The 108,976-nt window shown below is 37.5% G+C and overlaps 12 protein-coding genes across 20 annotated transcripts; 6 read left to right on the forward strand and 6 right to left on the reverse strand.

Moving 5' to 3' along the window:
- Positions 1-1,091: 1,091 nt before the first annotated feature.
- Positions 1,092-17,905, reverse strand: ggt5a (gamma-glutamyltransferase 5a). Of its 2 annotated transcripts, none has more exons than XM_084389160.1 (12): positions 15,466-15,751; positions 11,768-11,895; positions 11,579-11,674; positions 9,997-10,186; positions 9,715-9,875; positions 9,491-9,637; positions 6,970-7,100; positions 6,481-6,665; positions 6,230-6,321; positions 5,107-5,219; positions 1,998-2,108; positions 1,092-1,920 (listed from the first exon to the last, which is right to left on the reverse strand). In XM_084389160.1, exons 1-12 carry the CDS (start codon positions 15,630-15,632, stop codon positions 1,774-1,776), a joined length of 1,668 nt encoding a protein of 555 aa, XP_084245286.1. In that variant the 5' UTR covers positions 15,633-15,751; the 3' UTR covers positions 1,092-1,773. The 2 variants fall into 2 exon arrangements, with proteins under 2 accessions (XP_084245286.1, XP_084245287.1); XM_084389161.1 differs by lacking the exon at positions 15,466-15,751 and adding an exon at positions 17,713-17,905 and having other exon boundaries at positions 1,417-1,920.
- asphd2 (aspartate beta-hydroxylase domain containing 2) lies at positions 15,770-27,859 on the forward strand. Of its 3 annotated transcripts, none has more exons than XM_084389164.1 (4): positions 15,770-16,014; positions 20,288-21,488; positions 22,449-22,562; positions 26,628-27,859. In XM_084389164.1, the coding sequence occupies exons 2-4, from the start codon at positions 20,603-20,605 to the stop codon at positions 26,735-26,737; spliced, it is 1,110 nt and encodes a 369-aa protein (XP_084245290.1). In that variant the 5' UTR covers positions 15,770-16,014; positions 20,288-20,602; the 3' UTR covers positions 26,738-27,859. The 3 variants fall into 3 exon arrangements, with proteins under 3 accessions (XP_084245290.1, XP_084245289.1, XP_084245288.1); XM_084389163.1 differs by lacking the exon at positions 15,770-16,014 and adding an exon at positions 17,963-18,065; XM_084389162.1 differs by lacking the exon at positions 15,770-16,014 and adding an exon at positions 19,368-19,600.
- Positions 27,860-30,393: 2,534 nt separating this feature from the next.
- On the forward strand, positions 30,394-47,995 carry cabp1a (calcium binding protein 1a). 2 transcript variants are annotated; one of them, XM_084389642.1, is made up of 7 exons: positions 30,394-32,161; positions 43,321-43,351; positions 43,500-43,643; positions 43,728-43,837; positions 43,931-44,005; positions 44,679-44,751; positions 46,975-47,995. In XM_084389642.1, the coding sequence occupies exons 1-7, from the start codon at positions 31,472-31,474 to the stop codon at positions 46,998-47,000; spliced, it is 1,149 nt and encodes a 382-aa protein (XP_084245768.1). In that variant the 5' UTR covers positions 30,394-31,471; the 3' UTR covers positions 47,001-47,995. The 2 variants fall into 2 exon arrangements, with proteins under 2 accessions (XP_084245768.1, XP_084245769.1); XM_084389643.1 differs by lacking the exon at positions 30,394-32,161 and adding an exon at positions 42,875-43,222.
- A 985-nt stretch (positions 47,996-48,980) lies between these two features.
- mlec (malectin) lies at positions 48,981-56,877 on the forward strand. Its single transcript, XM_084390028.1, has 6 exons — positions 48,981-49,389; positions 50,185-50,389; positions 51,305-51,483; positions 51,664-51,840; positions 53,302-53,359; positions 54,203-56,877. The coding sequence occupies exons 2-6, from the start codon at positions 50,188-50,190 to the stop codon at positions 54,442-54,444; spliced, it is 858 nt and encodes a 285-aa protein (XP_084246154.1). The 5' UTR covers positions 48,981-49,389; positions 50,185-50,187; the 3' UTR covers positions 54,445-56,877.
- Positions 56,878-58,121: 1,244 nt separating this feature from the next.
- Positions 58,122-63,919, forward strand: unc119b (unc-119 lipid binding chaperone B). Its single transcript, XM_084390144.1, has 5 exons — positions 58,122-58,520; positions 58,883-58,996; positions 60,527-60,635; positions 61,017-61,189; positions 61,583-63,919. Exons 1-5 carry the CDS (start codon positions 58,295-58,297, stop codon positions 61,693-61,695), a joined length of 735 nt encoding a protein of 244 aa, XP_084246270.1. The 5' UTR covers positions 58,122-58,294; the 3' UTR covers positions 61,696-63,919.
- Positions 63,920-66,622: 2,703 nt separating this feature from the next.
- On the reverse strand, positions 66,623-68,818 carry LOC311278956 (phenazine biosynthesis-like domain-containing protein 2). The gene is made up of 9 exons (XM_084390141.1): positions 68,583-68,818; positions 68,354-68,450; positions 68,178-68,276; positions 67,984-68,093; positions 67,851-67,880; positions 67,679-67,767; positions 67,331-67,506; positions 67,181-67,243; positions 66,623-67,041 (listed from the first exon to the last, which is right to left on the reverse strand). The coding sequence occupies exons 1-9, from the start codon at positions 68,664-68,666 to the stop codon at positions 66,929-66,931; spliced, it is 861 nt and encodes a 286-aa protein (XP_084246267.1). The 5' UTR covers positions 68,667-68,818; the 3' UTR covers positions 66,623-66,928.
- A 1,779-nt stretch (positions 68,819-70,597) lies between these two features.
- On the reverse strand, positions 70,598-72,861 carry LOC311278958 (phenazine biosynthesis-like domain-containing protein 2). The gene is made up of 9 exons (XM_084390143.1): positions 72,609-72,861; positions 72,380-72,476; positions 72,204-72,302; positions 72,010-72,119; positions 71,877-71,906; positions 71,705-71,793; positions 71,354-71,529; positions 71,204-71,266; positions 70,598-71,064 (listed from the first exon to the last, which is right to left on the reverse strand). Exons 1-9 carry the CDS (start codon positions 72,690-72,692, stop codon positions 70,952-70,954), a joined length of 861 nt encoding a protein of 286 aa, XP_084246269.1. The 5' UTR covers positions 72,693-72,861; the 3' UTR covers positions 70,598-70,951.
- Positions 72,862-74,671: 1,810 nt separating this feature from the next.
- On the reverse strand, positions 74,672-76,867 carry LOC311278957 (phenazine biosynthesis-like domain-containing protein 2). Its single transcript, XM_084390142.1, has 9 exons — positions 76,632-76,867; positions 76,403-76,499; positions 76,227-76,325; positions 76,033-76,142; positions 75,900-75,929; positions 75,728-75,816; positions 75,380-75,555; positions 75,230-75,292; positions 74,672-75,090 (listed from the first exon to the last, which is right to left on the reverse strand). The coding sequence occupies exons 1-9, from the start codon at positions 76,713-76,715 to the stop codon at positions 74,978-74,980; spliced, it is 861 nt and encodes a 286-aa protein (XP_084246268.1). The 5' UTR covers positions 76,716-76,867; the 3' UTR covers positions 74,672-74,977.
- Positions 76,868-78,158: 1,291 nt separating this feature from the next.
- LOC311278271 (uncharacterized protein) lies at positions 78,159-84,892 on the forward strand. 2 transcript variants are annotated; one of them, XM_084388990.1, is made up of 8 exons: positions 78,159-78,374; positions 78,548-78,613; positions 78,739-78,815; positions 78,944-79,060; positions 79,273-79,371; positions 79,459-79,566; positions 80,591-81,101; positions 84,072-84,892. In XM_084388990.1, exons 4-8 carry the CDS (start codon positions 78,990-78,992, stop codon positions 84,600-84,602), a joined length of 1,320 nt encoding a protein of 439 aa, XP_084245116.1. In that variant the 5' UTR covers positions 78,159-78,374; positions 78,548-78,613; positions 78,739-78,815; positions 78,944-78,989; the 3' UTR covers positions 84,603-84,892. The 2 variants fall into 2 exon arrangements, with proteins under 2 accessions (XP_084245116.1, XP_084245115.1); XM_084388989.1 differs by having other exon boundaries at positions 78,739-78,801.
- hnf1a (HNF1 homeobox a) lies at positions 83,986-104,489 on the reverse strand. Of its 4 annotated transcripts, XR_014625400.1 has the most exons (11): positions 103,860-104,489; positions 101,734-101,933; positions 101,463-101,643; positions 100,059-100,261; positions 99,708-99,856; positions 98,081-98,222; positions 97,816-98,004; positions 96,508-96,623; positions 95,531-95,615; positions 91,749-91,959; positions 91,228-91,338 (listed from the first exon to the last, which is right to left on the reverse strand). XR_014625400.1 is itself a non-coding variant. In XM_084388988.1 (10 exons), the coding sequence occupies exons 1-10, from the start codon at positions 104,156-104,158 to the stop codon at positions 84,095-84,097; spliced, it is 1,602 nt and encodes a 533-aa protein (XP_084245114.1). In that variant the 5' UTR covers positions 104,159-104,489; the 3' UTR covers positions 83,986-84,094. The 4 variants fall into 4 exon arrangements, 3 of the variants coding, with proteins under 3 accessions (XP_084245114.1, XP_084245112.1, XP_084245113.1); XM_084388988.1 differs by lacking the exons at positions 91,228-91,338; positions 91,749-91,959 and adding an exon at positions 83,986-84,132; XM_084388986.1 differs by lacking the exon at positions 91,749-91,959 and having other exon boundaries at positions 90,871-91,338.
- Positions 86,838-90,887, forward strand: cUnh12orf43 (chromosome Un C12orf43 homolog). The gene is made up of 6 exons (XM_084388991.1): positions 86,838-87,213; positions 87,350-87,371; positions 87,455-87,553; positions 87,684-87,766; positions 87,988-88,078; positions 90,343-90,887. The coding sequence occupies exons 1-6, from the start codon at positions 87,117-87,119 to the stop codon at positions 90,680-90,682; spliced, it is 732 nt and encodes a 243-aa protein (XP_084245117.1). The 5' UTR covers positions 86,838-87,116; the 3' UTR covers positions 90,683-90,887.
- Positions 104,490-105,895: 1,406 nt separating the features above from the next.
- On the reverse strand, positions 105,896-108,423 carry LOC311278939 (uncharacterized protein). The gene is made up of 3 exons (XM_084390111.1): positions 107,815-108,423; positions 107,024-107,168; positions 105,896-106,877 (listed from the first exon to the last, which is right to left on the reverse strand). Exons 1-3 carry the CDS (start codon positions 108,236-108,238, stop codon positions 106,511-106,513), a joined length of 936 nt encoding a protein of 311 aa, XP_084246237.1. The 5' UTR covers positions 108,239-108,423; the 3' UTR covers positions 105,896-106,510.
- Positions 108,424-108,976: the final 553 nt, after the last annotated feature.

The raw sequence follows: 108,976 nt of genomic DNA on the forward strand, positions 1-108,976 counted from the left end.
GGAAAAGACAGAATAAAAATATTCAAGGAAGCATTCTCTTGCACAACAGCCCTGAAGCTACTCACTGACAGGAGTGTGGTCACCAGCGAATGCTCATAACTCACTGGGGCTTTGTTAAGATTCATGAATGTTCCGTCAAAGAGTTTTCAGTGCGCACATTCATACTTTGAATGAGCTGAAAACTAAGAAAAATCCACTGATTGACACACAAAAGGCAATGTCCAACAGTTGACAGTTGTATTGTCCCACAGCTGGCAGTTGCTGAGGGTGACTGTAAGTTTGGCCTGAGGAGAGATGATTCAGTATTCTACTGTCAGACAGGAAACCCTCTAGCTTTCATATCTTCTCAGCTCCAGGATGGAGAGCATAAAGGAATGAGAATGAGAAAGATTTGGGGTACCAGCAGGCAGAATCAGGACTAAAGCTCCCCTGTGGACTTCAAATGGAAGTGACTGGGCTTTAGGCTTGCACAGACGGCAGGCTCTAAGGGTTTGCTGACTGACACTCAAGTTTTGCTAACTGCTAATGCCAAGCGATTACACGACAACGTTTATTTCTTGTGCTAAGGAATAGCTAGAGCTCATAATGCTCTGTTTATCTTTCCAAACATGATGCCAAAAGCTAATGCAATCACTCACATTGTTCATAGCCTCCGATGGGATCTTGCTGTGCATTTTCATGAGTCAGACACATCCTATTTTCAGAGCTTTGTAAGTTAATTATAAAGAAATGCCGGGCGTCTTGCTGTGGAGGCATCATTGGTGAGCAGCTGAGCTAAACATTCCCTTTGACCATCCATCTGCACACTTCAGAGCTATTGAGAGTTGCCAAGAACCTGTGACAGGCGGTCAGCAATCCACACAATCAATAATGTGACTGGAAGACTTTTTGAACAGACTGCATAGTCCTGTTCTACACCATTACAAATGTTCAGATATGGGGTTTTCAAGCAACATTTAAGTAAAAATAATCACAAAGATTTTATATTATATTTCCCCCCCCCCCCCCATTTTAAATTTTAGGAAAAAATGTGACACTGCAATTCAAAAGTTTGGGCGAGCAAGATTTAAAAACACACAAAAAAAACAGTAAGATGTTTATGCTTACCAAGGGTGCATTTATTTGATCAAATATACAGTAAAAACAGAAATATTGTGAAATATTATTATTATTATTATTTTGTATTTAATATATTTAAATTTTCAGCATCTTTCCCCCAGTCTTCAGTATCACATGATCCTTCAGAAATCATTCTGATATGTTGATTTGATGCTCAAAAATGTCTTATTACTAATGCTGAAAATGGCTGTGCATATTTTTCAGAATTATTTGATGAATATAAAGTTATATATATTTTTTTAATGTTATTTTAGATCACTTAAATTCATCTGCTGAATAAAAGTATTAATTTATATTGTATTGTATATTTAACCTTTCAGATGGCACAAATCAACTCTACATCATATTATACAAGTTTTGTAGTACACAGTGATTTTTTAAAAGTGTCCCTATAGTAGTGTTGCACACTATGATAAAATAACATACTGTATACTGTGTATATATACACACACGCACGCACACACACACACACACTCACACAAACACATTTCATTCATAATTTTCACAGTAAAATGTCAAAACTTCACATATTGATGGTGCTTGCTGTTATTTGTCAGTTTGTCATCCGCCCAGTGCACTTCATCCAAACACGGCACAGATGCATCAACAGAGTTGAGAGATCTGGTGTGAATTAGTCTCCAGCTGCACTCCAGGTCAATACCCTGCAGCTTTTCCATTTTTCCTCGAGTCAGACACAGCCTCTATGCAGTTGTTTTCCTTTGATACTGCATTAACCACATTATAAAACATCGGTGGGACTTTCACTTCGTGTCCAATCTTGTTAAGTGACTCCAAAACTATCTGAGGAAGAAAAGAGATGAAAATTACACTTGATCCTTTACAAACAATTTACTACAGGGACATTGGTTTCTACTTACCTTGTCAAACAAGGGCTCAAATTTGAGAACGTTTTTGGAGTCCACAAACACCACAGGGGCGTCGATGGAATCTTGCAGCGTCTTGCCGAACCACAAGAAGTTCATGAGAGTCTAGCCAGAGGGGTTTCAGTCAGAGTTGGATTACTAAAGCACAATGCGTTAAATTTGTTCAGTTTAAGGGCCAGATTTACTGACAGCTTGCACCAGCGCAAACCCTTTTTAGCCGTTATAAAACTACTGTCTGGATTCGCTAAGGACACGCAGCGCTGAAAAGGTGTGGACAGGGTTATTTTTGCGGCTGACCTTATTGCACATGCATTTATAGGTGTTTCCCTTTCAAACACAACATTTATGGAACGAGAGTATTTAAATTAATCATGCAACATGATTTACTAAGGTTTGTAGTAGTCCATTTACTGGTATTTGCGCCATTGTTTAAAGCGCAAAAAAATACATAGGATTCACAGTAGACAAAAAGTACCCGGATGACCTTGTCACACTTATGTTCAGTTAGTTTCTGTTTTCATGGTCATTGACTATTTTCAATCACATGTGATTCTTTGGCTTAGTTTCCCACCAGTGATCAGTTGTCATGGACACTCATCTAATTATCACACCTGTTCGTTATCATCTCATTATCACTGTGTAATTTAGTTGCTCTGTTTCACCCTTCAGTTGTCGATTGTTGTTCATGTTTGAGTGTAGACATGCTGTTACTTTGCCTTCGTCTTTGTGGATTACCTGAGTTTGTCATTAAAAGACCCTTTTGTTTATTGAAACCTTTTTGAACTCTCCTTCATCGCCTTAACAGAGCTACTACTTCTACCAAGGTACTGAAATGCGCATTCGATGGACACTTAACTGTCCTGTGAGGCCACGGGGGAGGAGTTGTGAATGACGTTTAAGCGACGCAACTAATGCCGTAGGTCACATGACAGTGACAACATGGATGGATGTAGTACGCACATTCATACTATATATAATGAACTTTTTTTTTACGGTCACAAAGTAAGTTTTAAACCAAATGTAGTACCTAATGTACAGTTTGTGATTGTAGACGCAGCACGTCTTAACTCATTTTGCGCTTGGCATGACAGTGATAGTTGCTGTTAGGAGGAGGCACGTAACAGAATGTGTGTTTGAAGCGAGAGAATTTTCTCCACTCGCGTTCATTTACAGTGGTGGTCAGAATTAATGGCACCCCTGGTAAATATGATCAAAAATGGCTGTAAAAAATAAATCTGCATTGTTTATCTTTTTGATCTTTCATTCAAAAAAAATTCAAAAATCTAACCTTTCATTGAAGTAAAAGAACTGAAAGTGGGGGGTAAATCACATTATAAAATAAATGCTTTTCTCCAAAACACGCTGGCCATAATTGTTGGCACCCTGTTATTAAATACTTTTTGCAACCTCCTTTTGCCAAGATAACAGATCTGAGTCTTCTCCTATAATGCCTGATGAGTTTGGAGAACACCTGACAAGAGATCAGAGACCATTCCTCCATACAGAATCTCTCCAGATCCTTCAGATTCACAAGTTCATGTTGGTGCTTCTCTTCAGTTCACCCCACTCATTTTCGGTCATGGCAGAAGCTTCATTTTGTGCTCAGTGACCCATTTTTGTGTTGATTTTGATGTTCGTTTTGGACCGTTGTCCTGATGGAAGATCCAACCACGGCCCATTATAAGATTTCTAGCAGAGGCAGACAGGTTTTGATTTTTTTTTATCTGTTGGTATTTGCTAGAATCCATAATACCATGTATCTGAATAAGATGTCCAGGACCTCCAGCAAATAAATAGGCCCACAACATATAAGATCCAGCAGTATATTTAACCGTAGGCATGGGGGACTCTTCATCCCTGTTTGCACCAAACACATCTGCTGGGTTTGCTGCCAAAAAGCCCTTTTTTTTTGTTTCATCTGACCATAGAATCCGGTCCCTTTTGAAGATCCAGTCGTGTCTGACAATTGAATATGAAACCCTTTTCTTGAAACTCTCCCAAACAACATGTGGGGATGTAGGGGTTGTTTGATAAGGCTTTCTGACCCCCAAGACTAAAGTAATCTCTGCAATTCTCCATCTGTGATTATTGGAGAGTCTTTAGCCACTCAAACTTTCCTCCTCACCATCCATTAAGACAATATAGACACACGTCCTCTTCCTGGCAGATTCGTAACATCTTTAGTTGATTATAACTTCTTAATTATTGCCCTGATGGTCAAAATGGGGATTTTCAATTCTTTAGCTATTTTTTTACAGCCACTTTCTATTTTGTGATGCTCAACAATCTTTTGCTGCACATCAGAACTATATTCTTTGGTTTTACTCATTGTGATGGATGAGCAAGGGGATTTGGCCTTTGTGTATTCATCATATTTAAACTCCTGTGAAACAAGAAGTCATAGCTGGACAATTTCATGTTCCTAGTCACCCTGGTGTGCTAAATAAAGGCAAATATTAATGGGAATATACTTCAGAGATATTTTACTCGTAAAAAATTCTAGGGGTGCCAATAATTGTGACCGACGTGTTTTGGAGAAAAAACATTTATTTCATAATGTGATTTCCTCCCCACTTTCAATTCTTTTACTTCAATGAAAGGTTAGATTTTTGCAGTAGGAAGATGCTATCCGAACATATAGCTTGCAAAGTTATTTTTAATTTGCTGTGTTCGATTACCCACACCTGCTTATCATCGCCTCTGCTTGTTTTCGATCCAATTATCAACAGTCAGGTTCTGGAAGTAAAAACTCCATAGTGTCAATACGCTCCAAAATAGCTCTTTAGCTCCATCCACTTCCATGAAGCACAGCAAATAATTCAATCCTATATATATCAAATAATTTAGTCAATCTCTCTATGCTTTCAAAATACTTAAATGTTTGTATATACTTACATATTTTGCAATAAACTGTATTGTTTTTATATATAATCAACATTTGTAAATGAGTAGTTTTATATTTCTCCACCCCCCAGCTATAAAGGGGTGCTAATGCACATTGTCAGATCACCCACAGAACTTTCCACTCCATCGGCTCTTCTATGGGATCATGCTAATTTGCCCTGTTCAGAAAATCTGGCCCTAAAGTGCAGATTAAACTCACCAGCGCCACCCCGGTGGTGATCATACTGCCCCCTGAGGCTCCTATGACCATGATGTGTTTCTGAGATCGGGAGTAAAGGATCACTGGAGACATGGAGGAAGGCGGCTGCTCACCTTCACATAGAGACACACAGAACAGATACTTATACCACAAAAATATTCTACAAGTTAAACTTTATCGACAGCATTTGTATTTTCTAATCCATGTATTATTTGAGCTGTGAAGCGGTCTAAATCAACATTTTTGATGTTGGGATACTGCTCTACACCAAAAAAAAGTGCAGAGATCTATTTTTACTTGGTCTAAGCTATAAAAATGACTTGTGTTGGTGCAACCTAATTTGATTTAGTCTGATTAAATGACATTTTGAATAAAACTAATTAGATGTTATCACATGAAGAATGCTTTAGGTTACCTAAATGTATAATATTTAAGTCGTTTGGGCTATATATATATATATTTTTTAATTATGGATGAGACTGAAAAGCTTATAATTATGTTTATATTATGTCTGATAAGCGATAAATGTCAGAGATTACAATTCTGTACTGTTTTGTCTAAATTAAAAATAACACACTAAAACTGACACCAATCATTTAAATATTGCAAGCAAACGTAGGCGTCGCAACAGTAAAATGTACAGATTAAGAATGTATATGAATTTTGAGATTTGCTTAAGATTACATTAACTATTATTCAGAGTAAAAAACACTGTAAAAAAGATTTTTCGAAGGTGTAAATAAAACAAACTAACTATTTCAGTCTTTCTACTTCAAAAATTCCCATTTAATGCAAGCCATTGGTTACATTTACAAGCATTTTCTGAGTGAAAATATAATTTTTCACAATTTTTCTAAATGTAAAAATACAGGAAAATAGCATGCACAATTAAATATCCAATATCGTCTGATACAAAAAAAAGAAAAAAGAAAGTGTAATATTGGTTGTTAACCAATTTGGTACCGATATATTGTGCATCCCTAAAAAACAGTGTGTATCCACTTGTAAGTGTCCTCCTAATGCAACTGCAAATGCAGATAGAATGTTTACCAATGCTGAAATATTCCATTAATTTTGGGAGCTGGATATGTCAGAAATCAGCCATCTGTGAAAGTTTACTAACCAGCATGAATCTGCTCTGTTTTGCCACAGAAGTCTGCAAGTTCATTATTGAGCAGGATGCCTGTTTTGGAGGAGAAAATTCTGGATCCAAATCTGAGAAACAAGAACAGTTAGTCAGTTTTGACACTTTCTAAAGTACAAATTTACTCCAGTAAAGCATTGCATTTATTAATGAAGTAATAATATAATGACAATATTATCTCATTGTGCTCTAGAGCTTGTATAAAAGGTGAGAATGATACTTCAGTGTACATGTGGTTGATGGTGCTGGTCACAGATACCGCCATCCCATCCTCAGCGAGCACGGACACATGAGTGGTGCCATGCGAGTCCAGGTATGGAGTGACGTTGTAGTAGCTGGCATCATGAGTGCGGTCAGGACTGATTTTTGCTCTCACTTTGTCCGCAAAATGCTTCTGAATGATCTCAACTGCCTCCTATTCAAGCCACACAGAACGTCGAGGATGATGAACTAATGCATGACTTTATGTGTGCCAACCAGTGGGTTGCCAGCAATAATGGCAGTGTTGCTGTGCTGTACTCTACTGCCTGCAGTAATGATCACCCAGAACACAGCACTTAAGTCATTATCGCAGATTACACCAGTGCCTCTAGAGAGTGTAATGACTGTAATGTTTCTGCTGAGTTACTAAAGCAGAGCCTGACCAATGGTATCATGCCTATAACGCTTACACAGAAGTTTAATATGTAAAACAAACGAGTTCCTCCTACAGAGCCTACCGTTTGAGAGGCAAAGTTGGGATCTTTCATGAACTTCTTAAGACCGTTGGCAAATTTACAGGTTTCTACGTAACGTTGGAATGTTAAGACCTTCTCGTCCCCCACCAGAGATGAAGAGTTTGGATTAAAACCTGAGGAGCACAGAGAACTTAATCAGTCTAACAGTTTAGAAACAAGATCATTAATATGATCGAAGAAACAATATATTAATCTTTTGAAGGATACCACAGTGCAATATTGTTGCTGTTACAGGACTTGAATTTCAGTGTGGGATTGTGTGTACAGCACATAATTTTACTCATTCCCACAGATTTTGTGCTCACACCCAAAGTGCGCACATAAAGCCACCCGTCAGTTCTAAATTTAGTTATTTTTCACTGCTTATTGCACCTAAACAGTAAAATACAAGCAAAGTAATGTCAAATTGCCAGTCTCGGCGAGTTTACACGTAAACAGTCAGTTATGTTTTAAGTGAACATAAACAGTTGAGAAGGAAAACGCATGTGTAACAGTATAACGGATCTGTGTGTCAGGTCTTAAAGTGACTGAAACCTAATATACCTGCTGCCAAATTATGAGATAATAATACAAATATCTATTATGTCAGTATTTCCCCATGGTATCGAAGTCAAAATTGTGGCCAGTGGCTAGCAACTTTGGAAAACCACTAGCCACAGTGGCTGTTGAGCAAAACGTTCATGTCAAGCCCTGTTGGCCGAAGTCAAAAGAGCTCAAGTCAAGTCTTTATGATATTCTGGCCCCTTTCCACCACAATCCAAAAGTATGGGGGTCAGTAATTTTTTTTTATGCACTTAATATTTTTTATTTCACAAGGATGCATCAAATTGATCAAAAATGACAGTAAATGCATTTACATTGTTACAAAAGTTTCTATTTCAAATAAATACTGCTCTTTTGAACTTGCTATTCATCCAAAAAAATCTTAATCTTAAAATATTGAGCAGCATATATGCAGCCTTGGTGAGCAAAATATTACCGAACTTTTGAACGGCAGTGTATATGGTTGGGTCACTCATATCTGTAGCATAAATGCTTCAGGAAGAATTTCTGCCCCTAAATTTAATAAGGTACTTTAAATATTAAACTTACATATGAACAACATTAATAGTGATGCTTGTCGTAGCCATAGACATAATAAATACATAGACGCCCTATTCGCCGCTGGATCGTACGTCAAATGCACCATATTGCGGAAGGCAACCTTCCCATAACTCTCATAACGGGAATTGAGAAAAATGCCTGCTTCATGTGCTGCTTGGGGCTGTACAAATCGGCACAACTAAAAAACAGGTCTCAGGGAATTACCTTTCACAAGACTGAACATTTGTTTCTGGTTGTATTTGGTCATTATATAATTAGTAATAGTAACGTTAGTTGGCCACCGGAGTCAGTCAGACTAAAATAGCTGGCGGTGTCTCTACTTAACTAACTTAGCTGTGAAAGTTGAGACATGAGTTGACATGATTTATATTATAGTTTTAGCTTATATTATATTATTATAAGTTATAAGTTATTATAAGTAAATATTCATCTATATTTTCTTAAAACCGACTTTTATGACTTTATACTCGTTTCAGGTAGGTACTATTTAATTGACTATTTTTATTATTGTCTATATTATTTAGCAATTGATACTACATTGTATTTGCTATTATTATTATTATTATATCACTTGCGATTATCAATCTATTATAGCCTAGTTATGCTGTTAAATTATTGTACTATTCACCAGTCACTATTTAACATTATTTTTATTGTCTATATTCTGTAATTGATATTTCATATTCTATTGCTATTATTATAGTATTATACATAAACGATATGCTATTATCAATTATTATTATATTATTGCACTTATGATATTATAATTATACTATTCATTACTGTTTTATTTGCTGTATACGGTTTGTTTATTTTATTGACTATACACTAAACTATTTACTATTACTTCTCACTTTATCTTATATTTACTATTTGCATTGCACTGTAGTTGTACCATATCATATGTATTACCATAAAGGATCCATCAGTTATCTTTGTTATTGTATATTTGGAGTATCTATCTGTAAAAATCTATCATTTTAGTGCTATAAAAATACAGAAAGCAGCCTGCCGGTGTGATTTGTATTTGCCTATTTGTTTCATTTTCTCAATGGCGGTCAATTCTAAGCACAAGAAAACCTAAATCGAGTTAAAGACAGAAAATGCTTTTTCCACAATAAGAAAACTTTATTTCATTTAATGTGAAATTTAAATTATATCTCAGTATGGGGGTCTTCACAATTCTTATCCAAGAATAAAAAGCCAAATACATGACAAGCCTGAGCTTTGACAATTCCGTTTACTTGCATTTATTTACAGCGCAGTATTTATGGCGGACGCGTTGACGTTTCGCAGCAACGTTCCAAAGCGGCCAATAGCGCGTCTATGTATTTATTATGTCTATGGTCGTAGCAAGTACAACTAATAAAGGACATTACAGGTTAATAAGTTGTCCCACCTAGCATGGTGTTGAGTATGAAGCTAAGTATAGCTCCGCCTGCTGGCGGTGGAGGAAAGTACATGTCATACTCTCCTAGATCCACCTCCCAGGCTTCTGATTCAGACACCTTGAACAAACTCAGGTCCTCCAGAGTAATTGTTGCACCTGAAATACACAGTAAATAAACTGATTCCTGTATATTTATACAAATCAGAATTGTAAAGAGTGAAATTGTGAATTACCTGCAGCTTGTATATCACTGACAAGGTGTTTGGCGACGTCTCCAGTGTATAAAGCATCCGCCCCATGTTCTGCGATGATCTCAAGTGTATCTGCTAGTTTCTCAAATTTCACTATGTCTCCCTCTTTCAATTGCTCACCTTGTTCATTCTGGAATAACTGGCTATTAAACACACACACACACATTCAAGTGAATTTTTCGGTCTTAAATTTCATTTTAACTCTTGGTGTAAAAGGGAACATTATGAGTCTGGATTCATTCTGAATGGGAGTACATGTGTTACCGTAGTGGTGAGTCTGGCTTCTCGTTTAAAAGAAGTGGCAAAAATCGAGAGAGCACATAGGGTATGCGGACGCCCTCTCTAGCCATCTTGATAGTGGGCTGAAATAAACTGGCCCACGGCAGACGTCCATACAGTTTATGAGCTCGCTCATAGCCACGTATTTCACCCGGGACACCGATCCAGTGAGTCCCTATAGAGAGAGAAACTATAGCTATCATATGTGCTTAAAGTGCTCAGTGCACTACGAGTATATGTAGCTATGAAAAATTAGACGGCTACTCCCTGCGTAAAGCATAACTGTCTGTAAGTAAAGAAAGAAATGCATTGCATCTTCCCCAAGGGGGATTGTACATATTTATCAGCCGCGTTTCCACCGCAGGAACTTTCCCCAGGAACTAGGAACTTTGGGCTGGTACTCGATGTGTTTACACCGCAGGAACCAGGGTCTAAATGAAGTTCCGGGTAAATATTTCCCCCTCCGATAGTCCCTGCTCACGAGGTAGTACTTTTTCAAAGTTCAGGAACTTTCAGGGGTGGGACTTGTGCGCTGCACAAGCTGATTGGTTGTGTTCACGCCGCATTTTGGTTGGATGACTCCACGCAGCATTTTCTTTATTTTTAACCTCCCTTTTAAAAAGTGGCTTCATGCAGTAAAGTTGTCTGTCTGCAAATATGGAATTTAATAAAAAAAAACTGGGGGACTGGCGACGAGTTTCAGGCTTTATTATTTGGGTACTTGTGGAAGAGGAAACTTTCTGCGCGTTCGTCACAGCCATCTCACGGCCAATGTCCGCAATAGCTGATAACATACAATTTTATATCTAACGTTAGCATTACGAGCTCTGAACACGCTTTATCAGTGCTCGTCTCTTTTCTGCCACAGCTTTTAATATTAAGTCATTATGTTTACACATTGTCATCTATTGCAAGGCAAACCATGTTACAAATTTACTATAACAGGATTGAAATAGCGCATTGAGGTTGGTAACAAACAACTATTTACAAGACTGTCACTATTTATGATTGATAGACGGGGTTCAGGCTTTTTTTAAGAGTATTTGCGCAAAAGGAAATTTTTGCGCGTTCGTCCCAGTCATCTCACAACGTACCTTGTCTAATTTTATACGCACACGAGCTTTCTGAACACGCTTTAGTATCAGTGCTCGTCTATTTTGTTATGTTAATTAGCCTACCTCGTTAGTAAACCAATAACTGCAGCACAGTTTGAATCTCCTTCATACTTATAAATGTGGCGCTCAAAACTGATTACTGTCCGTCGCAGACTGGGAGGAGCAGTTGCGCGCAGTTTACCTTCCCGGTACTTTAGACCGCGGTGTAAACGCAGAAAGCAACCGGTCTGGGGCAAAAAAGGTTCCTGGGAAAAAAGTTCCTGGGACAAATTGTTCCGGGTAATTTCGGTGGAAAAGCGGCTTAAGTCTATCTTATTTAAAAAAAAAAAAAATTATGAAGGAAACACTTTATTTACACTATCAGCATATTTAAAGGTGAATAATGTGTGATAGAAACAATACTTTGTGTGGTTGCAAGAAACAAAAGTTCATCCATCTTAACAAACTCTCACCTTCCATTGGCTGTGTTGCTGTTGGGCACATGGCAAGAAGGTCTGTTTTAAAAGCTTTTGGGACAGTCTCTCTGGCATTGATTATTCTCACTTTGCCTAGATAACAGAGATATTGATAAATAATAACAAAAATATACATTATACCGGCAGAAATAATAAGTAATTTAAGGTATGTAGGATGAATCTCACCACTTTGTTCCCGTATTGTAAATATAGAGCCTCCACCAATGCCCATGCTCTGGGGATTTATGATTGACGTGCACAGCAAAGTAGCAATGGCGCCATCTACCGCTGACCCACCAGACTGCAGTATATCTCTAGGAGAAAAAAGACTGAAAATGAGCTGTGGGATACAAAGGACCTCCAAATATGACGATCCCCCTGCAAAGGGCCCTTTTCCTAAAATTTTAAGGCGGCTATAGTTATGTAACAATATAGAAAATTAGTCGTTTCCAAAATTAAAGAACTGAAAAAAATTTACAGCGTATCTGTCAAGGCCCTTTCGCACCAACTATAACAATAATAACGATACAGATACAGGCCTAGTTATAAAAATCATTCTAAATGTAAAAGAACGCCAGACACCTCAGTTATAATGAAAACAGCACAGAGGAAAGAATTCATTGGAATCACTTTGAAAATTAATATTTTTTAGCTAATGAATTTTAAAAACATTGACAGCCAATCAGAACCCACCCTGATCGTCAGATGACATAACTTAATGTTATCGTGCGTTTGGGATGCAAATTATAGTTAACATCACAGTTATTTTCCAGAGTTCGATTGCTCCCTCTTCTCCTGCAGGATTCTGTTCAGATTGTATTTTTCGAGTTATAACCGCAGAACTTTTTTGTCATGGTAGTAGCAGCAATTGTTCAGGGCCACCCATAGGTTCAAACCAATTGCCTGCTGCTTCTGATTGCTTTTAGAGGGAAAGCTGCTCAAAACTGCTAGTCTAGGATCAGTTATCTCCGCAATAATAGCATATTGGCGAAACTTTTGTCAAACGATCCAGTGAGTGTCTGTTTGCGCTCAGGAGAACGTCAAAGGTTTCTATTTACAATGTGTTTTTGCAGCGTTGAGCAGTGTGGCCAATCACAAACATATCTGTTGTATTTCTTGAATGCGATGGCCAATCAGAGGTGTTTAAGTTAGCACTGATTAAAAACACTGGCATTTTGAGTGGCGAGTGGATTCGGAGTTCTGCACGCGCACCAAATCCTCTCAAATAACAAAGTGTAGACATTATAATTAAATATTCATTGTGCAGTCAGCTTCATTGACTATAATGGAAGTTTGTGAGATTGCAATGAACTGAGTGACAGATTTTTAGTGATTATAAAGGGAGCGCTTGTATGCTTCCTTTTCTGTTCAAATGAACAGTGGCTTGTGAACGTAGACGCTTTAATAACACATATTTGATCAGGAGCGTTTATGCTGGGATGTGTAGGTTGTGCGGTGACACATAACTTGAAGCTATTTCAAGAAAATCTATTTAAATGTGTTTTTAAAGGGGAAGCGCATCTTCTAGCCACCCTGCAGGTTCACCCTCCGCATATGGGGCCGCACGTGTGTGTGTGTGCTTGCCTTTAACTATGTGGTCCGGCTCACTTGTCCGTGTTCAGCAGGTTTCACTATATTTTTTTAACAGTGAGGACATTTTGAACCTCGGAATCAAACCTGTAGGGGGAGACCATGGCTGTAACATCGGGACAGTTGTAACACCACCAACTCCACCAATCAGGGATAAGCTAGGAGTCCTATGATCATTTCATTATTTAATGGTTGTCAAGGCTACATGCAGATTTTATAAAGAAAAAGCAGATAAACTCATATAACTTATATTACATTAAATTGTAGTTTCTCAGGCAAAATATGATGCATTTTTAACCTGCTAATTTCAAACCATAATGCTAATACGGCTAGCTAAACACTGGCTGACAGGGGTGAGGTTGGTTGTAACACGTTTCAAAAGTGTTACAACCATACCCTTACATACATCTAACAACAGTTTATTTTTAATAATTTAATAATAATTACAGAATGCCTAGACAGGGAAAAGAATGAGTGTGCATGCTAGTGTTTTATAAAAAGGAACTGATGAGGTTTCATGCGTGAGATCAGTTGTGACAACAATGTTGAAAGCCAGTGGTGAGGATTCTTAGACCTCATACAATGAAAACTTTTATGTTGTCTGTATGGAGCCATTTGGCAACTTAAAGTAAAAGGAAGTGTGTGTAAAATCAAATGTGCCCTATGCAGTCTCTGGGCCCACCAAGCCTGCATAATATTCACACATAGACACTAATTTACACTTTATTTGTTGTTTTGTTAGACTTACATGTTATTTACACAGGTACACTGCAGTCGAGGGTTCATTAAGCTGTGGTCGATCACAGAAAGAGAGGCATTGTTTTGTATTGGTCTTTTTTTGGGGGGGATTGTTTCAGTAAACCTGTTTTTGAAGAATATTGCATGGAGTGGCTGTTGTTTTTGCTTCTTTTGTCTAATTGTTATAACTTACCTCAGCATGTGTTACAACCAACCCTGGTATGGTGGAATAGTTTGTAACAAAGGCACACCATGTATTTGACATCAACTCATAAGGGCTGTGATATTCCTACAGAGGTTTGAACGGGTGCATTTTGTAGTAAAAAATGTGGGTACTTTTGTATAAAAGTTTGAGCACTCTCCCTCAAACATTCAATGAGTTGCATATGCTGAAGCAAAAAGTGTTACAACCATACCTGATCTCCCCGAACACACAATTCATACATCGGTAAAAGCTTTCAATCCATAGCTCAAAAAGTTCTAGAATTAAACCATCCTTTTTTAGCTGCTGTCAAAATATAACGCAGTCAATAAAATTTAAATAAAACTATCACAATTAATCATATGATGAGTGAAACAGTAATGTCAGTATAATCAATAATTTGGCAGTCTATGTTAAAAACTGTTGTCTTGAACGTTAAACTGACATGTTAACTTTTGGCAGCAATGCAATACAATTTGACATATTTTTTTTTTGCCTTTCCTTGACTGTTGAACAACCCCTGGGCTAATTGTGGAGGAACTGTTGATGAGAGATAAAAAAAAAAAAAAAAAATGTAATAAAAAAAAAAAACCACACACACGCATAAGGAAGTAACTTAGAAAATACAGTAGCCTACAAAGCATAATAAACATCTTCTAAGTGTTACATAAGACAGTCGCGTATCAAAAGCACGTTGAGACCCGTCATACGCCGGAATAACCAATGATTTTTATTTAGCCTGCAACTGAAATGATCCATATTACTTCTTTAATGATTAGCCTAATTTCTAACCACAGGACTGTCACCTTTCAAAAACCATTTCTGTGTAAACCCACTTTTCAAACGGTTTCCATGTCCCTATACTTCTACAGAAACAATTGACTTTTTATTAATAGCAAGCAACAAACTTATATCTACAATATTGTTGAAGTAATCGTATACTGATGATTTTTGCGCTATATATAGGGCTAAATGATCAGTTGTTGTCAAGGAATGTGTCCTTTAGTGAAATGAAGCCAGAGATTGGTGTCAAGAGGATTATAGGCTGATAATATACTTCTGATTAACTTCCAACTTTCTGTGAACGTCAAACCGGACGCCTCACCTCATTAGCCACTCTTGTCCTCAAATTTACCTGACCCAGCCATCACGCAAGGATTACAAGAACCTTGTTGTCATTTTCCAGGAAAACGTGTTTCCACATCATTATGCGTGTTCGAATGAAAGCTATTTTAAAGTATTTTCTAAAACATTTAAAGCAATCATCCGAAAGCACACTATTTATGTTTCAGAGGGCAAATAATGATGTATAGGCTACAGACTGCAGTAAGGCACCGTGTATACCATCACTCACCGCCCGATCTTTGAACAGGTTTCCGAGTCCGCTGCCACTGCTGCTGTTTTGTAGAGTCCCTCAGCGCACTCGTCGTTAAAGTGAGCCACGCAAATAATAATAATTACAATAATACATATAAGCGGAATACTCACAAACAAACAAACTTTTTCTTTTCGTCTGGCCATTGTAACCCGACCCAGTGCGTCTTTGCTTTATCACTGAACAACTTCTCGCGTACAGCAGCTGCAGTCGCACACAATTAGCCCTCCCCTTCTTTACACTGTCAACGGCTAATTAAGCGCATTGTCAAGGTGTAGAGGTCGAGTCTAAAGCGGATTGGGGAAAGTGTTGCTGTAAGAAGCGTTTTCGCACTCTCCAAATGCTATTTGGCAGACTTTACTCATACAGAGACAGAATCCCACTGGAACAAAGGGCTGGACGTCACTGCTGGACGACGACCACCTGGGGTTTGAGTTTACATTTAGGCTACAACTTTTTTTTTTCTTTTTTTTATCTCACCATACATGTTGGGTCTCAGAGGGATGATATATTCCTGCCACGTGAAAAGTGAGTTACTTCAGCCATTTATTCCTAACATTACTCCTAACACTAATAGTTTTATTATTTAGTTTGATTCTGTTAAAAAAATTTAGGCTACCTAAAAAATGCCAGCCGGATTACATTAGATACACCAACTAAACTTTTTTTTTTTTGGTGTAATCTTATGTAGTCAGCTTGATTTAGTAATTTTGTGGTAAAACATTAACTTTAATGTATCCTTCAAATCAGATGTTACATGGTGCACTTTTTGTTTTTACAGTGTAAGGCAAACAAACTGTATGTTGAATCAAAAATCATTCATATTGTAAAATGTCTTTCAATAACTGAAAAAAAAAATATTTTCATGACTTATCACAACTTTTTTTCTTTTGTCAAATCAATCATTAATGTGGTTCAGATAACATCATATTTTGAGTTTCTGTTGATTAAACCAGTCTTCATTGTATTAACGATTAAGTTTTAATTTCAATGAACTCAAAATTAAGGCAACCAGGTAACTTATTTTTTTAAGTTACTTACTTTAACCAACAATATTTTTTTCCAGTGACAAAAGAGACCATGCTTTTGTGAATTTAGTCACGGCTAAACGAAAACATGTCAACAGTTAAAGAGTTTGCATTTCCCCAGAACTGGTTTGAAACTACTTTCTCCATGTAGGCCATGTCATGTGACATATGAAGTTATTCAGTGTTCCCCGCCTCCATTTATGAATATGACGACTCCTTTCATGTGGCTTCATCGGACAGTTAAGCCCAAACTATGCTTCAGTTTACGCTAATGTATGCAATTATCATTGGATGTCATTAGTATGTGCCCAAAGTATACTTCAGTTTTACACTTATGTCAGGATATATACAGTGCAAGTGAAGTAAATTTGACCATCATACTGAATACGTGCAGCCATTTATTTCTAACCACACAGAAACAGAAACAGACAAACTACAGGAGACTGCTACAACAGACTTTATCACATACAAGCACTTGTGTGAGGGCAGTTAAGAGTAATCTTTATTGGTAATAACTTCTGGAAAGAAATAGCACACACACTGGACAAGGATGAAACTTTCTAGTGCACATATGTTGAGCGTGCTATCTAAGTATTTTGAAAGGCTGCATTCAACTCTACACATGATAAGTGTTTGCATCAAAATTTAAGTATACTTTGGGCTTGAAGTGCCCACTGGATACGCATAGCCTGCACATAGATATTTCGTATTCTATACAGAATTTTGGGAGTATGCATATAGGCTATTCGGACAAGGGAAAAGCTCTGACGTTACATTGTGCTATCCAATTTTAGATAGTGACATATTGAAAAGATATTTAATGTCATTGATTATAACAGAACTGGAACATTGTATTGGCCAATTCATAGCCTCAAAGTTCCACTAAAATTCTATTGTGAAATGAAATTTGAATTAAAAAGAATCGCTGGCATAAATCAGAGTTTGAATTTGTTAGGCTACATATTATCATGTTGACAATCTATTATTGCATAAAATAGTCTTAAGATAATTAGAAATGCATGCATGAAAAAAAAAGTGATTAAAGTATATATTTAATTAATAACTAAGGCTCTCAAAATGTTTGGTATTTCATCAAGAGGCTAAATTATGATGTTGAGATAGTCTCTTTCTTCATTATTGTGACATAGGCTATCCGATTGAAATGGTTTCTCGAACAAAACAAAATGTAGGGACTCACTTTGTAGGGAATTGACTGTATCGTTGGTTTGTTATTGCCATCTCGTGTGAGTGACAGGTTGTCCCGCCCTCGCGCTCGCCCCAGTAAACTTCTCTGTCCATTGTGATTTCATGGTGACAGCTGTTAGAAAGCAAAATTGTATTTATAGATAAGTGTAACTTCAACTAAACCTGCATATGACTCGTAAACTTTTTCAAGTAGCCTAGGCTTTGTAGTATTTTTGTGCGGTCTCTCATATGAGGGTTGGGGGAAAGGGGAGGGCCTTAATGAAATCTATCTTTGAAGATTCGCCCACCCACTGACGCAAACCCACGGCACATAAGGAAACGGTTCATCTCCTGTGTCACCTCAAGGCAAGTTTCAAATTTGTCACAGGCTGTGTATTCTGAAAAATGACAGGTTTAATTTATGCGACTGCAAACCATTTTGAACAGGATATTCCTATAGGCTACTTACAGACTCAAACAATGTAAAGCAGACTTCTGACAAACTGTAGCATACTGAGATGACATTGAAACCAATAAGATTAAGAGCAACAACAAAAAAACTAATCGAAGACCATATGCAACATAGCCTACTATCAAGATATTTATAAACAAACCACAAAGCGTTACATTTGTTGCGATTCCATGGGGAAACTGGTCTCACCAGCATGACGTCATAGGAAGTTGTCGGCTTGGCATACAATGCACCATGGGAATTGTAGGCTGTTGTGTCACTTGTAACAGCTACTAATGCTTATAACACGCACTGGAATGTGGCAGAAGCGGGATTTCATAATTATCCGTGATATTTCAAGTTGAATTAGTTGTTGTTGGACTTTATATCCTTGAATAATTAAAAAATGAATTAATATTTTAAATGAACAAATCGTTGAAATCTTCTGAATCTTTTTCAAATCTGTTCATTCATTATTGTGTTTTTTTGACTAACGCAAAACCTTTTCACCTTGACACCTTTGCGTAGCCTATTGAATTAACAAGGAGAGAAGGGAGACTGAAGAATTCTGATTGTGTGAATGACTGATTATTTTAATTCATAATTTATTTCGCCTAATTTAGTGTTCTCTTGATTAGGCTACTGTTGAAATGAAAGAGAAATCAATATTGTTTTTGTAATTTATAGGGAAACCGTTTTAAATGCTTAAACACTCTTTCTCTTATTGGTATACGCACATTTTAATGAAGGATAATACAAATTGTTTCAACCATGGACGAGTCATTGTTTTAAAGGTAACGAATCATTTGTGTGAAAGATTTGCTCGAGCACAAAATCACTGGCTTGTCGCCACCTACCGGTTAACGATATAACCCGCAGAGAGGCTCACTGAACATGACAATAAATTCATTTTTACATTTTATGTAATAAAATTTATTTTGGTGAACGGATAGAAAAGATTCGAATTACTGGGATGATTCAAAATCCTCACCACTACTGACAGTTACACCCCTCTTTATGCGGTTTACAACCTGCATGCATAGTAAGGGAAAGCTTGATTTTAATAGCTAATTTAAAATTATTATTTGGCCTACAATAAAATGATATATTATCCATGTTAATGGTGCTATTATAGGCAGTATCGATATTAATATTATAATGAAGCATTTGTTATGGTTTCAGTAGCCAGTCAGTCAGTATGCGTCTTCTAAACGCCCAGATTCAATGATGAGACGTCGGGCGTCTGTCATGTTGTTTTCTGCCCGGTTGTCTCTGGCGTTATGAACGTCGTCTGACAGCGCTTTACGGACATAAGGGCAGGACCAGAGACTGCAATGAAACAGCGACAGGGGGGTGTCTGAGAGGGAAGTGTAGAGGCAGGGATATCTGGCATTGCCGGGCGGAACAGTCGCTGAAAATCTGACAGACGAGAAGTGCCGCGCAGTTCTCGGTAAATATCCATTTGAATGGGCGTCATTTGCGCATTGACTCGTTTTGATCGTATTATTGCATGCTGAATCTCTTGATTTAAATGTTGAATTAGGTAGCTGGGGTTTCTTTTTCTTTGTGCTGTTTTATTGTACGCATTCCCCTGCTGTTACTCTCTCTCAATCTGTCTGTGTTGACAGACGCCGGGTTTGTTTTTGTCTTTCATCTCTACTAGCCTGTCAGGATGCATTGCATTCTATCTGAAGGGTCCTAATGCAACAATTCCCTGTTCTCTTCGTGTCAGCCAATTAGGCTCTATGGTTAAATTTGTTCCTTCAGGTTTGTGTTGACTGTATTGCAGTATACCTTGGAATTCTCTCATGACTCATGATTTTAAAAAGTGCAGTGCGGAGGTGTTGCAAAGACTGAATTTGAAATGTCATGCCCGTCTGTGTGTGCTGCGGTCTCTATCAAGCTGCTCGTCGGTCTGTGCGTGAGTGTGTGGGTGGGTGGGTGGGTGGGGGGGGGGGGGATGTGTGGGTGTGTGTGGGTGTGTGGGTGGGTATATAAAAATGATCATGTGGTCAAACCGGCCTGTCAAGGCAGGTGTGATGCAGTTTGCCTCATCGGCAATGTCTGCATAGTGACATTCTGCTGCACTTTATCACAAAATGTCCTTATATCTCCTTTTTTTCCCTCTCTTTTCCAGGTGCCCTCCGGTGCACTGTGTCTCTGTTGGCTGGGATCAGGAGGCGAGGAGCAGCTGAAATACCTCACACTAGCAACATTTCCGAATGCATTGAAACGGATGAGAAAAGCTCGCTTGAGTTAACCAAAGCGATTGGAACGTGATCCAATTAGACAAAAAGCTCCTCGAAAATGAAGCAAAAACACGAGGCAGCGTCACTTTACTAAAACACCAAATCAAACCGAACCCAACAGATACGAGTACTCGAAATCATATCTATGTACGTCTAAGAGTGTGTGTTTGAGTTGGAGTGTGAATCTATGTTCGTATGCAGGGATGGAGTGGTCTTTAGAGCGGATGAGGGAATGGGTGGCAGGTGGCATGCAGTCGGTGCGAGAGTGTGAGACCAGTGCTCTAGGCACTGCTCTTTGTCTTGCCTTTCTTTTTATCTGGTACTGCTACCGCGTGGGATGCGAGCACGCCGTCCCTTCGCTCCGTGGCGGTTTCAGCCCAGAGCGACGTGGCGGAGCCCTACCTGGTGGAGTTCTTGCCTCGGATCTCTCGGCCCGTGGAGGCTCGTTGAAACTCCGTCAGGTCGGAGGAAGCGGTGTCAGCGAGGAAGAACTCAACGGCTTCGCCTACTGCCAGTCAACCGACTGTTTCCGTTGCTCCAAGCCTGGCGAGGGCCTGAACCAGCGGCTCTACCACAGCCTGCAGGAGTACGCCAAGCGCTACACCTGGGCCGGCATGGGCCGCGTCCACAAGGGCGTACGCGAGCAGGGCCGCTATCTGCTCTGCAGCCGGCCCTCCATCCAGAAACCTGAGGTCTTCTTCCTGCCGGACCTTACCTCGGCTCCTTTCTTCTCACGGGAGGCGCAGAAGCATGACGTGGAGCTTCTGGAGAGAAGTTTCCCTGCACTTCTGGCCGAATTCGAGAGCGTGTACCGGCTGCCGTCCAGTCGGACCGGCTCCTCGCTTCCACTGGGCTGGAAGGCCAACAGCACACCCCGTGGCCAGTGGTGGACCTTCTATCTGGTGAACCAGGGAACTCCGATGGTGCTGAACGCCAGGCGATGTCCGCGTACGTGGAGGGTGCTCGGCCAGCTCCGCACCTTTATTGCGAATAATGTGTTTGGAAACGCCTGCTTCTCAGTGCTCAGTCCTGGAACAACCATCACTGAACACTACGGCCCAACCAACGTACGCCTGCGCTGCCATCTTGGTAAGAGATGGTAATTTATGTACACTATGTACACACATTTTTGAAATTTTAGAATAAAAGTAAAGTCATCTATACTGTGACATACTGTATCACAGATGGATGTATGGACATTTTTATAATAATATTGAATTACACTACAATTATTCAGCAAGGATGCAGTGAATTGCACAAAAATGACAGTAAAGACATTTATAATGTAGGGTGAATTCAGGTTGATTGGGACACTTTTTCCAATCATCTCAATGACATAAAGTGTCCCAATCATCCTGAGTTCACCCCTATTTATATTTCAAATAAAGGATGTTCTTTTAAACTTTCTATTCATCAAAGAATCTAGAACAAAAATGCATCATGGTTTCCACAAAATATTAAGCCGCACAGCTGTTTGAAATATTGATAATAATACAAATATTTCTTGACTAGCAAATCAGCATCTTAGAATGATTTCTGAAGGATCATGTGACACTGAAGACTGGAAAAATGATGCCATCACAGGAATAAATTTCATTTTATCAACTTAAAATTATAAAACTTCACAATATTATGTTTTTTACTGTATTGTAATCAAATAAATGCAGCCACGGCGAACAGAAGATCTTAATATTTCCAAACCTAAACTTTTTTTTTTTGTTCTGTTGTAAATTTAAACAAATCATATTTGATCTTCTTCAGATTCACAACCCAACTTCATCAGTATTAAAGTATTAGAGTTTGCATGAATGCTGGACACTTGTTGGATGCTTTAGTTTTACTAAAAAAACTTTTAGTTATGCAAAGAAATTAATATATACGTTTATATTTCTCTACAGAACTGATTTCAAGCATTTTCAAGATCACGAGAAAAATCAACTTTAGTCAAATGTTTCCAAACATCTGACTGGCAATGTATGCATTATATGTGACGGCAGCAGTCTGTGCCTGTTTAAGGTATAGCCATTTCCCCTCTGTGTGTGTGTGCAGGACTGAAGGTGCCCTCTGGTTGTGAGTTGGTAGTTGGTGGAGAGCCGCAGTGCTGGTCTGAGGGAAGCTGCCTGCTGTTCGATGACTCTTTTCTTCACACTGCATTTCATGATGGTGAGAAACAGAAACAGTGTGTGGAATAAGTATAATAGATTGTGGTGCAATTAGAAATAAATCATTTGAAAATGAATACGTTTGAAAAACTATATGAAACCTGTTAAAAATTAACATGTAACATATTTATACTTTAAAGAGGAATTTATTATGTAGTCTCTAATAATCTACAATAAATAATAATCCTATTTTAGTATTTTAAGTAAATACTGTAACCAACAGTGCACTTAGTAATCTAGTTTTTGCATACTAGAATCATATTTTTACAGCTAACACAAATTTTACAGTACACAGTGAATATGTCAGTGATAGCTGAACTCTCCTGTCTGCATCCAATTCACACAATACACATGTTTTTATACAGGCTATGCACACTAGATCTAACAGCTGGATATGTCGCAGGTTGCCAGGTTCTGGGCATTAAATGTTTATTAGATACTCAAAGACTTGTTTAAAATGCGTATTTGCTGAATGCTGACAGTATATGAAAAAGTATTGAAGTATTTGCTTTTCATTTATTAGATGGAACTGTTAAAGGGATAGTTCACCCAAAAATGAAAATTACGTCATTAATTACTCACCCTCATGCCATTACTGTCATTACTTCCGTAATTACTCACCCTCATGTCGTTCCAAACCTGTAAGACTTTTGTTCATTTTCAGAACACAATTGAAGAACTTTTTGATGAAATCTGAGAGCTTTATGTTCAGAGAGTAAACTAATGAAGGCTGAGAATAGGAGCTCCATGCATCTGTATTTAAGCACTGCGTTTCTCAGCTCTGTCAAAATACAAGTCCTGCTTATGACACTTTTTGGCCAAACAGAAAACCGTATCGATGCAAATAATTACAAAATGCCAAATATCGGCCAATATTATCTAGTATGCAGTTAGTTGCATTAAGACAAGCGTCACTATTTCTCTTAATAATATTTTATTTACCATATATAATGAATTATATATTATAACTAAATTATGAATGATTCTCTAAACCATGCAGGTTTTTTGAGGACAGGTGTGTACTGTGCAGCTAATTTTGTACGAGATCAGACTTAAAGTCCACATGAAACCAAAATGGAAGTTTTTTTTTGCTTTTAGTATGTGTTATAATTACTGTTATCTATAAGCTAGTGTGCTCCAAAACACATATTTAGAAGATATAAGCATTCAAAACTCTATCTTCCGACAATATGGATCAATGATTTTGATGACATCACTCTGCACTTCAGCTTCTCATCTGATTTTCTGTCCAATCAAATGCTCTCTAGAATCTGAAGCGTCCCGCCCCGTACATTATAAATATACTGCGGCTAAAATCGGTCACTTGTTCACACAATTAATATTAACAACCACAGCGCACACACAGTCTGCTCCGGTTTAGAGACACTATAGCACCGAGCGGATCATATGCAGACCACAAAAGTCTGCAGTCGGCGCAGACCACAAAACGTATTGGACCCATTTAAATTCTGCACAGAATGCTATATTTTAAAGGGATATGGAGGAGATTAGGAGGAGAAACGGTTAGATTAGAAGGAAACTGCAGCTTTACCGAGCTCAATGGCTCTGGCTAGCTGATATAAACGAAACGCTATTGGCTATTTAAAAAAAAAAGGGAGGAGCTGTTCGATATGTCTCGTCAACTAATGTCCCATGGTGTTCGTTTGGCGGCCATCTTGAATTCATGTCAGCGCTAGGGGCAAAAAATGCTGATTTTCATATCTCCTGAACCACACAACATACAAAGACAAATTAACCCACGACACCAGGAATCAAATGGAAAGGTCATTGACATGGTACAACCACTTGGTTTGAATGATATAAAGTATGAATGATATAAACCAATATTTTCATGAAAATATCCCTCTTTGGGTTTGGGTTGCTAGGATGCTCGACAATGGTTGCTAGGGCATGGCTAGTAAGTGTTGAAGGTGATTCGTGATTGGCTGTTTACTGTCCCGAGTCAAATGAGCCCACTCTCATGTTTCTATGACACTTCTATCTAAAGATATCCCTTTGACTTCTTTCAGTGGAAGTCTGTGGAACTAGCTGCTAGGGTGCTCTAAATGGTTGCTAGGGCATGGCTTGATGGCTTTATGGTGATCCTGAGAGACCACCCCCTGTCTCTATGACACTGTGATCCAGAGTTATATTTGATACAAAATTGCTATGCAAGTTACATAGTAGGATAAACACGTATGCGTAATCCCTGTTTCATGGGCCGTCCCTTCATCATAGTATGTGTAAAGCCCGAGACACACCAAGCCGTCGGTCGGCCGTCGGGCAGTTTTGGTGCGTCGTCCGACTAAGTTTGCTAAGTTTGCTCACCGTTGGCTGAACTTGGTCCTCGTTGGCTTTTTTTCGGCCGATTCGACATGTTGAATCAGCGCCGGGCCGTCAGTGAGAGAGAGAACTCTGATTGGCTGTTCAGCGTAGTGCACGAGAATAATAGCAAAACAGCGAGCAAACTGTCAAAACAGTACAGATAGAAGGCTGTTCTAATGTTACGTCATCTTACCTGAGTGTTCCTTGGCGAATATTTCAATATTAACATGAACATGAGTGTGTTCAAGTGCAGCTTTTTCCCCCGACGCAGGCGAGGCGACAACAAAGTCAGCTTTCATCAGCGCTAGTTCTGTGGCGTCGGTTTGGTGTGTTCCGGGCTTATGGGGCAACTTTAGGCAGCTCTTGCCCCCCAGGGGTACAACTTACAAACTTACTTTGTTCTTGCAAAGCCTGCCAGCCTCTTCAAATGTGGTAACCCATATGTTTCTACGAAATCATCGCTTAGAGCTATGACTCGCCAAAATCCGTTGCAATTTTAAGTCTATGGAATTTTTTGCCCAATTTTTCGCCCGCTTTGGCAAACATCATACGCCCGATCGCTTATAAAAGATATAGCACAGATCTCCTCAATAATCCGCACATTTGATGCCTCATTCATGGGTAGATGACAGGACTAATGCAGGAAACTATTGCAAAAACAAAATGGCAAAAGTTACATCGTTATGAGCCTAAAATGTGTTATTTGCCTATTTTTCACCAATAAAGAGTGGTTGTACCATGTCAATGACCTTTCCATTTGATTCCTGGTGTCAGAATTATATGAAAAAGTGGGTTAATTTGTCTTTGTATGTTGTGTGGTTCAGGAGATATGAAAATCTGCATGACTTCAAGATGGCCGCCAAACGAACCCCATGGGACATTAGTTGACCTAGGCGACATCAGAAATTCTTAACTAGACACCATTAGGGTCCCAAAAAAACAGGTTACAAAAAAATGCCAAACGGGTACATGGGAACCTATTTCTCCTGCTAGCCTACAATGTTTACTAGAAATGATTTATCTGTGCACATTATTATTATTCTTTTTTTAATGGGCAGCGGCTATTTACTGTAATTACCGTGCAAATAGTGGCAAATACTATTTGCACCTCAGTGTATTGTAGTATATTATAAAACAGTGCGAAAAATAACAATAAATTCAGTATATATGATTATATTTATTAAAATCATGAATGGATGGCACCTTATTGGGACATTGTCCCTGTCCCTAAAGCACTCCCCTACACCTACCCCTAACAATACCCGTTAATAACTCTTTATTCACACCAAATACCTGTTATTAATGTGCCCTCAAATTCTTTAATCAAAGTCATTTCCCCTTAACATTGCAGCGTCATCTTTCTCTTCTCTAATGACATGTTTAGCGTGAGGCCGGAACAACCTGTCACTCACATGACATCACAACATTAGCAAACCAAAACCATCCAATCAATTTCCGATGAACAAAATCAAGTCCCGCCCAAAATGTTTTTTTCTTCAAGAAGCCGTTTCACTTGGATATGTCACAATAGAAAAAGAAAAGACTATCGCAACTTGTTTCATGCCGACTTTTTAAGTATTTTTGATAGACGGATTATAAAATGGCCTACAGGAAACCACTCCGAACACGTTAGCAACACCCTGGCAACCACTCGCAACATGCTGAAAAGTTTTGCCGGGGCAAGAAAATGATAGTATTTACCATTTACATCATGAATTCCATATACTGTATGTGTGCTCAGGCTCCGCAGAAGATGGCCCGAGAGTCGTGTTCATGGTGGACCTGTGGCATCCAAACGTGGCAGCAGCCGAGAGACAGGCACTGGACTACATCTTCACCCCTGGACGCTGAAAGAGAGCTGGGAGAAGAAAAAAAGGGTTAACAATTTCCATTGTATTAACAGTATGAGATGAGTGCAAAGGGAAAGACAGAGTGTGGAGAGCGTCAGTCTCTTCCTCTAGTATACGTACCTTTACTCTCACTTTCCTTCTTGGCACTGCTTCAGTAGAGACTCCGATGTACCGTCACTATTGTACATTTATCAATGTTTACAGACCTCTTCAAGATTAACCATAGCCAAAACCTGCTGGTGAACTGTGCTTGAGACAAAGCCCTCGCAATGTTCATGTTGTTCTTACAATTTAGCTGCAGGGTCACTTTATATCCAGTGAGTGTCATCATAGTATCATTTCACCTAAAGCATTGACCGTCAGTCGCACATGGAATTGCACTTTTTGCTAAGCCTGGTTGCCACAGCTAGGTAGGATTGTATAGGAAGCACAGTACAATGTTTGGTCTGTACATTTTTACTGAAGTTAGGCTTACAGAAGCTAAGCTAAACAGTCGTAAAACGACATATGCTGCAATGACAGTGGATTTGACATTTACAGCAAAGGTATGTGGATATATGGCAGAGATGGTATGCGAAGTGAACTGAAGCACTACCAGCTATTGTGTAAAATGACCTCCTCCATTAAACGCACTAGTGGCAAGTTATTTTTCCGCCACGTCTAAGTCAGGGTCGGATCGTTGCGATGGGGATGAATACGAGCACATCAAATCAGCCTGCTTTCCACTTTACTCTTTCCTACCTTGAATTTTCGAAACGATTCAAAACTTATCAATCACTTTGTATCTCTGTGAAACTAAAGAGGGACAGGGCGCTTCATATTTTCCGGAAAACGCAACGTTATGGCTGTTAATATGTGCTAGGTTCAACCTTATTGTGCTTTGTCGTACTGCTTGTAAGCAGAGCTTTCGTGGTTGTCGCATCGATATTGGTACATTCCTTTTGTAAGACAGACCGTTTTGAGACCGTTTCGTGAGCAGTGACATTTTATATCATTGTGAGACTTTTGGAGTTGCAGATCAATTTTATGACAATGTTCCTACTTCCATGTTTCCAAATTGTGTGCCATGGACTCACTTTGCAATGGATTGAGTAATTCTGTTGATTTAATAAAGAACTAATTCAATATTTGGCTTTGTTTACTTTGTGGCAATGCTTATATTTAAATATGTTCGAAAATATATCATGACATGGTCTTTGTGTTTATGCAAATTAACTGTGGGTGGGTATGAAAAAGATCTGGTAGCAATAAAATTAGCTTCTTCTCAGAAACACCTGCCATTTGGACAACACGCTGGATGTTTGGAGGATTTTGTATATGGGGGTGGCATATAGAAGAGTAGTGCTGCAAACCGCAGCCATTATCAGACTGCAGCTCTGGAGGTTTACATAATACATATTCCTCATTTGCTAACACAGAAGGGAGAGATAAATAGTAGATGAATGAAACGGCAGATAAAAGGCCGATATGCAATCCACCTACAGTCCATTTCTGTTCTCCAGATTGCATTTTGCAGAGGCTGCAGATCTAATATTCAGTCAAGTTCTTAATACTGCAGAAAATCATTAGAATGGCATTCCAAACTACATTTTCCAATATAAATATTAATGGCCTTTGAACCAACATGTAAATTGTCGAATCCAATTCCCAGCAGCAGGCACACTTCCCTGCTAACAAAATATGCTAATGCTTTCGTGTTCTCTGAACGTTCAAAATGTCTGGGTTTTGAATGTTTAAAAAACGTTTTTTTTGTTTCTTGGTTATGGGAACGTTAATGTTATTAAAAAAAGATAACTTTGAACAAACATTCTATTAACGTTAGTGGAAGGTTGTTTGTTCATAACTTTGAGAGAAGCTTAGCCAAAATTCTGAGAACGTTCCCCATTAGCTGGGTTGTAACATCTTTCTGATGAATAGTTTAATGAAATACTTTTCTCAAAACAGATTATTTTCCAAATGGGCGGGTTTGTTAAGATTTGGGCCACATTAACTTTAGCAAAGTGCGCTATTTAAATGTAGAAATTGTACATATTGCACCATACTAAGTAGGCTAGCTATAGCCTACTTGTATACAGTTCACACAGAACGCGTTTTTTTTATTTTTTTATTTTATTCCACTGAGCTGCTTTTCCACAAATTTTCTATGTAAACATGCTCTCTAGACGAAAGCGTTTAACCCTCAGTCTATTGCGATGTAGTATAATTGCCGCAAGGGGGAGCTAGACAGTCATTTCTCGATGGAAGTGACAGGGCGTCTGAACGAGCAGCTAATAACGAGTCTGGATGAATGTTTCCACTCATCTTCTGAAGGTCAAGGTTAGGATTTTTAATTGGATGAGCAAGGCCTACATCAGCACAAAAGGGCACCTTTTACCAATAGCAGTGTCTGAGAGAGAAAACCGTGACAGCTGTTGGAGGTTGGCAACATAGTGGAGCGACATTATGAAGCAGACAGGGACACTGCAGGGCACATTCCCTGAGCAACAGCAGACAAGACACACACACACACACACACACACACGTACGTACCATAGAGCCTTTTGTAACCTATAACATGGGTGAATGCAACAACAATAACAACAAAAGTGAGCTAAAAAATGTCAAATTAAAATTTGCATTAGAAAACATTTATTTTGGCAACTCATCATTCTTGAATATTTAGAAGAAAATTTACATCTGATTATACAGCCTATTTACAAAGTCAAAGTGCAGATACCACATCGTAGGTCTGTAATTTGAATCAAACCCTGTTAAGAACAAAAGGTAAAGAACCTTTGCTGAAAGAACCTGAAATACACCGTCCATCAGACATATAAACAGAAGAAAATTGAAGTATATTTTCAGAATTTATGCTTTTTGAGGAATTGAGGAGAATTGTGCTTGTTGAGAAATAGGTTGATTTTCTCTGAAGGATAATCAGAATCTAAGATTTTCTCTACTTACAGTAGCCTACTCTATTCTGTTATAAGAAAGACTAATAAAAGAATGTTAATAACTCTTTCTTTTCATGCATGATTTATAGCACAGGCAAAATAGAACAATGTCTCAATTTCCTAATAATATAACTTTATAGATTATAGCCTATACCTTTTATGTTGTGTATGTTTGCATACATCTTTTGAAGATGGGTTTCAGAAATAAGGCTTGGAAATGAGCAAGGCAGAGGTGAACTTTTGAGTTTAAATGTCATGTTTTTTGCAGGTTATCTCAGTTCTGGTTCATAAGGAATAAATGGACCGTGGAGTGGCCTGAGGCTGGGATGTCCTGCACATGCTGTGCAATGGGATGCTGTGTTTAATCAAGTGAAAATCTGTGGGCGAGAGAAGACTCCTCAAAATGATGCGTTCTGAAAACTTTACCACCCCGGGGACACAGAGCACATTCAAGATGGAACTGAAAAAAAATATATATTTATATAAAATAAACAAAAACTTTTTTCTTTTTTTTTTTTATCTCATGATTGCAGTCCTGGTTCATGGATATTATTCTGATATTGCAAGCAGATGCACTTTGTAAAGATAAAAAAAAAACAAAAAAAAAAAAAACCTTAAAGTTCAAACACTGTATATTGCACAAACTGATTTTAGATTTTCTTGCTGATTTTTATTTTATTTAAGATTTTCTTAGCAACAGTTATCGTGATCGACTCGATTGGTCATTTTTGGGAAGATTTCTGGGCTTAGAAATAAAATTCAGAAAGGTCTGAATGTCAAAGTGAAGTCAAATGTCAAAGTCAAACTCCTCTGACAAGTATTTTTGATGATCTCATATTTTTACCTTTGTCATTGAGCTTACTCTAATGAATAGATTTTTTTTTTTTATGTAACAATTTTAAGTGGAAATGTGATTATCAATACTGGACATAATCAAATATTAAATACATGTTTTGATAAACCAGTTAGCTCAGAATTTGTGCATAGACAGGACATAAATGATAAACTATTTTAATCTGATCAACCTGTTACCTCAGAAGTTTACATACATAATTGAATAGGCTATTAAATATGTTGTTTTATTAAACATGCATTATAAACTTTATTTATATTTTGTCTAATAAACTTGTTAAAGTTTACCTCTCAAAAGTTTACCTTACGTAGGCCTTATTAAATATCAAATACATATTTTCCATAAACATGCAAACTATTATATATATTTTATCTTTAAACAAGTTAGCTCTGAATATACATTGGCTAAATAAATGTGCTTTGCTTCTATGTACCAGAATAATATTTAATGTGTTTAGTGTCCAGGAAAGTCTTTAATTATGTCCATAAGGGGTGGACATTGATTAAAATTAATTATAATTTAAATGAATCCTTCTCTTATGCATATGAAGTATCCTTAACAAATTTCACAAATGGACAATGAGAGAGGGATCCTTTTTCATATGTTTTTGGTCCATACATTGCATGTTGTGTTGTGTCACCCACATACATGTGATGATGCACACCATACGTTCCACGTGTCGTCTCTCGCTCTCTCTCTCTCTTCCTCCCTCTCTCACTCTGAATCTTTTTTGGTTTATTTCCGAGCCCATCTCCCCTTACCTACGCTTCCTACCAGAATAGCTCTTATACGGAGCAATCAGGTGGCACCAACTCAGAGAGGAGATCTCGACAGCATCATTTCAACATGCCATCGCAGCACTCAACGCTGGGCTATTCTATTCAAACGATAATAATGAGACATCTCAGAGTTCAGCCTTTACCTTCAAGGGCATTTTACTAAGCTGAGGATGAGTTTCACGCTCCCCAAAAGCGAATCGACGACCTCCTTACTGAGATCCTCCGCACCGGCCAGAAGCGCGGCTCAGCCGCCCGATCACCCCGGAGCCCGGCGGACACACCATCAGCGATCCGCGGCGGCATCTGGAGCGGAGCCGGCGGAGTGCGATGCGAGCTCGCGGAGACCCCTGTGTCACCCCTCACTGGTCGGTACCCGGAATAGCGCAGAGAAGAGCCACCCACAACACTCCCACTCCCATGGACACGCTCTTTCCACGGCTCACAGTCAGGAGGACCTGTCGGAGCTTCCAGGTGGAAGGGAACGAAGAACAGCCAGAAGGCACCATCATCACCATCATCATCATCACCATAATCGTCATCATCACCATCACCACCACCGGTCCACCCGGGACGACCTGCCCCAAGAGCCCCGACCCAAACACTCTCACGCCGCTCGCATGCCCACCAGAACTCAGTCTTTTTCCGAGTCCAGGGACGAAACGGCTCTCTTTTTTGAGTCACCTCTTCTGGCTCGACCGGGGTCGTCAGCGAGCAGAGAGGCGTGTCCCCCCTCCACCGCCTCATCCTCGCCGGTGCCCGCATCCTCCAGCCGCTCCTCCCGGAGATCAGGGCGGTCCAGCGCAGCATCTTCTGAAGCGGATTTCAACCTGCGCCCGTTCCTCAGCTCAGTGTTCGGACAGGTAAGGCTCGAACACACACGGAGAATACGACTTTTTAAAGGGCTGTTATTTAAATAGAGCTTTTGTAAGCAGTAGGCCTGAGGGGCCAATTAACGTCAATAACAAACTTTATGCATGTTATTAGTCAGTCATGATTTGAAGTGCTTAAACGTAAATGTAAAATTACTCAGGCAATAGGCTAATGCAAATGCTTACAGATCTGTCACCAAGTTTCATGGTGGAATCTATAACTGGGAACGTTAACTGTTAACGTTTAAATGTTAAGATAAACGTTCTTTATATAACATTTATACAACATTATTAATATTAATATCTTGGAACGTCTTTATGATGCTGTTCTGAGAACAACATTTTCAGAACATTATAATGTTATAACCCACTTGATGTTCTCATAATGTTGACAGAAAATGTCCTTAGAACAAATTCTTGGAATGTTCTGATGATGTTATTATTTGCTGAATGTCAACATTAACCTTCTTGGAATATTACAAATGTTTAATGTGCCTAAATGTTTAAAGAGTTAGAAAGAGTAAGTTTTAAATTCACAATGGCAGACAGACAAAGCCATTGAGTGGGAAAAAAATGGATGTCATCATATTCCATATGATCAAATGAATCCAAAGAGGGCACATTTAATCGGAAAATTTTAAGCATAATTTATCCATTTTGTTTTCGTCTTATAGTGTTTTGCAGCATTTTCTTCAGAATGGCAGCCTACTTGCACAAATAAAAAATTGGTGTTTGGATTTAAATTGGTAAATGTTGGAGAGTCTATGATTGGATAATTATTGAAGTGATTATTATGTTTCTAGTATGTTATATGTTTGGCAACAGTTCAAGATCTTGACCAAAAATTGATGCACCTTTTGATGGAAATAAATATTGTGATGTTATTACCATCAAGAGGTGCATACATTTTTGGTCAATATCTTGTATTGGCAATGCAAGAGTCAAGCACTCTGTAAAGTCTCCTCCAGCACATCCCAAAGACTTACAATAAATTTAAGGTCTGGACTCTACATCATTCTTTCACAGTTTGAGCCTGATGAATCTTGACATTGTCATCCTGGAATATGGCAATGATGTGTCTTCCTCCAGATATTAAGGTGTGTGTGGCCACTTTAGCAAAATTTCTGTACAGTTTTGCAGGCCAAAAAGTCCTTTGTCCATTGTCAATAGTTACAAGACACTTTCAAACCCAAAGCGGCTTTCTGTTCGTCACTGTGGTGAATCCGCATGACCAATTGAACCCACTGAGAAATATGTGTGGGGAAATCTTTCGACCTCATGTGAAATTCTTGTTGAAATCACTGGATTTCACCCAGAATAATTTGCAAGGGTAAATGTGACCGCATCTTTACAATTAAAAGAGCCAATCACATTTATTCATTCAACAATATGAATATGCATTTGCTGGACCATCCTGAAAAATACCATTTTGTTGACTGATTTGTTATGCAAGACGCAAATTATTCAGATTTTATTACCGATTTGAAATATGTAATTTCAACAAACAGTTACATAGATTTCATTCTTTTCCCATTCAAGTCTGTAAATAGCTGCCTGTGGGAATCACGAATTTGGCTGCCGAGACTAGTTTACCATTCAACTCTGTGATTATCTCACACAATATTTTGGCATATGATACCATATTATGAAACAGTATCTGTGCCTTGAGTACCAGAATTGCAAAACCTGATTTCACCAAGTGCAACATGTTCCTGGATCCTCATCTTTGCTGATCCTGGAATAACATTCCAATCAACCAATCAGATTTGAGGGACAAGTTTACAGTTGATGTCAAGTTTAGGCTTACAACCTGGGTTATGTGCTTCTGCATCACTGTTGTTCTATTATCCTATAATTTCCCTCTGATTTTAGGGAGAAGTTAAGGGTACGGTCAGGAATGTTGTTCCAGGATCAACAAAATATGTTAACCCAGGAAGATGTTTTTAATTGAGGAACATATAATAAGCGATATTATCGGAATGAATATGAATTTATTTTCACAATGTATCCCAGTGTTTCCTTATTGATCAAACGCTTTCTGACAGTAAACATCTGTTAGTTGCCGCTGATTAAATGGCTGTCTGGAACGTTGTGGAAGCTTGCCTTCGGTATACACAAATCACAGAAGTTTGCTTTGAAAATCAATTGCATTAATAATAAAAGAGTCTTTGCTGGAAGGATGAGCTCCGGCTGCTCCTTTGTTGCTTTAGACACCCCAAAAGCTGAATGGATAAATACAACGTCTGTTTGTGAAATGCAAATCTTTTATAGGAAAGAGATTCTGTGTATAAATGATTAAAAGCTGTTCTGATGTCTGATGAACACAATGACTTTGATGCGGTTATAGAACATCACACACAAACACACACACACGTTGATTTGCAGCTACACTAATGTGGGTCGTCCTATTATTGTTATCCAGAAAGCTTTTAAAACCACATCGCTACAGTACATTTCAGAATCCATTTTAATAAGACAGACTCCTTTTTAAGGGTGGAAACAAACTGGATGGTTAGTCATAAAACATAGACCAGATCAGACCAATTAATAATATCCGGCTCCAAGGTCAGAGCTATTCTCGATGTACAAATAGAAAAAAAAAAAAACGCCACTTGTTAGATTAAAGAGTAAAATTAACTGGCGGCTAGTTAGAAAACATCGACAAATGAGACCAATTATGAATTTTGCCTTTTTGAGGTCAGAGCTTTTCTCACTATAACCCTCCATCTGGCATTGTTGATATTGCAAGGGTTCATTTACATTTACCTCAGTCCTTTTAAGCCATTAACTGTTATTATACAGGGGTTTCTTACCTAATTTGATAACAGTTAATATAAAATCACCATAATTGCCTATAATGCATCATTCATGTGTAAAATATTGGTCTATTCATTGGCATTCATGAAGGAATCTCACATCACTGGGAGAAACCTTCTGTTTGCAAGTATGTTGTTTAGGCTGTCAGCCTCAGACGCTGTATGAATCAGTGAGGCTGGCTTACAGTCTCTCACTGTGAGTGTGTGTGTGTGAGTAAACACAATTTACCAGAAATGCAGTGTAACAGGCTTCAGATAACATGGGTGACACACTCCCTATTGGCCTGTCTGAAACACTCGCCTTGACGGGTGTTGAAATAAGACTGACAAAATTGTCCTTTGAGGATGATGCGACTCTTTCCCTCCGTGAATCTCGTAAATGTTAAACCAGATATGGTCTTCCCTTCTCTTTAGCGCTATTCTTAGTCTCAGAACCCTTTGTGCGTGTGTGTGTGTGTGTGTGTGTGTGTGTGTCGTTCCCCTGATGTTTTTGTCTCTGTTGTCAAACACTTGTCAAAGGCTCTAGCATCTCTGCTATAAACGTCTAAAATAAAATTTGTGTAATTGTTATGGCGAACAGGCGAAGGAGAGGTGGATCTTGATGCAGCAGTATACTTTAAGTCAGCAATAGGTTATTAATAGCATTAATAGAATTAATGATTAAAAAAAAAAGAAGAAAAAAAAGAACAATCAATAATGTGGGTGGAAATCAGACTCACTGACTCATTCTGTTATGAATGTCATCCACACACATTTATAAAATAGTTTCCTTAAAAGGACACTGAACAAAATATGATTCGTTATTTTACTCTATTATTTTTTATGTTTAACAGGGAAAAAACAACATCTTTTCAACAAGTTCCCCCTGGATACTTAAATATTCCCCGGTTGGGAATCACAGCTTTAATTTAATCCTCCTTTTCCAAGTCTTGCCTCATCTTTATCCTGTTACAATAATGCATGCACCAGTATTATGACAGTATTAGGATGCACATTTTTGTTTGTGTACAGGTGTACTTGTGAAAGATATTGTGTGATATATGCGTTGCATTGCGATGGGTGTGTTTGAGTACATGTTGAGCTTGTGACTGTGTCTGCTGACAGGATGAGAGGTGACAGTTAAAAGTAGGTTGCACATTCACAGAGAGCTTGAAAAGGGGACGGAGGGATAGATAAAACTAACATATTAGAGGAGAAGAGGCAGAGAAGGGCTTTGGCCCCTGAGTCTGCTTCTCAAGATGAATCATCTCATGGAGAAAAACGAGGGGGAAATAGAGATGGATGGAGGATGACAGATAAAAAGATGCGCATATGTGCGTGTGTGTGTGTGAGAGAGAAAGAGATTCTTAAGGAACAAAAAGAGAGCCAGAAAATAACATTTATCTGTGTCACAGATAACCGAGCAACATAAACAGAAGCACCTTTAATTGGCCTCTGTATCCACTCAGAAAGCTTTGATGTCATAGTCATGGCTTGTATATAAAAGGATGGCTATGACATTCTGAAAGGTTTATGAATACTGCAACTGCAACCTGCATTCATACAGTTTGTGTACTAAGATGCTATGGTACTTTGATATATACTATGGTACTGAATGGTTACCATATTCATGTATTTAGTACTCAACTGGAGAGTTGCAACTCAAAAGTGGGTTGTATAGGTCTGAACTGATAGGACTGTGGAGAGAAGGGAAAAATAACGCTAACTGCGAATGCCAACATTTGTTCTCAGAAACAATAAACACAACTGCAGGATAAAATACAAAATTCATTAAAGGGTTAGTTCACCCAAAAATGAAAATTCTGTCAGTAATAATTACTCACCCTCATGTTGTTCCAACCCCGTAAGACCTTCGTTCATCTTCGGAACACAAATTAAGATATTTTTGATGAAATCTGAGCGCTGGCTCACTCCTCCATAGACTTCTAGGTGACCGAAACTTGCTGGCCCAGAAAATGTATTAAAGAGATCGTTAATATAGTCCAAGTGACTACAGTGGCTCGATCTTAAGTATATCAAGCGACGAGAATACTTTTTGTGCGCAAAAACAAACAAAAATAACGACTTTATTCCACTATTCATTTCCTTCTATCTGGGCCTCGAGTTAGTTCACGTAGTGTTTTTGCGGAGCGCGTCTGTGTTGTTCGTCACACGCATCACACACATGACCAGCGTCGGCCAATAGTGAGCCTACGTGGTGACGTGTAACACAGACGCGCTGCGCAAAAACACTACGTGAACTCACTCGAGGCCCAGATAGAAGGAAATGAATAGTGGAATAAAGTCGTTATTTTTGTTTGTTTTTGCGCACAAAAAGTATTCTCGTCGCTTGATAAACTTATCATACTTGTCGCTTGATATATTAACGATCTCTTTAATAACTTTTCTGGGCCAGCAAGTTTCGGTCACCTAGAAGTCTATGGAGGAGTGAGTCAGCGCTCAGATTTCATCAAAAATATCTTAATTTGTGTTCCGAAGATGAACGAAGGTCTTACGGGGTCGGAACAACATGAGGGTGAGTCATTACTGACAGAATTTTCATTTTTGGGTGAACTAACCCTTTAAGCGCAGGTTCACTTACAGCAAGGATAAGTGTGGTTTGTGTCAAGTTTGCTGACCATTTTGAATGGTTACTTATTAGCTTACTTATCGATTTTATATGTATATATCCCACTGCGAAGAAGGAATGTGGTAGCATAAACATGAGTAGACGTAATCAGGATTGTAAAACAAGGAAACTAGGAAATCAGGTAAACAGGAACAGATCAAAGACTGAAAATGAAACCAACTGAACATAATCGTTACTGTATCTATTGTATTTATATGTGTATATAAAACATATTTCGATATATAATATATAAAATCAATATAGTCTATATATATTTTACTGTACAATTACGCTAAAATATAGCTACAGATTCAATTTACAGCACCTTCTTAAATTGAATAAAAACATAAACAAGCAAAAACACACCAATGCACATTCTTTATTCATCATTTTGTAGATGTAGAGGTAAAAAATCAGATTGCTCCGACCAAAGTTATTTGAACACACATGACGTTGTAATTACGACTTCCCAACTCGTGAATACAAATGTCCCATGAGGACTTGAACGCACCAATATTCACATGTGAAGTGGCCTAATGTATTGTTTGGATAATTACACAATTTTATCATTAATAACAAAATAATAAAATATGACTAAAAATAATAACATATTCACAATGCGTATGATATTTTTATCGTCGTATTCTAATGATAATTTAGTTCATTTGTAATCAGAAATAAAACAGCTGAAAATGAATTCTGCTTATCGGCAGTTGCGAGTTTGAGTTCTGGTTTGATGTCTTTTCATTGGACCAAATCTCCTCGTGCATGGTTTCCTCTTCGTCCTCCTATAATAAAGGCGAATATAAGGATACATTTTATTTTGATGGTCTCCTTTAGACATTCTGTTGACTATAAGTAACTTTGCAAGCAACTACATGTGTGTGTGTGTGGTATTTTTAGCTGTCTGTATAAATGATTGTTTGGATTAGAGACCAGGCCTCCAGCTGTGAGAATGGCAATATGCTTGTCTGAATGAGACCCACTCTCCTCCCATTCTCTAAACACACACACAGATTCTCATTTACACCCTCCTCTCTCCCATTTGCAGAGCTTCTTTAGCTTACTAATATTATTTTATTGTGTTATAATTATCTTAAACCACCGCCTCCCGTCTGCGCCAATGACTAATGAAACACTTTATACTGCCCTGATTCCCAATGTGCTGAATTTACCAAGAGCCCTTCATAACCCCATTTAATGACGTCTACACTTAAAGAAAAACATGTTGTACAAAAAGATTAAACAGTATAAATGAGTGGTGTTATGTTCTGTTTCATGATGTTTTCTCCAAATTTGTTTGAGATCCAAGCACATCTTGTGCCCCATTTTTCCGTCGTTATTTCACTGAGTGACCTATTTTTAGCTTTAATTATCAGTAAAGACCACCATATTTTTGCTCTATCAGGGCATACAATCTTTGTATGAATTCAGGCTTTCAGGGCAAATCTTTGAATAATCTTAGAGCCTCTATGAATGCTGATTGCGGAAGCCTGGAATCCTCATTCATGCGCGTCAAACAAAAGACGGGAGTGAATTTACATTTTGAAAGGTGTCCCAGTTATTTTCATTTGCATACACCTTGGTTCTCATCAGTTTCCAGATAATGGTTATTAGTGGTGCGTGCACGCCGTTTACACATTAATGATAAAAACCAGGCGGCTTTTGATATTTTACTTACGATTTTCACTTGACTGATGATAAAACAAAGAAATTGAAGGAGGTATTTGAGCCAGATGTAGGGATCTGAATATAATGGAAATTTGAAAATTGGACTTTTGATTTGGGCCAGTAAGCAACCACCCAGAACACCCTAGCAACCACATAGTGAAATAAAAATACCATAGCATCATGATAGTGTCAGGTTTATGTTTGTTTCTGTGAACTCTTATTTTGACATTTGTTCCTGTTTCCCCACTCTGTTATCAGTATATATAGTATAGAATTGAACAGGGAGTATATATTCACGTGGCAAACCAAAACTAAACAGAGCAGGGAAACAGGAAAAAAATGGAAACAAGGCAAAATGTCAAAATAAGAGTTAACCGAACCGAACATAAACCTGGCAGATAGCAAGATCTGAGTGGGCAGGCACAATATTTTCTTGAGAGATTGTGATAATCTCAAAAATATATATATATATATAAAAAGTAGGCTAATAATAAATTAAGTATAAATAATAATAGGTAACTCTTTACAACAAGGTTTCATTTGTTAAAACTAGTTACTAATAAAAAATACTTCCAAAGCAATTATTAATCTTAGTTAATGTTGATTTTATTTACTAACACATTATTAAAATCTAAAGTTGCATCTGTACTGAACGTTTTGTGTAGTATTTAAAATGTTTACTTTGTGGGGTTTTTTGTTGCATTTTTGTGTTACTATTTCATGGACTTGAGCTATGTGAACTAACAATGAACAGTTGTATTTTTATTAAAATTATATTAAGGTTAATAAATTATAACAAACATAGTGTTCATTAGTTTATGTTAGTTAATGCATTAACTAGCATTAGGGGACCTTTTTGTAAAATGTTACCAATAAAATAAGTAGCACACTCAACAGACAATAATAAACATCTGAGGCTGGCTAGATTACAGAAAAATCTCAATTTAGTCCATAACTTAAATACTAAAATACAATGTACAAAAATAAATATTTTTTGAAGTTGTGAATACAACAAAGATTATTAGAGTGCATTTTACAAACTAACATTTCATTTTTTCAACTTAAAAATTTATTGGGCCCTATTTTAACAATCTGAAACTCAAGTATCAAGCGCGAAACGCAAGTAACTTTGTGGGCGGGTCTTGGGCGCTGTTGCTATTATACCGGCGGGATAAATGACTCTTGCGCCCGACGCAAATCTAAAATGGGTTGGTCTGAAGTAGCTTCGTTATTCATAGGTGTGGTTTGTGCGTAACGTGAAATAAACCAATCAGAGCGACATCTCACATTCCCTTTAAGAGCAGGCGTGCTTGTTCCATGGCGGTTTGCTATTATAACGGCGGATTTGCCAGGCAGGCGCACGCCAGGAGCGGTTCACAGCCGAGGAGACCGACGTTCTCGTCAGGGCCGTAAAACACAGAGAAGTGACGTTGTATGGGAGAAACCCATCCAAATAAAAAATTTGGGTAAATGTGTAAGCTAGATTTATGCCTATTTTTTCACATCTTCATGGACACAACAATGATTTCCCTCGTGTGTTAATATTTTTCCTTGTAATAATGTATGGTTTTCTAAAAATGAGAACTGCTGCGTCTGTGTGTATATGAGATAAGCAAAGTGTATGCGCACGCTACATTGATTATGGCCAAGCATGCACCCTTAAAATAGCATCTGAATAACATGCGCAACGCGCCACTGACTTTAGACTAGGTTTTTCCTGGTCTGTGGCGGAATTGTTTTCTGAAACTGCAAAATAGCACCAGGGAACGTTTGCGCCGGAACACGCCTCCTCTTTTCGCTGAACCGCCCCCGGGAGCGCAAGTTCATTCCCTAATTTACCGACGTGCGTCTGTGGAGGGAAAAGTCCGCTGTGTGCGGGTGCAAAATAGGAATGATACATGCGTCGGTGTACAAAGTCAATTGCGCTGGGTGCAAGATAGGACCCATTGTTTAATTAAATGCGTTACTTGCAGTTTCTTTGTAATTAATTGTGAAATGTACTAGCAATCAGAGTAAATTTGAAAAATTGTTTCCACACCAAGATGGATATCTTCCAGTGTAGATATGTACATTTAGAGACATTCATGTTACACATTGATACTTGATCTTTTTCCGCAATGTGATGTCTAAGTGATTTAAATGTCGATATAGTTTGTCTCTCTCTAATCTATGAGCTGTTTTTAATAAAAACGAATTTTTGACTTCACTAACTGTAAATGTGCCTCATGGTGGCATACACAGTCAGACTGAACACATCAACTGAATGATTTTGTTTCCCAGTGCTATTAAACCAGATAATGTCTTTTATGTCTTTTCTATGTCTTTGGTGTTTTTTTATTGTCTCTCTCTTTGTATCTATCTATCTATCTATCTATCTCACTCTCACCTTCCCTTCCTCTCTGTTTATAGTCACCGTGAGAGTGTATAGATCTGAAGAGCCAGTCTACACAATGTGTTCAGTAAACTGTTATGATGAATGAATGGAAAATGTTGGCTGGATTGCTTATTTTCATTCATGGGAATGCTTTCTTTCTCTATCTGTCTCTTTCACACATACAAATTCACACATAGACAGTCCTTTCTCATGACATTCACAACACATGTGATGTGGCAGTGTATAAATAAAATAAGTGATGTTTTGTGAGTTCATGTGTTTGTGTTATGTATAAGATTGAATGTTGAAATGCATATACAGACCTGACTTGCTGTTCTTAATTGATGGTCTTGTTGACTATGACCATTAATGTCGACTATACTTGATTGCTATGAAAACGTAGCAATGCAGAGAAAAGGAAGAATAATGCTAAAATAGATGTTCATTCTTAGGAACCTCATTAACAATGTGGCAAGGTGTTTCTATCAGTGCAACATGCTGTTGTCGACCACATCGTGAACTATTCGTGTCATTCGCCCTCAGGAGTGTCTGTCTGCTTAACACAACACAAAGTATCTTTCATTTTTATAGAGCATGTTCAAGAGCCTGGAAAAAGTGTTGTAACAAAGATAGATGATGTTAACACAGACATTTTTGGGGCAATAGTCTTAATTTTTCTGGGACGTGGAATCAAACAGAGACATATTGTATCTGAAAATAAATGACCAAAAGGCCAGTTGTAAGTTCCTCTTAATAAAAATGGAATTTGCCATTTGTATTTTTAACATTATTAATAACAGGAAAGGTTGTGGGCTCTAACTCCACAAACTGAATGAGGTCAAAGGGAGATAGAGGGTCCCAGGTCACTCATGACCCAAAATATGCATCTGCCAAACGAATGAATGATGTGAAAGCTCTGATTTAGAAACAACAAATACCCGAACACACACATAGACCTACTGCAGAGTCATGCACGTTGTGATTGATGTGTTGCTGTAAATATGGACTTGCTTATGTGTGGCTTTGCCTTGGAATGTGTGATACTAACTTACATAAGCAATTTAGATTTTCTTATTCTGCATGCTGTTGCGTAGGCGTATGTATTTACGTCGCATAAATTGCTTCTCCTTTGCTTTGGTCTACAATTTAGGTCGCATGTTTTTACATGTGTGTGTGCGTGAATGCCGTGGTCTTAAGTCAATAAAGACGGCATGTTTATACTCCTTTCTTCCCCCCTGGTGAATGCTACAGCTTCTGTTCTCCATCTTTCTCCTTCTCTTTCCTTCATCGCCTTTAAAGGTTGTCACTGTTAGATGAGGACAGATGCGTCTCACTTGTCGGGATTTGTTCACTTAGCTGTGACGCTGGAGAAATGCCATTGCCACGTGACCAGGACCACCTCACCTTTTTGTTACGCACTATAAACACTATAAAACGAGTCTTAATACACCTTGGGTGTCTTTGAACGACTAGAAGCTACAATGGCTGCTCTGGGTGGTTTGGATGCATCACTGGTCAAAGGTTTTCTGCTAATGAAGCCATCTCCAGAAGTACTTTATTTCATGGATGACCTGGATTTTATTGTGAGGGACAGGGTTTGGATTTTTGAACGTTTTGTCTTTAAAATTTAACCTTAGCTTATATTGTTTTGACTTTTTTTCCTCATCTTTTGTTGTTACAGAATCGAGAGTTGAGACCAGAGGAGATTGATGGTAAGTTAGATTAGCTACTTTACCTTCTTCAAACCTGTATAAACTACAACCACAACTGAACCTTTTATTGTTTTATTAGACCTCATGTTTCATTTAGCCTGTGTGTTAACATGCCATTCATGTGTTTGGTGTGTCTTGACGAGTGAAGAGTTGCGAGAAGCGTTTAAGGAGTTTGATAAGGATAAAGATGGCTTTATCGGCTGTAAAGACCTGGGGAACTGCATGAGAACTATGGGATACATGCCCACAGAGATGGAACTAATAGAACTGAGCCAGCAAATCAACATGAACTGTAAGCTTCTGATTGCGCACAGCCATAATCTTATCAGCTACGTCTTTTCACTGCAAAATATTGACATCAGTCTGTTTTTCTTAGTAGGTGGCCATGTGGATTTCGAGGACTTTGTAGGGTTGATGGGACCTAAACTCCTTGCTGAGACAGCGGACATGATCGGCATAAAAGAGCTCAGAAATGCCTTCAAAGAAGTGGGTGGAGAGTTATATAACATAAAGGATATAATATACAAATAATAAATGAAAGAAATATTAAATAAAATGTTTGATATGCATTGTTTTCAGTTTGACACGAATGGAGATGGTGAAATAAGCACAGGAGAGCTAAGGGAAGCTATGAGGAAGCTGCTGGGACAACAGGTTAGTGCTTTTGGTATAGAGAGAATTGTGAGAATATGCTTAAAGTGACCAAGAAATCAAATGATCAATTTCTTTTTTTCTTTTTTAGCTATTATCCGTGCATAATAGCAAATATATTTTTTAAATGATGTGCACTCATAATCTTTAATCAAAGTAACTTCGTGTTCACTGGGACAACCTGTCACTCACAAGAGCTCACAGTATAGCAAACCACACTAATCAATTCTCGACTTTTTTTGCTGTTGTTGTTCGAGAAGCCATTTTATTTGGATATACATCACAATTGTGAAGAAAAGACTTCCGTTTCATGCTGACTTTAAAGTGATATGAAATGAAAATTGACCCTTTCTATTTTCTAAATGCATGCTTATTGTGAACAAATAATCCATGAATATGTTTAGCTTTTTTTTTCTTTTCGTCCTTGTAATTTTAACATCAAGATTTCACAACTCAATCTTCTGGTGAAAACAGCTTTTTCTCAAACCTGACTGCTGTTTACTAAGGATTTACCAATTTTGAAAAATCTCCACACAGTTCCTTTCCATACAACGACACTCCATTGTGACCACATTTTGATTAGATTTGTGTGAGGAAAAGACCAGAATCGGTTCAGTCAAATATCTGAACGGTTCCTGTCACCTGATTTTTAACAATCTATTCTTGTTTTTGTTAGGTTGGCCATCGAGACCTAGAGGACATACTGAGAGACATTGACTTGAATGGAGACGGCCGAGTAGACTTTGAAGGTAAGAATCTCAGTAGCACTAAGTAACAGGGCCGTAACCACCATAGACACTGAGAGGGACGAGTCCCACCAATAATTAGAAATGGTCAAATTGTCTCCCCCAATATTTGATATTCTTGATTCTGCTCTTCCGCTCTTCATTACGCTCCGCTCTGTTTGTTGTTCGGATGACAAAAAGTTTTAAAAGTAGAAATTTTAGGCTGGTCTGCCTCAGCGGTCTATAAGGTTCACACAGAATGCGTTTTTCCATTCCAACGCACAACTTTTCCATTGTTTTTCTATATAAACACATGCTAGACGGTCGTGTATAACCGTTGCTCTCGCGTCTCGCATCTTTTGCAGCGTCTCGCCCACGTTCTGCGTGAAGAAGCCCTAAAAGCGCTCAATGTCTAAAATTACTGAGATGGCCAATCAAATCAAAGAAGGCGGGCCTTACTGCTCACAGTAGACAAGTGCGAATTCAACGTGACGCTTTAAATTTAACAGTGAAAAGGTGTGTGGTAAGATGAGAGTAGCTAAACATTTAATATTTAACTGTTTCAAGATAAAGTAAAATCCAGTGGTGCAAGCTTCTTTAAAAAAAAATTTAATTCTCAGTTTTGAATTAAAAATATGCTATAATTTAGATGATTCATGTCATCCATAAATGTAACGAGAAAATAAACGTTTTGCGTTTTTGACATATTAGACATGAATAAGAGTCAATGTGTACATATTTAAAAAATATATATTATTTGCAAATAGTTTAAACTTATTACTTCACAACTACTATTAGACCGTGAGCTTCTGCTCTTGTTTCTTTGTCTTTATTCCCTTAAATTCCTTTTAATCCTTTAATTATTTAATTCCTTTATAAGTCCCCCTGTAGTCAATAATTGTATTAATTTTCCTGTGAAAAAAATATTCAGCCTTAAAATAGCTTGAATGCAACTCTACACCCTTGCTTCATTTAGTATACACAGAAACATGAATATGCTAATTAGCCCTGCCTCCACTCATTCACGCCAGCTCACAGATTCACTCGACCAACTTACTGAGGTAAACGCTGCACAACGGTATCGCTCTTTACAACGTCGGACACATAACAGTAATTAATATGATTAGCCTTTTGCTTGACTATGTTATCAAACAACTAATAATGTGTTGGTAATGTTACACAAGCTACGTTCCCGTTTTGCCATCTCAGTCTGCCTTCTAACAATCATCGGAAACGGCAGTGGAGAAAGGCATATAGTTCATCAAAACATCGTAATATACATCATAGGCTACACCAACCCTGGAAATCCAGAGTTCTTGCGAGAGCACAATTTGAATTTGCTCAGAGAGTTGCTCTGGCATTGAGTAATGATGCTCATTAACTATGCCCTTGTAGCCGAGCTGCACCAATCACATCGGTGTATCTGATATAGGTGGGCCAGAGGCAAGATGATGACAGCGCTGCGACGTCGAAGTCATTAGTAAATATTGCAAGATGGCCATGGATGAACACCAGTTGTTTGAAATGGCTTTGGCCACTACAATGAACGAGTTAGACTTGGCTTTTTATCTAAAAGAGGAACAGAAGAAGGCGCTCGAATATTGGTCGTAGTGTTATCCAATTGCGTGCAGTGAGATTTTCAAATGCATGCTTGCTGCCTCCCCTCGAGTTGGGCGATTTTCATTACTCAATGCCAGACCCTTAATCTTTCAGATATGGGTCTGGATTTCCAGGCTATATCATACACCCGCTATATTGCTAAATCTACCCGATTTTTCATAACAACAACAAAATATACCGGGATCACCTGGCATCTCTCGAGACTCCCCTGCTAGTACGCTGTTGGTGATATGCTAAAGCCCGCCGGCACGTTGACGTGATTGGCTACAAGGTAGTTTGTGACGTCAGAAACACCAGCGATTTCAAACTGCGTTTTTGAGACTGTCTTTTTTTTCACTGCAATTTTAAGGAGAAAATACTCAGCAATCGTGTTGACTTATGAATTTGCACATGGTTGGTCTCAAAGCACATTAAAAACGCCATGCACATACATATAAACAACATTAAAATCTTGATTTTCACCACAGGGGGACTTTAAATAAAAAGACCAATTACGCCCCCCTCAACCACGTTGGTCCCCCCAATGTTCAAGTTACGGCCTTGCTAATAAAAAGTAAAAGCAGACAATAGATGCATAGTGTTTTTAAGTTAAAGTCTCTGTATTTATTTTCTCTCTGTATCTTTTAGAGTTTGTGCGAATGGTGTCCCGCTGAAAGGGCAGCGTTCATATAGTGTCTCCAACAGAAGAAAGTGAGATGCTGTGCTGCTTCCTGCTGGTCAAAGCAGACAGAGTATTAGACTACTGCGAGAAAGGCCCTGCTGAGGCAGTGGTGTGTGGTATAAAAAATGAAAACTGGAGTTTTTGGAGAAAAAAAAATATATATACGCACACACACAAAAAAAAAAAAGTATACTGTAGCCAAGTGTCTCTGCACTTTCAACCATGCAAGACCAAACAAAGTTTTTTTTACACGCACATTAGAGTACAATGCTTGATTATGGCAATATTACATTAAGTGTTGTCCCTGTTGTCCCATATATGTGTCTCTGTGTGATAAGCTAGGTGAAGAAAATTATGTCAGAAAGTTTTCAGTCACACTCTGTGATGTCTACTTTGTTAGCAGTAACGTAATGGCGTAAATGCATTGACTTCCTGATAATATGTTATACTAGTCAAGCTCATAACTCCAGTTTTGACGCTGTATTATTATTTGTCCTTGTCAAACTATTTGCCTGTTTCTGTTTCACAATGCATGACTTTAAAACAAATACATTCCACTGTGCGAGATGGAACCAAATTTTGTTGCTGGCCTCTATAGTTTGAAAGTTTTCATTTTAACACAGAACTGAGTGATTTCTAAGTTTAGAAATGTTTGATTCACTATTTTTAGTTGCCATGACATACTTGTCAGGCAACTAATTTCAAGAGCACAGTTTCACTCTACACAGGCCAATCTGAATCAATGCAAATGTTCAATACCTGATCATATGCTTAAGAAACAGACAGTGAATATTTATTTTTTTGACTTCAGCCTCTTTATGTCTGTTTGTGTGACCAGTGTCTGAGGCATTTGTAGTCTTAACTGTTATCTGATCTGATTGTTGCATGCCAAAAAGACCTTCATATGTAATATAGTGGTTTTAATACCTTGTAACAAAATAAGCAAATAAAACCGTGTCTATTAATAGCGTATATTTTTCATCACCACATTTGTGTATAAGCTTCATTACTCTATTAGTTTTTGCCTTACCTGCTCTAAAGAAATGCTATTTGTGTACACAAGGAGCAACAATTTGGCTGCTGTCTGCTCAGCTGTTCTCCAAATCATTCAGCAACGAGCATCACTTTCCCAGCGGCTGGAACAGACTGTACGTGTTGTCATGGCAACGGGCTTTTCCTCCGGACCAAAACGGGACAGAATTTATTTTTTCCTGCTTTTTCATTCTGAATGCAGCAGGGGAGCTAAAAATAATGCCATATGCCACCGTGTGGTAAAAGACACGCAACTGTCATCATGACGGTTTTACAATGCATGCATCTAAATTTAAAAAAAGAAGCCTATTTTTGCGTTTTAAATAAATGCAATTTATAAAGAAATATATTATTGTATTAATTTAATGAATAAAACATTCTGCAAGGCAAATGTGAAACTTCCCTCATAGTAATGTGTTTTTAATAAATATCGTTTCACAAACCAACAGCAACAGTAGGCTAATAATACGATTTTTGAATATATAATATTGTTGTTTTACATATGTTTTATGATTTTATTATACAATTAATTAATATATAAGTACTAATAAATAATTATAAGTAATAAAAGATTAATAAGGTAACATTGCTTTTCTGTTTCTTTACGTTGGTCATTAAAATAAAACTTAATTCTTTCTCCAGTTCTGTTCTCTAACTGCCTAATCCCGCCCACCTTTCGCTGCGTATGTACAATGTTACCAATGAACTGAAGCCAGCTAATTTATGCGAGGAAGTGAGTGAAAGTTGATACACTTGATTCGCTGGTTCCAGACACTTCCATCGATTGTGATTGGTCAGAATCTGTCGTGCTTTACGAGCCTATTCCTATCACAAGCAAATCAAGTCGGAGAACCTGTTACTCGGCTTTGTGTGATTGGCTGATCTTCGCAAAATCCCGCCTCCTCCGGAAACTGACTATCAAGTTAGTCTGCCTCTCCTTACTGTTCCATCCCTTCAACCTGCGCTGCTGACTGCACACATACCCACAGTACTGACGCGGCCCTCCCGGTCAGAAATTGCAGTGATTTCAGGCGCAAAAAGCTCAAAAATAACTGTGTTGAGCAGCATATAAGCGTTGAATAACCACGGTGTGATCATCTATTAAACGAGAGAGAGCGCACACGCCGTACACAGGGGTGCAGATGTGAGGGAATATACCTGCAGACTACAGCTGCCACACTGATGACAGAGCAAGAGGGAAGTCAGTTAGCCAGCTAACCACCCAGAGCTAAACACGACTATCAGGCAGGTAAATGTACGGCGATCTGGACGGCTCAACAACAGCGAGCAACCCAAGCATCTGAACGGAGCCGGCCGTCCACTACAGAGAGTATTTCGCAGACTGCACAGTAAGAGTGACATAAATATTGGCTTATATTGCTTTGGGCTTTTAACACATGAAATTGTTAACCATTCTGGACCATAGGTTATCATTTTCAAATGGCCACACTGTTCATTGTTCTTCACCCTGCTAGGTTTTGGTATTAATCCTAGATATTCATATTTCTCACTGCACATTTGTATAGCCTGGGTTAACCTTCTCATTTGCATATGCATGATGTCGGTAAAGCCGATTGGACGCATTCAACTCGAGACGTGCACGAGCTAACGTTAACTGCCCGTTTATCTGTGTAAATGTCGCCACGTTAAAAAAGCTACATATTATAAACAAAAAATAGTCTATTCATTCCGTTTTTCGTCACTATTTCACATTTTTCTCTTGGACGATTAAACTAAACAGTGCGTGAAAGTTTCTTCAACTGAACGAGGCGTCTGAATATTTAATGAGTTGAGCTGCGAGGCAGTTTATGATTGGTTGTTTGTTGCTAAACAACGTGCTGTCACATTTTAGCACACAGTCGTTTTACTCAGTGCACCATTGTTATTATAATTAGATGTTAACCTGGCTAGCCCAGGGTTAAACGTGATGTTGACTCCATTTAAAATGAACCCAGGCTTAAAAATGGCCATTCACCCTGCGTTTAACACCGCGTTCTTGTCGTTCACAAGAACGTTCACCCCAGGACAAGTGCAGGGTGAAAAGCGCACGCGAGTGTCAGTTCTACTTCACCGGCTTCCTTACATACCGCTTTTCCCCGCTTCTGCTTTTCTTCATTCTTTCACTTTTCCTCTCGTACTTGCAGGCTATGAGGAGGGTGACATTGCGCTGTGCTGCCCGGCTCGTATTTGCAGCTTTGTGGCTGTTGGTGGAAGTGTGTCATGCCGAGAGCGGGGCCCCGAGTCTGGCCGATAGAGTCATCTGGGCTGTAAACTGCGGCGGGGACGCGCACACTGACGTGCACGGCATTCATTTCAAAAAAGATCCACTGGAAGGAAAATTGGGGAAAGGTGAGTGTATAGCTGTAATACATTTTCTTAAACTTGTAAATAACATGCAGTTAAGTGTTTGAAAACATTAAATTCAGTGAATATTCTTTTAAATTTGAGTGTAGTATGCTAAAGGTTACTTATTTTTCACACGTGTTTACTCGCCCTCATGTCATTCCAAACCCATATGGCTTTCTTTCTTCCATGGAGCACAAAAGGAGTTATTAACCAATAATTTTTGTCTCAGTTCACATTCACTTTCATTAGAAGGAAAAAGATAAAAGTAAACGGTGGTGACTGAGGTATCTTTTGTGTCCCTCTGATAAAAAGAAAATCACGTGGATTCGTAAACTTGAGGGGAAGTAAATGATGACAGATTGTCATTTTGAGTGTACTATCCCTTTAAGAATTACAAAATATTAAAGGTATTCCAGTTGCACTGTGTTTTTTGTTTTATTACAGTATGATTTTAAATTGTAATAAGAATGTCAGTCATACTATATTATGAAGAGAAGAACTGGTTGTCAGCTCGTCTGGCTCATAGTAGTTTGTTATTAGAGCTGTTGATCATATCAGGAAGTTTGTGTCACTTGAAATTTGATGACTGTCACTTCCTGTTTGATGAGAAATGCAGTGTGCACATGTCAGGGCCAGTATAGTGCATTTTAAAGCTCTGTAAAGACATGTTTATTTGTCCTATTTCACATTATTGCATCATTGTCACCAGATAATGACCAGTATTATAAACGTGGTACTTAATTTTCCACTCGGCTCTTCGTTGGTTATAAATAGATATTGGAACAAAATGAGGCGTCTTTATGAAATCCTCCGGTTTGACATTTGCTCAGCGTGTTATGAAACAAGAAATGGGACAACACTTGCACACAAACTCACCATTTGGCTCTGTTGGTGTTTTTTTTTCCCACCTTGCTCCAGCATCAGACTATGGCGTCCGTCTGCCTATCCTGCGCTCCAGCCCGGAGGATCAGATTCTCTACCAGACGGAGCGATACAACGAGGATACATTCGGTTATGAAGTACCCATCAGAGAAGAAGGAGACTACATACTGGTCATGAAATATGCTGAGGTTTACTTTGCTCAGTCTCAACAAAAGGTGTGACTTTTGCTCGCATGCATGGTGCACACAATCACTCTTGGTAGTCGATATTTGAACTTGGTTATGATTAATAATTCATGATATTCCGAGGTATCTATTTCATAGTTTTCCCTCATCTCTTTCTCTCTTCTCCTTTCTTTTATTGTCTTTTGAAACCCCTTTGTTTGCTTTTCTCAGGTTTTTGATGTGCGTTTAAATGGCCATGTTGTGGTGAAGGATCTGGATATCTTTGACCGTGTGGGTCACAGCACGGCTCATGATGAAATAGTGCCATTCTCGATAAAAAGAGGAAAACTGAGTGTGCACGGTGAAGTTTCCACTTTTAATGGAAAACTCACGGTAGAGTTTGTTAAGGTAAGAGTCACCCTATATTTTCCTATTACCTATATGGATCTGCTGGTCAGTGTGAGAGAGTTTTGAGCCGGTTGACCGATCCTTTGACTTGCCCTTTCGAGCCAGTGCTGCTGTGTCATTAGATATGTTTCCATTCAGCATTTTTTTTATGTGCATTTTGTAATATTGCATTAAAAATGCTGGATGGAAATGCCAAGATGCGCATAAATTCTAAAAATACGCATAAAAAACGTATACGCTCAATTGAGGCGGATACTTTTTTAATCCGATAAGAAGACATGCGCATTAACTATCGTGGAAACACATTTACCGAATAAATCCCTCGATGCACAACAAAAAACTCATGTGACTTTACCTCAACAGTGGCTGTGATTGGATGACTGGACTAACCAGTGGCCAATTTCATCGCACAGCATCTCAAATGTTGGTTTGATCATTCTGAAATGCCTCAGCCAGACAGGCTACATTTTGTTCAGGATACTTTGATGGATAGAAAGTTCAAAAGAACAGCATATGAAAAAAATAGACATCATTCATATGAAATTCTTGCCTGTCACTTTTGATCAGTTTAATGCATCCTAGTTATGACTGACCCCAAACCTTTGAATAGTAGTGTAAATTTACCAATAACAAGATATTGTTCACATGAACAGAATGCAAGTTACTCAACGGTTTCCGCTTCAGCGTTGTACAATCCCTAAAAGCAAACATAACTCTTTCAGTGACAGTAATGCAGCCATCTTTTATTGAATAAACAAGACATTGATCAATTAAATAAGCCCTGTTATTTATTTTCTTTTTCACTAAAGGAATATGGATCGATTATTGTGATGAAGTTATCCAGTCACACACACTGAAAGCTTAGTATTTCCAAGAAGACTAATTCTGTCAAAACGAATTGTTTCTTGCAGCGTTTTTTGTTCCAGTAGTGTAATTTAATGGATTATTTCAAAGCAGCTCCTTTTTTCTTATGTAAACAACAAATGGTTTTGGCTTGTGGGGTTTCTGTCAGCGATTAGTCTCTGCGGAACCGTACACATTGAGCATGACGGAAATCCAGAGGGAAGGTGACATTAATGGATATGAGGATGCGACACACATTAGCTTATCTGTCAGTCACCGGTTAAAACATCTCATTCTTAAAATGAATCATTTTGATGCTTTTGCACCTGCCGATTTGCAGTGCTTTGACAAATTGTGTCCGAACTGTTCAGCGAAGTCTACTTTGATCCGGCTGCGTAGTATTTGTATCCGTTTTTGAGGTTCGAAACCGATGGCGCAGAGAGCCGCAGAACTGACCTTTTGCACGCTTCGGCCTTTTATTCACTGTTAGAAACTCTGCAGGCCAACCGCCACACAGAATATACTACAGATGATTTGCATATTTTCTCCATGTGTTTGCATGCATTCATCCACTGTAAGCACTGTGAACTCTAATCTATCTATCTCTTGTGTCCACAGGGTTACTATGACAACCCAAAGATATGTGCACTATATGTGATGAAGGGCAAGCTAGAGGGTAAGAGGAACCCTTGGGATTGGTTGGGTTGCATGTTGTCCATCTCATAGGGCTCTTAGATTCGTAATGTGGAAAGTGCAGATGGAATTTGCTGTATAACGTGTAATGTCATGGAATTTGGCAAATTTTGGATTAATAAATCAAAAGGGCTGCACACTTAAATCACGATATATAGGTCTAGTGTCTGTTAATATTAAAGAGCAAAGACTGCTAAATAAATATAAAGTCGGCATGTTCTGCATGTCTCTTTAAGAATGAGTACCCCTGTTATGTATATTACTCATACTTATTTTATTTACTTATTATCAAGGATTTTCATAATTTTTCTTCCATGTTTTAATAACATTTCATAGGTTTTAAAACATTTATTAAATAAACTTTTATTAATTCTATTGATAAGACATGCTTTTTGATTATTTAAAATTTAATCAAACCATTAAAAAGAATTCAGAAAATAACAGAAACCATGGAATTTGGAAAAAAAGAAATAAAGAGGAATTTGAGGGAAAATAAAACTGATTTCATTCTAGGGCCCTTAAAATATTTTTTTATTATAAGTTTCATTATTTTAATTAATTAGACGTGTAACATTTAGATTTTTACACGTGTAACACGTGAAAATGTTTGCTTAACCATTAACCGAATCCATAAAAATCAAAGCGGAAAGTCCATAAAATTAAAATGGAATTAAACAGAATTTTGGGAGGGGGAAATGGAATTTGGGGAAAAAAACGATTTCAGAGGGCCCTACTCTTTGTCTTTCCTCTGTTGTATCCATTCTGCTGTTTTTTTATCTTTCTTTTTTTTGCACTTTCTCATAACAACTTCTGGTTTATTTCTCAGATGTGCCAAAACTACAGCCACATCCTGGACTAGAAAAGAGAGAGGAAGAGGAGGAGGAAGAGGAGGAGGGGGAGGGTGTAGAAGGCGAAAAGAAGAGCGCCTCCACCGCTCCAAAGAATCCGGTTCGGTCCGGGCCGCGCACCCCCAACCCGTACGCCGCTGACAACAGCAGCCTGATGTTCCCTATACTCGTGGCGTTCGGGGTCTTCATCCCAACCCTCTTCTGCCTCTGCCGCCTTTGAGGGTAACAAGTGAACAAGAGGGAGAGAGAGGAGAAAGGACGGACATCAGGCTGTGGAGGGGTGGGGGGAGGGGCGCACAGCCGTGGGGACAGGCAGAAATACAGACTGACATCACAACAGACAGAGAGAGCGAGCAAATAACGGACGAGGGACGTGCAGAAACGAGGAGGTTTCAGATATTGCTGGTTTTTTTAAAAGAGGTGACCCTGAAAATACATGGATTTCGAATACGAAATTTTGTGCGTGTGTTTGTGCTTGTGTTTGTACACATTTAATACCAATTTTAGTTCGAGGAGATCCGGGAGGTACAGATTAAATGCACATACACGCTCAGGTCTAACCACTTTACAAACCTGGTTTGTCTGGTCTAGCAAGAGATACTGAGGAAAAGTTGAGGACACTCCTAGATCACGTGTCCCAATTCGTGGAAAGTTATTGGCTAGGAGCTTTTTTCTGATCAGCTGTGGTGTTGATCTGCTGTGTTTTTTTTTCTTTTTTTTTTTTTTTTTTCTGTCGCTCTAGTGGGAGGCAGAAATGGTACAAGAATTTTCAGAACCTTTTTGACACTGTCAATCATTTGATTAATGCATCTAAACCTCAGTGGCGAATCATAAAGCGTTTTTTGTTATGTTAAGTGATTTGAGACCATGGTTTCTATTTCCCTCTCACTCATACAAGCTTCTCTCGTTCATTTCCTGCAGCTTCTTTTATTGTTTGTAAGATTTGAAAAGCATATATATCACACATTTTCAGACCACAGCAAAACGTATAGAATCTCCAGCTGCACAAAGGAGATATAAATGATTCTTTTTCCCATTTACAGAGACATTTTGGTCTCTGAATAACTGCATGCGTTCGTTATTAAAAGAGAGCAAAATAGTTTCCCTTTCTAGGTGGAAACATGAGTTCGCAACAGAGGCTCTTTAATACACTGGCCTTTGGGTCCCAGAAACTATACGATTGTATTATTGGACTAATGTGCATTTTAAAGTGTCAAATTCCTTTTTCTCATCTCTCATTGGTACATGATGTGTCTGGGATAGCATCTTAGTATTGGCATCTTAATGGACATTTCAAGGGCTCGGTCACCTATTACACGGTGAAACGAACGATAGATGCTTTAGTCAGGATGTTCTTTGCCACTTCTTTTGCTTTTGCCACTGTTAGTTTTCTCTTGGTTCAACCAGACAGGCCGTTTTCAACGACACCACTAAAGACACTCGGATTAGCGGCTCACAGAAAACCACCAGAATGCTTTGTGGCGGAAGAATTCAACAAGAAACATGCCTGCCACACACTGTGAAAGAGTCCTCAAGATGGCAAGGTTCAGTGCTGTCATTTAGCTACTCATTTGCATTATGTTGAATGAACTTTTGCGTTCCAACTCATCCATCGCTCTTTTTCTCAGCATATTCTGTAACTGGTATAGTTTTGTCACGTCTTGCTGTTTTAGACTGTTTGCATCCCTCTCTGCTTCTTGTTCCCCCCCCCATCCCCCCAATTTGTTTTTCGAAATGCTTCTTTTTGTTTCGCTCAAGCAAGCCTGCCTTAAAATGTGATTTAATGTGCTATCAAGAGACCAACTCTCACACTGCTGAAACATCAGACCACAATCGAGTGCTCATGCCACTGTGCTGTCTGACGTGCGAGCGCCGCCTGTCCGTTTGACCCCCGTCTCTTGTGTGAACTTGTACCTTATCTTGGCCTTCACCTTCTCAAGAGGAGTTGGATGAGAGGGCAGGTTTTGCCTTGGTTTAATAGGACACAATCATTAAAACATCGAGGCAACTTTTTTCATTTATCGGAGTTGCAGAAAGTTGATTGCTTATCGTCGCCAAAGTCATTTTCTTTTCTTAAAAACTTTTACACGGTGCATGTGTATATAAGGTACTTGGTTTGTTGTGCCATACGGTTATTTTTTTCTCCTCAGAATATTGTTCTTTTTTTTTTTTTTTTTTCATATAATTACTATTGGGGTTTTTTGGGGTTCTTAAATATCTGGCCGAGTGGAAGACTGGCCTTAAAAATTGGTTTGGTTGTGGATAATGATAATGGTTTAATTTGCATCCACATAGACACACTGACCGATCGTCAGAAAGAGCTTGGATTGTATTGAGGTTTGTTAATTTACAGTTGTTTTTTTTATGTTGTATAATTTAAGCAAAAGGGGTTGAATATTAAAAATATTGAAAGACTTTATTTTCCAGGAAGTAAGTAGTTGATTTTTTTTTTTTTTTCTCAGGATCTTTTGAATTTATTTGTATTTTTTTATGATGAGTTTTTACTAGTGTGAATTATTGCACTGCCTGGTGTTGTTTTAAAAGCATTTTTTTGTTTTTTGTTTGTGTGATTGTTTATTTTTTCTTTTTGTCATGCATTGTGTACTTTTGATTCCTTGTTGCCTTAAATTTGAATACATCCTCGTGTGCTTTACCATTTTTGTGCTCTGATCTTTATTTCTGTAGGTTGAGTTATTGCATGGTTGTTGAGTTTTTCATCGTTTTGTCATCTGGAAAACAGGTTGTTCAGTTTTTTCCTCCACTTCTTGGACAATAGCCAAAGACCAAATGGAGACCTTTGATTGTGTCCTCCTTCATGAAGAGCTCATGTGTTTTACTCCATCCACACCACATCAGCTGCTGCGTTTATGAGGGATGTAGTTTCTGTGTTTATAATGTTAGTCATGTTAAACTACCTGTCCCCTCTTTAGCCTCGTCCCTCAGAACTGAAGAGAACATGAACTGGTGAAATAGTATTGGAAAAGTTAGCCGCCCACACTGTCTTTAGAGGTTTCTGAAGTGGGAACTGCAAATTATTGCTGTTTCTTTTTAATAAATGTGCTATTTTATCTAACTGGCCTTGAAGGTATCTTTAATGAGGTCATTATCATTGTTTCATTCATAATTCATAAGTCAGTTAACAATTATAGTTAAGCTTGAGATTAATTAATTCTATAATTATTGAAATTGTAATGTATTTTTACTAATAGTGTGCCTTACCAAAAGCTGAAGTTTGCTTAATTAATGAACAGTTAATTTATAATTAACAAAAAAGTAAATAAATTAGTAAACAATATATATAAAAGAAACCTTTTTTTTTTTTTTTTTACTAATATAGTGCCTTTACCAAAAGCTGGAGTTTGCTTATTGTTCATTGATTAAGCGGCCTTTAGCTTTTCGTAAGGCTCTATTAGTAAAAACAAAAAAAACTCATTGTAACTTTTTTAGTTTACATTTATTGTGAACAATAAATGTAAACTAAAAAAGTTACAATGAGTTAAAAAATATAAACAAACAATTACTTTTTTGTTTTTACTAATAGAGCCTTACGAAAAGCTAAAGGCCGCTTAATCAATGAACAATTAATTTACAAAAAAAGTTACAATTAGTAAAAATAGATATAAAGGAAACGAACAATTAAAAAAAGTAGAAAAATAAAATGAATGAAAAAAAATTAATGTTTTTGTATTTATAAGAAAAAAAATTAAAACAAAAGAAAATTAAGAGAAAATTAGATTACATGAATAGAAGTATATAGAGGCTGAATACTTAAAATTAAATAATAGTTTAAAAAATAGCTGCACTGGCTCAGAAGAATAATAATATTCTAAACACAAAACTGTTTTTAATAAACTGACGTGAGCTGATGGGGGAGACTTGAGAACGCAAACAGAAATTACGGTAACCATAGCAACTTTCGAACGCCTTCAGCCAATCAGAGCGCAATCCTGTCGGCGTAGGTTCTCCATAGTGACGCGATACGCCATCTTGCATTTAGCGGGCGTCGAGTTCAGTACAGAGACGCAGACTAGTTCGCGCTTCAACGCTACACCAAGTGAAATTTCAGAGAGATGAACAGTCAGAGCTCCCGCAACGAAACGGCCGCCGTTAACGGCTCGGATTCAACGGCGGCGGCGGCGGCTTCCCGAGAACGCAAAACCGGAGGCGGCGTTCTGAAAAGGCTGAAATCGCGACGAAATCAAGTGGACCGACGGCCTGTAACGGAGGAAGAGCTGCGGGCGCTGGGGAGAGACATCACTCCGGATGAAGTTTTGGGACTCCGCGCAGTCACTCGCGGTAAGAGCTGTGGGACAGCGCTATAATACCCGCTTCATCTCACAACTCTTCAGATGCTCTCAATGTAACATGTGTTATGAGTTACAGCATCTTCTGAGTAACGTTACATGTGTTTGTTTACTTGCTTTATAGTAACAGGCCCAATCCATGCAAGACATTTTAATGAGTTTCCAGAGAGCACTTAATGTCTGTTTTAAACATGGCCAATTAAGCACTGTTAAGAGTATTGCTAAATAGCTTTCTCAGTGCACAGATTCTTGCATGTGTTTACTCAATTCAGTCTCTTATTCAGAGCTTACTAGTGTATATACTATGTTCCTCCCATGTATTACTGAAGTACATGCCACATTTTCTCTCCACAGACTATCTTTGCAAACTAGAGGACAACATCTACAACATTGACTTCACACGCTTTAAGATCAGAGACCTGGAAACGGGGACAGTCCTTTTTGAGATTGCCAAACCGCCACACTGTGGTATGTTTCCTTTGTTTGTCCTCAAGTTAAACTAATAGATGACACCACACAATGGCTCTTTTAACATAGGCCTAACTAACTTTATTACTTGTAACATAAGTGAGTTTTTTTTTTTTTCTTTCTTTTGACATCATTGTTTTTAATAATAGTGCCATAACTGGATCTTACAGTAAAACGACAGACTTGTTGATGTTTGTTGGACTTCTCAAATCATTTAGTGTCGAAACCCTGTGCTTTAATTACAGTATTCAGATTTTCCTCCATCCAATCAACAACCGATGGATAGAGAGCCACAACCTACATTTTTCTTTTCTTTTTCAATAATGCATATGTAGACTATATCAAAATACAGAGGAAAAGATCTGCCGCTACTTGCGTTACACCACAACTTCTATGGTATCAAATCTATTTAGAGGTTTCTGCTGTCACGGGTTATTGAAATATGAGGGAATTTTATCATGTCATGTTCACTGAAATTTATGTAGTGAATCTATACTTCTGGTTTTGCTCTGAATGGACAATTTGGCTTTCTGAGCCTCCATTGAGCTGCATTCAGTTCTTAACCTTTTTAGCCTTTTTGATAAATACTTTTTGTTCATAAATAAGTATAATAGCATAAAACAATCTCTATAAAATGATTTTAAATACTTTTGCAATAATCATGAACAGCTGGAAAACTAATGGAACTTCACTGGTCAAAAGGTTGTGTTGCACAGTTCACTCATACCAGTTTTTGTTAATATTTAGATTTTTAGTTTTATATTTTCGGTTTCATTTTAATTTATTTTAAAGTTATAGTAATTTAGTTTTTTTTGTAATTATTACTTTTTTAAAGTTGTATATAGTTTTTTTTTTTTTTTTTAATTACATTTTAGTTCATTTTTTTGTTATTTTAGTACTTCAACATAAACTAAATGAAAATGGGTATTGTTGCCTTGACTACTAGCTGCAATAAAATAATTTTAATTTAATTCAAGTAACTATTTATTTATTTTTATGGTTTAGTTTTAGTTAACTATAATAAACTCAATTAAAAAAACTAAATTCAAGGACAATTTGTCTTTTTGAGTCTCTGTTGAGCCACATTCAGTTATTAACCATTTTTTTTGTGCCTTTTTGACATACTTTTGTTCATAAATAAGTATAATAGTATAAAACAATCTCTATAAAATGATTTAAAGAAAATACTTATGCCGTAATCATGAACAGTTGGAAAAGTAATAGAAAATGATTGGTCAAAAGGGGTTTGTTATTTGATTTATTATTGATAAATTATTATTATTTTCATTCGAATTTAATTAAAAGGTTTAGGAGTTTTGTTTACTTTTTAAAATATGCCTATATAGTTTTTATAAAATTTATTTTGTTTTAGTTTGTACTTCAACATAACATGAAAAAATATGTTGCCTTGACTACTAGCTGAAATAAAATAATTAAAAAAAAATTTTTATTATTTTTTTTTCATGGTTTAGTTTTAGTTAACTATAATAACCCTGACTCATACACTCTTTCTCAACTTGTTGCATTCAGACCTTAATGAGGAGGATGAGGAAAACGGAGATGTTGACACCAGTGCCGGGCGTTTCGTTCGATACCAGTTCACAGCGGCGTTCCTTAAGTTACGCACAGTCGGAGCCACGTAAGTCTGTCGGGCATGTGCTTTCTGCTGCGTAAACAAACCTCAGTAGCTCTGAAATCCAGTTGACCAGCTCATGTTTTGAAACAAAGGAGCTTGTGTCATCTGCTGCAACACTTGAGCAATGTTATCAGCCAAATCCCACAGAAATCATGAATAAATCATGATTTGGCCTCAGTTAATTCTTTCAGTTGGGCAGTAAACATGAGCAAACTTCAGTCTGTGTAGTCGATTGTCACGTTATCTGTTTAATTTAGTGTTATTGGATGACACAAAGCACTTGTTTGGCGTAAACAAACTGACCCGAATGGGGTTTTAGTGCATGGATTGATACTCTTGTGCATTGGTATGTAATGTCTCTTATCTCCTTTCACACTCTCTCAGTGTGGAGTTCACAGTTGGCGATCGACCGGTTACCAATTTCAGAATGATTGAGAGGCATTATTTTCAAGACCGCCTCCTGAAGAATTTCGACTTTGACTTCGGCTTCTGTATCCCGAACAGTCGGAACACGTGCGAACATATTTACGAGTTTCCTCAGCTCCCAGATGACCTCAGTGAGTGTTCTGGTTGCTATTTGAACTAACTCTACACTCCTGTAATGAACAGATCTTTTAGTTCTTAAACCAGACGTGCTGTTTTGTTTGGTTTTATGTTTTTGTTTTTTTAATTTGTTTTTACTTTACTGCAATTTTATTTGATTGAATTTAACAGATAATACTCTGCAAAAAAAGATTTTTGTCTCGTTTTCCAGTAAAAATAATTATTAATTTATACAAAAGAGTAACCAATTGCTTTACAAGTAACACATTGACCTGACTTTGTCTGACATCTCACTTGTCCTGTCGGGCTTGTATCAAATTTCAGACCTTTGTCTCTTGCCAGTGCTCAGATAGAGGATAGCATGTTCGTTTTCATTTGTTAAAGTGGCGTTCCTTTGTTTCCTGCAGTACGGTTGATGATTGAACACCCGTATGAGACCAGATCAGACAGCTTCTACTTTGTGGACAACAAACTCATCATGCACAACAAGGCAGACTACGCTTACAACGGGGGCCAGTAGTGCTGCTTCAGCAGGAAACCTGACCATAGTTTGTTGGGGTGACCTTGTGGTTTTGCTTGAAAAGTGTTTGCGTGGAATGCAAATACAGGACTGTCTCCTCGCTACCAACAACACACGGTGTTGTCACCAGCATTACCATCTGGCAGCATCGACCCACCCGACTGGAAATGACCAATCCTTGGCAAATGAAGTTCCTGCATTCCACAGACTTGCACACACTACTTGTGGGTTTGGCCAAAAAAAGCAGAGCCTTTCTCCTCGACTAGCCGGAACTGAAGAATTCCTGTCCTGTCATCCTGCTTTAGGGGCGACTACAATAGAAGAGTTGTTGTTTTGAAATGTTTGTTCTCTTACGTCTTGCACCCAACACCACCTTGTGTCTTGTTTTGTGAGATTTTTAAGCTCTGAAGTCCTGTTAACCAAACTGAATCTTGAATATCTGAATGGGGTCTTTCTATGCTACAGCTTTGTTCAAATTTGCTAAAATGAAGCGATCCTGCCACATACATGTTTGGTTATTAAACAAAAAGAGGGTTTTTGCACAGATTTGCAGTTTTGTAGTTCATTAAAGGGGTAGAACGGCATTATTGGGGTATATTATCACTGAGATTGCAACACTTCCAGACTCGTGATCAGGGTTAGTATGTCCAGTCAGTTAAAGAGGATGTGATCTGTTTTCACCAAAGGGTGTTAACATGGCACCTTTTCAGCTAAAAACGGAAAACTTTTTATGCTTTTTGGCTGTTCGTTTACATGACAACAGCGTTTTGAGGGCCTGAGAATGCAAGCCTTTGAAAACTGGTTTCATAGTGCAAGTTTTTGAAAATGATACCGTTATCGCCTCCTTTTAAAGCTGCAGTCCGTAACTTTTTGGGGGTTAAAAATGATCCAAAATAGTTTTTTTGAGCAAGTACATGGTTATGTACTGACTGGCTGGTTAGTCAGTGTTCAAAACGATCTGCTTGCCTTCAAAATGGTAAGCTTGTAATAATATTTTTAATTCCAGTGGTACTGGTGGATTTCCGCGGGAAATTCGAGCACATCTTTGCGTCATTACGTCACATCTGCACACATAAAGAAGGAGTCTCGGCTAGTAGGCTGTGATGCGCGTGAGGATGTTGGAGGTGAAGATTTATAGCCTTTTCTCACAGCATCTGATAAACTTATCAATTTGATGGCGGATCCAGAAAGGTTCAAACGACAATCACCAGTGACAACTGGAGATTCACCCGTTGTAAAACGCGAAAGACTTCGGAGAAAAAAAGAGACTGCAACCGGGCCCATGCGAAAACAAGGATAAATATCGGAAGGGCATTAAATGTAGTCACGCAATGCTGATGTTGTTAACTAACAATTTGAGAACAAAATATAATATACATGGTTTGACGTGATATGATAAGCGATCGTTCGATTTAATCAGCGTGATTTACTGCAATTCTTTTTTTTTCGTAAAGTTGATAATTCTACGAATAACTGCAATTGCAGATTTCGAACAGAGATGGCGACAAAGAGGAAAAACTACGGACTGCAGCTTTAAACTACAAAAACACGGATTTGCGGTGATGTCATGCGCATGCATATTATGGGTTCAGTTTATAGGCGTGTAGTTTTTCTTTACAAAGTGACATCGCCAACTACTGGCCTGGCAGCAGAACACAGCGATTTTAGTCGTTTTTGCAGATCTGTGTGAACAGGGATTGTTTTGACAACGTAGTTGTCTGTATGTGAAAAACGCACATCCATTTTTAGTTGTAAAACGTACCCTAAAACAGTTGCAGTGTTTTATGTAACTACACTACCGGTCAAAAGTTTGGGTTCAGTAAGATTTTTAAAATGTTTTTGTAAGAAGCCTTTTATGCTCACCAAGGCTGCATGTATTTGATCAAAAATACAGTAATATTGTGTAATGTTATTACAATTTAAAATAACTTTCTTTAATTTAGTCCTGTGATGGCAAAGCTGAATTTTCAGCGTCACATGATCCTTCAAAAAATAATTTTAACATGCTGATTTGATGCTCAAGCATTTCTTATTATCAATGCTGAAAACATTGTGCTGCTTAATATTTTTTTTATAGGAAAACAATGCATTTATTTCAGGATTCTTGATGAATAGAAAATTCAAAAGAACAGCATTTATATGAAAAACTTTTGTAAAATTATAAATGTCTACTGTCACTTTTGAGCAATTTAATGCATCCTTGCTGAATAAAAGTATTAATATCTTTTTTTTCTTTTTTTTTAACTAACCTAACCCCAAAATGTTCAACCCTAAACGGACCATTTAAATGTACTTTGTTTTATTTTGTCTAACTGCTTTAAGTCTTTATCTGATTGAAAACAAAAGTGGACTTTTCTTATGGTGTGTAGTTTCAGTCCTGTAGGGATCTGGAATGGATCTGGCCGTAGGGCATCTGTCTGTGTCATGTATGAGGGTTTTTTAATGTCAGGCTCAGCTGTGCATACATCCAGAAACCATGTTTTCACTCGTGTCACACACAGAAAGGGATGGGATTCCCAACATGGTGTCCTTGTGCACCTTTCAAGCTGTTTAGCCTCTATCAGAGCTTTGATGTTTACCTTTGATCTAATTCTGATTCATGATGTTTAATAGCGGTTGTGAATTAGGCGATGTGATTGGCTGAAAAACTAAATTAAAAAAGCTTCTGGATACCCAACAAGAAATGCCTAACTTTACATATTTAATACATTTTAATTTGATTTGATTAGCTCATGATCAAAGCAAATCATGTGACGGGTTGCAAGATACCCATTGTTGTTCATTCACAAAGTCACTCTTCAACTCTCAATCTATTCACAAACAAGTCAGTTGGTCAGGTGACTTTCTTACATTTTTAAGTGTCCTTAATAGAGAGAAGTTGTAATATGAGGCAAGAGGACCCAGGTTTGTGAAGTATTCGTGGTTGCATGTCTGTCTGATGCCTTATACTCGTGCTGTTTACAATAGGTACTTAGGGCTGGGTTGAAAATGTTGATTGCTTGATTTGAATCGATTCATAAATCCCAAGAATCGATATTTTATTTAGGGAATGCTGTTTTCAGCTGATGCGTGACCAATACGTCAATCAATGTTCTTTTTTTAGCGTGTCTCCCATCTAATGAATTGAAAAAGCTTCATTACTTTTGATATGAAACAAAGTCTTAGCTTTCAAATGCCGTCAAATTTATTACGAACTTCAAACAGTGTCGCTTTGGCGCTCTTTAATGTGACGTGCTCCAGCGATGTACGTGATGACGTATAAACATGCTGTAACCTTCATGGAGTCATTTCCATAGACAGTATATGGTAATTTCCCACACAGATTTTGATCCATATATTAGGCTACCTTTGTTAAATATTTTGGTTTTATCAATTCTCCTCCCTTTTCAGTGTCTTCAAATTATGTAGCAACCTTACTGAGAGAGATAATGTCTTTATTATTCTTTAAAATATTCTGTTTATTGTATCTAATGTGTGGATTTAGTCATAGCAGCTGTTTTAGGAATACTGCTCATGCTTTACATTTGTTGTGTAATGTCAACTGGAATACATTTCGTTTTTGTTTTTAAATGAGCCATTTATCGGTCTTCTGTGAATTAAGTCTTAATTCACTCTTGCACAAATTAAGGCAAACAAACAATCCATAAAAAAAAAAATCCATAAAGTCATGGCATTAAATCTTGCACTCATTGCAAAAAAATTATCTTCCTCAGTATTTTCTATATTTTTCCCAATAAAAAGCTAAACATCTTTAAATCCACACTGGAAAAAATGATGATTAATAAGTTATGACAACATATGTTTTCACATTGCTAACTCATCAACTCCAGCTCATCAAAATAGGTTAAGCAATTTTCAACTTTTTTATGTTATACAAGATTCAACAAATTTTTTATGTCAGTTTAATATAATTTAAGTTTTAAATGTACCTTCATAACACCTGCCGAAACCCTTTATTTATTATGTCAGAATGTTTAATAAAGCCTGTATCAGGGCTCTTAAAGAGATGAAATTCATAATGTTATATTCTTTGAGCATTCTACAAAAAACGACTTGTTTAGATAACAGTGACAAATAAAATTAATACACACACGCATATACATGTATCGACCCTTGGTTTAAAGAGTTTTCCAAGATCAAATGCAATTGACAAAAAAATAATCTTATCCCGTTTGACCTTTTTTTCATAATTGTAGGAACATTGTATTATATTGTATAAAATATGAATTCTGTTCAGATATGGAGGCTGTTACCCATGGGGGGGGTGTTCAGAGAAATAAATAAAATACATTTTATAAACTTTATCTGTTTTATTCTTGACTCCACAGTAAAATCCAATATTGTACCACAAGGTGGCAGCAACGTCATTTGGACAGCAAATCATTTTAAATCCCATCTCAAAATATTTTCATTGCTTATGACAAATATGACAAAGCATTTATCGCTAGTTGCAAATAACTGCTACTTTAATAAATATAATAATTTACTTTAATACGTAAATATATTATTGCAATACTGTTATACTAAAATACTGAGATGCAAATAGTATTTAACTACTATTTACACATTTATTACAAATACTGTTATTTTTACATAGTGTATATAGAATATCGCTATTTTATTTTCAAATTTTTATTTTAATTAATAAGTATAATTACTTTTTAATTACTTTAATTACATTGCTGCCATATGGTGTACTCTCCCACTACACTACAGGAGGAGCAGTGGCCATTTTGAGCAAAAAACCTCAATCCTGTCACACTCAACCCCGTCACATAATATGTATTTCTCATTGTTTCAGGGTTGTAAACTTGTGACAAGGTTGAGTTTTTCCATTTCATTTATGAATAATTTGAATTAAAAAAAAAAGTCATGGTTTCAGTAAAGATGTAATTCCCAAAATAATGACAACTCATAACTTTGTTATAAATAGAATATTTGATGTACATGTAATGTGTCCACTTAAACATCCTATGTCAGAAATGTCACCCAGATCAGCAGCAGAAAGACTGTGATGTGCAAGCAGATTCCTTGATACAGAAAGGGCACAATATAAGAGACAAAAAAAATTAAAAATGCCAATCAGAATAGAGAACCAGATTGAACTTTTGTATAAATTTTATTAAATGGCACATAACTTAGAATGCACCTTCACAAGAATATAAACTAAAGTGGAAATTTAATGCACTTGATTTCCATCAAAACTATCCGCAAATCGGTTGTGCAAGTTTGTCTAGATTTTAAGAGTTCCTTGAAGAATGATCTGCGCCTGACCAATGATGTCCACTCGACCGTCATCTCTTATCTCCAGCTTTACCTCGCCACCACGACTGGAACACTGGTAAGCTAAAAAACAAATATAGAGGAGATCAATGTCTTAATCTGAGCAACTTGTTTTGTTAATGTTAGAATAACTTATATTCTTTTTTTTTTTTTCATTCCAGTGTTTGTGATGACATGACATGAAGGAAAAGGAGGCTGTTACCCATCATTTTCTTTTTCTCCAACTTCTCAGACCAATAGCCAGCAAGGACTGTATGTGCAGACCCTTTTAGAAATAAAGTTGTAGTATGATTTGCATTGCTTAGTAATATTTATGAGTTTACATTGTACACATTTCTCATGTTCTGCTCACCAGTGACTGGATCTTCAGGGACGCCAACCCAGGGTGAGAAGACACGGGAGTAGAAGTCATATCCAGACTGAGATGTCTGTGTTCCTTTCAACGTAACGATGAGACTTTTAATCTTACCGGTGGTCTCATTTCTCACAAGAGTCTCTGCCTCTGGCCTCAAAGACATAAGATCAGACCTGCCAACAATAAAGAATTAACAATACTGCAGAATTTAGCATACAGAAGCATACAATTTCAAATAGATTATTCCTTTTTCTAAGCAAAGCTGTTTTCACATTTAATGCATACAAATACATTGCCATTATCAATGTAATTTTCTTTGTTAATTTCAGAAATGTCCAGCAGAACCTGTTGCATGTGTCAGCTAGACGAATCATTAGGTTTTTTATGGCTGGATTGTAGCACACATCCTGAATGGGTAAGTCTCCAACAGCAGCCTGAAAACGTACGGCAAAATGGTGACACAAAATAGTTTCTGCTTGTGTCATTCTAAAAACAGAAATAAAACTGGCAGTGTTACCTTCAAAAGGTCCTTGATTTCATGTTGGTCCTGCAAATGAAACATCCAAAACTCAAATTCAGACCAAAAGCAACCACTTGATTGAGTCCATTTTCTGTGAAGAAAGTGTCCACAAAGTGTCTTTTGGTCATACCTGGAGCTCTGGTTTGTTTAAGGGGAAGTCCATTATTAGAGATTCTTCATGCTGGCGCACAATAAGCTCCCCACTCATAGTCTCAAACACCACAACAGGATTGACATTCTCTGTGTGAGGATATTGTGCTTTTAGAATGGTCACCAGTCCATTGTTTTTGGTAAAAGATTAATGTCAGAATGAGCGTTTCTTACTTTTAAGGTAAAAGAGCACTGCTGCTGAGCCCAGTGTTGCATGTCCACATAGTGGATACTCACTTTTGGGGGTAAACCAGCGTAACCCAAACCTTGCCCCTTTCAAAATACATCAAATCCAAAATGTAAATAAGAGTTGTTTGAATATTTCAAGATGCATCTCAGCAGCAGAATACCTGAGGTAAAATCCACAGAATTCTGTTTTGTGATGAAAGCGGTGTCTGATAAATTCATCTCAGCAGCAATGCTTTGGTAAAGATCATCTTGCAGCTCCTATGTATTACAGAGAAACATTTTATAACATTGTAACGCGCAAATACATTTACATTTTATTACCATGGCATGAATAACTAATACGCTGACGTATTTAGAAGCCTGTCTTGTGATAGTGTAATAGCTACTTACCTTCTCTATAAGACATACTGCAGCAGGATTACCTTTGAAAGGTACATTGGTAAAAGCATCAACAATAAATATTGGAATTTCCATTGTCGAGGCAAATTCGTTGTCTTTGACTCTTCAGTTCTGGTCTCAAAAAAAGCTCCAAAGTCGAAGTTCCAGGTCTCAGGAGATTTTACTTTATTGAATATGCAATAAAGTTGAGATGCAGCTGCTTATCTGACTCAACCAATGTAAAACCTAACTTTTTTTTTTATCTTTTTTTTTTTATCGCTGTACATCCAATGGGCGCTTTTCTTTTTGCTCCACCTCATGAGACCATTGCCTAAAAAAGGCATCATTGTCCCTCTGCCAAACTATCTCCACACACTAAAGTTCGGTTGAGGTGTTCGAAAAAACAAAACGTAATTTGTTTGTCCGCAGTGGCGTAAGGGTTAAAGCGATAAACTAGTTGTAGCCTACTTTTGAAGCGATCGACGCGAGTTCGAATCCGCCTGTTGAGATCTCGTTGTTCACCTTTTGTCCTTTTCAGTGTCTTCAAATTATGTAGCAACCTTACTGAGAGAGATAATGTCTTTATTATTCTTTAAAATATTCTGTTTATTGTATCTAATGTGTGGATTTAGTCATAGCAGCTGTTTTAGGAATACTGCTCATGCTTTACATTTGTTGTGTAATGTCAACTGGAATACATTTCGTTTTTGTTTTTAAATGAGCCATTTATCGGTCTTCTGTGAATTAAGTCTTAATTCACTCTTGCACAAATTAAGGCAAACAAACAATCCATAAAAAAAAAAATCCATAAAGTCATGGCATTAAATCTTGCACTCATTGCAAAAAAATTATCTTCCTCAGTATTTTCTATATTTTTCCCAATAAAAAGCTAAACATCTTTAAATCCACACTGGAAAAAATGATGATTAATAAGTTATGACAACATATGTTTTCACATTGCTAACTCATCAACTCCAGCTCATCAAAATAGGTTAAGCAATTTTCAACTTTTTTATGTTATACAAGATTCAACAAATTTTTTATGTCAGTTTAATATAATTTAAGTTTTAAATGTACCTTCATAACACCTGCCGAAACCCTTTATTTATTATGTCAGAATGTTTAATAAAGCCTGTATCAGGGCTCTTAAAGAGATGAAATTCATAATGTTATATTCTTTGAGCATTCTACAAAAAACGACTTGTTTAGATAACAGTGACAAATAAAATTAATACACACACGCATATACATGTATCGACCCTTGGTTTAAAGAGTTTTCCAAGATCAAATGCAATTGACAAAAAAATAATCTTATCCCGTTTGACCTTTTTTTCATAATTGTAGGAACATTGTATTATATTGTATAAAATATGAATTCTGTTCAGATATGGAGGCTGTTACCCATGGGGGGGGTGTTCAGAGAAATAAATAAAATACATTTTATAAACTTTATCTGTTTTATTCTTGACTCCACAGTAAAATCCAATATTGTACCACAAGGTGGCAGCAACGTCATTTGGACAGCAAATCATTTTAAATCCCATCTCAAAATATTTTCATTGCTTATGACAAATATGACAAAGCATTTATCGCTAGTTGCAAATAACTGCTACTTTAATAAATATAATAATTTACTTTAATACGTAAATATATTATTGCAATACTGTTATACTAAAATACTGAGATGCAAATAGTATTTAACTACTATTTACACATTTATTACAAATACTGTTATTTTTACATAGTGTATATAGAATATCGCTATTTTATTTTCAAATTTTTATTTTAATTAATAAGTATAATTACTTTTTAATTACTTTAATTACATTGCTGCCATATGGTGTACTCTCCCACTACACTACAGGAGGAGCAGTGGCCATTTTGAGCAAAAAACCTCAATCCTGTCACACTCAACCCCGTCACATAATATGTATTTCTCATTGTTTCAGGGTTGTAAACTTGTGACAAGGTTGAGTTTTTCCATTTCATTTATGAATAATTTGAATTAAAAAAAAAAGTCATGGTTTCAGTAAAGATGTAATTCCCAAAATAATGACAACTCATAACTTTGTTATAAATAGAATATTTGATGTACATGTAATGTGTCCACTTAAACATCCTATGTCAGAAATGTCACCCAGATCAGCAGCAGAAAGACTGTGATGTGCAAGCAGATTCCTTGATACAGAAAGGGCACAATATAAGAGACAAAAAAAATTAAAAATGCCAATCAGAATAGAGAACCAGATTGAACTTTTGTATAAATTTTATTAAATGGCACATAACTTAGAATGCACCTTCACAAGAATATAAACTAAAGTGGAAATTTAATGCACTTGATTTCCATCAAAACTATCCGCAAATCGGTTGTGCAAGTTTGTCTAGATTTTAAGAGTTCCTTGAAGAATGATCTGCGCCTGACCAATGATGTCCACTCGACCGTCATCTCTTATCTCCAGCTTTACCTCGCCACCACGACTGGAACACTGGTAAGCTAAAAAACAAATATAGAGGAGATCAATGTCTTAATCTGAGCAACTTGTTTTGTTAATGTTAGAATAACTTATATTCTTTTTTTTTTTTTCATTCCAGTGTTTGTGATGACATGACATGAAGGAAAAGGAGGCTGTTACCCATCATTTTCTTTTTCTCCAACTTCTCAGACCAATAGCCAGCAAGGACTGTATGTGCAGACCCTTTTAGAAATAAAGTTGTAGTATGATTTGCATTGCTTAGTAATATTTATGAGTTTACATTGTACACATTTCTCATGTTCTGCTCACCAGTGACTGGATCTTCAGGGACGCCAACCCAGGGTGAGAAGACACGGGAGTAGAAGTCATATCCAGACTGAGATGTCTGTGTTCCTTTCAACGTAACGATGAGACTTTTAATCTTACCGGTGGTCTCATTTCTCACAAGAGTCTCTGCCTCTGGCCTCAAAGACATAAGATCAGACCTGCCAACAATAAAGAATTAACAATACTGCAGAATTTAGCATACAGAAGCATACAATTTCAAATAGATTATTCCTTTTTCTAAGCAAAGCTGTTTTCACATTTAATGCATACAAATACATTGCCATTATCAATGTAATAATTTTCTTTGTTAATTTCAGAAATGTCCAGCAGAACCTGTTGCATGTGTCAGCTAGACGAATCATTAGATTTTTTATGGCTGGATTGTAGCACACATCCTGAATGGGTAAGTCTCCAACAGCAGCCTGCAAACGTAAGGCAAAATGGTGACACAAAATAGTTTCTGCTTGTGTCATTCTAAAAACAGAAATAAAACTGGCAGTGTTACCTTCAAAAGGTCCTTGATTTCATGTTGGTCCTGCAAATGAAACATCCAAAACTCAAATTCAGACCAAAAGCAACCACTTGATTGAGTCCATTTTCTGTGAAGAAAGTGTCCACAAAGTGTCTTTTGGTCATACCTGGAGCTCTGGTTTGTTTAAGGGGAAGTCCATTATTAGAGATTCTTCATGCTGGCGCACAATAAGCTCCCCACTCATAGTCTCAAACACCACAACAGGATTGACATTCTCTGTGTGAGGATATTGTGCTTTTAGAATGGTCACCAGTCCATTGTTTTTGGTAAAAGATTAATGTCAGAATGAGCGTTTCTTACTTTTAAGGTAAAAGAGCACTGCTGCTGAGCCCAGTGTTGCATGTCCACATAGTGGATACTCACTTTTGGGGGTAAACCAGCGTAACCCAAACCTTGCCCCTTTCAAAATACATCAAATCCAAAATGTAAATAAGAGTTGTTTGAATATTTCAAGATGCATCTCAGCAGCAGAATACCTGAGGTAAAATCCACAGAATTCTGTTTTGTGATGAAAGCGGTGTCTGATAAATTCATCTCAGCAGCAATGCTTTGGTAAAGATCATCTTGCAGCTCCTATGTATTACAGAGAAACATTTTATAACATTGTAACGCGCAAATACATTTACATTTTATTACCATGGCATGAATAACTAATACGCTGACGTATTTAGAAGCCTGTCTTGTGATAGTGTAATAGCTACTTACCTTCTCTATAAGACATACTGCAGCAGGATTACCTTTGAAAGGTACATTGGTAAAAGCATCAACAATAAATATTGGAATTTCCATTGTCGAGGCAAATTCGTTGTCTTTGACTCTTCAGTTCTGGTCTCAAAAAAAGCTCCAAAGTCGAAGTTCCAGGTCTCAGGAGATTTTACTTTATTGAATATGCAATAAAGTTGAGATGCAGCTGCTTATCTGACTCAACCAATGTAAAACCTAACTTTTTTTTTTATCTTTTTTTTTTTATCGCTGTACATCCAATGGGCGCTTTTCTTTTTGCTCCACCTCATGAGACCATTGCCTAAAAAAGGCATCATTGTCCCTCTGCCAAACTATCTCCACACACTAAAGTTCGGTTGAGGTGTTCGAAAAAACAAAACGTAATTTGTTTGTCCGCAGTGGCGTAAGGGTTAAAGCGATAAACTAGTTGTAGCCTACTTTTGAAGCGATCGACGCGAGTTCGAATCCGCCTGTTGAGATCTCGTTGTTCACCTTTTGTCCTTTTCAGTGTCTTCAAATTATGTAGCAACCTTACTGAGAGAGATAATGTCTTTATTATTCTTTAAAATATTCTGTTTATTGTATCTAATGTGTGGATTTAGTCATAGCAGCTGTTTTAGGAATACTGCTCATGCTTTACATTTGTTGTGTAATGTCAACTGGAATACATTTCGTTTTTGTTTTTAAATGAGCCATTTATCGGTCTTCTGTGAATTAAGTCTTAATTCACTCTTGCACAAATTAAGGCAAACAAACAATCCATAAAAAAAAAAATCCATAAAGTCATGGCATTAAATCTTGCACTCATTGCAAAAAAATTATCTTCCTCAGTATTTTCTATATTTTTCCCAATAAAAAGCTAAACATCTTTAAATCCACACTGGAAAAAATGATGATTAATAAGTTATGACAACATATGTTTTCACATTGCTAACTCATCAACTCCAGCTCATCAAAATAGGTTAAGCAATTTTCAACTTTTTTATGTTATACAAGATTCAACAAATTTTTTATGTCAGTTTAATATAATTTAAGTTTTAAATGTACCTTCATAACACCTGCCGAAACCCTTTATTTATTATGTCAGAATGTTTAATAAAGCCTGTATCAGGGCTCTTAAAGAGATGAAATTCATAATGTTATATTCTTTGAGCATTCTACAAAAAACGACTTGTTTAGATAACAGTGACAAATAAAATTAATACACACACGCATATACATGTATCGACCCTTGGTTTAAAGAGTTTTCCAAGATCAAATGCAATTGACAAAAAAATAATCTTATCCCGTTTGACCTTTTTTTCATAATTGTAGGAACATTGTATTATATTGTATAAAATATGAATTCTGTTCAGATATGGAGGCTGTTACCCATGGGGGGGGTGTTCAGAGAAATAAATAAAATACATTTTATAAACTTTATCTGTTTTATTCTTGACTCCACAGTAAAATCCAATATTGTACCACAAGGTGGCAGCAACGTCATTTGGACAGCAAATCATTTTAAATCCCATCTCAAAATATTTTCATTGCTTATGACAAATATGACAAAGCATTTATCGCTAGTTGCAAATAACTGCTACTTTAATAAATATAATAATTTACTTTAATACGTAAATATATTATTGCAATACTGTTATACTAAAATACTGAGATGCAAATAGTATTTAACTACTATTTACACATTTATTACAAATACTGTTATTTTTACATAGTGTATATAGAATATCGCTATTTTATTTTCAAATTTTTATTTTAATTAATAAGTATAATTACTTTTTAATTACTTTAATTACATTGCTGCCATATGGTGTACTCTCCCACTACACTACAGGAGGAGCAGTGGCCATTTTGAGCAAAAAACCTCAATCCTGTCACACTCAACCCCGTCACATAATATGTATTTCTCATTGTTTCAGGGTTGTAAACTTGTGACAAGGTTGAGTTTTTCCATTTCATTTATGAATAATTTGAATTAAAAAAAAAAGTCATGGTTTCAGTAAAGATGTAATTCCCAAAATAATGACAACTCATAACTTTGTTATAAATAGAATATTTGATGTACATGTAATGTGTCCACTTAAACATCCTATGTCAGAAATGTCACCCAGATCAGCAGCAGAAAGACTGTGATGTGCAAGCAGATTCCTTGATACAGAAAGGGCACAATATAAGAGACAAAAAAAATTAAAAATGCCAATCAGAATAGAGAACCAGATTGAACTTTTGTATAAATTTTATTAAATGGCACATAACTTAGAATGCACCTTCACAAGAATATAAACTAAAGTGGAAATTTAATGCACTTGATTTCCATCAAAACTATCCGCAAATCGGTTGTGCAAGTTTGTCTAGATTTTAAGAGTTCCTTGAAGAATGATCTGCGCCTGACCAATGATGTCCACTCGACCGTCATCTCTTATCTCCAGCTTTACCTCGCCACCACGACTGGAACACTGGTAAGCTAAAAAACAAATATAGAGGAGATCAATGTCTTAATCTGAGCAACTTGTTTTGTTAATGTTAGAATAACTTATATTCTTTTTTTTTTTTTCATTCCAGTGTTTGTGATGACATGACATGAAGGAAAAGGAGGCTGTTACCCATCATTTTCTTTTTCTCCAACTTCTCAGACCAATAGCCAGCAAGGACTGTATGTGCAGACCCTTTTAGAAATAAAGTTGTAGTATGATTTGCATTGCTTAGTAATATTTATGAGTTTACATTGTACACATTTCTCATGTTCTGCTCACCAGTGACTGGATCTTCAGGGACGCCAACCCAGGGTGAGAAGACACGGGAGTAGAAGTCATATCCAGACTGAGATGTCTGTGTTCCTTTCAACGTAACGATGAGACTTTTAATCTTACCGGTGGTCTCATTTCTCACAAGAGTCTCTGCCTCTGGCCTCAAAGACATAAGATCAGACCTGCCAACAATAAAGAATTAACAATACTGCAGAATTTAGCATACAGAAGCATACAATTTCAAATAGATTATTCCTTTTTCTAAGCAAAGCTGTTTTCACATTTAATGCATACAAATACATTGCCATTATCAATGTAATTTTCTTTGTTAATTTCAGAAATGTCCAGCAGAACCTGTTGCATGTGTCAGCTAGACGAATCATTAGGTTTTTTATGGCTGGATTGTAGCACACATCCTGAATGGGTAAGTCTCCAACAGCAGCCTGAAAACGTACGGCAAAATGGTGACACAAAATAGTTTCTGCTAGTGTCATTCTAAAAACAGAAATAAAACTGGCAGTGTTACCTTCAAAAGGTCCTTGATTTCATGTTGGTCCTGCAAATGAAACATCCAAAACTCAAATTCAGACCAAAAGCAACCACTTGATTGAGTCCATTTTCTGTGAAGAAAGTGTCCACAAAGTGTCTTTTGGTCATACCTGGAGCTCTGGTTTGTTTAAGGGGAAGTCCATTATTAGAGATTCTTCATGCTGGCGCACAATAAGCTCCCCACTCATAGTCTCAAACACCACAACAGGATTGACATTCTCTGTGTGAGGATATTGTGCTTTTAGAATGGTCACCAGTCCATTGTTTTTGGTAAAAGATTAATGTCAGAATGAGCGTTTCTTACTTTTAAGGTAAAAGAGCACTGCTGCTGAGCCCAGTGTTGCATGTCCACATAGTGGATACTCACTTTTGGGGGTAAACCAGCGTAACCCAAACCTTGCCCCTTTCAAAATACATCAAATCCAAAATGTAAATAAGAGTTGTTTGAATATTTCAAGATGCATCTCAGCAGCAGAATACCTGAGGTAAAATCCACAGAATTCTGTTTTGTGATGAAAGCGGTGTCTGATAAATTCATCTCAGCAGCAATGCTTTGGTAAAGATCATCTTGCAGCTCCTATGTATTACAGAGAAACATTTTATAACATTGTAACGCGCAAATACATTTACATTTTATTACCATGGCATGAATAACTAATACGCTGACGTATTTAGAAGCCTGTCTTGTGATAGTGTAATAGCTACTTACCTTCTCTATAAGACATACTGCAGCAGGATTACCTTTGAAAGGTACATTGGTAAAAGCATCAACAATAAATATTGGAATTTCCATTGTCGAGGCAAATTCGTTGTCTTTGACTCTTCAGTTCTGGTCTCAAAAAAAGCTCCAAAGTCGAAGTTCCAGGTCTCAGGAGATTTTACTTTATTGAATATGCAATAAAGTTGAGATGCAGCTGCTTATCTGACTCAACCAATGTAAAACCTAACTTTTTTTTTTATCTTTTTTTTTTTATCGCTGTACATCCAATGGGCGCTTTTCTTTTTGCTCCACCTCATGAGACCATTGCCTAAAAAAGGCATCATTGTCCCTCTGCCAAACTATCTCCACACACTAAAGTTCGGTTGAGGTGTTCGAAAAAACAAAACGTAATTTGTTTGTCCGCAGTGGCGTAAGGGTTAAAGCGATAAACTAGTTGTAGCCTACTTTTGAAGCGATCGACGCGAGTTCGAATCCGCCTGTTGAGATCTCGTTGTTCACCTTTTGTCCATCGCATTATTAGATTGGAAAGGCGTTTATTTTCAATAAATATGAAGAACTTCTGTGAAAAGTGGAATTAAAATGCCTAACGGTTATTTAATAATAAAGTGCTTATCGGGTAGCGTTAGGGGGAGGTGTAGGGGGAGGGCTTGTCCCAATAAGGCGGCATTTATTTAATAGGCTAAATATAATCATTTACATTCAATATGTTATTATTGCATACTGTTTTATAATGTATTAAAATACTGAGTTGGAAATATTATCTAATTACTATTTACTCTTATTGGAAAGAAAATACTGCTCGAGTAGGCTAAAAAGAATCTCGTTTTTTGCACATTGTAGGCTAATATCTTAAGTTAAAATATAGGAATTTGCAAGTTGATATAGCCTATGTATGTATGTAAGTCAAAGAATGATTTTACATTTCAGATGAATTTCTGTTACTGGTGTTCTGTTTTGATTGTCATCGGTTAGGCATATTCAATTATATCAAGTAAATTGTCAAAATAAAATTGTAGCCTAAATACAATAGGTTATTTAGTATTTTAAATTATATCAGTTATATCAAAACTATTTAGCCTACATTACAGTCCTACATTCTGTAAAAGTCTATCCAGGGGGGCTTAATTCTTACTCCAGTAGGGGGCCATCTTTTAATATTTGACATTTTGTGCTATATGACAACAAATTAGTGAAAGTTTATTTATCTATTTCCTATTGGCCTACAAGTTGGCCGATGCAACGTCATCCTGCAAATGCCAAACTTGTATCTATATATGTTACAATTTAAAAGTAAATCACCATTGTTCTTTGGGGGAGAGATCTTCCCCCATCTTACTTACTCCTAACACATGTTGTGCACAGTTCTAATAGGAAAACATTTAATTAGGCAAGTCGGTTATGCCAATACACAGCATATTTGGGACGTTGTCTTCATGCTGATCACATGCTGAAGCAAGAATAAACTTGTTTGGTAGGTTTTTGTTGATCTTGCCTTGTAAGTCAGGTCTGTTTGCTGATTTTAGAGGGGTGTTCGGCACATTTCGGCTGGCTGGCCTGGAGATCTGGGAAACCAGCTTATATACAGAAGCAAGCTACATAATAAACAATGTTTGTTAGTTTACTGAGGAGGGCGGAGTTGAGCATTACGTTGAACGTTACGTGTATATGAAAGGAAGATTTACTGAAAGTGAAACCGATTTGCAAGACTGAACATTTCATTTAGGCTACTCTGTAAGTATATCGTATTTATATAAACACATTTAAAAGTGTTACCATTTTTTCATGACCCACATATTTTCACTGCATCTTTACATGTTTTTAATGTGAAAACCACTAAGTTTCGATTTCTGCAAATCAAAACTGGAGGATCTCATGTTTGCTTGCCTCTCTTTCTATACTCACAGGTCTCAAGTTTGTCTGCTCTTAAAGGACATTACAATGAGTCTAAACGAACAGCTTGATTTTAAAAGGTGCACGAAATTCTGTATTTTTGAGTTTTTATCACTCTGTTTTGAAACAAAGTATCTTGACGTGTTTAGCTCATATTTATCATTGGTAAAGAATTGATTACAAATCATGTTTTGTTGATTTCAAGCCAATCCAAAAGAAAAAGATCAGAGTCTGAACACACTGCCAAAAAACATGGCAAAAATAAAAGGTAAAAAACTTAAGGTAAACCTTTCCATTTTTGTATAAAGAAAGCCATATTTGCTGATATAGAGGAGGCTATTAATATTAAAATGTAGAAATATGAATGTTTTTATCACACAGTTCTGTTTTACATGATTCTCACCCTTTAGACAAAAGTCAAAGAGAGCAGCTTCTCCTACATCCAGCTATCTGTCAATGAGGACAGACTGTTCAATTGATCCACCAACTAACTTCAAAGGTGGAGAGACATTTCCTTTGCATTCAAGGTGATTTTTTACTTGGATACAAAAATGAAAGCAAATTTGACTCCATTATGTTTCCAATAATATATAAAATATTAAAATAACAAGAATCTAAAACAATAATTTTAACAATAATTACATTCTTTCTCACGAATTTGTTTTATAAGACAACGCACCAATTTCTAATCGAACACATACAATACTACCATGCACCAACACTATACTTAAAATGACAGGATAAAGAGAAAACGAGAGACTTCACCAGTCACCGGTTATATTTCACTGAAAAGTGACAACCCAATGAACGTTTCAAAAGGCATTACATCCGACTTGAGGTAAGGACATTTGTCATATTTGTAATAATTTGTAATAAAATGTAATTAAAAGAAATAAGTAGCCTAAATGACACTGTTTTCTTACAGAGTAAGATCAGCTTCTCCTACACCTACCTGTTTGTCTTTGAAGACAGACTGGTCAATAGATCCACCAACCAACTTCAAAGGTGCAGAAACTTTCCCATTGGATCCAAGGTGAAGTAATTCATTTGTTATTTGTTAATATAAATAACATTTAAAAACTCAGCATTAAAAAGTTAGTTCACATCATTTACTCACCCTCATGCCATCCCCTATGTATATGACTTTCTTTCTTCAAATAAACACAAAGATTTTAAGGAAAATAATCAATCTCTGTGATTCGATATAATGCAAGTGAATGTGTAACGCTTGAAAACCACACACTGCAACCGTGTCGGTGATCCATATGAACCCAGTGGATGAAACAATGTCTTCTAAAGAGAAATGATAGGTGTGTTTAAGAAAAAAATCAAATATTTTAAAGTCTTTCCCCACCATTGACAAGATTTTCCATAATTTATGATACAACGCTTCCCGCCATTGACAAATTTTTCCAGTGTTGTGCCGAATTCTGACCCCCGTGATGTTACAGATCTTCTTAAAGAGAACAGCATCTCCGAAGAAGTAGATCTGCGTAAACCAGAAGGAGCAGATGGAAGTTGTTTACGAACATAATAAGCTAACGTGGTCATCAAACATTCAACAGCATATAAATCCAATCTGCCTGACGTTACCGAATTAACTTCTCTCCTGAGCAGCACAACGCACTTAGCTTACTTCAGGTGTCACAATGTCCCTCTCATGAAGGCTCATATGACAGTAGACCGGAAGCAATGATTTATAGTTAAAAAGTTTAAAAAGTTTGTATTTTTCTTACCCACACCTATTGTAAAGTCATTGTTTCATCCACTGGGGTTGTATGGATCACCGTCACAATCGCTGTGTGTGGTTTTTCAAGCCTCAACCAAGTGGCACACATTTAATGGCATTATATGGACTCACAGAGATTCATTATTTTCCTAAAATTTTTCATTTGTGTTTATCTGAAGAAAGAAAGTCATATATATCAGGGATGGCATGAGTGTGAGCAAATGATGAGAGAATGTTCATTTTTCAGTGAACTATGACTTTAAGTAATGTGACAGCAGTGTACAGAAAAGTTTCATTTAGAGAATGTCTTTAATTTTGTGACTTCTAGACTGCTGAAAGAGAAACACTTAAGGTGCCCGATTTGCAAATCGATGTTGAAGGATCCAGTGTCCATCCCCTGTGGACACAATTACTGCAACGCTTGTATTAATGCATTCTGGGACAATTGTGCAGGAGAATATGTTTGTCCACACTGTGGTAAAGCATCAGAAACACGGCCAGTGCTGAACATAAATGCAGATCTGGCTGAGGTGGTTAAATACAAGCAGCAGGCAAGCTTCAGTCCAGCCCCTCCATCACAATCCTATGCCGGACCGGAAGACGTGGCCTGTGATTTCTGCTCTGAGCGCAAATTGAAATCGGTGAAGTCTTGTTTGACTTGTGACGTGTTCCTCTGTGAGACTCACGTCAGGCAACATTACACAATACCAGCACTACAGAAACACACACTGTCTGACGTGACTGGAGACATTAAGACGAGACCCTCAGAGCAGTGTCAAAGCTCAGATAACAGCTTCAGTAGCACTGCCGGCGGACAACAGCATCATGCAGATTTAAAGGTTTGGTATCCTAATGAAATTATGCGATATATAAAACAACACAGCAAATTTGACTATTATAAAATTAATAATGCATACTTTATTAAAGTTGTCATGAAATGGAATTTTATAGTGATATAGTGAATTTTCAAGTGACCCAATTCCGATTTTTTTCCTCATGTGGCATAGATCAGAAATGACTCACAAACGTGTAAGCAGGAAAAAAGCACATGGATTCCGATATTCTCAGATCAGTTTCAGGCCTCGTTTATGTGGAAACAAATCTGATATGAATCGGATACGTGCATTTGCGTCTGCCATGTAAACAGATCGGATATTCCCCTGTCAATGCGAGTCGTACATCATTGAAAAAATATGTTCTTTCTGAAAAAAATTTTGTTTCATGCTTGCGTATGTTGTTTCTTCGAGTGTGCTATTTAGTGTGCCATTTAGCCTAATTAAGTTCACCTGTTATTCATTCCGTTGATTGGTTTGGTCCGTCTATTTAAGCTCGATGTTTCCTTCAATTCTTTGTCAGTTCTCGCTGTGTTATGGTAGGGTAGGGTAGGGTAGGGTAGGGTAGGGTAGGGTAGGGTAGGGTAGGGTAGGGTAGGGTAGGGTAGGGTAGGGTAGGGTAGGGTAGGGTAGGGTAGGGTAGGGTAGTTCGTTCTGTTCATGTTTTCTAGTGCCCTGAGTTCTTTTAATAAAAGTTAAACTGCTGCGTTTAGATCAGGGATGTCCAATCCTGCTCCTGGAGGGCCACTGTCCTGCAGAGTTTAGCTCCAACCCCAATTAAACACACCTGAACCAGATAATCAAGGTCTTACTAGGCATTCTAGAAACTTCCAGGTGGGGTGTTGAGGCAGGCTAGAGCTAAACTCTGCAGGACAGTGGCTCTCCAGGACTGAGTTTGGACACCCTTTACTCTTCATTTATTGCAACGCAACTGTGACAGTATTTTGCTGACCTTTAAAGATGTCGCGGAAAGCAAATTTTTTTTTGTGTGTGCCCATTTCAACCTAAGCTTTTCTGGGTTAGCAAGTCTATCTTGGGTTGTTTCGCCAAGTGAATAGTGTAAATTCAGATATCAGATATGGGTCACTTTTAAAAGATGTAAGCTGGTCATCATAAAAATATATATAGTCAACAAATCGGAATTGTGCATCAAGACCTGCAGTGCAAGTGCGGCCCAAGTGGTGCTCACTGCAGAGCAGGCTGCGTTTACACTGGCACAAAAAAAAAAAATCTGATTTTTTTTACCCACATCTGACACAGACTGGAATTTGTTGCACATTTCCAAATGTGGTTTTTAATCAGGTACATTTCTGATATCTGGACATCTGACCTACGTCTAAACATGTATCCGATTCCTCTTGGAATTCCAAGCCACCACAAGGCGAGTGCGACCGTTTGCCCACAAAGATAGCTTTTTAATGTCGTATTTTGAAGCAGACATTCTTGTATACGCTCGCACTATTGAGGTGGTGATTGTGCACACACATAGTATGTTCAGGAACATAAAAACATGTTTTCAATCTCTGCCTGGTGAATTGTATAAATAAAACACCTCTGTACTAAGAGCTACATTATATTTCTCAGCAACAAGGTGATAACTTGCTGTTTTTGTAATTAAACTTGCATCTGTACAGACGCAGATACACAGTATCTCTCTCTCTCTCTCTCTCCCACGTTAATGTTTATATTCATCAAATAAATGTAATCTTACAGTGCTACTTTATTTCACTTCAGAATTCTAGATCTAAACAAACCCTATAAATAGCAAGTGAAAATTACTGTTGTTTTCCGGTAGCCTATATTTCCGTTCAGTCAAATTTTGCGCCGCAAACATTCATGACTGCTTTTAACTTATCTATGCTGGCAATAAATAGTTAAGAGATCAACAGAATAATTTTGGGCGGGATTAATGTAAACTCAGATATCCGATACCAGTGGTGTCCAAAGTGAATGTAAGGCGGGGCAAATAATCAGAAAAGGTCTGTGCATTAAGACTTGCAGTGTAAACACAGCCTAAACATCCAGATTTCCCTCTCTGAACTAATGTGTGGAGCTTGACCTCATCCAGCTCCATCTCTGTGGACCTAATGTGTGGAGCTTAGTTTTGTAGAGGTAGAGGGTTAGGGTTATGGGTAGGATGTGGAAGAGGTGTTAGTGAGGCCAGCAGGGGGTGCTCACCCTGTGGTCTGTGTGGGTCCTAACGCCCCAGTGTAGTGACAGGGACACTATACTGTCAAAAGAGCACCGTCCTTCGGATGAGACGTTAAACCGAGGTCCTGACTCTCTGTGGTCATTAAAAATCCCATGGCACTTCTCGTAAAGAGTAGGGGTGTAACCCCGGTGTCCTGGCCACATTCCACCCATTGGCCCTTACCAATCATGGCCTCCTAATAATCCCCTTCCATTGAATTGGCTCTATCACTCTCTCTCCTCTCCACCTATAGCTGGTGTGTGGTGAGCGCACTGGCGCCGTTGTACTGTGGCTGCCGTCGCATCATCCAAGTGGATGCTACACACTGGTGGTGGTTGAGGAGAGATTCCCTGATATGATTGTAAAGCGCTTTGGGTGTACAGTAGTACATATGAAAAGCGCTATATAAATGCCTCATTCTATTCTATTCTATGTGGCTGGACATCAAACAAAAAAGTGAAATGTCTTCTCGAAAAAAAAAAAGATGCAGGGCGGGACTTGATTTTGTCCATTAGGAATCGATTGGATTGTTGGATGGTTGTGATTTGCTATTGCTGTGATGTCATGTGAGTGACAGGTTTTCCCGCCCTCACGCCAGTAAATGCATCATCAGAGAAGAGATGTAGCTGAAAGAGGGAGTGGAAGTTATTTTGATAAAAAATTACGAGAGCACATGAAATGAAACAATAATGTACACGCATAAGCAATATTCCATAAAAAAATAAGAACTGTCAAATTTGATTTCATTGTCACTTTAATTTGCTTGATGTATTTTCTTTTTGTAGGAGATGGCAGTCGCTGCCAAGCTTCAGACACGTCTAAAGAGATCTGCAAAAACCTTCAGACCTAAAACAAAAGAAAAAAAAGATCATGTTAGAAAAATTGCGCTTATGTGCTCCACACTACAGCAAGAGGTTTCAGGGCTTAAAGAAAAACTCTCAGAGTTAGAGACAAAGAATACAAAGAAAGAAAAATATGAGGATGAAGAGGAATATGATGATGAGGAGGACGACTATGGAGAGGAAAATGATGATGATGATGATGATGATGGTGATGGTGGTGATGATGATGATGATGAGGAGGATTATGGAGATGATTGTGATGACATTGAGGACTATAGTGAGAAAGATTTTGATGCAGAGACTGATGAAGAAGATGAGGGGGATGAAGATAGTTTTGATGATGAGGACGGATACAAAGATGCTTATGATTGGGAGGAAGATGATTGGGAAGAGAATGAAGACAAGGAAGACTATGATGAGGAGGACAATTCTGAGGAAGATAGTGATGAGGATAATTATGATATGGACTATTAATCATTTCTGCTTACAGTGACTATTGTTTTTCTTAATATGCATATCTTTCTGCAAAGACATTTCAAAGCATTTCAGTGGGAAATAATTACTGTTAAAACAGCCAATACTTGGTTTCAGTATATAAATTCTAGTAGTGTTTGGGAAAGTTACTTTTAAAAGTACTGTGTTACTCCCTATGAAAGTAACTGCGTTAGTACGTTACTTTTTAATTACTTTTTGTCATGGTTTATATGTCCTATTTTTGTACAAACCCAGTAGACTATATTCTGCAATAAAATCTTCTTTCAACTAATTTCAAAATGGAGTGATTTAAGATTTAACAGACAAAGTTTTAAAATCAGTATGTTGGAAAATGATTATTCACTTAGGGTTAGTTCACTCAAAAATGAAAATTTGTACCCTAATGTAGTTTCAAACCTGTAAGATTTTCATTCATCTTCAGAACACAAATGATATTTTTAATGAAATCTGAGAGATATCTGTCCCTCCATTGACAGCTATGTAACTACCACTTTGACACTTCAAAAAGTTCATAAAGAGATTGTAAAACTAATCCATATGAATTGAGTGGTTTAGTCCAAATTTTTGGAAGAGACTCGATCGGTTTATATGATGAACAGATTTAATTTAGGCTTTTATTCACATATAAATATTGATCAGCGAACATAAACAGAAGCTTAACCAAACCTGTTTGATCCGCGAGAGCAAACCTCTTGCTGAAGCTCAAACTTGCGGCGCAACATGAGAAAGAACCTCATTGGTTCTTGCTGAAGCTCAAATATGCATCTTAACAAGAGAATGAACCTCACTGGTTCTTGCAGAAGCTCAAACATGCTGCGTAACACACGAGAATGAACCTCATTGGTTCTTGCTGAAGCTCAAATGTGCGTATAACACGAGAATGAACCTCATTGGTTCTTGCTGAAGCTCAAATGTGCGTATAACACGAGAATGAACCATTGGTTCTCACACGCCCAGCGAACATGCGTAAGCTTCCATTTACCAAAACTGATGTGTGAGCTGATCAATGTTTATATGAATAAAAGCCTAAATTCAATCCGTTCATCATATACTGAACAAAATTATAAATGCAACACTTTTATTTCCCCCCCATTTTTCATGAGCTGAACTCAAAGATCTAATCATTTTTCTATGTACACAAAAGGCCTATTTCTCTCAAATATTGTTCACAAAGTTGCTGGATATTGGCAGGACCTGGAACACGCTGTCGTATACGCCGATCCAGAGCATCCCAAACATGCTCAGTGGGTGACATGGCCGGTGAGTATGTGGCCATGCAAGAACTGGGATGTTTTCAGCTTCCAGGAATTGTGTACAGATCCTTGCAACATGGGGCCCTGCAACATGAGGTGATGGTCGTGGATGAATGGCACAACAATGGGCCTCAGGATCTCGTCACGGTATCTCTGTGCATTCAAAATGCAATCTATAAAATGCACCTGTGTTCGTTGTCCATAACATACGCCTGACCATACCATAACCCCACCGCCACCATGGGCCACTTGATCCACAACGTTGACATCATCAAACCGCTCACCCACACAACACCATAAACGCTGTCAGCCATCTGCCCTGTACAGTGAAAACCGGGATTCATCCGTGAGGAGAACACCTCTCCAAAGTGCCAGACGCCATCGAATGTGAGCATTTGCCCACTCAAGTCGGTTACGACGACAAACTGCAGTCAGGTGGATTATCTCAGCAAAGGAGAAGTGCTCACTAACACAGATTTAGACAGATTTGTGAACGATATTTGAGAGAAATAGGCCTTTTTGTGTACATAGAAAAAGTCTTAGATCTTTGAGTTCAGCGCATGAAAATGGGGGCAAAAACAAAAGTGTTGCGTTTATAATTTTGTTCAGTGTATAAAGCGATCATGCCTCTTCAGAAAATGTTGACTAAACTGCTCAATTCAGTTTCACGATCTCTTTATGAAGTTTTTGAAGCAGTCAAAAAGATCTTAATTTAAATATTCTGAAGATGAACGAAAGTGTTACGGGCTTGGAACGACATGAGGGTGAGTAATTATTAATGACAGAATTTTTGGGTGAACTAACCCAAACTTAGAATAAAGTTTGTTAAATAAGTTTATGATGTTTAATTATCTATAAATACTTTAAGGTGTTGATATGTATGTCTTGGTAGGGCCAGATAGATAATACCCCTCCCTCCCCAGAATTACACATAAATTACTGTTTTAGCTCCATTACAGCAGGGGGCAGTAAAGCACCTTATGCTTGATGCTGCAACCTGAGCATTGTTTTTCGTTTTAACTACATGTGAAACGAAAGCTCGTGTGGGCTGAATGCGTGACGTTAAAGTAGAGAACTGCACGTTCTCCTGAAATGGTGCACCACTGTCTACGTTAATGTCTGTCGTTGTTCCTGCGTCATGTCACCCAGTCTAAACTAATAACATGCTTGACGTCTCAGCTGCGTAGTTTCATAGCTTCAAACTGATGTTTTTATTCATTAAAACAGATAAACCTTGAGGATGTCTGAAAGCAGCAGTAGTGAGGATGAAAACTCTGCAAGACTGAAAGAAGCTGTCTGGAGCTTTGGACCGCAGGATATCAAGATCAATGGAAAAGGTAACGTGTTTTATAGAGATCTTTGTTTTTCGAGATGTATGCAGTGAATAATCTGAGATGAAATTACTTCACTTACCAATCAAGCGTTAACATGTAAATCTGAGGACTAACTCAGTCCTGCTTTTATCACACACAGATGGAGAAAACAAAAGTCGTAGGTGAGTCAGTATGCATTTAAAACGCTTTGAGATTGGATCTCAGTGGTTATTCTGTCATGAGTTTGGATATCTTTGTTACACAGAGTCGATGTTTCAAAGCATGAACATGATGGGAATGAGCTCGGGACAACACCTGAGTTTCAGTCCCATGTGGCAAAAAAGTTAGGAGCCATATTAGACGGGTGAGCCACTACAAAAAAAATATTTCTCACGTTCAACTTCTGAGTATATTTGTCGTTATCATTTATTTCTCTGCTGGTCAATCAGTACAATTTCTCTCCCTCACTCGTTTACAAACACACTCAACTCTAGGTGCATTTCAGAAGTGTTTTCTAAGACAGCTGACTCAGAACCTGGTCAGTCCAAAAACAGAGATGAAGAAGAGAATGAAGAAGGTAAGCGAACTCATCAATTGCCAATAGAGATCTCATTGTTCAGATTTTTCTTGAGGTACGTCAAGAAAAAGGAAATCTTAAGAATTACTACAGTATATGTACATTAACGCAAAGTTACAACGTGACATGTATAATAATATACATAATATCCACTTATCCCTCAGCTATCCCTCAGAAATCTGGATTTCAAATAGCTGACTGTTTCATGTCATTTTCTAAAGGTTTCCGTCTGTTCTCTACATCTACCTCTGGAAAATGGATGGAACAATCACCTCCTCCACCTCCTAAAAGGAGACCAATTCCCAGCTCTAGGTGAGTCTGAGTCTAGCCTGGTTCTACCAGACTCTCGTACATTTCATTTGTACAGAGAGTCTGGCCTCTCTCCATTGACAAGCGTTAACTTCCTTGTAGGCGGGTACTCTGTTGAAGTTTAAAACTATTGGATCTGACCAGAGTCACTCTGGATCTGCCATAACCAATTGCTAACGTTTGGTCGTGACGTATGTCAACTCAAACTAGCGCACGATCTCAACGTCATCGTTCTCAGCCACTCCCTCTGTTCGCTTATTGGACCGGTTAAAAATTGATCGGAGAAAACCAAAGAATACACCACAATCCCAGACGGAGTTACTGAAGGAAAATGAAATTGAGCGGAAGTACGTAGGAGGGTGGAGCCAGGCTAGTCTGAGTCCTGCTTAAATGCTAAAATGTGCACACTAGGGTGAATTTCACAAAAACATACTTTGGCCATGTTTCACCCCATAATTATTTTGTTACACTTTTTAACACTAAAGGGTGAATTCCACCAAAAATGAAAATTCTGTCATCAGTTACTCACCCTCTTATCGTTCCAAACCCATAAGATTTTCATTCATTTAGGAAACTAGGGATGTGGATGTATCGGCCACCATATCGGTATTGGCTGATGTTAAATTTTAATGTTATGGTTATCGGCCCAATAAGAACATTTGGCTGATATATTAAATCTGATAAATAATGGATTATTTCTTCTAGCTGAGACACTTCAGATGTGCACTGTTCACTATTATAGTTTTGAATTGTTTGAAATATGATTGGAATCACTTCAAAAAAGGAAAATGCAGTTAAAGGGATAGTTCACCTAAAACTGAAAATTTGGTCATTTCCTCACCCTCAAACTGTTCCAAACCTGTGAATGTTGGTAGCCATTGACTTCCATAGTAGGAAAAATATATTATGGAAGTCAATGGTTACCAACAGTCTTGGTTGGTTACCAACTGTGGTTACCAACAGTCTTCAAAATATCTCCTTTTGTGTTCAACAGAAGAAACTCATACAGGAACAATATAAGGGCGAGTAAATGCTGACATCATTTTCATTTTTGGGTGAACCTTTAAGTAAATTTACCCGCTAACAAAGTGCTTCAGTTTATGGTATGGTTATGGTTCAGTTTCTGATATCTTCATTCAGCTTTTCAGCTACAGAACACACAGCTCAAACACCAATGCCGTTATTTTATTTTTTTTCAAAAACATTGATGCATTATTAATTATACCTAGCAATTTGATTTTTTTCTTGTAATATTTTCATTAACAATATGGTTTAATTAAATTCATTTAATTTTTGTCTGTGTGAAGGCTATTGCATTTTATTTAGCTATCCATGGCATATTTTTTTTTTGGTTCTTTATAACTGTTATCCGATGACTTGTTTGCATTATTTAGGTATTAATTATTTCTTTGTAAGGCTATACAAATTATTTTTAAAAGTTAGGGAATTACACTTACACTTGTTCAAACTATGTCTGATATATGTTGAAGTGCTTGGGACATGGCTTTTAATGGCGAGCCTTTTGTTTTTGTAATCAGGTTCTCAAAAAAATGATATCAACATTTGGATTTAGATTTATAGGCCAATATAGGTTCTCGGCTTTCAAAGCTTTCAAAGAAGAGTTATCGGTGCATTCCTATTGAAAACACACGTGAAGATATTTTTAATGGAATCTGGAATCCCACCATTGAAAGTCTATTCACTTTAAAATTTTAAATAAATCCATATGAATCAAGCGGTTTCATGTAAAAAAAAAAAAAAAAAAGTCTCTTCTGAAGACTTTGATTAATCATTAAACCGCACATTTTAAATAGATTTAATTTTAGATTAGAGTTTTGGGTGAATAAACTTTCAATGGCGGGACAGAAATCTCTCAGATTTCATTAAAAATATCTTCATTTGTGTTTCCAAGATGAATGAAAGTCATATGGGTTTTGAATGATATGAGGGTGAGTAATTGGTGACAATTACATTTTTTTTTTTTTTGATCTAACAGTATTATTATCCAACAGTATTATTACAGTAAATAAAGTAAATGAGGGAGAATGTTTAATTGTCATAAATGTCACAATGCAAATAATAGAAAAATAGCTTTTCATTGCTATTTCAAGTCTGTCTGTCTGTCTATCTGTCTTTCTATCTATCTGTCTATCTTTCGGTCTGTCTGTCTTTAATAATAATGAACAAGCTAGTAAGTTTATAATACATTTTGCATTAATGACAATCTATATTATGTTAAAAGCATTCTTGTTTCTTTATTTCTGCAGTGACAGTGACAGTGAGATGGAGATGAGGCTTAGAGAAGCTGCTGTGTCTGTGTCAGACATCCTCGGCCCTTTAGCCCAAACCCTCACAGAGAAGACAGAGGGGAAAAGTACGACAAACGTAGAGTCTGGAAAGGAGGACACAGTCGCAAAGAAGACAAAGAAAAAGAAGAAAAGAAAAACATTCACTGAGGGAAGTGAGGATAGTATTCATGTATCAGAGAAACAGTCTAATGGAAAAGGAACAGAAGCGCAAACAGCTGTGGTAGAGAATTTGACAAAGAAAAAAAAGAAGAAAAAGAAAAGAAAAAAGTTGGATTCATCAAAGGGCGATGATGAATGAAAGACTTAATTGTTCGAGAGAGCAATTATTCTGTTTATGCTGTTCTGGATGTTTGTATATTGTTTTATGTTCATTGAGGATTAACAGTTGACTGCAAAGTTAAAAGAACCTGTTCCTTGCCAGTTTAGCATTTTCATGCTATAAATCCCTCCCCCCAAAAAAATCATCAATAAAGTAAAGTTTATTTTGCCATTTTACTACAAAATATTTTTCTAGAGACTAGTCTAGCAGACTGAAATCTAGAACAGTTACATTATATTTTACATGCATTTTTTTATGACAGTCACACATTTGAAACCTGAAACTAATTATATACGTGTTCACACGAGTTTGTTTTAAATGAAAACTTGACTGTCCTTTTATTGAGCATAATTTAAGGATTTGTGAAAAAACATCATCATTAGCATGGGTAGGCAGCAGATAGCAATATAGCAGAAGGACAGATCATTGTGTTTTTTTGTTTTTCATTGTTGTCTGTTTGCTCTCAGCAGCTTTTGGAAGCGGTATTGTCATCAGTAGCTGCAGTTATTGTGCCGTAGAGACCATCTGTGTAGGGATGTAAGGGTCGATGTCCCCTGGTGAAGAGGAGAGCAGGTGTGAAGGATGGGTTTCACTTGTCTGGGTCTGAGGGTAGAGCTCCAAACTACCCGAAGACACTGGAAATTTAAAGGTGAAGTGTGTTAGATTGTTTAATGGTAAAGTACTTTCTCTTAATCCAGTTTATGTACATTGACTACTATTAGTATGCCATTCATGGGTTTATCTCCACCAAAATTGTAAACATTGAGCCTTCCTGACACCGTCTAAACAATGAGAGCGGTCCTGTTCACACACACTCCGTTTGCAGTACGTAATGTAGTACGTATGCGGTGCAGGAGCAGCACGTGCTTAGACGCTGCTAATTCGCGGCTTTAAACGGAATTAATATAAACAACGCAATATTCGATTCATTATTTCTATATAGATTTATAGGCTTATATTAAGATGCTCAAGCAAGTGGCAAAACATTTAAACATGATACGTCTTATGTAAAACTTATAATCACAAATACTTTAAACTAACTTACCATCCACATCAACAGCCGAAGAAATTGTCTCCCATGCCTTTTCTTTCGTGTTTAAAACTTTATATGAAAAGTCCTGCTGGTCATACAACACTTCGTGTTTTTCCACCTCCTCACTGTTTAGACGATCGTCATCCATTGTAGCTTTCTTGTTCCGAGTGTAGTTCTCTGACCACCAGCATGTCACATAATAGCATGGTGCGTTCTAGTGTATCTCATATTTAAAAAAAAAAAGTACTTTAGATGTAATTTTTTCCGCATTAATTATTTTTGCAACTCCTGTTAAGTCTAAGGAAGCTTGTTTTCGTCACAGAATAAAAATGGTAATTGCGACTTTTTGTCTTACAATTCTTTTTTTTTTCTTTTTTTTTTTTTGCTGTTGCGAGTTTAGAAAAAAATGGAGGAAAAAAAAGTCGAATTATTTCTCGCAATTCCGAGTTAATATTTCACAATTCTGACTTTATTTCTCACAATTCTGACTTCGTTTCTCGCAATTGCAACTTTATATTACGCAATTCTGACTTTATACTACGCAATTCTGACTATTTCTCGCAATTGTAAGTTTACATCATGCAATTCTGACTATTTCTCGCAATTGCAAGTTTACATCACGCAATTCTGACTTTGTTTCTCGCAATTCCGAGTTTATATCTCACAATTCTGACTTTACATCACGCAATTCTGACTTTATATTAAGCAATTCTGACTTTGTTTCTCGCAATTGCGACTTTGTATCACGCAATTCTGACTTTGTTTTCCCGCAATTGCAAGTTTATATCATGCAATTATCACTATATCATTCTGACTTTATATCACGCAATTATGACTATTTCTCGCAATTGCAAGTTTTATATCATGCAATTCTGACTTTAGGCTACATCACGCAATTCTGACTTTAGGCTACATCACGCAATTCTGACTTTGTTTCTTGCAATTCCGAGTTTATATCTCACAATTCTGACTTTACATCACGCAATTCTGACTTTACATCATGCAATTCTGACTTTATATTAAGCAATTCTGACTTTGTTTCTCGCAATTGCAACTTTGTATCACGCAATTCTGACTTTGTTTCTCGCAATTGCAAGTTTATATCATGCAATTATGACTATATCATTCTGACTTTATATCACGCAATTCTGACTATTTCTCGAAATAGCAAGTTTATATCACGCAATTCTGACTATTTCTCGAAATAGCAAGTTTAAATCACGCAATTCTGACTTTCTCGAAATAGCAAGTTTATATCACGCAGTTCTGACTATTTCTCGCAATTGCAAGTTTATATCACACAATTCTGACTTTACATCACGCAATTGCGACTTTATATCACAATTCTGACTTTATATCACGCAAGTAATTCTGACTTTACATTACGCAATTCTGAATTTATATCACGCAAATCTGACTTTGTTTCTCGCAATTGCAAGTTTATATCACGCAATTGCGAGTTTATATCATGCAATTCTGACGATATCATTCTGACTTTATATCACACAATTCTGACTTGTTTCTCGCAACTGCAAGTTTATATCATGCAATTCTGACTTTATATCATGCAATTCTGACTTGTTTCTCACAATTGTGAGTTTAGATCACGCAATTCTGACTTTTTTCCCTGCAATTGCAAGTTTATATCATGCAATTGACTATATCATTCAATTCTGACTTTGTTTCTCACAATTGCGAGTTTATATCGCGCAATTCTGACTTTGTTTCTCGCAATTGCAAGTTTACATCGCGCAATTCTGACTTTACATCACGCAATTCTGACTTTGTTTCTCGCTACCTCGGACAAACAAACAGAGTTGCTAACTGTCTTACAATGACAACTGTCAGTGTGAAAACATCATCACAAGATGTTTTTGATACATTTTGGACACAGAAGGACCACTTTTTGTCGAGGAGCATTTAAGTGGGACTTAAATATGCCATGGAGGGATATATAAAACATTTCTAAATAAATATGGTGGTTAACTAGATTAATTTGGAAGAGAGGGTTTACAGATCACAATGCAAGCAGGAGAAGCCTCATGTTACGGTCGCCATGATCACAGCTGAACAACATCCAGGATCAACACTGTCACCACAGGGTTAAATTAAATTAATTTACATTTAACCAGTTCTCATGACATGAGAACAGTTAGCTATTTAGGTTTGTACGTTAGCATGGGCTCACTAATTTTAATTGTAACTTATTGAGACTGACAACCAGAAAATGAAAGTTTTCGTCTTCACTGGGATTGGGGTTGAATCCTTAGGAAACCAGGTTACTGCTCTCACATTATTGATATTATAAATAAACCGGTCTTCAGTCGCAAACTGCTAAATCTTAGCACACTTTTGAAACGTGCTGGTGAACGCGCGCACAGTACGGTGATTGAAAACTTGAATACCCATGCCCATCCTCTCAGGACACCTGGAATCAGTGTTATAAGTACCATTTTTACCATTTTTTTGAAGCATAAACACCATCAAAATGGTGAAAGTATCGGATCTTCCAATGTTTCTCTCTGGCGCTGAAACCTAAAAATGTCCGAGCTCCGGTCCCCATGCAACTGATACTCAACTGCCATTGGCTCATCTGCGTTCGAGGGGAGGGGTTTACCGATAGGTCAGTTCTGACTTTATATGATGCAATTGACTGACTTTATTTCTCGCAGTTACGAGTTTATATCTCGCAATTCTGAGAAAAAAAATCGGAATTGTTAGATGTAAACTAGCAATTGTGAGAGGAAAAAAAGGCAGAATTGTGTGATGTCGCAATTACTTTTTAAATTTTTTTTAATTCTTTTAAATTTTTTTCGTGGCGGAAACAAGCTTCCATAGTTTTCCTTTTCTTTGCTTTACCCCAGGGTTAAAGTAAGATTATACTGCTGTGAAAAATAGCAGTATACTTAAATTATATGCATTTATGGTAAAATTGCTATATTTTCATGTCGACCTGTTCATTTTGACCACGAACTATGTGAATTCCGCGACTGGATGCGAAACTATCTCTGCACTGCACCGATCATGCACTAGCCGTGTGCAGTGTGAATGCTCGTTTGCATGTTTCGTGGACATGGAAAATACACACTGCAAGCGGAGTATGTGTGAACCTGGCATCAGTCTCTTTACAGCTCGGGGTGTGGCTACTAAAGCAGGTGGAGCCAAAGGGTATTTGCCGGTGCGGGACCATGACCGATGTGCATACGCTGATGAAAATTCAGCTTCGTTTGCAGAAGTGCAAGCCCAAATTCGCTGCATTTAGACTACCAAAGATTAAACAGGTCATTAACTTGCCAAAGTGAACGGGGCATTGACATAAAATGCGTACTCGGCTTCAAACAGTTGTGGCGCGTCACTTCAAAAAATGCTCTGGGTACTTTGGATGTTTATAAGTGAGATGCTCTCGTTCGCTCTCTAGACAGTGTTGGCTTACTCAACTGCTTACTTGACACATAGGAACACAGCTAAAAGTTTTCCTAATATATTGGACTTTTTGTTGTAAGTAGCCTACTTTAACCCAGACAGCAACATGGTGTCGGTCCAGATCCGGCCCACATCTGGTACACGTGGATTCCACACGTACCAGATGTGGGACGGATCTGGGCTGACACTATGTTGCTGTCTGGGTACCTGTTAAGACATGCCATTGCCTTTAATTTTGTAATTCTGCTAGGTGTCACTGTTGCAGAAATGACATTCTTCATCTTTGATTAAAGGAGAATCATAGATGGGTAATGCAATGGTTTCATAGTAGTAACATCTGAATTTGGCTACCGAAAGCACAGGGTTTGTACCTGGTTCTGGTGAAGTGGATTGCAGATGTAAAGACTCCTCTTCAATGGGAGTGTCTGTGTGACCCTCAGGATCTGAGGTGAGAATCTGATCAGGAGGAAAAGGATTGATCATTTGAAAGAATCACTGTAGATTCACATAGACTAGTTTTACATTAAAATTAAAGGTAAAAGCTGTTTTGAATTCCTATAACACAGTTTTGTTTTGATTTGAATCACTAAATGGTAATGAATGTTGTCTTTGAATAGATTAAGATCCATAAAATAAATTCCATTTCTCATTTTTATCTCTTGGCCGTTTTTACATAAAGTTTATAGATTAAGTTTACAGAATAAGTTTAAAGATTATAAAAGCATAGTGTTAATGTGATAACCTGATTAAGTCACAAGTACAGTTTTTAGAAATTCAAAGATGGTATTATCTTATGTAGTAACCTTTTGTGGAATATTGTCTGTTACAAAAACAAAATATTAATTTATATTAGATCAAAAATAATTCTAAGTGCTACATGCAGTGATAAAAAGTCATTTTTTGGATCTTCAAAGTTTTGGTTACCTGGACCTTTACACAGAAACCTCATACATTTTTTTCAGCATTCTTTTATGAATAGAAAACTCAAAAGAACAGCATTTATTTACAATGGAACACTTTTGTAACATTATAAATGTCTTTACTGTCACTTTTGACCAATTTAATGCATCCTTGCAGAATATCTTACTGACCGCAAACATTTGAACTGTTCAATGTCCATAGACATTGAACATAGAGATTCAGAAATCTCCAAAAGAGAAGAGAATTATAGGTAACATGTTTTAGATTATTGAGAATATGCCGAATGCCATGTTCACATGAATATGGCTGTGAGCTCTGTGGACTGTGGAGCAGGTGAAAATAAATAAAGCCCAGTATATGAACCTTAATCGAAAAATTATGTGCATGTAAACAGGGTCAGTGTGATGAGACTGTATTTGCTTCTTGCCTGTCGAACAGCTGTGAGGTTTGTCAGTGTCCCAATGCTGTTGCCTTCTGCGATGACCATAGCCTGGGACAGGAGACTGGAGGAGGGGTAAGAGCTCAGGTCTGCTTTGCTATACACTGAAACACACAATATTAAAGCAGAATGAACTAGACAAACTAGGTCTTTGCATGGTTCTTGTCCATTCAAAACTCACTGGCACCATGCTAATAGCTATAGCACCATGTAGCTAAAGTGTTCGGATTACTAGTAAGTACATTGCTACCGGTCAAAAGTTTGGAATAGTTTTTTTGTGTTTGAAAGAAGTCGCTTATGTTCACCAAGGCTGCATTTATTTGATCAGAAACAGGAATATTGTGATACATTACTTTTTTATTATTATTTTAACAGTTGTACTCGCATGTGACTTGCGTAAAAGCATTTTGGTGCACCTTGAAAGGTTGCCTTGTGAAAGCAAACCGAATTAATGTTTTAAAATGCAATTTATTTTTCTGGCAGCAAAGCTGAATTTTCAGCATCATTACTCCAGTCTTCATTGTCACATGATCCTTCAGAAATCATTCTAATATGATGATTTGCTGCTCAGTTATTTTGTTATTGTTGCTTAATTATTTTTTAATAATGGTTCTTATTGTTAGCAATATTTTTGTGGAAACTGGCACATTTTGTTTTCAGGATTCATTTGAATTAGAAATCTTTTGTAACATTATAAATGTCTTTACTTTCACTTTTGATCAATTTACTGCATCCTTGCTGAATAAGTGTTCCTATCTTTTTTTTTTTTTTTCTCCACTACCCAGAATGGTAGTGTATCACGGTTTCCACAAAAATATTAGCATCACAAATGTTTTCAACATTGATAATAATACGAATTTTTTCTTGAGCAGCAAATCAGCATATTAGAAGGATTTCTGAAGGATCATGTGACACTGAAGACTGGAGTAATGATGCTGAAAATTCAGCTGTACCATCACAGGAATAAATTACATTTTAAAATATATTATAAAAGAAAACACTTATTTTAAATGAATAATATTTCACAATATTACCAGTATTGTTGCTATTACTATAGTTTTGATCAAACAAATGCATCCTTGCTGAACATAAAGAACTTCTTTCAAAAAACATTAGAAATCAAAATAATTCCAAACTTTTGACCGCTATAGTGTATGTGGTTGCTAGGATGTTCTGGGTGGTTTCTAAGGAATCACTAGATGGTTTCAAGTCAAAAATGTCCCCCCATAATAATAGTGATGCTTGTCTTAAAAAGCACCACTAATTGATTACTTACACCACTAATTAAGTACCTACTGTGGCATGGGAATTGTGCCATTGTTGCCATGAAGGAGCTTGGGCTAATGTGCGACTGGAGCTGCTGTGCTATTGGCTGCTGCGGTGAGCCTTGAAGCTGCTGCTGAAACGAGATTGGCTGAAGGGTAGTAAACCCTCCCCCCATGTTGTTGATGACAGGGACCGTCTGTGGTTGAGAGGACGTCAAACCTACAATAAAATACATGTATTAACATTAGCAGTGTTTTGGTGTTAAACTGTTCATGTAGATCACTATGCTTTATACCTATGAGAAGCGAGGAGTCTCCTAGGCTCATTACACTTGGTAGGGAGGCCATGATCAGTCCTGGAGGGGCAGCGGAGGATCCGGACAATCCATGCAGGGAAGTGAGAGTACTGACAGGAGGTAAGGAGCCACCAGCAGATACCTAAGAGAGGAATAAAAACTCAGACTGTCAGGCTTCAGTTTCCATTTGCCTTACACCCAAAAGTGAAAATTCATTCAATGTTTAGGGAATATTGCTTTTTAAATGTCTCAGTGTTTTTGTCCATACAAAGTCAAAAGGGTTCTAATGTTGTTTTGGTCCCCACCGACTACTATCGAATGGACACAAACTTTTGAAAAATGATTTTATATATATTGAAAAATATATTTTTGTCCTGCAGAACTAAGAAATTTGTACAGGTTTGGGTGACTAAATGATGACAGAATTTACATTTTGGGTCAAACTGTTTGCAGTGTTGCAAATTTGTATTTTAAATACAAAAATAAGAAATGATTGTGAAAGTTTATAATTCATTATTTAAAAACAAAACAAAAAACATTAAGCATTAACTAGCAATTAGCATTGCACCACATGGAAAGCTCAATAAATATAATAAATACTGATAAAGAATATAAAGATAAATGTGAAATATTTCTTTTTGAGCCATGTGGTCATAAAATGTCACTACATTTAAGATTATGTCAGAAACAGGAAATTTCTTTAATATTAAAATATAACATATTAAATACATAATATATTAATTTCAATATAAGGCAGACTTCAGTTTTTAGTACATTAACCATTTAATATGTAATGTGGTGATAGGTCGCAAATTGGCTGATATAAATATAAAAATTGTTACACTCACACTTTGAACAACATGATGGTGAGTCAATAAATGTTCTAATTTTGAATACAGAAATAAGAAATTAATGGAAAAAAATGTTTTTTAAAATGCGAAACTAAAACCACCAGTAGGTGGCGGCAAGTCAGCATAATAATGAGTGAGTAATTGAATCATTCTATTCATTCAAAATGACTGATTCATTCAGGAACGAAGCAAGTGAGTCATACATTTATGAATAGGTCATTGAATCATTCAATCAACCAATTTGTTTAAGATTCAGGAACAAAACACAAATGCGGGTACTCAAAGATGTGCTACGATTCTCCTATTGAGTTGTTTGGAATTATTATAGTTGTCGAAAAAGAGCAAAAACAAACAATACTATGTCTAAAATATAAAATAAGTCACTTAATAATAACTTATTGTTTGTCAAACTGTTGAATAAAATCAATATCACAATCATGCTGATATTCAAGGAAAACAACAGCACTTATACGGTATGTTATACATGCAAGGAAAAGAAAAACACTAAGGGGCATTGTTTGTGCCCATATCTTGAATTTCGGGAGCAGTTTGGTGGCATTTTTGCCCCAAAGCCCTGTTAAAGGTAGGGTACGTAATTTGGGAGGGGCTAGGAATAACAAGATAGCTTTAAAAGTATAAGATCCCACCTTCCCTTCAGAGTGTCTAGGAGAAACTGTAAAAGGTGGCTGCTGCATACCGTTATTCTGAACACAGACTGTTCCTTTAATCTCACAGATTTTTTGTGATATGTGTCAAGAAGTGTATTTTATTCTCACTGGTTTAAGATGGTGTGCATCCAGGAGTGTATGACTGGGTTCTAGCTGAACTGGACTGGCGAGGCGACCGCCACCACCCCTGTCTTCTCCACTGGAGCTTCTCATTGTGCCCAAACTCTCACACAGCACTGATTGGCTGTACTTCAGACCTTCAGTGAATGGACAAAAGAGAAAGGTGGGTAAAACATGTCAGATTTAGGGAGAAATGTTCAAAGAATTCTTCTAAGTCATTCAAAATCAACCCACTGGACATTAAAAAGGTTTCAAAATGGAGTAATTGTTTTTGCGCAAATGACAAGCATCAGTCAACAGATGGTATATGGATAGGTATGAGCTTGAATGACTTCGTACCTGGTGAAGGACTAGATGATAATGTTTGTCCTGTGGAGGAAGCAGATTGGCTGCTGTAGGGAACGTCCAGTGCCAGTTTGTGGCGAAAGGCCTCCTCTTTACGCCGATTCGCGAACCAATTGTATACACGAACCTCTGTGACCAAATTAGAGCCCAGGCCAGCCAATTGAGAAGGAGAAACTCCCCTCTGAAGACACTCCGCTCTGAAACACACATGGATTCAAGCGGCATTAGCGATATGTGAATAAAAGCCCAAATTAAATCTGTTCATCATATAAAGCGATTGTATCTCTTCAGAAGACTTGTGTTAAACGGCTCGATTCATTTGGATTTCTTTTGCAATCTCTTTAAGAACGTTTTGAAGCATCAGAGTTTTGTGTAAATAGACTTTTAATGGATGAATGGAAATCTTTCAGATCTTCATTTGTGTTTAGAATATAAACAGTCTTATGGTTTTGAAATGACATGAGGGTAAATAAATGTTGACAGAATTTTTATTTTTGGGTGAACTATCCCTTTAACCCTTAAACATGTACCTTAGGTCTTCATTGACCTGGGACGTCATTCATTACCCTCCTCCTCATTCATTTTTTAAAGTTAGACATCAACCTTCTTAGTATTCCTTAATCAATTAATTATAAACAATATAACAAGAAAAAATAATAAATTCATAAAAGAATGCCTGTTTTCTCCTTAATTTTGTGCAAAAATAGTAGGCTTATAAGGTTGCTAACGACACATGGTTTGTAACAATGTATAAGAATTTTTTTTTTTTTTTTTCTGCACAACAATAATTTAACCTTTGATGACTGAATAAGTGCAGTTCACCTTTATTCCACAAAGTGGCAATGTCTGAAACACAATGATGAAGTGATGTTTCACTCATAGTTACCGCAGGCAGAAAACAAAAGAATAGGAAGAATCATCAGCAAAACTTGAAATGGTTCAGTGATTTAGTGCAGAGCAAGTACTGAACGTAATCAAATATTAGTGTCACTGTCACTTGATGGTGGATCTGGTGAAGAAGCTGTCAGCGATCAAAATATTGATTTTGAAGATGTTGAAAATGATAGTTTTGAGATCGAGAATATGAGCCAGATGCTGAATGTACTGGGAAATGAGCTCTGACGAAGACAGTGATGATGGTATAAAACAGCTGCTCAAACTGAACCCTTCCAAGCTCCAAAAGGTTACAAAATATGCTTTATTTTTATTCTTCTGTAATTGTTACTCTAATGTCAGGAGAGTTTTTAATTATTTTGACAGGTAGAGATCCATCCGTGTTAGATAGATCCGGGTCGCTAAAGACCCCAATATGTAATAATGATTGGCGAAACATTCATGCATTTAGGTGTTGAAATCAATTTGGGTTATGATGCCCAGTTCACTCCTGTGTTCATTTACCTGTTGCACTCCTCCACCAGTCCCTCCCTCTCCTCCTTACTGGGGTTCTTCTGTCGTTCATAAGCCTGGAACAGGATTTGCTGGGAGGCAGGACCCCATTTGAATCGATTCCTCCGTCCCTTTCTCACATCCTCCCCGGATTCCTCTCCTGACATGACACCGCGACTGGCATTGGTGAATTCTGCATTAATCAGTGTGAGAGATGAATTCTTTCTAATAGTGTACAAAAACAAAATCTTGTAAATGAGAAATAAGAAATGCCCATACTCACGTTGGCTGATCTCTGTCTGTTTCTTGATGTACCAGCTGTACAGGGCGGCACGCTTTTGGTTCTTCATGGGTGTGCCCTTGTTGAGGTGCTGGGAGAGATGGGATTGGTTGAGGCCCGTGGACTCCACCACCTCTCGCTGTGGTAGGTTGTGCTGCTGCATGTAACTCTTCACTATTTTAGCCACATGCCAGGGATCCTGTCTAACACACCAACACATTAATACATTATAATATGCATTTCTGAATATCTCCAAACAAGTTCTCATGAAAGTGCATGAACAGCATGATGCTTATTTCGGGATAATTAGAAGGAAATGGTGCCATTTGTGCCTATAAATTTCAGGATTTCTTTGATTGTCTTTCAAGAATCATATTTTTCTATCTTAATTATGTGATTATGTCCTTCCAAAATATTCTATATGTATTTTATTTATTTTTTTATAATTGAATACTTTTATTCAAAGGTAATTTTGGGGTCAGTAAAGTTGTTTTTTTCCCGATAATTTAATACTTTTTTTCTTAGGTAATTTTAAGTTCATTAAATTGATTAAATGTGATAGCAAAGACTGTTTCTATTTCACATAAATTCTGTTCTTTTGTACTTTATATTCATCAGAGAATCCTGGAAAAAAGTATTCCTCATAAATATTAAGCAGCACAACTATTTTCAACATTGATTATAATAAGAAATGTTTCTGAGCAGCAAATCAGCATATTATAATGATTTCTGAAGGATCATGTGACACTGTAGACTGGAGTAATGATGCTGAAAATTCAGCTCTGATCACAGGAATAAATTACATTTTAAAATATATTCAAATTGAAAACACTTATTTGAAATTGTAATAATATTTCACAATATTTCTGTCTGACTGTATTTTGATCAAATAAATGCAGCCTTGGTGAGCATAAGAGACTTGCAAAAATATTAAAAAAAATTATCTAACTGACCCCATTTTTAATTGTAGTGTACACTCAAGAAATTCTGGTATCACTCAGTTTTGGTATCGCGTTACAATTTAAAAAAAAAGTCTTATAATGGCATTAACTTGCACATTTCAATGCATTACGTCACATGAAATGCTCAATAAACATAATTAATACTGATAAAGTCTGTAAAGAGAAAAAGTATCTCTTTATGAGCCATGTGGTCAAATATATTTGATGATAAATATGATTTCATAAGCAGAAAGAATGTCTTTAATATTTCTCAGAACATCAGAAAACATTACATAGTGAAAGCATGAAATTGTAATTTTAGTACCAGTTAAAATTTTGTTTTTAATACATAAACCCTTTAAACTGTAATGGTGAACACACACACACACACGTGTGCGGGTGTATATAGTACATATATTACACCGGTGGCACTGTTGCCTTCAAAAAACCCTACAAAATATTCTGAATATTTTATTTTCATGTATATCAAGACGAGAGAAGGTTGAGGGGGAAGAGGAAGGATAATGTAGAGGTAGAGATGGTGCAATGTTTACACTGTAAGATAAGAAAAGAGACACAGGGCCAAAGTCCAGTAAACGAATAACCCTTGTGAAAGCAATACAAACACACAAAGCCTCACAAACATATCGAACAGCAATGCATTTCACCTATACAAATCACTCACACGTATAAAGCAATTTAAATAAAGAGCATTACAAATCCATTTTTATCACTGTTCAAAGGGCCACCTTTTTGGCAACAAACCTCCCTTCACAACAGCACTATCTTTACAATATCACCACGGTCTTGTGTACACAAACACACTCACACAGAGCGATGTCACTCTGTTAATTTTAACCAGTCGATGTAGCTCATTTATTAAAAAGATAGAAATGGCCAGAGAATAATGAATAGGGTGGGTAATTAGTAACTAAAAAAGGTGGAACCTCCTTTATATTCACCCCATCAGTTGGGAAGCAGAGCATTAGAGGAGAGAGGAAGCCAATGAATAGGAATAGAAGAGAGAAGACCTGAGATCAGCCAGAGAAAAAGAGGAGGTTTAATCAGGGAATTATGGAGTAAAATAGTAAGTCGAGAAGACGAAGGCAGAAGGCACTGAAGCCTTGTTAGAAAGTTCAGCATGTGCGTTTTGGATTGATTGAAAGTTTTTTTATTTTAGTTACTTACTGCAACAGCTGGTCGACTTCAGCCCTTTGCCTGGCGGCCTCCTCCGGTGGAAGTCTCTCTAAATCATGGAAGATTGGAGGAGGATTGTCCATCTCTCCCTCCTCCGAGCTCTCTCCGTCGGCCCGGTCCGTTCTCTCTCCACCGGCCGAGCCCCGTTCTCTCTCCAGGTCTCCCATGGCCTGGATCAGCAGCTCTTTGGACAGTCCCGAGCCCAGCAGAGACCACACCAGCTGCTCCTGCAAGGCCGACAGCCGGCCGCTTCCTTCTCCTCCTGCTCTCCTCCCCTCTCCTCCCTCCATCTCTCGTGTTCCGAGGTGTTTTAGCAGCCGTCGTTCTTCTATAATTTCCTCGCACACGCTTCGTGCGCAAACAAACGTACACACACGCAGTTATCGGACGCGCTCAGTATTCACCTGTTTCTCAGGGTTTGAGTTCAGTAGACCGTCCTTTAGAAGAAGAGCTTGTTTTCATTTTCTTTATCCTTTTCTTTTCCTTGTTTTCCAGTGTTCCTCTGTTTCTGCTCCTGTATTAAGTCTAGACACCTGTTGTCCTTTTGCTTTGAAATCAGATTTTTTGCTACTTGCTTTTCCCTTCATCCCCTCCTCCTTACTCTGTCGCTCTCTCTCTCTCTCGTTCTCTCCCCCTCTCTTTGTGAACTTTGGCCTCGGCCTGTGTTGAGGGCAAAGTGTAGAGTCTAACCATTCAGTGAAAATGAGCATTACAAACACATTCAACACTCACACTGTAAGCTTGCCTGAGAGTCTTGAAGACTCCTGTTTACATGTTCACAACACACACTGCACATATGATGTTTCTTAAAACTTCTTGCACTTTTATGTACCATACCATTTATGTACCAATTGTTGCAATTTTAAAAAATATATATTTGAAAATGATTTGGAAACTTGGAAACTTTTCATGTTATTTATTACATTTATTGGAGCCCTTTAAGTATACATTTTATTTGATAGATTTTATTGTTTCACCCTTGTTCCAAACTCAGACATTTAATAAAAAAAAAAGAAAATGTATCATAAACATTGTTGAAATAATTTCGATATTTATTGTATATCAATATCACAACCTAACCCACAGTTATCCTTCAAGTTGTTTACAACATGCAATTGTCAGTGCCACAGTTTTTCCCACTCCATTTAAAAATAATTGTATTCACTTGCATCTATTGTCATATTTGTCAAAATTTAAAGGTATAGCAGAGGATTTTTTTACTTCCGGGTGGATCACCTATACTATTGGTCCTCCTAATTGTCAATCATTCTGGTGAATCAATCAAACTTATTCAAAAAGTGGAGAGGGCGGGTCTTATCTAAAATTCGGAAAGATCCTCCGCTATACCTTTAAGTCTAAAATACATTAACATATATTTTACATATTTATAAAACTGTTCACCCTTTAGTTTTTTTAATTGAGTGCATAGTTCCATCAAATATTACCATATGATAATTTTACATTAACTTTACAAAGTTATTGTCACTGTTTCCAGAACTATGCTAGTGAAAATATGACTGACTCTAATATAAAAATGTGCTTTAGGATAGTAGCATAATCTGTAAAAGTACAGTACACCTGCACTGTAACAACTGGAAAATGGAGTAAAATATATTCAAACAAACAAGAGAAACATCAACTCAAGTCTTTAACTTTTTGGAAAAAAAAAATTCTAAAATAATTAAAGCTAAAATATTCCCTGCAACCGTTAATGTACATGACAGTTTGAGGTCGGTAAGATCTTAACTGTTTATGAAAGAAGTCTCACCAAGGCTTCATTTATTTGATTAAAATGACAGTAAAAACAGTAATATTGTGTAATATTATTACAATTTTAAATAACTGTTTTCTATTGTAATATATTTTAAAATGTCCTGTGATGTAAAGCTGAATTTTCAGCATCATTACTCCAGTCTTCAGTTTCACATAAACCGTTGCAAGCATTTGAATGGTAGTGTATTTAACATGTGTAAACAGGAATTAGTAAATTGTGTGCATTGCATGACCTGATGTTTATATTTGAGTAGTTCAAATAGCAATGGATGCTCAACACACTAATCAAAATTACAATCTGAAATATTTTCTTCTCTTGAATTCTCATTCAAACCTGAAAACGACCAAGTTCTGTAAATGAGTGTGACCCTTTTTGTATTTAAATGTGATTAAAATCCAATCCTTTTCAACACCTTGTTGAGAGAAAACAACACACTGGCAACAGGAATAAACTCTTGGACACTTAGATTCAACGCAAAAAAAAAAGAAGTTTTTATATATAGAACTGTAATTATACACTATTTACATTTATCTCACAAATAACACCCATAATTTAATAAATTCAATTTACATGCTGAAGTGCATAGTTTTCCATATAACATAGGCCACTCTGAATTACAGTAAGCTCTCTGGAGCTGAAGCCCCATTGTCACAGAACAATGGGCATCATTAGCAATTCTTCAAAAAACAGCGAACCATCCAGGGAACATTCACACCAGGTGTTAGTGGACTGAATGGACGGAGACTTTATGGCCACAAAGAACTTGTGAAGGGGGAGCGCTAGGGATTGACAGTCTTTGGTTGCACACAGAAGCACTTTCTAAATGTATTTGCTAAAATCACTGTTCAATATGGTCGCAAACGTCTTGCTATCTGTACGTCAGAGCGATGAAGGGTGCGTGTTCTAGATGCACACCGTAATTTTGACAGGGCTGTGCGATATTGTCCACTAAGCTGCAGTGTAAAGCCAGTCCCAGCTCTAAAGAGGGCTGCAGGGGGGCGGCACCCTCCCTGCCCTCATTTACCTCCCCCCACACTACAGGCACTGTGTCTTGAAGGGAAGGGGGTCTTTGCTTTTGGACAACGGCCCCTGGTCTGGTCAAGCCCCTCACCCGATGCATTTCCATCAGGCTCGGGCCTCTACTGGATCCTCCGATCGCCCGCTGCAGAGCCTGGAAGAGGGCGAGAAGATCTACTCTCAGCTCCACGACACCATCTCGAAACCAGACACTGTACCTGCAGAAAGGAGGACAAATTTGGGTGGTTTTTTATTTACTTTTTTTTTTTTTTTTTGAATATCAGTCATTTAATTTTGTAGTTTCTTTGGAGAATAGTGTTATTAACAACATTCTCACTTCATCTATTAAGTTCCTCTGCCTCACCTGGTAGGGAACCCTCGTTTCTCCAGTGAGGGGAGCACAGGTTGGATGTTGAGGTGTTGGGGGTTTGAAAAGTGCAAATGAACTTCCGCTTTCTCCAACGGTGCGGACAGCACATCTTCGCCAAGCAGAAACTCAATGTTGGAGTCTTGACAAGTCAGAAAGAGACACATAATGTTAAGGGACAGTGCTGTCATCCAGTCTATGTATCTACTGTAAAATATAAGGATCATTGTACCTACAAATTATGTATTACCCTGTTGAAAAGACATGGCTGGTTTGGTTCTGGTCTAGTTTGGTGGTCTTTCAATTATATTTCAAGGGAATTTCTGAATTTCAAGGTGCCTGTTGCTCAATTAAAATCGTCCATTAGTAATTTACCACCCTTGGCTACACTCACACACACACACACACACACACACACACACATATATATATATATACATAACTTTTTTATATTGTAATAAAAGTTATAATGCCAATATTTTTGTCAAAACCGCCCTACAAAATAAAATCGCCGCTACTGTTGCTATCGTTACATTAACGCTACTTCTGTTCGAAATATTTAGTTATTTTTTTTACTAAATTTGAATAACGCTGTTTTATTTTAAAATGTACTACCTTTTGTAAAACTTCGCTCTAAACTTCATTTAGATGCTTTGAGGCTTAATTACCTTTAATTTACCTTTATCTAATCGAGGAACGATTACGTGAGTAACGTGAGTAGTCTATTATCGGGACACCAGCATCCCATGTTGCGCATCAGTTTCTCAGCAAGGTATCGACCTACTTACCCCCAATTTTTCCGCCTTGTATTCCCTTGACACTTCCACAGTGGTACCCCACTTGACAACAGCGATACACCCGTCTAACGAATCTGAAGAGGGCTTGTTCTGGAAAAACAGCACGACGTGGACCATCACTCATCGTCGATAATATCTTCAGACGGTACATCTGACCCCAGTCCCCAAGCGGACTGGTGCTCTCCGTCCACGGTGCGCTCAGGAGGGCGCACTGGTCGTGCTCGGATACCGGTTCGCGACGGCTCCGTCTCTGGACGTGTCCAATGCGGATTTTACGCTCTCCTTGAAACGATGTCACCTTGCGAAGCTGTGAACGAAGCGATCTGCACTGTACTCCTATAGTAATAGCCATGAAAGCGAGGACCAGCAGTGAAACCCGCGTGCGCGTAACCGTGGCCATCTCAAGTATCCACATATAGTAATTGCTCTCCGGTGATGCTCGTCTCGTGCTCTCCACGATACGACTAAAGAGGATGAATCTCCTGCTCTGGCAATAAGCTCCGTTTCTTCAGAATTTGAATTCTGGCTTCTTCTGACTCTCCTCCCCCTGGTTTTGTTTGGGACCCTTAAGCAGCCATTCGCACCCCCATCGACCTTTTAAATGTGTCTGCATAATGAGGCGCCTAGAGCCCTGCCAGTTCAGGCCATTCTTATTCTCACTCCTAATGACCATCATTACAGAACATCTGCACCATCACCAACGAGCTGCTCATTTGCAAGAGAAACAACTTTGGACTGAGGGAAGCATAAAACTTTCCCCAAAGTGCACTACCCTGACAATAGCTCCACAACCGACAGAGAGGTAATCTGGAGCTCTCCTGGATGCTACATAGAAACCATTCATCTGGATGCACACACTGGCCCTAAGTAGTAGTTGGACACTTAAGCTACACTTTGCAATTCATACTAATAGCATACTAATGTATGAATTTAATTGCACAGATAACAAACAATCGAACCAAACTGCTTTTCTCAGAATTAACTTCACATTTGAAGTTACTTTTAACCAGGTACAGTTTAAATGTTACATTTACTTAATGTATAAACTCAGTTCTCAAGTTCACACAGGTGTCTTATCAGGTGTTTACCAGAGGTGTAGTTCATCACAACAATCCAGTAACATTCGCCACCCAAAAAGCATGTCTTTGTGTAG

The sequence above is a fragment of the Rutilus rutilus genome, assembly GCF_951802725.1.
Source record: "Rutilus rutilus genome assembly, chromosome: 19".
NCBI classification, from domain to species: Eukaryota; Metazoa; Chordata; class Actinopteri; order Cypriniformes; family Leuciscidae; genus Rutilus; species Rutilus rutilus.

Bases quoted from the DNA above. Each gene is read 5' to 3' on its own strand.
- LOC311278956 (XM_084390141.1), bottom strand. From the start codon at position 68,666: ATGGAAATTCCAATATTTATTGTTGATGCTTTTACCAATGTACCTTTC. The intron at 68,451-68,582 runs GTAAGTAGCTAT...TGTAATACATAG, and splicing joins CAGTATGTCTTATAGAGAAG to GAGCTGCAAGATGATCTTTA. The intron at 67,768-67,850 runs GTAACACTGCCA...GTACGTTTTCAG, and splicing joins AAATCAAGGACCTTTTGAAG to GCTGCTGTTGGAGACTTACC.
- LOC311278939 (XM_084390111.1), bottom strand. From the start codon at position 108,238: ATGTGGATACTTGAGATGGCCACGGTTACGCGCACGCGGGTTTCACTG. The intron at 107,169-107,814 runs GTAAGTAGGTCG...TGACTTGTCAAG, and splicing joins ACAAGGCGGAAAAATTGGGG to ACTCCAACATTGAGTTTCTG. The intron at 106,878-107,023 runs GTGAGGCAGAGG...TCCTTTCTGCAG, and splicing joins AAACGAGGGTTCCCTACCAG to GTACAGTGTCTGGTTTCGAG.
- LOC311278271 (XM_084388989.1), top strand. From the start codon at position 78,582: ATGAGTCTAAACGAACAGCTTGATTTTAAAAG. The intron at 78,614-78,738 runs GTGCACGAAATT...GTTGATTTCAAG, and splicing joins GAACAGCTTGATTTTAAAAG to CCAATCCAAAAGAAAAAGAT. The intron at 79,567-80,590 runs GTGAAGTAATTC...TGTGACTTCTAG, and splicing joins ACTTTCCCATTGGATCCAAG to ACTGCTGAAAGAGAAACACT.
- cabp1a (XM_084389642.1), top strand. From the start codon at position 31,472: ATGAGTTTCACGCTCCCCAAAAGCGAATCGACGACCTCCTTACTGAGA. The intron at 43,838-43,930 runs GTGGGTGGAGAG...CATTGTTTTCAG, and splicing joins TCAGAAATGCCTTCAAAGAA to TTTGACACGAATGGAGATGG. The intron at 44,006-44,678 runs GTTAGTGCTTTT...TGTTTTTGTTAG, and splicing joins GGAAGCTGCTGGGACAACAG to GTTGGCCATCGAGACCTAGA.
- unc119b (XM_084390144.1), top strand. From the start codon at position 58,295: ATGAACAGTCAGAGCTCCCGCAACGAAACGGCCGCCGTTAACGGCTCG. The intron at 60,636-61,016 runs GTAAGTCTGTCG...ACACTCTCTCAG, and splicing joins TTACGCACAGTCGGAGCCAC to TGTGGAGTTCACAGTTGGCG. The intron at 61,190-61,582 runs GTGAGTGTTCTG...TGTTTCCTGCAG, and splicing joins TCAGCTCCCAGATGACCTCA to TACGGTTGATGATTGAACAC.
- cUnh12orf43 (XM_084388991.1), top strand. From the start codon at position 87,117: ATGTCTGAAAGCAGCAGTAGTGAGGATGAAAACTCTGCAAGACTGAAA. The intron at 87,372-87,454 runs GTGAGTCAGTAT...TTTGTTACACAG, and splicing joins GGAGAAAACAAAAGTCGTAG to AGTCGATGTTTCAAAGCATG. The intron at 88,079-90,342 runs GTGAGTCTGAGT...TTATTTCTGCAG, and splicing joins AGACCAATTCCCAGCTCTAG to TGACAGTGACAGTGAGATGG.
- hnf1a (XM_084388986.1), bottom strand. From the start codon at position 104,158: ATGGAGGGAGGAGAGGGGAGGAGAGCAGGAGGAGAAGGAAGCGGCCGG. The intron at 98,005-98,080 runs GTATAAAGCATA...ATTTTATTGTAG, and splicing joins AGACTCCTCGCTTCTCATAG to GTTTGACGTCCTCTCAACCA. The intron at 96,624-97,815 runs GTAGGTACTTAA...TGTGTGTTTCAG, and splicing joins GGCACAATTCCCATGCCACA to TGTATAGCAAAGCAGACCTG.
- ggt5a (XM_084389160.1), bottom strand. From the start codon at position 15,632: ATGGCCAGACGAAAAGAAAAAGTTTGTTTGTTTGTGAGTATTCCGCTT. The intron at 7,101-9,490 runs GTGGGACAACTT...TGTGCTCCTCAG, and splicing joins CATACTCAACACCATGCTAG to GTTTTAATCCAAACTCTTCA. The intron at 1,921-1,997 runs GTAAGTAGAAAC...TTTCTTCCTCAG, and splicing joins TTGAGCCCTTGTTTGACAAG to ATAGTTTTGGAGTCACTTAA.
- asphd2 (XM_084389164.1), top strand. From the start codon at position 20,603: ATGGAGTGGTCTTTAGAGCGGATGAGGGAATGGGTGGCAGGTGGCATG. The intron at 21,489-22,448 runs GTAAGAGATGGT...GTGTGTGTGCAG, and splicing joins ACGCCTGCGCTGCCATCTTG to GACTGAAGGTGCCCTCTGGT. The intron at 22,563-26,627 runs GTGAGAAACAGA...ATGTGTGCTCAG, and splicing joins TCACACTGCATTTCATGATG to GCTCCGCAGAAGATGGCCCG.
- LOC311278958 (XM_084390143.1), bottom strand. From the start codon at position 72,692: ATGGAAATTCCAATATTTATTGTTGATGCTTTTACCAATGTACCTTTC. The intron at 72,303-72,379 runs GTATTCTGCTGC...GTATTTTGAAAG, and splicing joins TTCTGTGGATTTTACCTCAG to GGGCAAGGTTTGGGTTACGC. The intron at 71,530-71,704 runs GTTCTGCTGGAC...TATTGTTGGCAG, and splicing joins CTAGCTGACACATGCAACAG to GTCTGATCTTATGTCTTTGA.
- mlec (XM_084390028.1), top strand. From the start codon at position 50,188: ATGAGGAGGGTGACATTGCGCTGTGCTGCCCGGCTCGTATTTGCAGCT. The intron at 50,390-51,304 runs GTGAGTGTATAG...ACCTTGCTCCAG, and splicing joins GGAAGGAAAATTGGGGAAAG to CATCAGACTATGGCGTCCGT. The intron at 53,360-54,202 runs GTAAGAGGAACC...TTTATTTCTCAG, and splicing joins GATGAAGGGCAAGCTAGAGG to ATGTGCCAAAACTACAGCCA.
- LOC311278957 (XM_084390142.1), bottom strand. From the start codon at position 76,715: ATGGAAATTCCAATATTTATTGTTGATGCTTTTACCAATGTACCTTTC. The intron at 75,930-76,032 runs GTATGACCAAAA...TTTCATTTGCAG, and splicing joins TAAACAAACCAGAGCTCCAG to GACCAACATGAAATCAAGGA. The intron at 75,556-75,727 runs GTTCTGCTGGAC...TATTGTTGGCAG, and splicing joins CTAGCTGACACATGCAACAG to GTCTGATCTTATGTCTTTGA.